The 144,179-nt window shown below is 43.4% G+C and overlaps 7 protein-coding genes, 1 long non-coding RNA gene and 1 pseudogene across 12 annotated transcripts in view; 5 read left to right on the forward strand and 4 right to left on the reverse strand.

Moving 5' to 3' along the window:
• The window catches only part of LOC112236302 (potential E3 ubiquitin-protein ligase ariadne-2), a 14,103-nt gene extending 10,486 nt beyond the window's left edge, over positions 1-3,617 (forward strand). The window contains exons 3-4 of the mRNA XM_042328290.1: positions 2,014-2,181; positions 2,338-3,617. Coding sequence (XP_042184224.1) covers positions 2,014-2,181; positions 2,338-2,790 — 621 coding nt within the window. The 3' untranslated portion in view covers positions 2,791-3,617. The remainder of the gene's footprint in view (positions 1-2,013; positions 2,182-2,337) is intronic.
• A 25,541-nt stretch (positions 3,618-29,158) lies between these two features.
• LOC112236304 lies at positions 29,159-30,808 on the forward strand. The gene is made up of 3 exons (XR_002951206.2): positions 29,159-29,348; positions 29,855-30,008; positions 30,671-30,808. It is a non-coding gene; the product is annotated as an uncharacterized LOC112236304 (long non-coding RNA).
• A 9,994-nt stretch (positions 30,809-40,802) lies between these two features.
• On the forward strand, positions 40,803-55,291 carry LOC112236305 (uncharacterized transmembrane protein DDB_G0289901). Of its 4 annotated transcripts, none has more exons than XM_024404881.2 (13): positions 40,803-40,885; positions 41,196-41,241; positions 47,628-47,730; positions 47,871-47,995; positions 48,164-48,234; positions 48,335-48,466; positions 49,118-49,210; positions 49,374-49,502; positions 49,837-49,965; positions 50,916-50,938; positions 51,056-51,090; positions 51,291-52,893; positions 53,260-55,291. In XM_024404881.2, exons 2-13 carry the CDS (start codon positions 41,214-41,216, stop codon positions 53,906-53,908), a joined length of 3,120 nt encoding a protein of 1,039 aa, XP_024260649.2. In that variant the 5' UTR covers positions 40,803-40,885; positions 41,196-41,213; the 3' UTR covers positions 53,909-55,291. The 4 variants fall into 4 exon arrangements, with proteins under 4 accessions (XP_024260649.2, XP_042184225.1, XP_024260644.2 ...); XM_042328291.1 differs by having other exon boundaries at positions 40,804-40,885; positions 51,291-52,326; positions 52,792-55,291; XM_024404876.2 differs by having other exon boundaries at positions 40,804-40,885; positions 51,291-55,291.
• A 19,356-nt stretch (positions 55,292-74,647) lies between these two features.
• LOC112236303 lies at positions 74,648-83,377 on the forward strand (annotated as a pseudogene).
• Positions 83,378-83,411: 34 nt separating this feature from the next.
• Positions 83,412-94,294, reverse strand: LOC112236306 (Y+L amino acid transporter 2). The gene is made up of 10 exons (XM_024404885.2): positions 93,982-94,294; positions 91,613-92,273; positions 88,261-88,386; positions 87,852-87,996; positions 86,758-86,881; positions 86,459-86,562; positions 86,132-86,228; positions 85,548-85,697; positions 84,935-85,118; positions 83,412-84,597 (listed from the first exon to the last, which is right to left on the reverse strand). Exons 2-10 carry the CDS (start codon positions 92,115-92,117, stop codon positions 84,521-84,523), a joined length of 1,512 nt encoding a protein of 503 aa, XP_024260653.1. The 5' UTR covers positions 92,118-92,273; positions 93,982-94,294; the 3' UTR covers positions 83,412-84,520.
• A 3,760-nt stretch (positions 94,295-98,054) lies between these two features.
• On the reverse strand, positions 98,055-104,316 carry LOC112236307 (sal-like protein 4). The gene is made up of 3 exons (XM_024404886.2): positions 103,692-104,316; positions 98,648-101,934; positions 98,055-98,475 (listed from the first exon to the last, which is right to left on the reverse strand). Exons 1-3 carry the CDS (start codon positions 103,765-103,767, stop codon positions 98,236-98,238), a joined length of 3,603 nt encoding a protein of 1,200 aa, XP_024260654.1. The 5' UTR covers positions 103,768-104,316; the 3' UTR covers positions 98,055-98,235.
• Positions 104,317-106,060: 1,744 nt separating this feature from the next.
• Positions 106,061-129,267, reverse strand: LOC112236310 (tetratricopeptide repeat protein 5-like). 2 transcript variants are annotated; one of them, XM_042328292.1, is made up of 12 exons: positions 128,999-129,267; positions 122,701-122,803; positions 120,599-121,655; positions 115,369-115,372; positions 112,387-112,598; positions 111,741-111,891; positions 111,381-111,472; positions 111,187-111,243; positions 110,898-111,044; positions 110,413-110,627; positions 106,919-107,063; positions 106,061-106,197 (listed from the first exon to the last, which is right to left on the reverse strand). In XM_042328292.1, the coding sequence occupies exons 3-12, from the start codon at positions 120,608-120,610 to the stop codon at positions 106,078-106,080; spliced, it is 1,155 nt and encodes a 384-aa protein (XP_042184226.1). In that variant the 5' UTR covers positions 120,611-121,655; positions 122,701-122,803; positions 128,999-129,267; the 3' UTR covers positions 106,061-106,077. The 2 variants fall into 2 exon arrangements, with proteins under 2 accessions (XP_042184226.1, XP_042184227.1); XM_042328293.1 differs by lacking the exons at positions 115,369-115,372; positions 120,599-121,655; positions 122,701-122,803; positions 128,999-129,267 and adding an exon at positions 113,592-113,870.
• mettl3 (methyltransferase like 3) lies at positions 114,011-120,120 on the forward strand. Its single transcript, XM_024404887.2, has 11 exons — positions 114,011-114,335; positions 114,617-114,810; positions 115,407-115,865; positions 116,030-116,205; positions 118,082-118,295; positions 118,533-118,720; positions 118,944-118,982; positions 119,079-119,187; positions 119,348-119,413; positions 119,590-119,702; positions 119,811-120,120. The coding sequence occupies exons 1-11, from the start codon at positions 114,233-114,235 to the stop codon at positions 119,920-119,922; spliced, it is 1,773 nt and encodes a 590-aa protein (XP_024260655.1). The 5' UTR covers positions 114,011-114,232; the 3' UTR covers positions 119,923-120,120.
• Positions 129,268-143,301: 14,034 nt separating the features above from the next.
• The window catches only part of tm4sf5 (transmembrane 4 L six family member 5), a 7,805-nt gene continuing 6,927 nt past the window's right edge, over positions 143,302-144,179 (reverse strand). Inside the window, exon 6 of the mRNA XM_024404889.2 lies at positions 143,302-144,179. This exon is cut by the window's right edge and continues 127 nt beyond it. The gene's annotated coding sequence lies outside the window, so the exon portion shown is untranslated.

The following is a 144,179-nucleotide window of genomic DNA, read 5'->3' on the forward strand; positions in this document are numbered from 1 at the left end:
CTGGGAAGAGGAAGGGCAGGGGTGTATGATTCATGATTAACAACTCATGGTGTAATCATAACAACATACAGGAACTCAAGTCTTCCTGGTCACCTGACCTAGAATTCCTTACAATCAAATGGCGGCCATTTTACTTCAAGAGAATTCTACTCAGCTATAGTCACAGCTGTGTACATTCCCCCTCAAGCAGACACAAAGACGGCCCTCAAGGAACTTCGCTGGACTCTATGTAAACTAGAAACCATATATCCTGAGGCTGCATTTATTGTAGCTCGGGATTTTAACAAAGCAAATTTGAGAACAAGGCTACCTTAACTCTATCAGCATATTGATTGCACTACGTGCAGGGCCAATACACTCGACCACTGCTACTCTAACTTCCGCGATGCATACAAAGCCCTCCCCCGCCCTCCCTTCGGCAAATCCGACCACAACATCATCTTGCTCCTACCATCTAATAGGCAGAAACGCAAACAGGATGTACCAGTGACGAGATCCATTCAACCCTGGTCTGACCAATCGGAAGCTACGCTTCGAGATTGTTTTGATTACGCAGACTGGAATATGTTCCGGTCATCCTCAGAGAACAACATCGACCTATACGCTGACGCGGTGAGTGAGTTTATAAAGAAGTGCATTGGAGATGTTGTACCAACTGTGACTATTAAAATATACCTTAACCAGAAACCATGGATGGATGGCGGCATTCGGGTGTCGTGGGTGTGGAGTCAGACGCAGGAAACAGAGAGTGCAATACTGTGCTCTTTAATGCACTAACGCAACACTGGGTGCTCAAAACCAAAATGCCCCAAACACAGGGGACGAAAATAGTACAGCAGAATACACGACCAGGAACAAACACGTTCCTCTACTACATAACCGAAGGTCACAATAATTAATCCCGCACAAAGAAACAGGCGGGCCGGCTGTCTAATAAAGCCCAACTAATGATTCACTAACAGGTGCTAACAATAAACATGCAAGGAGGGGGAGGAAAGACAATCAGTGGCAGCTAATAGGCCGGCGACGATAACCGCCGAGCGCCACCCGACCGGGAAGGGGAGCCACCCTCGGTCTGACTCGTGACAGAATCCCCGACCTGACAAGGTAAAAATCTGTTGTTCTGCCCCTGGACAAGGCAGTTAACCCACTGTTCCTAGGCTGTCATTGAAAATAAGAATTTGTTCTTAACTGACTTGCCTAGTCAAACAAAGGTCAAGTTTAAAAAATGAGTGCGGCAGTGCGTTGCTGCACTTGTTGCATGCACAAGCTACACACCAGGGGTGAGTTTGAAATGAATACTGCCTGTAGTAGGTTACTTTGAAGTTGTCTCGTGGTCAGGGACAGAGAAGAGGGCAACTGCTGTTTGACTGTTTGTCAGTAGCAGAACAAATTCAAATCAAGTAGCCTATAACTAGTTAGCTTGTTATGACAGCAGAGCCTAGCTAACTAGCGGATTCATCTAGCCTACATAAGCGATGATCAGATAACATAGTCGGAACTAAGAAACTGAAATCTACAAATTGTTAACTGGTTGTAGTTATACACATGCTTTTTTCATCCAGTTTGCAAGTCCGATATTTCAGTGTTTCCTAATTCCGATTAGCTTGTGAACGTGGTAATAGCACTCTCCAGTAGTGGTTCCAGCAAACATACTTAATTAATTCCTTTCAATCTTTGGTTTTAGCTTGCTTAGCCTACAATGTGTGATGGGTGACTGTGTTTTATGACCTAATAATGGAACATTTAGCAACAGGATCAGTTTAAAAGTGTGAATGAATTTCTATTTTGGGGGGGGGGGTACATTTAGCGTCTGCCCCACCAAAGGTCTGTGCACTGCCTTGTGACAGTACAAACATTTATTTAAAGTCAACCATTAACCTTTTCAGAATACTCAATTGTTCTGAATTTCTGAAGCTTATAACTTGCCGTCAAGATCAAGAACAAAGCTATTTGAATTAGAGTATTTTGTATTTCTCACCGCTGACCACAAACTGTATTTTGTGATTCCAGAAAAAGTGCACATTCATTTGCCCTGCATCACGTGAAGATGGTGAAATGTGTGGTGCCGAGTGGTCTTACACAGAAGTGCGTAAACTGGCTCTTCTGACTCCTGAGGAGATGAAGAAATTTGAGGAGACAATGGCTGACTTGGTTTCAGCCCAGAACTCTTACAAATCGGTCAGTATTTTCTGAAATTGTTTTATGCATTCAACTATCCAGTCATTCAAACTATCACTTTTCAAATAACTATGAGTATGCAATGTTGCAGGAAAGAATCAAGCCTATTTATTATTCATTTGTACTTATTATCCTACACACCCCACCTCAAACAAGTGTCCAGGCTGCAACTCATATGTTGCAAGGACTGACCTCTCCAACCTGAGAGTCCACTGCACAGTGTGCTCAGCAGAAAAAGGCCAGCTGTACGAGTTCTGCTGGCTGTGTCTGCAGCAGTGGAAAGGTACACAACAGAGTTCTGACCACTGTGACAACGATGACTGCATGACTGATCTGGAACTGCTGAAGACCTGCCCTACTGTCACATTTGCTGATGTCCAGGGGGTCACCGGCTGCCCATCCACACGTGCCTGTCCCACCTGTGGTGTATTGTTAGAACACGATAAGACTGGCTGTAAAAATATAGAATGCAAGAATTGCAATAAAGAGTTCTGTTTTGTTTGCCTTAAGCTCACAATTGAGTGCTTGAAGACCAGCAAATACTTCATAGGCTGCTCTGCTGGTGTGGCCCCCAGGCAGACTTCTATACCCTCATGGAGTGATAAATAAAGATTTTATCCAGGTGTACCACTTTCCTTCCTACGGGCACTTGAATTACTTACACTGATGCAGAACAGGCATAATAGCACAGAAATTGGCATGTATTAACACAAAAATATTATTGAAAATGTCAATGTATTGGTACCTAACTCAAATTGTGTATAAAGTCAATATGTGCGTAGTAATACATGTGTAATAATGTATTAGATTCTATAATGTTTCATGATTAACAATCCATATACTACTGATTATTATCTGATCTATTTCTGGTTGTTTTATCTGTGCCTGAAACAAACAAAAAAAAACGCAAATAGAAATAATAATAATTTCAAAAATGTAATCAATGGTCAACAGAAATGTTTGCCCCCTTAAGATAACCTGGATGTTTTAGAAAAGGTTTTATGAATGCGGTTGTTGTACGAGACATACATTTCTGATAATATTTCTATAATCATGTTATTGTCAACCCTAACCCTAGGTATTGTTCAAGGGGTCCTCTTCTAAACATGCTACCAGTATTGTGATATTGTTTCCTTTATCAATGATTTCCCACTGGGTACAAGAACAATGAATCATCAAACAAATACACATATTTAATAATAGTTATATAATAATGATAATAATGATAGTATTAACAGAAATGATAGTAATAATAACACATTTAATTTGTATAGTGCTTTGCATGACTCTCAACACTTTTACATACACCAGCCAAACAAGATCACATGATCCTTGGAGTCCACATCACCAACAAACTAACATGGTCCAAGCACACCAAGACAATTGTGAAGAGGGCACGACAAAACCTATTCCCCCTCAGGAGACTGAAAAGATTTGTCATGGGTCCTCAGATCCTCAAAACGTTCTACAGCTGCACCACTGGTTGCATCACTGCCTGGTATGGCAACTGTTCAGCCTCTGACCACAAGGCAATACAGAGGGTAGTGCGAACGGCCCAGTACTTCACTGGGGCCAAGCTTCCTGCCATCCAGGACCTCTATACCAGGCGGTGTCAGAGGAAGGCCCTGAAATTGCCAAAGACTCTAGCCACCCTAGTCATAAACTGTTCTCTCTGCTACCGCACGGCAAGTGGTACCAGAGCGCCAAGTCTAGGTCCAAGAGTCTTCTAAACAGCTTCTACCCCCAAGCCATAAGACTCCTGAACATCTAGTCAAATGGCTACCCAGACTATTTTCAGTGCCCCCCCCACCCCCTCTTTACACCACTGCTACTCTCTGTTGTCATCTATGCATAGTCACTTTAATAACTCTACCTACATGTACATACTACCTAAACTAACTGGTGCCCCCGCATATTGACTCTGTATCGGTACCCCCCTGTATATAGTCTCGCTATTGTTATTTTACTGCTGCTATTGAATTACTTGTTACTTTCATCTCTTATTCTTATCCATACTTTTCTGAAACAGCATTGTTGGTTCGGGGCTCGTAAGTAAGCATTTCACTGTAATGTCTACACCTGTTGTATTCGGCGCATGTGACTAATAAAATTTGAATTGATTTGACATGATGAAACAATATCCAATTTGTCGTGCCTTCAGAAAGTATTCATACCCCTTGATTTATTTTACAATTTTTTGTTACAGACTGAATTCAGAAAGGATTCTTTTAAAATTCTCACCCATCCACACACAATACCCCATAATGACAAAGTGAAAACATGTTTTTACATTTTTTTGAATATGTATTAACTTAAATATAGAAATGATGCATTTACATAAGCATTCACACATCTGAGGCAATACATGTTATAATCACCTTTGGCAGTGATTGCAGCTGTGAGTCCTTCTGGGTAAGTCTCTAATAGCTTTGCAAACCTGGATTGTGTAATGTTTGCACATTATTCTTTAAAATAAATATTCATGTTTTGTCAAGTTGATTGTTGATCATTGTTAGACAGCCATTTTCAAGTCGAACTGTAACTAGGCCACTCAGGAACAGTCAATGTAATCTTGGTAAGCAACTCCAGTGTGTATTTGGCTTTGTGTTTTAGGTTATTGTCCCGCTGAAAGGTGCATATGTCCCGCAGTGTCTAATAGAAAGAAGACTGAACCAGGTTTTCCTCTAGGATTTTGACTGTGCTTAGCTCTATTCCATATATTTTTTGCCTAAAAAATTCTCTAGTCCTTGACGATGACAAGCATACCATAACATGATCCAGCCACCAACATGCTTGAAAATATGACGAGTGGTACTCAGTGATGTGTTGGATTGCCCCAAACATGATGCTTTGTATTCAGGACATGAAGTTAATTTCTTTGCTACATTTTTTGCAGTTTTACTTTAGTGCATTATTGCAAACAGGATGCATGTTTTCTGCACAGGCATCCTTAGTTTAGGTTAGTATTGTGGAGTAACTATAATGTTGTTGATCCATCCTCAGTTCTCTCCTATCACAGCCATTAAACTCTAACTGTTTTAAAGTCAACATTGGCCTCATGGTCAAATGGTGGTTTCCTTCCTCTCCGGCAACTAAGACATTTGTATTTTTGTAGTGACTGGGTGTATTGATCAAAGGGATATTCAATGTCTGCTTTTTTAAATTGGTACGCATCTACCAATAGGTGCCCTTCTTTACGAGGCATTGGAAAACCTCCCGGGTCTTTGTGGTTGAATCTGTGTTTAAAATTCACTGCTCGACTGAGGGACTTTACAGATAATTGTATGTGTGGGGTACAGAGATGAGGTAGTCATTTAAAAATCATGTTAAATATTGTTATTGCATATGGAGTTCATCCATGCAACTTAATATATGACTTGTTAAGCACATTTGTACTCCTAAACATATTTAGACTTGCCATTAAAGGGATTGAATACTTACGTACTCAAGACATTTCAGCTTTTTATTTTTTATTAAAAAATAAATACATCTGAAAGCATAATTCCACTTTGACATTATGGGTTGTGTGTAGACCAGTGACACAAAATCTCTGGTCAGTTTTCTTTACGCTACATACTGTACAGTACCAGTCAAAAGTTTGGACACAAAATCTGAATGTAAAATGTAATACATTTTACATTCAGACTGTAACAATACAATACAAGTCAAGGGGTCTCAATACTTTTTTGGTTACTCCATGACTCCATATGTGTTATTTCATAGTTTTGATGTCTTCACTACTATTCTACAATGTAGAAAATATTACAAATAATGAAAAACCCTGGAATGAGTAGGTGTTTCCAAACTTTTGACAGGTACTGTACAGTATGTATCATAAAGAAAACTGATCAATGATTTTTTAATTTATTTCACCTTTATTTAACCAGGTAGGCTAGTTGAGAACAAGTTCTCATTTACAACTGCGACCTGGCCAAGATAAAGCATAGCAGTGTGAGCAGACAACACAGAGTTACACATGGAATAAACAAATTAACAAGTCAATAACACAGTAGAAAACAAAGGGGGAGTCTATATACAATGTACAATGTGTGCAAAAGGCATGAGGAGGTAGACGAATAGTTACAATTTTGCAGATTAACACTGGAGTGATATATGATCAGATTCAAATTGTCTGTTTGACTTGGACTATTAGCATGTAGCGGCCAGAATGCTAAACAAAACAAATGTTCTTGTTTAGTGAATTCCTTTTCTAGTTCCTTCTTCAATGTGATAACATTGTGTTCAAAATGTTTCATTGACACATACATTCTTGGATGGTTTTGGAGAGTTTCACCTAAGCGCTTGGTGTGCTCTCTCATGTCTGAGTTCGTGAAGGACCTGAAAATGGGGGAAGCGCCCGCAAACTTCCCTGTTCTATTTCAAATACTTGTTTCGTTGTCTCACAATGGGAAATGCAAGGGTGTGACCGCATGCTCAAAGCAACCAATCACACGGTGTCTGTTGGAGACACAGGTCTAGTGAGCCCATCTCCTTCATAAAGGAGCCACTGGCCTGCCAACGGGTCATTCTCTCCTCTCTTCCTTGCTGAAGTTGACTACGTCCAATAAAGCTCTCCTCAGTACGACTAGATTTCTGACCTACTGAACAGTTCCTAGGCGAACCGTTAGGTTAATGCTGCCGAACGCAGGACTGAAGTGTTCCTGTCGCTAGTGTTGAATACAATTATGTCCATTAAGAACAAACTCTTATTTACAATGACAGCCTACCAAGAGGCAAAAGGCCTCCTGCGGGGACGGGGATTAAAAACACATCACGACAAGAGAGACACCACAACACTATGAAAAGAGAGATCTTAGACACAGCAGCAATATGACAGCGGCACAATATGGTAGTAGCACGAACATTGTTAGGCACAGACAACAGCTCGGTTAGCCCTCGCCTCAAGGCTTCGGCTGACTAAGACACATGCCACAAGGGTTTATCTAACCTGGCTAGATAGCTACAAGCAAGCTAGCCACACCAATACTACCTTCACTTACTGCTATTTGCTTTAGTTTTTATTTGAATTTTGTAATTACTGCACATTTGACACGCCATGCTGGTTATGCATCTTGTTGACATTTATGAAAGGACACCTTGATTTGCATTACGCACCCTCACTGCAGAAACATTTTCTCATGAAATCAGGTGACCTTATAGTTGGAGAAAAATATTCCTGTAATCGCACTTGCTTACAAGCAGGAAACAAGTTATGGACGAACCAGAAATGTGATGTCTGTTTGATAGCAACCCTGGATGATAAATGTGTGACCTACAGTGCTTTGGATAGTATGCAGACCCCTTGACTTTTTCCACATTTTGTTACATTACAGCCTTTACTAAAATGGCTTCAATTTTAAAAATCCTCAATCTACACACAATACCCCATAATGAAAAAAGCGAGAACAGGTTTTATACATTTTTGCTAAGTTGTACAAAATAAAAACAGATACCTTATTTAGATAAGTATTCAGACCTTTTGCTATGAGACCAGAAATTGAGCTCAGGTGCATCCTGTTTCCATTGATCATCCATGATGTTTCTACAACTTGATTGGAGTCCACCTGTGGTAAATTTAATTTATTGGACATGATTTGGAAAGGCACACGCCTGTCTATATTTTTATTTATTTAACCAGGTAGGCTAGTTGATAACAAGTTCTCATTTACAACTGTGACCTGGCAAAGCAGTGCGACACATACAACAACACAGAGTTACACATGGAATAAACAAACATACAGTCAATAATACGATAGAAAAAGTCTATATACAGTGTGTGCAAATGACGTAGGATAAGGGAGGTAAGGCTATAAATAGGCCATAGTGGTGAAATAATAATAATAATAAAGGAGCAAAATAAATAAATATATAACAGTATGGGATGAGGTAGTTGGATGGGCTATTTACAGATGCAGTGATCTGTGAGCTGCTCAGACAGCTGGTGCTTAAGTTTATTGAGGTAGATTTGAGTCTCCAGCTTCAGTGATTTTTGCAATTCGTTCCAGTCATTGGCAAAAGAGAACTGGAAGGAAAGGCGACCAAAGTAGGAATTGGCTTTGGTGGCGACCAGTGCTGCTATTGTGACCAGTGAGCTGAGATAAGGCGGGGCTTTACCAAGCTAAGACTTATAGATGACCTGGAGCCAGTGGGTTTGGCAACAAATATGAAGCGAGGGCCAGTCAACGAGAGCATACAGGTCGTAGGGGTGGGTAGTATATGGGGCTTTGGTGACAAAACGGATGGCACTGTGATAGACTACATCCAATTTGCTGAGTATTTTGTAAATGACAACGCCGAAGTCAAGGATTAGTAGGATAGTCCGTTTTACGAGGGTATGTTTGGCAGCATGAGTGAAGGATGCTTTGTTGCAAAATAGGTAGCCAATTCTAGATTTCATTTTGGATTGGTCCCTCAATTGACAGTGCATGTCAGAACAAAAACCAACCCATGTGGTCGAAGGAATTGTCAGTAGAGCTCCGAGACAGGATTGTGTCGAGGCACAGATCTACAAAAGCATTTCTGTAGCATTGAAGGTCCCCAAGAGCACAGTGGCCTCTATCATTCTAAGTAATGGAACCACCAAGACTCTTCCTAAAGCAGGCCACCCGGCCTAACTGAGCAATCGGAGGAGAAGGGCCTTGGTCAGGGAGGTGACCAAGGTGGTCACTCTCCAGAGTTCCTCTGTGGAGATGGGAGATCCAAAACAAATATCTTTACTTCTGTATAATTGGAATTCAGATTGATTTTAAAAAGTCCAGAAGGATGGCGTTGTACTGGATGGCCACCGTTTTGCAAACTCTGGCCAAACTTTGCTATTTTGTGTTTATTTTGTCTTTTAAATTTACTTTATTTTCACGAAATGTATCTGCTATTATTTCTTACAAACTAACAAAACTTTTGAACATCAGATTGGCAGTTACTTATCCCAATTCCAGCTTCAACTTCGACTCATCTGACCTGAGCTCTTTCTGTAATTCTGTCCCAATTTTTGGGCTACCCAATAGGAAGCGCCGGTGTTACAGTCTCGAGGGGGGTCCTGTTGAGATTAAGGCAAAGGGACAACCGGACACCTCTTACCTCCATTCTAATAGCTAATGTACAGTCACTTGATAATAAGATAATTATCCTCAGATCGCAGATTTGCTACCAACGGGACTCGAGAAACTGCTAAATTCTTTGCTTTTCTGAAACAAGACACCCCCCCATTCTAATAGCCAAAAAAATTAAACAATTCATTTATAAAGATATAAACTACAAATACAATATACCATTCAAGATAGGGAATGCCTGTAATTCTGTCCCAATTTTTGGGCTACCCAATAGGAAGCGCCGGTGTTACAGTCTCGAGGGGGTCCTGTTGAGATTAAGGCAAAGGGACAACCAGACACCTCTTACCTCCATTCTAATAGCTAATGTACAGTCACTTGATAATAAGATAATTATCCTCAGATCGCAGATTTGCTACCAACGGGACTCGAGAAACTGCTAAATTCTTTGTTTTTCTGAAACAAGACACCCCCCCCGCCAAAAAAATTTAACAATTCATTTATAAAGATATAAACTACAAATACAATATACCATTCAAGATAGGGAATGCTGTCAAATAATGAGTATTTGACTTTATGTATAGTATTTATAAATAGATACGAATACAAAAGTGGAACACAAGGTAATCAAAAGCTTAAAATTAGTTAGAAATCAACATGGTAGGGATAAAAACACAGCGAACAGAGGACATACTGTACATTACATACAGAATATACACATGTACATAACCTTGACGACCTAGTACCTAGCCGTGGGGATTCCGGTGGGGTGCCCCCACCCAGGTAGTGGCAGTGCTGGCAACACTAGGTGCAGTAACCCATGGGGAGGGGGTCACACTCGGACAATCAGAGAGGGGGCATATTATTGTTGCCCTGGTGGCTAAAAAATAATCAAAGGTCTGACTGCACAGAGATGCTTGGGGAAATGGACACAACGGGGGACCAGCGTGTGAGTGTTTCAGGGGAAGGGGGTGTATCTGAGCTCCATCAGCTAGGACTTTACATTGGTTAATGAAATCTCCCCATTCTTGCTCAATTTTGCATGCCTTCTCAAACAGCTACAAGGGTATATGCATTCGCACATCAAGTCCTTTCTTGAGTTGGACTCAGGGATGGAAAAACTGTTGAACATCTGAGCTTGTGGTTGTTTGTGGGGGAAAGGTGGGGAGTGTGTATGAGTGTGTGTGTACTGTATGTATCCCACATCTGTTGCTATGGGGTAATGACGTTAGGGACAATATAGGATGAATCACAATAATTGTTTACTAAAATAATAATTGCTTGCCAAGAATTACATTGTTGTAATGGCCATCCTGGTTATAGGTAACAATCCTTTGCATGAACTACATTATTACTCATATTATTTGTTTATTGTGGAAATTAAGATACGCAAGATTTTTTTAATATACAATACCGGTCGAAAGTGTTAAACAATTCAAACTATATTTTATATTCCTCAAATAGCCACGCTTTGCATTGATGACAGCTTTGCACACTTTTGGCATTCTCTCAACCAGCTTCATGAGGTTGTCATCTGGAATGCGAAGGTGTGCCTTCTTAAAAGTTAATTTGTGTAATTTCTTTCCTTCTTAATGCATTTGAGCCAATCAGTTGTGATCTGGGGAAGGGTACCAAAACAATTGTGCAGCATTGAAAGCCCCCAAGAACAAAGTGGCCTCCATCATTCTTTAACAGAAGAAATTTGGAACCACCAAGACTCTTTCTAAAGGTGGCTGCCCGGCCAACCTGAACAGTTGGGGGAGAGCCTTGGTCAGGGAGGCGACCAAGAACCCAATGGTCACTCTGACAGAGCTCTAGAGTTCCTCTGTGCAGATGGGAGAACCTTCCAGAAGGACAACATTCTCTGCAGCACTCCACCAATCAGGCCTTTATGGTAGAGTGGCCACTCCTCAGTAAAAGGCCCATGACAGCCCGCTTGGAGTTTGCCAAAAGGCACTTAAAGACTCTCAGACCATGAGAAACAAAATTCTCATCAAGAATGAACGCTTAGGCCTGAATGCCAAGCGTCACATCTGCAAAGCTGTCATCATGGCAAATGGTGGCTATTTGAAGAATCTCAAATATAACATATTTTGATTTGTTTAACACTTTTTTGGTTATTACATGATTCCATATGGGTTATTTCATAGTGGTGATGTCTTTGCTATTATTCCACAATGTAGAAAATAGTAAATAGAAAGAAAAACTCTTGAATGAGTAGGTTTTCTAAAACCTTTTACCGGTAGTGTATATCTTCTTTTTTTTAGCTACCATTGTGGTTCTCTAAGCTCTAGAATTGTAAGTCAGGCTTGTGGTTGTCTGAATGACCGGTCGTCACTGGTTTAAGGTAACATCTTTTGTTGGTGTCACTTCCTGTGTCTGGTGGTCTCCATGAGGACCTGCTGTCTGTCTAATTGGAACAGTGGCCTTACCAGATGGTTGGTCAGATACACTGAAAATAGCAGTCAGGGTCAGACAGCCACAAGCCTGACATTCAATTCTAGAGTTTTGCTGTCAGCAATGTGGTTGAAACACTGAAATGTCCTAGCTTTTTTTCTATAATGCTAAAGAGGAAGTGATACACGGTACCAGTACTGACCAGCTCTTCAGAACTGCTGCAGAGGGGAGACATAAAGACATGTATAAGTTATTTTCATCAATATGAAATTCATTTCAATGTTATTAATTTAAAAGTCAACACATTTGATTTAACAATCAAGGATTGACACTTCAAATTACACATTGAGGAGCCCAAGAACTCTATTAGACTGAAAGGAGAGCTGACCAAAGTAGATTGGTTGTATGGAAGAGTTGACCATGATGACAACATCCATTTACTGTAAAAAACAAACAATATCTTAGCCTGCTACGAAAAAGTCACTTCCGTCCGTAGCTGTACTCCCTTTAGTCAAAACCCTGTTTCAGGTAACATCTTGTGGTGATGTCACTTCCTGTGTCTGGTGGTCTCCGTGAGGTCTGTCTGTCTGTCTGTCTGTCTGTCTGTCTGTCTGTCTGTCTACATAGGTCTAAACACAGACACATAACCCCCCTAACTGGAACAGTGGCAATATCAACCTTGCAGGGAAATATCAGTCAGAGTCAGACAACCACAAGTCTGACATTCAATTCTAGAGTGTTGCTGTCAGCACTGTGGTTGAAACGCTGTAATGTTGCCGTCCTAGCACTTTTTCTGTAATGCTAAAGACGAAATGATACACACTGTACCAGTACTGACCAGCTCTTCAGAACTGCTGCAGAACGGAGACATAAAGGCATTTATAAATTATGTTCTTCAAGATTAAATTGGTATATATTATTAATTTAAAGGTCAACACATTTAAAAACGCACTTTATCTCACACATTGAGGAGCCCAAGAACTCTATTAGGCTGAAAGGAGAGCTGACCAAAGTAGGTTGGTTGTATGGAAGAGTTGACCATAATGACAACATCCATTTACTGTAAAAAATAATAATAATAATTATAAGCACACATGATATTTGGTGTATACATTTTTGTAAATCAAAAAGCATAATGCAAAGTTTTGTCAAAGTACAGCTCATTAGAAGAAAACATGTATAATCCTTATAATATGTGAAATTCATATAAGTATATGTTATTCTATCATCTGATTGACAGCGATAGTACATCAATAGATTTACAACACAACAATTCAATGCACAATAGAATGCAGATACAATTTCTGTAGTTGTAGATAAGATAATTCATCATTAAACCATTTTAAATCAAATATATACAGTGCCTTGCGAAAGTATTCGGCCCCCTTGAACTTTGCGACCTTTTGCCACATTTCAGGCTTCAAACATAAAGATATAAAACTGTATTTTTTGTGAAGAATCAACAACAAGTGGGACACAATCATGAAGTGGAACGACATTTATTGGATATTTCAATTTTTTTTAACAAATCAAAAACTGAAAAATTGGGCGTGCAAAATTATTCAGCCCCTTTACTTTCAGTGCAGCAAACTCTCTCCGGAAAGTCATTTTGAACTCTGGGTCTCAGCTGATTGGATATGACAGTTGAACTAAGCTCATGAGGCAGTTGTGTTATATTCTTCAAGAATCATTGGGTGTATACAGTCACCCCTAAAATGATTTGAACCTTGGATAAAGATTAGGAAAAAAGACTGTACAAAATAAAGTAGGCTAGAGCAGAGACAATGGCAAGATCTCAACTGCATACTCCTCATCTCCTTCTCAAAACCCATTGGTCAGAGGGAAAGCCCCTTTGGCTTTCTCATCCTATGATCTTTGAGGAGACAAGGAGAGAGGACGTGCTGACTATGCGATTGAGATCTTCCCTGTGAGTAAGTAGAGAATACGCACATGAGCAGAAGCTTAGGGACCTTTAGCCCCCAGGAAGAAAAGTCGGATCCACAGCCACTCTGAAGATTTTTTTTAAAATCAGATGATAATATGACCAGTAGTTTACAATGTGTGCGCTCCCGATGCCGCGCTCACAGCCCCTGGGCAAACATCTTGTAGCTCCCCTATTGATGATGTTTTTAGGAACAAGAACATTTTCCTACATAGGCTACAACAACACAATGCAATGAAGAAGTTGACATATTATTGCTTACTCTGTTTTCAAAGCTCTAGTCCATAAAGCATGCCTTAGCAGCAAGTGTGAATATTGATATCCATTCTTGCGCCATGAATTTGAATTACGCTATCATTCAAATTGCCATAAGATTAGATCAATATGTATTATAATATAATGAATTATGAGTAGCATATAGCTTTATTCAACTGTTGCTAGAATATAACATTTAAGTAGGCATTGTCCCCAAAATTGATTAAATTGAGATTTTGTGTCACTGGCCTACCTACACAAAATACCCCATGTCAAATGAATTATTTTTTTCTAGAAATGTTTGCAAATTAATAAAAAATGAAAAGCTGAAATGTCTTCAGGCAATAAGTATTTTACACCTATATTATGGCAAGCCTAAATAAGGAGTAGAAATGTGCTTAATTCTTTAGAGTCTAAGATGTTGAGGAAGGAGGGGTGCTAAACTGACCTCTGGGATTGTTTTAAGATGGTCATACTATGGACCATTTAGGTATTTGATTGTGAATTTTAGGACCCCTTTAGGTAACAAAAAAATATATACTTAAAACTTATACTTAATATACTTAAAAAATGATTTGATAAAATATTGATTTTGGCCTTGAGTACTAAAGCCCATAGAAATACATTAAATAACACATTCATAAATGGCCAAAAATAAATCACAAGAAACAAGGTTTTGAAGTGTCTCTCCTAAATCTAGGAGATATAAAACAAGCTCAGAAAATATTTAGGGTTTATTTTACACATATTTAACCCCTCTTTTGGGGTAGGCATAAAACTACCTTCATTTTTCCATTAGATTTTTTAAACCAGTACTGGTTACCTTCAGATGAGTCTCCTGACACTTGGTTGGGAGGGGGTGGGGGAAGAGAACACCTTTATGTTCGTGAGAGTCTCCCCTTGAAAATGATCAACAACCAACTTTACAGAGCTAAAATAATCAGAAAAGCAATAATGTGCAAATATTGTACAATCCAGGTGTGCGACCTACCCAGAAGGCTCACAGCTGTAATCGCTGCCAAAGTTGTATCTAACATGTATTATCTCGAGGTTGAATACTTATCTAAACAAGATATATTAGTGTTTCTTCGTGTGTGAATATTTCTTACACTTTGATATGAGTATTTTGTGTAGATTGTTGACATAAAATGACAATTTAATCAATTTAATCCTTCTTTGTAACACAACAAAATGTGGACAAAGTCACGGGGTGTGAATACTTTCTTAAGGCACTGTCTGTGTTTGGGGGCTTTCATTTGAAGGTGTGTTCTATTACCAACATGACTAGCTAAGTTATAACATACCATATTAGAGTGTTAGGCTTTCACTGTCACACCCTGATCTGTTTCACCTGTCCTCGTTATTGTCTCCACCCCCTCCCTCCAGGTTTCACTTGTTTTCTCCACTGTATTTATCCCTGTGTTTCCTGTCTCTCTGTGCCAGTTCGGCTTGTATGTACAAGCCTACCAGCGTTTTTTCCCCATTTTCCTGCTTTGTCTTTTCTCCTTTATCTAGTCCTCCCGATTTTGACCCTTGCTTGTTCTGGACTCTGTACCCACCTGCCTGACCATTCTGCCTGCCCTGACCTCGAGCCTGCCTGCCACTCTGTACCTCCTGGACTTTGATCTGGTTATGACCTTTTGCCTGTCCATGACCATTCTCTTGCCTATTCCCTTTGGATTTATTAAACATCTTTAACTCCAACCATCTGCCTCCTGTGACTGCATTTGGGTCTCGCCTAGTGTCATGATAGTACGAACTGGCCATGACAGACCCAGTAGACTTGGACCAGCTCCGCTACGCTGTCTCCCTACAGGGAGCCACCATTGGCATACATCAGGAGTTGCTACACTGCCTTTTGGAAGGGCTCAGTTCCTTGAAGGAATGCCACAACCATGGGTTAAAGGCTATTATGGAGCAAATCAGGGAGTTAGCTCAGAGACTGTCTGCCACCTCTGAAAAACCCCAATCACCCAGTAAGTTTTTCCCTATCTGTGGTGAGTTTGTACAAGCCTATCCCGACTCCCTGTGAATCCCGCTTAACTGCTCCAGAGCAATATTCGGGGAATCCTGGTACCTGCCGGGGTATTCTTTCTCAGCGCTCGCTTATGTTTGAGCTACAGCCATCTTCGTTTTCTTCAGACCCGATCGAAGATAGCGTATATAAATACGCTAATGTCGGGAAGGGCGCTCTCCTGGGCTACGGCAGTTTGGGAACAACAATCTGCCATTTGTGGTTATTTGGAGGAAGTCATGGCAGAGGTGAGAAGTTTTTGAGTCTCCAGTATCCGTGAGAAAGGCGGCCAGCATACTGCTTGACTTACGTCAAAACTCCTGTAGTGTGGCAGACTACGCGGTGGACTTTAGCACGTTGGCCGCCGAGAGTGCCTGGAATCCGGAGTCTCTTTTCAATACTTTTCTGCACAAATTATCTGAGGAGGTAAAGGATGAGCTAGCTGCTCGGGAACTGCCGGTGGACCTCGACTCCCTTATCGCTTTAACCATTATAATTGATGGACGCCTAAAGGAACGCAAGAGTGAAAGGAGGTCTGGTCTCAGGCACACTCGTGCCTTCGATATGGCGTGCCTTCGATTCCCGGAATCCGGAAGTTTCCGAAGGCAGCTCTTCCGAGAGGAGTCGAAGCCACCCGAGGTCTCTCGTGAATCTACGACGGGTGAGTTGGATACTCCTGAGCCTATGAAGTTGGGAAGAACTAGGCTATCAGTTTCGGAACGCTCATGGAGGATGAACAGTAACTGTTGTCTGTACTGTGGAGGTGCAGGACATTTTATAGCTACCTGCCCTATTAGGAAACCCTTGTCTCTAGTGGGTACCAGTACTATGGTGAGTCAGACTGGGAGTTCCCTAATTCCCATCACCCGCACACCCCTTTTTGCTCTTGTGCTGTGGGGAGACCAATCTAAGTCTCTCCGAGTGCTCATTGACTCTGGGGCTGATGAAAATCTTATGGATGCCACGATAGCTTCGGAGCTTGGTATTCCTACTCAGCCTCTCTCTGTGCCCATGGATACTAGGACACTGGACGGTCTCTCTATAGGGGAAGTCACCAATAGTACTGTGCCCGTTCAATTACAGGTTTCTGGTGTTACGTTCCCCAGTTCCTATGTTGTAGTTTGTGTATTTGTGAGTGTGTTTCAGGAAATGGCTTCTGATATTCTCCCCAAGCAGCTGATTGGTCGGCCCCAATTGATGATTGGAGAGCTGACCCCGCCCCCTCGTCAGGACACAACTGTCTTCAATCACAGACTCCTTCTGAAGCAATATAAGCCAGTGTTCTGTTGCTCAAGAGAGCACCAGATGATTGCTGAGAGAGGGAGATGATTTCTGAGAGAAGGCTGAGGGTTATACTCTGTACAATGAGAACAGTCTGTACAGCAGATACTGTCAGTTGAGAATTATTAGTATCTTTCATACGAATCCCAACCTTGTGACCCATTCCATACATCTGTTGTTTGTCATGAACATTCAGGATGGTATGTTTGCTATAAAATATCTGTGTATTCTTAGTGTCGGGGCTCCCAACGAATCACCTAAGGGTGGTCCGTCGGCCAGCCATCATCATTATTGCAAAGCACTCACATCATTTAAGTAAATAAAGATTTAGTTTAAGTAAAACTCTGACTTGTGTGATTAGTTTGTGTCTCCTCATTTGATAATACAGAACATTTCTATGACACTCTTAATTTACAGCATTTCTCTTACTCAACATTATTTGCAAAAGTTGCCCAATTAAGCAGGAGGGGTGGGGGAAACGCCTTGTCGTGCAAGGTGTTCAAGTTCAGAACGGCTCTCAGTCAAAACTGATAAAGCTCTGTGAAGCGCAGAGCAAGAGCTCTGATGTCATGTAAAGTTGAAGTCGGAAGTTTACATACACTTAGGTTGAAGTCATTAAAACTCGTTTTTCAACCACTCCACAAATTTCTTACTAACAAACTATAGTTTTGGCAAGTCGGTTAGGACATCTACTTTGTGCATGACACAAGTAATTTTTCCAACAATTGTTTACAGACAGATTATTTCAATTATAATTCACTGTATCACAATTCCAGTGGTCAGAAGTTTACATACACTAAGTTGACTGTGCCTTTAAACAGCTTGGAAAATATCAAAATTATGTATGGCTTTAGAAGCTTCTGATAGGCTAATTGACATGATTTCAGTCAATTGGAGGTGTACCTGTGGATGTATTTCAAGGCCTACCTTCCAACTCAGAGTCTCTTTGATTGACATCATGGGAAAATGACCTCAGCCAAGACCTCAGAAAACAAATTGTAGACCTCCAAAATCAAATCAAAATAAATGTATTTATATAGCCCTTCTTACATCAGCTGATATCTCAAAGTGCTGTACAGAAACCCAGCCTAAAACCCCAAAAAGCAAGCAATGCACGTGTAGAAGCACGGTGGCTCTGAAAAACTCCCCAGAAAGGCCAAAACCTAGGAAGAAACCTAGAGAGGTACCAGGCTATGAGGGGTGGCCAGTCCTCTTCTGGCTTTGCCGGGTGCAGATTATAACAGAACATGGCCAAGATGTTCAAATGTTCATAAATGACCAGCATGGTCAAATAATAATAATCACAGTCGAGGGTGCTGCAAGTCAGCCCCTCAGGAGTAAATGTCAATTGGCTTTTCATAGCCGATCATTAAGAGTATCTCTACCGCTCCTGCTGTCTCTAGAGAGTTGAAAACAGCAGGTCTGGGACAGGTAGCACGTCGGGTGAACAGGTCAGGATTCCATAGCCGCAGGCAGAACAGTTGAAACTGGAGCAGCAGCACGGCCAGGTGGACTGGGGACAGCAAGGAGTCATCATGCCAGGTAGTCCTGAGGCATGGTCCTAGGGCTCAGCTCCTCCGAGAGAGAGAAAGAAAGATAGAAAGAGAGAATTAGAGAGAGCATACTTAAATTCACACAGGACACCGGATAAGACAGGAGAAGTACTGCAGATATAACAAACTGAACCTTCCTGAGACAAGGCCGAGTATAGCTCACAAAGATCTCCGCCACGGCACAACCCAATGGGGGGCGCCAACCCAGACAGGAAGATCACGTCCGTGACTCAACCCACTCAAGTGACGCACCCCTCCTAGGGACGGCATGAAAGAGCACCAGTAAGCCAGTGACTCAGCCCCTGTAATAGGGTTAGAGGCAGAGAATCCCAGTGGAGAGAGGGGAACCGGCCAGGCAGAGACAGCAAGGGCGGTTCTTGCTCCAGAGCCTTTCCGTTCACCTTCACATTCCTGGACCAGACTACACTCAATCATATGACCCACTGAAGAGATGAGTCTTCAGTAAAGACTTAAAGGTTGAGACCGAGTCTGCGTCTCTCACATGGGTAGGCAGACCATTCCATAGAAATTGAGCTCTATAGGAGAATGCCCTGCCTCCAGCTGTTTGCTTAGAAATTCTAGGAACAATTCTGGTTCATCCTTGGGAGCAATTTCCAAACGCCTGAAGGATTTATGTACTTTTATTATTTTTTCACCTTTATTTAACCAGATAGGCCAGTTGAGAACAAGTTCTCATTTACAACTGTGACCTGGCCGAGATAAAGCAAAGCAGTGCAACACAAACAACAACAGAAATACTTACAATTTAGCAATTAAACACTGGAGTGATAGATGTGCAGAAGATGAATGTGCAAGTAGAGATATTGGGTGCAAAGGAGCAAAAACAAATAACAGTATGGGGATGAGGTAGTTGAATGGGCTATTTTCAGATGGGCTATGTACAGGTGCAGTGATCTGTGAGCTGCTCTGACAACTGATGCTTAAAGTTAGTGAGGGAGATATGAGTCTCCAGCTTCAGTGATTTTTGCAATTCATTCCAGTCATTGGCAGCAGAGAACTGGAAGGAAAGGCAGCCAAAGGAGGAATTGGCTTTGGGGGTGATCAGTGAAATATACCTGCTGGAGCACGTGCTACGGGTGGGTATACCAGGTTACTACATACCCCCTTTTAAAGCTAATAATAACACTTAATTCCTTTCTGAGCTATGTTATTTTCATATTTACATTTTTTCAAACATGATCTCCTTTAGTATCTGAAAAAGTCTGGTGGACGTCTCTCTCTAATAGAGCGTCTCAGAGGTGGTGTAGCTGGTGCCACCAGATCTTCACCCCTTGATGGTGAAACAAAGTCCTTTTGTGGAGACTTCACAGGAGGAGGTTGTCCCCGACTGGTGGTCTCAGGAAGTTGAGCATTGTTGGTCTCAGGTGATTTGTCCAACTGCAACTCTGGGGAACATTCCAATGTCCTGTCCTGCTCGTTTAAGCATTGATACAGATCCCCGGATGGAACTGGAATTCTAGCTCGGATCTGATCCATGTGTCTCCTTAGTCTTTGTCCACTTCCGATGATCACAGTTTAAGATACTGGTCCTGAGCAATCCTCAATGGTAGCTGGAATCCGTTTAGGACCAAACCCATAGTTTCTTGTATAGACATCATCTCCAAGTGAGAAACTTCTGAGTTTGGCTCGGTTGTCATGATTACATTTTTGATTCCATTGCCTTTGTTATATTTTCACTTTCAGATCTGATGAGATCCAAGGTTGACCTTAACCTCCTTGACATCAACATTTCTGCAGGTGACAATCCAGTTGTAGCTTGAGGAGTAATCCTGTAGGTAAACAAGAATCCTGACACCATTGTTTCAATCATCGGCCCTTGCATCTTCCTCATCCCCTCCTTCAAGGTCTGAGCTGCACGTTCTGCTAATCCGTTTGAAGATGGGTGAAAAGGGGCCCACGTTACATGCTGAATTCCGTTTTTGTTTCATAAAACTTGTGAATGTCAAGCAGTGAATGTAGTAAGGCATGATCTGAGGCTCGGTCACTGTAGGCCATCCTTTCAGGAAAAATTCATGCACTTGTGATAATGTCACATCCTTTGAAGTCCATTGCCTGATTTGTGCTGTGTTCACCGGTGCATCATCCAACACATTGATCATCAAAAACTGGTAATTTTCTTCTTCCTGAATGATGATTCATTCAGGGCAGCCTACTCAGAGCATCAGCATTCCCATGGTATCTACCTGGTTTGTACATTATTCTGTACTCGTAGGCCCTGAGCCACACGGCCCATCGTTGAACTCTTGGAGAGACCATTTGTGGTACTGGCTTTTGTTCATGGAACAGAGAGATCAGAGGCTTATGATCGGTCATAATAGAGAATGTTCTCCCGTATAAGAACTTGTGGAATCTCTGTATTCCGAATATGGCAGCCAGTCCTTCCATGTCCAGCTGAGAGTACTTTTTCTCTGCTGGCGACAACGTTCTTGACATGAACCCGATAGGTTTCTCTGCACCATTCTCCATCCGGTGGGAAAGCACCGCCCCCACACCATACGATGAGGCATCATGCGATAAGATGAGATCTCTGTCTGCTGAGTAGTGCACTAGCACTTCAGCTGATTGCAGTAACACCTTTGACTTTGCAAAAGCTTCTTCCTGTCTTTCTGACCATTTCCAGGCCACATGCTTCCTTAACAGTTGATGTAGATGAGCTTAGAGGGTAGGGAGGAAGCAATTATAATAATTCAGTAAGCCTAGATAGGCTTTCAGCTCTGTAACGTTTGTCGGGGCTGGAGCTTCCACAACAGCCCTCACTTTAGCTTTGACAGTGTGTAACCCCTTGGCATCCACCTTTTGACCCAGGTACTGCACTTCATCAGCTAACAGTGTACACTTGCTCCTCTTCAGCCAGAGACCGGCGTCCTCCATCCTCCTCAAAACTTCACCCAAGTTTCTGAGATGTTCCTCCTTCGTGACTCCTATGACAAGAATGTTGTCGAGGTAAACCGCTACCTTGGGTATCCCCTGCAGAACTCCCTCCATGGTTCTTTGGAAGATAGCTGCTGCAGGAAACACCCTGAAAGGTAAGCGTTTATAGGTAAACATCCCTCTATGGGTGTTTATGGTCAGGTACTTCTGTGAAGCTTTATCCATTAGCACTTCCTGATATGCATGACTCATGTCCAGTTTTGTGAACTGTTGCCCTCCGGTTAACGTTGAAAGCAAATCCTCCACTTTGGGTATGGGGTACTGCTCCCGAGAGGAAACTCTATTTACAGTCAGTTTATAGTCACCGCATAATCTGATTGAACCATCTGGTTTTAGTATGGGAACAACTGGTGCTGCCCACTCTTATACTCTGAAAAGAGTATGTTAATTTCCACATCCACTTTATGCTCCATGGCATATGGAACTGATCTTGGCCTATAGAATCTGGGAGTAGCATCAGCAGCAACATGAATGGTAGCTGGGACCCCTTTTAATATTCCTAGCTCTTCTTTGAAAACACACTCATGCTTTGAAAGCACCTGCTGCAGTGTCAATGTCTCTGTGGTGACATGTTTGATTTAATCCCAGTTCAATTTTATTTCCTCCAACCACCCTCTCTCTAGTAAGCCGGGGCCAGTACCTTCCACTACTAAAAGAGCCACTTTTCTTTTGTCCTTGATATTACACTTGAACATCAGCAACTCCAATCACAGTGATCTTCTCCCCTGTGTACATTTTGAGTTTAATGGGGGTGTCTCTCAGTTTAGGCACTTCAACGTTTTTCCACTTCCTATAGAATTGGGACCAGTTCATCAACGTGACACTATATCCTGTGTCTATTTCAAAAGGTACCTTAAATCCATTTATTTCCATTTCCACAATGAAAGGCGTCACCTTTTTCATATTCACCGCCTGTACAATGTACATTGAGAATGCTTGCTCTGTGTCTGCGCACTCATTTTCACTTTCTATCACTTGATTAGAACGGTAGCTAGAGCTTCTAGAGGTATTCGGTTTCCTGTCCATTCTCTTTTCTGCAGCCTGTGGCTTTTCATGTTTGAATTTGCAGTCAAACGCTGTGTGTTTGCCTTTGCAACAATAACAGTCTATATTGGCTGTTGCCACACGGCTTTCCGTTCTTTGAAATGCAATGAGCTCAGAGCTGGTCTCCTTCACTGTATGACACGCAGTTGCGCCCCTTGCCTGCAAATCCAGTGCATTTCTATTCGCGGACTCCATGGCTTGGGCCAGTTTGAGTGCATTCTCAAAAGTGAGATTAGGCTCTAATAACAAGCGTATATGTATCCTGTGTCACGTTCTGACCTTAGTTCCTTTGTTTTGTCTTTGTTTTAGTATGGTCAGTGTGTGAGTTGGGTGGGTTGTCTATGTTCCTTTTTCTATGTTTTGGATTTTCTGTGTTTGGCCTGCTATGGTTCTCAATCAGAGGCAGCTGTCAATCGTTGTCCTTGATTGAGAACCATACTTAGGTAGCCTGGTTTCACTTTTGAGGTGTGGGTGATTGAGTTGTGGGTCTGTTTCGATTTTCATTTGTTCATTCACGTTGTTATTTTGTATTTTTGTAGTGTTCCGTTTTATATATTAAAATGGACATTTACCAAAATGCACATTGGTCCGACATCTATTACTCCTCGTCAGAAGAAGAGGACAATCGTTACAGAATCACACACCACCAAAGGACCAAGCAGCGTGGTAACGGGCAGCAGCAGCGATCTCAGGACTCCTGGACATGGGAGGAGATTCTGGATGGCAAGGGACCCTGGGCACAGGCTGGAGAGTATTGTCGCCCCAAGGCAGAGCTGGAGGCAGCGAAAGCCGAGTTGTGGTGGTATGAGGAGGCAGCACGGCAGCGTGGTTGGAATCCCGAAAATGTATTGGGGGGGACACCGGGAGTATAGCGAAGTCAGGTAGGAGACCTGCGCCAACTCCCCGTGTTTACCGTGGAGAGAGGGGGACCGGGCAGGCACCGTGTTATGCCGTGAGGCGCACGGTGTCCCCGGTGTGCAGGCATAGCCCGGTGCGATACATAGCAGCGCCTCGTATCGGCCGGGGTACATGGCACCAGCCCTACGCATGGTGTCCCCGGTTCGCCAGCACAGGCCAGTGCGGGCTAATCCACCTCGCCGCACTGGCCTGGCTACGGGGAGCATTCAGCCAGGTAGGGTTGGGCAGGCTCGGTGCTTGAGACCTCCAGTGCGCCTTCACGGTCCGGTCTATCCGGTGCCTCCTACACGCACCAGCCCTCCGGTGGCAGCCCCCCGCTCCAGGCTGTCTCTCCGTCTCCTCCCTACAGGTGCTCCCGTCTGTCCTGAGCTGCCAGAGCCGCCCGTCTGTCCTGAGCTGCCAGAGCCGCCCGTCTGTCCTGAGCTGCCAGAGCCGCCCGTCTGTCCTGAGCTGCCAGAGCCCCGCCTGTCCTGTCTGCCAGAGCTGTCCTGAGCTGCCAGAGCCGCCCGTCTGTCCTGAGCTGCCAGAGCCGCCCGTCTGTCCTGAGCTGCCAGAGCCGCCCGTCAGTCCTGAACTGCCAGAGCCGCCCGTCAGTCAGGAGCTGCCAGAGCCGCCCGTCAGTCAGGAGCTGCCAGAGCCGCCCTTCAGCCAGGAGCTGCCAGAGCCGACCGTCAGCCAGGAGCTGCCAGAATCGCCCGTCACTCCGGAGCTGCCGGAGTCTCCGCCTGTCCGGTGCTGCCGGAATCTCCCGTCCGTCCGGTGCTGCCGGAATCTCCCGTCCGTCCAGTGCTGCCGGAATCTCCCGTCCATTCGGGACCCGGGGCTAGGGACCCCAGTCCGAGGTCGGCTGCGAGGGTCACCGCTCTAAAGAGGCCACGGAAGCAGGTGAAGAGGCGGACAAAAACTATGGTGGAGTGGGGTCCACGTCCCGCGCCAGAGCCGCCACCGTGGACAGATGCCCACCCAGACCCTCCCCTATAGGTTCAGGTTTTGCGGCCGGAGTCCGCACCTTTGGGGGGGTACCCAAGGTCCGGGAGTGGGACGATCCAGACGGTTACGGTAGAATGCCTGAATCATCTCTGGGTCGAGGATGTCCTGGATGGGAACTCAGGACCGGTCATAACCTTCCCAGTCCACTAGATAGTGGATGCGACCTCTCAAGCATTTGGAATCAAGGATGGCCTGAAAGGCGTAGGCAGGTTCCCCTCCAATATCCCACGGTGGGGGCCAACTGGGGGTTGAGACTGGAGGATGAAGAGGACTGTAGGTGATCGGTTTTAACAGAGACACATGGAAGGACGGGGAGATTTTAAACTAACAGGGTAACTGGAGGCGGTACGTGACAAGGTTGATGTGATGGGTTATCTTGAAGGGACCAATGAAGCGAGGACAGAACTTTTTTCAGGGGAGGTGGATATCTCTGGTAGAGAGCCACACGCTGTCCGGGGTGAAGGAGTAGCATAGGTCGGCGGCGTCTGTCGGCAAAGCGTTTCTTGGTATTAGAGGCTTCCTGCAGATGCTGGTGAGCGGTCTCGCATACCCGCTCACTATGCCGAAAACCAGTCGTCGACAGCTGGGACAGCACCAGGCTCCGCCTCCCAGGGAAAAACGGGGGGTTGGTAACCAAGTACACACTGAAACGGAGTAAGGCGGAGGGATGAATGCATGAGTGAGTTCTGAGCGTATTCGGCTCAGGCCATATATCGACTCCAGTCGTGTGGAGAGGCAGAACATTGTTAGGCGAGGAAGTAGTTCTAGGTTCAGGCGTCCCGTCTGGCCATTGGACTGTGATGGTAGCCGGAGGAGAGACTGAGGGCGACCCCAGTTGGTCACAGACGGCTCGCCACACCAGGGAGACAAACTGGGCCCGCGGTCAGAGACGATGTCCTCCGGAATCCCATACAGACGGAACACCTGCTGGAACATACCTAACGCCATGGAATTGAATGAGTGTAAGTGAGGAAGAGGAACCAGACACACTTTTGAAAAACGGTCCACTATGACAAGGATGGCGGTGTTACCAGAGGATTCAGGAAGGTCTGTGATGAAGTCAACAGGATCTGTGGGACCAGGGTCTGTGAGCGATTAGCTAAGGAAGAAGTTTACCGGAAGGGAGATGAAGAGGGCTTTTGTTTTGGGCGCGGACTGGACAGGAGAGTACATAATCCCTTACGTCGGATGCCAGTGAGGACCACCAGAACTTACGGGCTAGAAGTTTGGTGGTTTGTGTAATGCCCCGATGTCCTGACTCCAAGGACATCAGTTGGAGTCTAACAGCTGCTGGTACGTCGCCTTCGTCGCCTTCACGTATACGGACAAGGTTATATGCACTTCGCAGGTCAAGTTTTTTATAGATATTGGCGGGGGCCTCTTGTTCAAGGGTCGCTGGGATCAGAGGAAGAGGGGAAACGGTTCTTGACCGTGACATTCAGAGAACGGTAATAAATACATGGACTGAGACCACCGTCCTTTTCTCCAACAACGAAGAAGAAGCTGGACGCAGCCGGGGAAGAAGGAAGAATGAAACCGTTTGAGTGCTTCATCAATTTGGTTCTCCATTGCCTCATTTTCCGGCATAGATAAGGGGTAAACACGGCCCTTCGGTGGGGACACTCCAGGGAGTAAGTCAATAGCACAGTCCTCTGGGCGATGTGGTGGCAGAATGGAAGCCTTGATTTTGCTGAAGAAATTTCTGTACATGGGCATATTCAGATGGTATGGTGGGTGGCACTGCAGGGGCAGAGTCCTCAATGGACTCAGAGTCCTCAAAGGCAGTCCTCAATGTCAAGCTCTTGTAAAACTACCTGCTGCTCCCGACTCTATCAAGCCCTCTACGTACTTAGTAACCCCCTTCACGGTTATCAATACTGGGATGGAGAATTGCTTCTGGGAGATATTTAGAAATAAGGACATGCCTACCAGCATGGCAGCAGAGGAACCCTTCTCATCTCTCTGTGGGGTGTGAACAAGGCAATGGCTGAGTAGATGATCTTTCCCTCCACAAAGGCAGAGCCTTTGACGTTTGATACACGGGAGAGGAGCATGGCCCAACTGCATGGGCTCTGGAAGACTTGGACGGGATGACAAAATCATGGAAAGAGAAGGTTTCGGGTTCCTGGTTGGCAGAGTTCTTCGGCGGTCAGCAATAAGGTGGTCGTGGAGATGGACATATGAATGTATTGATTTAAATCCTGAAGTTCACCTCTACAGGCCAGCTCCACCTGAAATTCCCTGTTGAGCCCTCTTCGGTAGACAGTAAGTAAAGCAGCCTCACTTCATCCATTCCCTGCAGCCCTGGTGCGGAACTTGACGGCATACTCGGCAGCTGAATTGCGTCCTTGTTGAAGTTATATGAGGAGGTCTCCTATTGGACGACCGGAAGGAGAGTGACCGAATACCTCTTTGAAGAGGTTGTGGAAATGGTTCTCGGATCCAAGTTCTGTTGGCAGTCCATATGGCGGTGGCCCAATCCAGGGCTTTGCCTGTGAGTAGAGACAACAAAATCCACCCTGCTCTTCTCTGTGGCGAAGTTTGTGGGGTTGTGCTCAATGTATTTGCTGCATTGCATCAGAAATCCCTGACATTTCTCAGTTGAAAAGTCATATTTTCCAGGCATGGATATGAATGAAGGAGGGCTATGGGTTAATATACCTGGCATCGGAGGAGTAGGGATAGATATATTTTATGTGTGGTATGATTGCTAGTTAGCCTTTTACAGACACCCCCCAGGTCATTTCGATCTGTCCCTAATGTGAAATTAACTGGAATTAATCCATAAACACTACAGCTGACAGACTTTGAGTTCATTTTTAATTAGGGCTACAGTTGCATAGGGCACGACTACATGATGCAACCTGCATAAAGCAAGCTCAGCCCTGTGAGTTTTATTGTCCAATCACGTTGCTGTCTGTGTATAGCGAACCCCTTCTTTAAAATATAATTCATATGAACAAGTCAAATCAAATCAAATTTTATTTGTCACATACACATGGTTAGCAGATGTTAATGCGAGTGTAGCGAAATGCTTGTGCTTCTAGTTCCGACAATGCAGTAATAACCAACAAGATGTTTGTTTCTGTCGGCGCGATGCGTGGAGAAACCCGCTGGCTGCACCGCCTCCGATAGCGTCTCTCCAGTGAGCCATGTTTCCGTGAAGCAAAGAACGTTACAGTCTCTGATGTCCCTCTGGAATGCTACCCTTGCTCGGATTTCATCAACCTTGTTGTCAAGAGACTGGACATTGGCGAGAAGAATGCTAGGGAGTGGTGCACGATGTGCCCGTCTCCGGAGTCTGACCAGAAGACCGCCTCTTTCCCCTCTTTTTCGGAGTCGTCTTTTTGGGTCGCTGCATGGGAACCATTCCGTTGTCCTGTTTGAAAGGCAGAACACAGGATCCACGTCGCGAAAAACATATTCTTGGTCGTACTGATGGTGAGTTGACGCTGATCTTATATTCAGTAGTTCTTCTCGACTGTATGTAATGAAACCTAAGATGACCTGGGGTACTAATGTAAGAAATAACACGTAAAAAAAAACACTGCATAGTTTCCTAGGAACGCGAAGCGAGGCGGCCATCTCTGTCGGCGCCGGAAGTAGTGTACAAAGTACAAGGTTGCTGCAGTTTGACAAGGCTGTCATCCTCCCCAAGGCCAGGAGTTTTTCCAACAGTTTTTTAAAACCGTGTGACCTGATTATAAAAACTCTAGTCCCATCATAGCCCATATTAAACCTGTTTGGCAATGAGTAAATTACAAGTCTTGTGAACAGAAACTTGAACAATGTGAACATTCTGTGCAACTTTCGCCATGTGTTTACTGTGAACATAGCACTGTATCCCACTTTAAAGTTCAAATTGTGTGGCCAAGTATAGGCTACCGTGGCTTTTTGAGGATAGTATCAGAGAGGCCTACCAACAAAACCAATGGAGCAAATGCATCCATTAACATTTTCACATGCCATGGAAATTAGCCTGAATGAATAACTAAACTTGGCCCTTTGGGTTGTTTCAGTTTTGGGCGCGAACCAGGGACCCTCTGCACACATCAACAACAGTCAACCACGAAGCATCGTTACCCATCGCTCCACAAAAGCCGCGGCCCTTGCAGAGCAAGGAGAACTACTACTTCAAGGTCTCAGAGCAAGTGACGTCACCGATTGAAATGCTATTTAGCGCGAACACCGCTAACTAGCTAGCCATTTCACATCCGTTACATAACCACACAGAATTAACCCGCTAACCACTCGGAGTTAATGCATAAAAAATAGATAATATGGCAAATGCAGCTTGTGGAAATAGCTATTGGTTTCTATGATGTTCAATGTAGGCCAAATGTTAGTTATTAATTGAACAATCAAAAAGTAAAAACATGTCAGAATAAGCTCCACTGCACCAGTAATGCTTTTTCAACTATGTGTTTTCAGTCTTCTCATCTGCCATGTTATAGGAATGACCAAGAACAAGTTAGAAACACACATAGCTAGGCCTATAGCATATAGCTGAATAAAAATAAGAAAGTGAAAGCATCTAGCTTTTACAAAACACACCCATGGGCTACATTTGGTCGGACAATAAATAACGCTACCACAGCCTCATACACTTCAGAAACTCGCAGGCATATTCAGCACAATGCTCTACCAGGTCATAGTGATAGGTATTAAAAAGGACAGAACAGCATACAATGTAGGTAATACAGAAGAAGAGATGAAGAGTATGACTGTAAAACAACTGAAGAAGAAAATTGCTGATAAATACCCGACAACCAACGGTATGGAGGTAGAATATAAACATACTTTTGTATACTGTGTTTGGTTACTTGTAAACTAGGCCTAATGCATAGTAGCAGATTAGCAATCACTATTCACCACTTAATTTGTCTGACCGCAAAATATTTTTGGGAAGATATTGTCAGGATATTAGGCTTGTTGACTTTAACTTTGTAACACAACAATTGCATCTGTCTAGCTCCAGCATAGACATGAACAAGACTTCCAGGTGGTCAACTGAAGAATGACTGATAAAACCTACAGTGTAGCCTACATATACTGATAACATCATCATGTTGGGAAAGTCCTCTGACAAAAAATGTAGTGTAAAGTAGGCAAGACATTTCACTCAGATGTATACATGTCATAGAAGATAACAGAAAATATAAATTAAATTGAATGCATTACGAAGAAGAAAAGTACAAGAATAATCTAATGAGAAGATAATTTGCCACCAATATCATGATTTGTGACAATAAACATTATACCCTGAACTGGCTTTTTTTAGCGGTGGAAATGCGGCTGATCTTCACCAACAAACAGCTGGAAGACTCATACGGGCTCGGCCACTATGGGATACAGAATCAGTCTATCATTATGCAAGTGCTGATCTTGCCTGGGGGACATGACTGGCTGATCATGACATCCCAATGAAGTGTAGCGTAAGTTGAATCTGAAAGGATGGTCAGAATGTCTTACATAAACTTTGGTTCAGTAGTAGCCTAGAATTGCCCATAATTGCGTACGGTTACAGCACACAATAATGCTATTATTCTACATAGTTAGATTAATATAATATTCGATTAAAACGTTGATATGCTTTGCAAGAACGATTTCCCCTAATAATACTATTTGCATGGACACATCTGAAATTGCACTGATAAATGCCGAAAATCGCCATTCAAAGTAAACCTTCTACCACAGCACCATGTTATTTTTGGGAAGCGTTTGTAGGCCTATGTGAAAACGACTTCTAAAATGCATACATTCAGTTAATCCGAACTCACTTCACTCGTGCTAAAGAGGGAGGCTCGTTCAGCATGCGCAGATCAAATACACCGCTTGAGCACCGATTAAAATACAGATTAAAATATATATCCAGGTGTTGTAAGATCTGGTCAAATCTAAACAGCGGAGAGCGATTTACTTATCCTTTTAGCCAATGGAGTCACAGTATAATAACGTAATTCCACCAAGATTCCTAACATACCAATTGGCATAGCAGATCAATAACCACCTTGCTCTCTTTCTCACCAATGGGCATAAAACATGTGATGTATTTAAATGAATGCTTACCCTTTCTTTCTCACTTGCTGTTTTGCAGCAAAAGGATAGTGCCACCATGCGCCGTCAGTCCTCCATTTCCCCACCGCCACCAGCTGAAGGTCCCGTCACCAGAACCTAGCCTACATCCATTCCGGGATGTTTCAATATTTTAATAAAACTTTCACCTTTACATTCACTCTGTTGTTCTGTCAATTAAGCCTCTCCCCAGTTGAAGTACTAGGCCTACTGTTCCTCACCATTCTGCTGTGTTCTCTTGTCATATTCAGGACTTCAAAGTACATTTTATCTTTGTATAATACGATTATATTTATCATAGGAATTAAGGAGTAACATAAAAACATAATGATATCCCACACCAACATTACACAACTATACAGAAAATTCTCAGATTTCTGAAGTAAGAAAATTAAATCAATGATGGGCGAATAATCATGTTAACTGATAACTTCAAAAGCAGCGCAGGGATGTATTATTGGTAATGAATGTGTAGGGGACATCTGAGAATGCTACAGAACTTGTGGTGCAGCAGAATTTCAGCATACCCAAAATCCAGAGATAGTGAGTTCAAATTCCAGTTGAGGTCATATTGGAAAGTCAGTACTACGTGATCATGTCAAATGTAAGCATATTTTAATTTATTAAAGACAGTTTAGTATTTTTTTTTATATTAATGACCTTAGATTTAGGCATGTGTGTTACCATCATTGGAGTTACTACTCCCAGTAGTGGCATAATGTTATCGTAATGGAAAACATTATCTCATTAAGCTGCCATATTAGTTGATTTAGAATGGGAGGATGTTCCAAAATACATTTAAATGATGTAATTGTTTTACCAAAATGCCATGCCCAAACGCCAACACAATTCAAGAATTACCCATTTTGAACGGTCAACTTTGATTTGATTTCTGCTTAATTGCGTGACAAATCTTTTTTAAATGAGGTGGGCGATATCCTTGGCATAGCAGATCAATAATCTCCTTGCTCTCTTTCTCACCAATGGGCATAAAACATGTGATGTATTTAAATGAACGCTTATCATTTGTCTCTCACTTGCAGTTTTGCAGCAAAAGGGTAATGCCATTACCCCCCCACACACACAATTTAATTCATTCCCTTACATTTCATTTTCACATGTGAAAACAAAAGAGACACATTGTTTTCACATGTTGAAAACAAAAGAGACACATGAAATTGTTCACATGTGAAAACAAAAGAGACACATGCGAGGTCAGTTGTTCACATGTGAAAACAAAAGAGACACATGCGAGGTCAGTTGTTCACATGTGAAAACAAAAGAGACATGCGAGGTCATGCGTGAAAACAAAAGGACACATCAGTTGTTCACATGTGAAAACAAAAGAGACACATGCGAGGTCAGTTGTTCACATGTGAAAACAAAAGAGACACATGCGAGGTCAGTTGTTCACATGTGAAAACAAAAGAGACACATGCGAGGTCAGTTGTTCAAAACAAAAGTGAAAACAAAAGAGACACATGCGAGGTCAGTTGTTCACATGTGAAAACAAAAGAGACACATGCGAGGTCAGTTGTTCACATGTGAAAACAAAAGAGACACATTCAGTTGTTCACATGTGAAAACAAAAGAGACACATGTCAGTTGTTCACATGTGAAAACAAAAGAGACACATGCGAGGTCAGTTGTTCACATGTGAAAACAAAAGAGACACATGCGAGGTCAGTTGTTCACATGTGAAAACAAAAGAGACACATGCGAGGTCAGTTGTTCACATGTGAAAACAAAAGAGACACATGCGAGGTCAGTTGTTCACATGTGAAAACAAAAGAGACACATGCGAGGTCAGTTGTTCACATGTGAAAACAAAAGAGACACATGCGAAGTCAGTTGTTCACATGTGAAAACAAAAGAGACACATGCGAGGTCAGTTGTTCACATGTGAAAACAAAAGAGACACATGCGAGGTCAGTTGTTCACATGTGAAAACAAAAGAGACACATGCGAGGTCAGTTGTTCACATGTGAAAACAAAAGAGACACATGCGAGGTCAGTTGTTCACATGTGAAAACAAAAGAGACACATGCGAGGTCAGTTGTTCACGTGTGAAAACAAAAGAGACACATGCAGAATGTGAAAACAAAAGTCAGTTGTTCACATGTGAAAACAAAAGAGACACATGCGAGGTCAGTTGTTCACATGTGAAAACAAAAGAGACTTTCAAATACATTGTGAAAAAGTCTAAGGGGGGTGAATACTTATGCAAGGCACTGTATTTCAAGAGATCATGTATTCACATGTGCAGTTTCATGTTCTCAAGTGTTGCTTTTACATGTTTTCATGTTATCACCAGTGGTGTTAAGTACATAAGTTGTACCTTTCTTTAGTATTTATATTTTTGCCAACTTTTACTTCACTACATATTCCTAAAGAAAATAATGTACTTTTTAACTCCATACATTTTTCCCTGACACCCAAAAGTACTAGTTACTTTTTGACAGGGAAATGGTCCAATTTGCACACTTATCAAGAGAACATCCCTGGTCATCACTACTGCCTCTGATCTGGCAGACTCACTAAACAGAAATGCTTTGTTTGTAAATTAGTGTCTTTGTATTGGACTGTGCCCCTATAAGGAATGTGAAATTAATAGTTTCACTTTTTTAGCAATTCCATTTACTTTTGATACTTGACTAAATTTAAAAGCAAATACTTTTAGACTTTTACGTAAGTAGTATTTTACTGGGTGACTTTCACTTGAGACGTTTTCTATTAAGGTATCTTTACTTTAACTCAATTATGACACTTGAGTACTTTTTCCACCACTGGTTATCACATTAACTTCACATAAGATCATGTGAAGTGTGAAGTGGTAAGTCAGACATGACTGTGCTCACATGCTTTTGACGTCGGACCAATTCTTCAACAAATAAAATTTGATATATTAAGTGTTGCTAATAATACACTTAGTTAGCTTGCTTAACATAGACAATATGGTCACACTAGCTACACTGTCCACATTGATAAGTTTGTAATTGTCGAAAACTGATTTGTTGTCATCTGTTGATTAAAAATGTGAAAGGTCAGTGGTAAGACGTCACAACTTGGCAACTCGGGCAACAACATTTTTCCCACTTGTAATTGAGACTTGGGAAATTAAACATTTCCCAGTCAGAACTCTGAACTTCAGATGTTCCCCAAAATGGATTTCTTAAATACCAAATGATCTTGGTTCTTCCACCATGTTTCCCACATGTTCAGGCAACACTTTGAGATAATATCTGACTAAGTGCAGTAGAGTACTAAGGGGTAACTAGCTCCACCTAAAAACCATGTCTAATTGCTGACACAAAAAAAGCAACGTTTGGGGAAAAATGGTATGTGAATGAAGGTCATGTTTAAGCGAAAAAAGGTAATCAAGGACAATAACCACCCGAGCGAGTACCTGTTCACCCCGCATCCATCCAGAAGGCGAGGTCAGTACAGGTGCATCAACGCTGGGACAGAGAGATTAAAAAAGAGCTTGTTAAACAGCCACCACTAGCACAGAGAGGCGGCTACCTACCTATAGACTTGATATCATAAGCCACTTTAATAAATGGAACACTAGTCACTTTAATAATGACACTTTAAGAATGTTTACATATCTCGCAATACTCATCTTGTCACACCCTGATCTGTTTCACCTGTCCTCGTTATTGTCGCCACCCCCTCCAGGTGTCGCTTGTTTTCACCACTGTATTTATCCCTGTGTTTCCTGTCTTTCTGTGCCAATTCGTCTTGTATGTTTCCAAGTCAACCAGCGGTTTTCCCGTTCTCCTGCTTTTTGCATTCTCCTTTTTCTAGTCCTCCCTGCCTGATCATTCTGCCTGTGTTGACCACGAGCCTGTCTGCCACTCTGTACCTCCTGGACTCTGATCTGGGTTTGACCTTTTTGCCTGTCCACAACCATTCTCTTGCCTACCCCTTTGGATTAATAAACATTGTAAGACTCCAACCATCTGCCTCGTGTGTCTACATCTAGGTCTCGCCTTGTGCCTTGATACATCTCATATGTATATACTGTATCCTTCACTCTCTATTCTTTACCATCTATTGCATCTATTGCTCATCCATACTCATATATTCTTATCCCATTCCTTTACTAGATTGTGTGTATTAGGTTTTGTTGTGGAATTGTTAGATATTACCTGTTAGATACTGCTGCACTGTCGGATCTAGAAGCATAAGCATTTCCCTACACTCACAATAACATCTGCTAACCATGTGTATGTGAGCAATAAAACTTGATTTGAACTTTTAACGTTTTTTAAATGTCAAAAAATTCGATCATCTTTCCACAAAATCTTTTGTTTAAATATCTCCAAAAGTTGTGATGACACAGAGGACATTTTCTGTTGAGCAACAGCAGTGGCAACCAGGGAAGGTTTTGGGGAAATAATTCGGTCACATTTGTGGTCTTAATACGAAGTTACGGGGGGGGGGCAGTTAACTCAGGATGCTAGTTGCCCTATTTCTATTACTACTGTGGAAGAAGTTTAGTATGAATATTGATTAATTGACCTCGAGGCGTGAAATGTGGTTTGACACATGTATATTGCATAATACGGATTGTTGTCAACAACTTAAATCAGATTATTCTTTTAATAAAAAATGTATGTGACCTATTCTTAGTCCAATGTAGTTATCACTGACATTTCAAGCACATTTTTACAAATGTCTTGCTTTTTAGCCCTTTGACATTTTTATTCATGATTAATATGACAAAGTTTATTGTCAAGCATCCACTAATAACCCAATGAACTTAGATCCTAACATGCCTACCTAGGCAAAGATCATTACACTGCAGTATTAATTTCATCATCAAAAATAGTGACTAAAATAATCGTCAAACACCTATTTGTCATTGGCAATTGACCAGACTAGAACTAGCTATATAGACACAGAAAGAAACTGTAACTAAACAAAAAAAATGGTTTCAGTTGACTAAGACAAGAGGAGACAAAATGATCTCTGACTAAAATCTGACTACTACGTGGACTAGACAATAGTTTTTTTGGGAAATTGAGAGCTTTTCAGTTCTGCTCAGCAGCCTGAAGGATGTGTCCGGTAAACACAGCCTACATCAGCTGGTGAGCTGCAGGGACGCAAGCGACTGGTGTGGGCAAACAGGAAGACAAGCTTTGCTCTGGCTCAGCCTCCAATTATAACGTTGTGCAGGCAACTCTCTTGCTACACCACCAGCCTTTTAGTTAGCAACCCTTGGCCTGGTTGAGAAACACAAGATGCTGTGTGATGCACCAAGTCTGGAACCAACAGGACTCTGAACAGCTTCTACCCACAAGCCATGAGACTGCTAAATAGTTAAGCAATAGCTACCCGGACTATCTACATTGACCCTTTTTGCACTAACGTTTTTGACTCATCACGTAAGCTGCTGTTACTTTTCATAATCTATCCGGTTGTTATCACTTTATCCCTACCTATATGTACATATCTACCTGAATTACCTCTTACACCTGCACATCTATTATTTAAATGTCCCCTCTGCATTTTTGGGAAAGGTAGTAGTAAGCATTTCACTGTTTGTCTACACCTGTTGACAAAGCATGTGACAAATCAAATTTGATTGATTTTATTTAAAAATAAAAACAATAGCAGCATTATGTTTAATAGTACAACAAAAGTCTAGCAATGTTTTTTTCTCCCTTGAGCAGGTTATAGAGAATATGTCTATCTTTGAATGTTATCTCACTCAACTCTCCCACTTTTGCCAAATCAAAATGCTTGATTCTACCATTCAAACGACATGACCCAAAATACCAGTCCTACGTTTTTTTCTTTCTATCGTACATTGGCAGGCTGCATTTTACATCCATAAAGCATATCGCGGGCAGTTCTAAAATCAGGCTATTTGAGTAACGGACCATTAACCATTTGTTTAGGCTACAACTTGTTCCATCACGTTAACTCATTGGCTAGCTATAGCTAATAACCTGGGTCGCGTTCAGCAGGACACAACATTTTGGAAAGTTCAGATATATATATATGCCATGCTAAACAAACATGCCTCTCTGACATGTGGAATAAGAAATAACGTTCTATTCATAGAATTTCAATCTGAAGAACGTTTTTCAACTGAATGTGGCCCTCGTAAAACTACTAGTAGCCTGTATGCAAACATTTGGTGGCACAGAAATAAAGGAAAAGGAATAGCAAACAATTGATTTAGTAAATGTATCTTTCCACTACGCTATATCTGACTGGGTAAATAACTTTATTTTCAGTTCATGTGGACCCAGTGACTCTGACTTGATCTCTTGGACCAGGACTCGAGCACGGGGACTCGGACTTCAGCCGAAGGGACTCATGACTCGACCATTGGTGACTCAGACTTGGACTCGGACTCGAGCACAAGGGACTTGGGACTCGATTCAGACTCAAGGTTTTTAGTGACTCAACTACATCACTGGTTGAAACATTAATTAGGTACAATTCAAAGTCATTAGCCGCCATTCTACTTCAATACATCAATGTGGCTGATGCGTCTGTGGAACGGTGACAACAATGGCAATGACCAAGTGATGGAGGTGCAAACCCGTACTACTTTGTCAATACTTTGCGGCACCATTTGGTGATTCTCTCTCATGTAATGTGCAATATCTACAGTTCATTCAGAAAGTTTTCAAACCCTTGACTTTCTCCATATTTTGTTACGTTACAGACTTATTCTAACATGTATTAAATAGTTTTTTCCCCTCATCAATCTACACACAATACCCCATCAAGACAAAACAGGTTTAGGAATGTTTGCAAATGTATTAAAAAAACAGCGGATATGACATTTACATACAGTGGGGAGAACAAGTATTTGTATTACTTTGCTGCGCTCATCTTTCCCTCGATCCTGACTAGTCTCCCAGTCCCTGCCACTGAAAAACATCCCCACAGCATGATGCTCTCACCACCATGCTTCACCATAGGGATGGTGCCAGGTTTCCTCCAGACATGATGTTTAGCGTTCAGGAAAAATAGTTTAATCTTGGTTTCATCAGACCAGAGAATCTTGTTTCTCATGGTCTGAGAGTCATTTAGGTGCCTTTTGGCAAACTCAAAGCGGGCTGTCATGTGCATTTTTACTGAGGAGTGGCTTCCGTCTGGCCACTACCATAAAGCCCTGATTGGTGGAGTGCTGCAGAGATGTTTGTCAATTCAGAAGGTTCTCCCATCTCCACAGAGGAACTATGGAGCTCTGTCAGAGTGACCATCGGGTTCTTGATCACCTCCCTGACCAAGGTCCTTCTCCCCTGATTGCTCAGTTTGACCAGGCGGCCAGCTGTAGGAAGAGTCTTGGTGGTTCCAAACTTCTTCCATTTAAGAATAATGGAGGCCTTCTTGGGGACCTTCAATGCTGCAGAATTTTTTTGGCAACCTTCCACAGATCTGTGCTTCAACACAATCCTGTCTCTGAACTCCTTCGACCTCATGGCTTGTTTTTTTCTGACATGCACTGTCAACTGTGGGACCTTATATAGGCAGTTGTGTGCCGTTCCAAATAATGTCCAATTAATTGACTTTACCACAGGTGGACTCCAACCAAGTTGTAGAAACATGGATGATCAATAGATACATTTGTAAAATGTTCAAAAAAACTTTTGCTTTGTCATTATGAGGTATTGTGTGTAGATTGATGAGGAAAACCTTTAATTGTGGAATTAATTAGACATTTACAAAGCCAGATAAATCTTATAAACTCAGAAAAAAAGAAACATCCTTTTTTCAGGACTCTTTCAAAGATAATTCATAAAAATCCAAATAACTTCACAGATCTTTCATTGTAAAGGGTTTAAACACTGTTTCCCATGCTTGTTCAATGAACCATAAACAATTAATGAACATGCACCTGTGAAACGGTCGTTAAGACACTAACACCTTACAGACGGTAGGCAATTAAGGTCACAGTTATGAAAACTTAGGACACTAAAGAGGCCTTTCTACTGACTCTGAAAAACACAAAAAGAAAGATGCCCAGGGTCCCTGCTCATCTGTGTGTACGTGCCTTAGGCATGCTGCAAGGAGGCATGAGGACTGCAGATGTGGCCAGGGCAATAAATTGCAATGTCCATACTGTGAGACACCTAAGACAGCGCTACAGGGAGACAGGATGGACAGCTGATCGTCCTCGCAGTGGCAGACCACATGTAACAACACCTGCACAGAATCGGTACAACAGAACATCACACCTGCGGGACAGGTGCAGGATGGTAACAACTGCCCGAGTTACACCAGGAACGCACAATCCCTCCATCAGTGCCTAGACTGTCCGCAATAGGCTGAGAGAGGCTGGACTAAGGGCTTGTAGGCCTGTTGTAAGGCAGGTCCTCACCAGACATCACTGGCAACAACGTCGCCTATGGGCACAAACCCACAGTCGCTAGACCAGACAGGCCTGGCAAAATAGTCCTCTTCACTAACGAGTCGTGGTTTTGTCTCACTAGGGGTGATGGTTGGATTCGCGTTTAACATGGAAGAAATGAGAGTTGAGGCCTGTACTCTGGAGCGGGATCAATTTGGAGGTGGAGGGTCCGTTATGGTCTGGGGCGGTGTGTCACAGCATCATCGGACTGAGTTTGTTGTCATTGCAGGCAATCTCAATGCTGTGCGTTACAGGGAAGCCATCCTCCTCCCTCATGTGGTTACCCTTCCTGTAGGCTCATCTTGACATGACCCTCCAGCATGACAATGCCATCAGCCATACTGCTCATGCTTTGCGTGATTTCCTGCAAGACAGGAATGTCAGTGTTCTGCCATGGCTAGCAAAGAGCCCGAATCTTAATCCCATTGAGCACGTCTGAGACCTGTTGGATCGGAGGGTGAGGGCTAGGGCTATTCCCCCCAGAAATGTCTGGGAACTTGCAGGTGCCTTGGTGGAAGAATGGGGTAACACAGACCGGAATATGTTCCTGGATTAATTCAATAGTATTGAGGAGTATACCACCTCAGGCATCTGCTTCATCAATGTCGTCCCCACAGCCATGGATTACAGGAAGCATCCGCATCGAGCTGCCGCTTTCAAGGAGCGGGAAACTAATCCAGACGCTTATAAGAAATCCCGCTATGCCCTCAGACGAACCATCAAACAAGCAAAGTGTCGATACAGGATTAAGATTGAATCCTATTACACCAACTCTGACGCTCGTCGGATGTGGCAGGGCTTGAAAATGATTACAGACTGCAACGGGAAACCCAGCTGCGAGGTGCCCATTGACGCGAGCCTACCAGACCAGCTAAATGCCTTTTATGCTCGCTTCGAGGTAAGCAACACTGAAGCATGCATGAGAGCACAAGCTGTTCCAGACGACTGTGTTATAACGCTCTCGGTATCCAGGGAGAGCTGGATACCTTTAAACAGGTCAACATTCACAAAGCCGCAGGGCTAGATGAATTACCAGGACGTGTACTCAAAGCATGCATGGACCAACTGGCAGGTGTTTTCACTGACATTTTCAACCTCTCTCTGACAGAGTCTGTAATACCTACATGTTTCAAGCAGACCACCATAGTCCCTGTGCCCAAGGAAGTGAAGGTAACCTGCCTAATTGATTACCGCCCTGTAGCACTCACCTCGGTGGCAATGCTTTGAAAGGCTGGTCATGGCTCACATCAACAGCATCATCCCGGATTCCATAGACCCACACCAATTCGCATACCGCCACAATAAATTAACACTGTTACAGTATCCATTCGGTTCGGGAGAGCATCTACCAATGCTTCACTACACCAAGTCACCTTCCTGATGGCCTCATGGGTGCCATCCCCCTTATGACACCAGTGTAGCCAATGGCAACATTTGCAAAATCAAGATAAAGTACAAATCTCTCTGTTATTGGCCATCTCATTTGGTTAAACAAAACATAATGAATGTTCTGTAATTTTACTATGTTGTAGTTAGATATGTTTTCAATGTTCTTTAATGACTTTGATATGCTGTTTTAACTCTAAAACCTCTTTCTTTGCATACCCTTTATTTTACAGGATGTTGTGCGTCAACCCTAAATTTAACAGAGGCATAGGCTAGCACAACATACGGAATAGTCTACCTCACAAGGTTTTCTAAACTCAGCTTTCTGTCTATTTTGAAGGTGTGTCTATTTTGTAGGTTAGGCCTATTTAAATCGAAAGTGAAGTTTTTGAGAGATTTATCAGCTCTGCAGTCAAGTGTCTGTTCGTATACATGTACACTCTACTGAAAGCTGCTCAACAGTTAACGAAAACGGTAAGCTTGGAATAAACTGTAAAGAAGGATTTACAACCCATTATAGTAAAATATTTTAGCCTATATGATTATTCACTTTCAGTGTTCAATTTTCCACTGCAAGATATGTCTATATAGTTAGGCGATTAACTCTAATATTTTTTGTTTCACTGTTTAGGAAGCGTTCAGCTCGATGCATTAGCCTAGATCTAAAAACGTTATTGTATTTACTTACTAGAAATGTATATTTTAATGTAGCCAACCCTACCAGTCTACAATTTAAATGACAATTTTTATATAAATATATTTCTCTCCTTCACATACTTTATAGTGAGTGATTTATGATGCCATGGATTCATTATGCACAACAGACACAGGTACCGTAACACATCACACACACACACACAGCAAAAATCTGTTGTTTCACACATTATTCTGAATTCTGCTGCTTTAAATACGACACACCAGCGCACGATTTCCCAAAAGCATCTTAAGGCTAAATTCATCATTAGAACGTAAGAGAATCTTTACATTTCCGAGCCGTTTCCCAAAACCACTTGAAATCAACGCCTGCCTTAGACCACTCGTAGAACAGCTGTGCCTCGTTAGATCACCTTCTGTCCTCCTGCGTCACTTTACACGCAGAAAATCTATGCTAAACATAGAATGAAGACGTTAATCAGTCTCTCTGTGACCACCGAAAACGTCCTAGATTAATATAAATAGCCGAAATAGTTTGTACCTAAGAGTATTAGTGCCAAGTGAAGATAACAAAAAATAAACAGTGATTGCTGGTGGTACTTCGATACATTATATTTGCATGTACTTGCTGCATGTACTTTAAAAAAGTTACATTATTTCGATAATAAAGTGCCATTATTTCGAGAATAGTTGCAATATTTCGAGAATAAAGTAGCAATATTTCGAGATTAAAGACAAAATGTTGAGAATAAAATCGACATTTTAAAAATAAAGTTACAGTCATATTTCAAGATTAAAGTATGGGCTTTGGTTATTAATTGCATGTCTCCCTGGCCCCCTGTTGCTGTGCGCGCCACTGTTGAAATACCTGAGGTAGAGATGACTGGTGAAACTATACTTCAGAATTTGCTTTAGTAACAAGGAATTTCTTTCTCTTTTAGCTCATAATAACCATATTATTATGTTTATTAAGACCTGGAAGAGTTTGTGCCACAGCTTGGGTCTTTTCAGAAGGAGAACCACGCAGGCATGGATGAGGTATTTCATCCAAATCTGTGTCCTTTGGTAGGTGTATCACCCTCGCAGTGGTGTAAAGTACTTAAGTAAAAATACTTGAAAGTACTACTTAAGTCGTTTTTGGGAGGTATCTGTACTTTCCTGTACAATTTTATATTTTTAACAACTTTTACTTCACTACATTCCTAAAGAAAATGATGTACGTTTTACTCCATACGTTTTCCCTGGCACTGGGAACTGCCTCTTATGTCTGAGTGTTAGTGTGCCCCTGGCTATCCGTAAATTTAAAAAACAAGAACATGGTGCCGTCTACTTTGCTTAACGTAAGGAATTTGAAATTATTTATACTTTTACTTTATATGCTTAAGTATATTAAAACCAAATACTTGTAGACTTTTGCTCAAGTATGATTTTACTGGGTGACTTTCCCAAGTATGACAGGTGGGTACTTTTTCCACCACTGCACACACGTTCAAACAGGCGTCACTGCACTAATATATGCAATTTTTAGCAGACGTTTTTATCCAATGCGATTTACATTCGTACGTGCATACACACCATTCTAACCACCATGGTGCGTTGTTAGACTGCGAATATAGATTCGTTTTGTGTCCTTCGAATTCGCTACAATGTTATCCTCAATATCCTGCGTATGCCAACACCTTGCATAGTATTTTAGAGTAACAGCTAGGCCAGCAGCCTCTATGTTACAACGAAAGGTTAATTTACAAATTTGTGCGTAATGGCATAGTGTTCTATGTAAACTTACAAGGAAGTAACCTCATACGTCTATGCTTATTATGTTGTGAATGTAAGTCACGGATTGGTGTGGAGAAGGATAGCACGTCCGTGTCGGGCTCATGGGCTGCCCGTAAACCCTGGTCATGGACTTTGCATAGCAACGGGGCAGGCTAAAGCCCCGTCTGAGACCGCAATTTTACGGTCCATTATTATAACCTAACAGATCTAGCCTCTAAGGTGAGCAAATGGTAGCCTAAATTAGTATAGCTGACACAAATAGCCTATAAGGGAGACAATATCCCTGTTTTTGGATAACCTATGCATCCTTCATTCCTCGCATCCTTGAAGACATCATCTATAGATGGATAGTGAAAGGAGATATTCTGCTAGGCTACCAACCCAGTCATGTCAGATCAGTGATTATTTATTTTTATAAACTGGGTGGTTCAAGCACTGGATGCTGATACCACACTGACAGCTGTGGTATATCAGACCTTACATCACGCATATGACTGGCAAAACATGTATTTTTACTGCTCTAATTACATTGGTAACCAGTTTATAATATCAATAAGGCACCTCAGGGGTTGTGTTATATGGCCAATATACCACGGCTAAGGCCTGTATCCAAGCACTCTGCGTTGCATTGTGCATAAGAACAGCCTTATTGCTTGAATAGCCTATCATAATTTATCCAATAGGCCTACTGTGTGTATATATAGATCAATGATTATTTCAAGAAAAGGCGAATCCCCACTGCACTGAGGCTAGGAAACACTGTCACCACCGATAAATCCACTATAAATAAAAGCATTTACGGCTGGCCATGCCTTCCACCTGGCTACCCTTACCCCGGTCAACAGCCCTGCACCCCCCAGAGCAACTTGCCCAAGCCTCCCCATTTCTCCTTCACCCAAATCCAGATAGCTTACGTTCTTAAAGAGTTGCAAAATCTGGATCTAAAATAATCCGCCGCAATTGTTGCAACCCCTATTACTAGCCTGTTCAACCTCTTTTTTTGTTTAGTCTAAAATTCCCAAAGATTGGAAAGTTGTCGTGGTCATCCCCCTCTTCAAAGGGGGAGACACTCTAGACCCAAACTGCTACAGACCTATATCTATCCTACCCTGCCTTTCTAAGGTCTTCGAAAGCCAAGTTAACAAACAGATCACCGACCATTTCGAATCCCACCGTACCTTCTCCACTATGCAATCTGGTTTCCGAGCTGGTCATGGGTGCATCTCAGCCACGCTCAAGGTCCTAAACAATATCATAACCGCCATCAATAAGAGACAATACTGTGCAGCTTTATTCATCGACCTGGTCAAGGCTTTCAACTCTGTCAATCACCACATTCTTATCGGCAGACTCAAAAGCCTTGTTTTCTCAAATGATTGCCTCGCCTGATTCACCAACTACTTCTCAGACAGAGTTCAGTGTGTCAAATCGGAGGGACTGTTGTCCGGACCTCTGGCAGTCTCTATGGGGATGCCACAGGATTCAATTCTCGGGCCAAATGTTCTCTGTATACATCAATGATGTCGCTCTTGCTGCTGGTGTTTCTCTGATCCACCTCTATGCAGGCGACACCATTCTGTATACTTCTGGCCCTTCTTTGGACACTGTGTTAACTAACCTCCAGATGAGCTTCAATGCCATACAACTCTCCTTCCGTGGCCTCCAACTGCTCTTAAATGCAAGTAAAACTAAATGCATGCTCTTCAACCGATCACTGCCCACACCTGCCCGCCCGTCCAGCATCACTACTCTGGACGGTTCTGACTTAGAATATGTGGACAACTACAAATACCTAGGTGTCTGGTTAAACCGTGAACTCTCCTTCCAGACTCACATTAAGCATCTCCAATCCAAAATGAATCTAGAATCGGCTTCCTATTTCTCAACAAAGCATCCTTCACTCATGCTGCCAAACATACAGTGGGGCAAAAAAGTATTTAGTCAGCCACCAATTGTGCAAGTTCTCCCACTTAAGAAGATGAGAGAGGCCTGTCATTTTCATCATAGGTACACTTCAACTATGACAGACAAAATGAGAAAGAAAATCCAGAAAATCACATTGTAGGATTTTTAATGAATTTAATTTGCAAAATATGGTGGAAAATAAGGCTTCGTCACCAAAGCCCCATATACTACCCACCACTGCGACCTGTATGCTCTCGTTGGCTGGCCCTCGCTACATATTCGTCGTCAAACCCACTGGCTCCAGGTCATCTATATGTCTTTGCTTGGTAAAGCCCCGCCTTATCTCAGCTCACTGGTCACCATAGCACCACCCACCCATAGCATGTGCTCCAGCAGGTATATTTCACTGGTCAAGCCAATTCCTACTTTGGCCGCCTTTCCTTCAGTTCTCTGCTGCTAATGACTGGAACGAACTGGAGTGATAGAGCACCAGCTGTCTGAGCAGCTCACAGATCACTGCACCTGTACATAGCCCATCTGTAAATAACCCATCCAACTACCTCATCCCCATACTGTTATTTTATTTGTATTTTTTGCTCCTTTGCACCCAAGTATCTCTACTTGCACACTCATCTTCTGCACATCTATCACTCCAGTGTATAATTGCTAAATTGTAAATATTTTGCCACTATGGCCTATTTATTGGCTTACCTCCCTTATTCTACCTCATTTGCACACACTGTATATAGACTTTTTATATTGTTTTATTTACTGTATGTTTGTTTATTATATGTGTAAGTCTGTTGTTTGTGTCGTACTGCTTTTCTTTATCTTGGCCAGGTCGCAGTTGTAAATGAGAACTTGTTCTCAACTAGTCCACCTGGTTAAATAAAGCTGAATTAAAATAATATAAATTTAAAAATGAATGTATTCAAACAGCTCCTTAGATTAGCTGCTTTGCACAGCAGGAGTTGTCTCTCATCCCACATACATTTGCATAAAATCCCTGCTTAATTTTTCATCCCTCCCACAGCTGTTGGATAGGTTTATAATTTACTTTCACTTGTCCACTGTACCATACCATTATCCTATAGGTTAAGGTATTCAATTAAGGTATTCAATCTAGTGGGCAATACAGGTTTATAATGGTCTGCAAAATTGCAGTGTTGTAGCGAATTTGGAGAGCAGCTTGACATGGGACACATACACACTCATAGTCTCCAGGATCCCAAGATAATTTGTTTTTTGAGAATGCCTACATAGCCTACTAGCATATAGTCGTTAGAAGGATAGTTGCCATATGGGGGAAATACTACTGTTTGTAATGCACCACGGATAAGGTCATTAATAGTTGCCATTTTAAGGTGTTCGCTTAGGCTACGCAGCAGAATTTGGAGGGCGGACTGACTGGGACTCAACCCCAGTTCTCCTCTCATTCAGCGACAGTGCCAAGAAAGTTTTTAGTTTGTGCTCATAATGCACTAAGGCATTAGAAGAGTGTACTGCATGCCCATAGTTGAAATTGCCAGGGGAAAACTTGGTGTGTGTGTGTGAGTTGTTAGATCATTAGATTGATAAGGGTGAGTGCGCAGTGACGCCTGTTTGAACTAGTTTATTAGATCATTAGATTGATGGCCATTTGTTTGGTTTGCCCCTACTTTACCCCCCACACACACACACACACACACACACACACACACACACACGCACACCTGCATACACAAAATTGTTAGACTACTTGTTAGATATTACTGCACTGTCGGAACTAGAAGCACAAGCATTTCTCTACACTCGCATTAACATCTGCTCACCATGTGTATGTGACCAATAACATTTTATTTTATTTGACACACACAACCAACTTGTCTCTAACTATGTATGTAACCACTGTTCCTCCTGAAAATAATCTGTGGCACAGATCATGTAGTAAAATAGCAAGGATTTCCTTGTCATTAAAGACAATTCTAAAGTATAGTTTCACCAGTCAGCTACCTCAAGCATTTCAACAGTGGCGTGCAAAGCGACAGGGAGCCAGGGAGACATGCAATTAACCAAATTCCATACTTTAATCTTTAAATATAACTGTGACTTTATTCTCAATCAAATTTTTCATTTATTCCCGAAACATTGCCACTTGTCACGTCTACTCCTGCTCCCTCTCTCCAGCCTTCAACATCGCCATTCTACTAACCACTGGCCCTGGCAACCAATATTACGCACACCTACTCCCCATCATTAAGCACACCTACTCCCCATCATTAAGCACACCTACTCCCCATCATTAAGCACACCTACTCCCCATCATTAAGCACAACTGGACTTTATCATCACCTTGATTACCTTTAGCCCTCAGTAGCCTCAGTATTGGTTTGTTTACATGTTCAGTACGCATCTCCTCTTTTGTTCATTTGCCTTGCATCATTGTTATTTAACTCTCCTCACTGCATATACATGACACCACTTTATTCTCAAAATATTTCCACTTTTCTCGAAATATCGCCACTTTATTCTCAAAATAAATACTGTTACTTTATTCTCAAAATCAATATTTCCACTTTATTCTCAAAATATTTCCACTTTATTCTCAAAATATTTCCACTTTTCTAAAGTACAGTCACGCAAGACAAGACTGTATAGCAAATATCCATATTTTAAAAGTTGTGAACAGAACACTTTGGTATAGCCTAGATTTAATTTTCTTGAAAATATATGTGGTGTGAGGAGTCTTAGGAAAATCTGGCTAATACCTGGCAATCATTAATTGAACAGGTATAAATTACATGTTTGTAAGTAAATGTGTTAAATTTGTGAACACAAACAAGTCAATATCCCACAAAAGCCCTTAAGCTTTATATGAGACTAATTGATGTCCTTGATTTAGGCTACCATCCCCATGGTTTGATTAATCAAGGGGCAACCTGTTATTTGAACAGTGTGCTGCAGGTGTTCTTCATGACCAAGGACTTCAGAGAGGCTGTTGAAAGGTTTGGATCTAGGCTCACTCGTGCGCAAAGGATATTTTCTCCCCATGAAAATGTCAGAACCTGACTTGTTATACTTTGATATAAATGGTAATAAAAATAGTACAATTAGTCAGTAACAGATCTCAATTGTCTCCCCACAGTCAAGTATTTCCTAATGATCAAGAACAAGAGACCATTGATCACAAGCTTAAAAGGCTGTTTCAAAAATTAAAAGAAAAAGAAGCTGACACAAAGGACATTTCTTGGACATTGGACATTCAAACCGGTAAGCTGAGCTGCTGAGAAAAAGAAGCATTTTATCCACAACAGCTTGAGCAATTGCAATTGTCGTGGTGTCATCATTGTACAACTCCAATTATATCACTACTGGAGTAGTGATACGTTGTTCTATTTGTAGAATATCATATGATCTATCATTGTGTTCTTCCCCCAGTATATGAGCAATGTGACGCTGCTGAGTTTTTTGAGAAGATTTTAAACACGGTCAAGAATAATGTGTCTAAGGTATTGCATTACTGAGGTCATATTGTACAAAACCTTTAAGGGGAACATTCAATTATGTAAATGTTTACATTATAAGAATATTATATGTTTGTGTCTTTAGATCTTCGAAGGACAATTGTCGCACACTATCTCCTGTGCAAATAGTCATATTTCCAATATTGAACCTGGTCCATTTTGGGTTCTGCCCCTCTCCATGGACGTAACCTTAGGCCCTGGTCAAAGCTACAGTGTGGTATGGAAAATATATAACACAGGTAACTGCCAAAATAAAGGAAGTGTCTTAATCAGGTGTTGGGCCACCACAAGCCAGAATAGCTTCAATGCACCTTGGCATAGATTCTACAAGTGTCTGGAACTCTATTGGAGGGATGCAACAACATTTTTTTTTTCTCACAAGAAATTCCATAATTTGGTGATGGTGTTATAAAACGGTGTCTCGGGTGTCGCTGTAGAATCTCCCGTAAGTGTTCAATTAGGTTGAGAACTGGTAACTGAGACGGCCATGGTATATGGTTTACATAGTATTCATGCTCATCCAACCATTAATTGACCACTAGTGCCCCGTGGATGGGGGCATTGTTATTCTATGGGGGCACAGCCATGGTAGCCAAGTAATGGCCAGAATAATGGCCTACCTAGCATTTTTATACATGTCCCTCAGCATAATAGGGATTTTAATTTCTTAATTAACTCGGGAACCACACCTATGTGGAAGCAACTGCTTACAATATACTTTGTAGGCTATCCCACATTTACTAAAGTGTTTCCATTATTTTTGCAGTTACCTGTAGCAGCTCAGTGTTTGGAAACAAGGCAAATATGAAAATATATGTCAGGTGGTACAAGAGAGAATATTTACTAATGTGTCTGTATGCGTTTTCAGAATGACGGGTTTGAGGAGTTTTTTGAGAAATCAACTATCACTGGGGACAAGCTGTACTGTGCTAAATGCAATAAAGAAGTGGAAGCAACAACTGTGAGTAATACCTTTAAAGTTGTCTTTTAAAATCACTCATTGTATCACAAGTCTCTGGAAGGGTGTCACAAGCTTTTCAAAGCACATTGACGGTTCAAAGGTCACTGTATCTTTATTTAGAGACTGTAATAATAATGACTGAGAGTGGGTTTTGTTCCACCAGGCATGTAAGATGGTACATCACCCAGAGATTCTGACTCTGCTACTCAAGAGGTTTGAGTTTGACTACCATAGGATGACATATGTCAAAATCAACTGCTCTGTGGACGTTCCTCACAAATTACAGACAGAGGTAACTACAAAACGGTCTTTATTTGATAGGTTGTTTATCACAGATTGTATCATGGAGGTAAGCCTTGGTAAGTGTTAGACCTACAATCACTTCTATATTAGATAGATCTCTTGAACTGTGGCTAGCATTCTAACCTCAAGACCAAAATGTTTGAACTTCAACTACCCAGTTGGAGTACTCCTGAAAGGTTTCTGCAATATTTTATTTAGGCAAGGACAAGTAGCACAAGGTGACATAACCGATTTTTATAATTTTTATTCTCTCCTACATAAATGTTATATTTTCATCTGTAGTTCATGGAATATATTTTCTATTGTCTGATTGCTCTGAACAGAATGGGGCATATGAACTCTATGCAATTGTGGACCATGAAGGAAATCTAAGAAGTGGACATTACACTGCTACAATCAGGTCCTATGAGGATCAGAAGTGGTATTTGTTTAATGACAGCAACGTAAGCCTGGTAAGGGGGATTTAAAAATACAGCAGGGAAAGTATACTGGTAGATGGACAATAGGGGGTGGGCATAGGCCTACTGTAAACAGAAGTGTGTGTGTGTGTGGGGTGGGGGGCATACAGTATGTGCTCTGGAGTCGAGAGTTTTACAGCTTGACCAGACTCCGGCTCAGTAAGGAAGAGTTATTACATTGTTGTTGTAAATATTTTATAGTGCCATTTTGTTTGGCTATGAAATGAACTAGACAAAGGTATAACTGAAGAGTTTCCAAAAAGCTATACCCACCAATTTTTCACATTTGTGTTTTTTCATCAGAAATGATTGCTTAGGGGTACCTTCATGTGTGTGTAAAATATTACTGTTCTCATATTTTTGTAAATTTGTCTGTGATATGTTGTTGTCTTACCTAGCTATCTTAAGATTAATGCACTTACTGTAAGTCACTAAGGATACATTTACAAATGTAAATGTTTTACATACTGATTTAATTATTTTACTATTTCTACATTAATTTATAAAAATGTAGGTATTAGTTACATTTGACTGTGTAAAACCTAGCAGTTCTACTCATTTCTCTGAGTGGGAGTTGGATGTATAGTATTTTGCAAAAAAAAAATAGGATTATTTGTCTCTCTGAAAGAAAAAGAAAAACCATCAAGTGACAGATTTTAATGAACCCCATGCCATGATTATATAGTGAAAGACCATACCAATCTCATTCTTAATTTCTATAAATAATAAAAGCTCATTTACAAAAATTACTGAAAATGGATATATGCGTTTTGGAATGAAACCATTAAAGTTAATTTACTCAAATGTATCCAAATTCAGGTGTGATGAGAAAAAATTGAATATATTTTAATGTTGAATATATTCACCAACACAAATGCAACACTCAATATGTAATGCAGCTGCACATTCTCTTTCTCCCCCGCCCTGCCCCCTCTTCCATATAGATCACATTGGAACCAAACTTAAGGTAAAATGCACCCCGTTTCATCATTGTGTGTGTGTCCATAAAATTAGATATACTTGCCAAAGTTATGATCTTAAATCATATAAAAATGACCAATATGATTTTTTTCTCTCACTTTAGATCACAAAGTGCTTATCTGCTTATTTATAGGACATGTAAGTTATCAAATATTACCTTTTTGATATGTTTTACTCCTCTTGTCATACAACCTAAAATATCAATATTCTTCAATTGTTTTCTTATTGTTGTCTTCCCATTCTTCCATGATCTATTTACATCTGTAGCCCTAAATATCACAATTTTTAGTTCTAGTTCTGTAGTATCAATTACTGTAAAACTGTGACACGTATTGCAGGTGGATACAGACAAGAAGAGGATAAGAGGTCAGTTGGAAACAGAGAGGAAGATGGAAAGAGTGTATGTGGAAAGAAAGAAAAAGAGGGGGAGAAGAAGTTGTCAGGTGGAAACAGAGGAGACGAGGAGGGGAGCTCATGGTCAAAGAGAAGAGGAAATGAAAAGGATGCAGCTAAAAAGAGACCAAAACTTGAATGGATTGTAAATTATATTTACTCATACATAACAACATTTGGACCATGGAGAAAAAGAGGAGAATATACAATTGATCCAGATGAAAATAAAGGAGAAGGGGGCAAAAGTACAGATGGAGAGAATGGAGATGGAGGGAAGGAGAGGTCAGGTGGAAACAGAGAAAAAGATGATAAGATGTCAGGTGGAAACAGTGAGGAAGAGAATAAGAAGTCAGGAGGAAACAGAGAAAGAGATGATAAGATGTCAGGTGGAAACGGTAGAGACGATGATAAGAGGTCCGGTGGAAACAGAGGAGGAGAAGGTGTTGAGAGGTCAGGTGGAAACAGAGTAAAAGATGATAAGATGTCCGGTGAAAAAAGTAAGGAAGAGGATCAGAGGTCAGGTGGAAACAGTAAGGAAGAGGATCAGAGGTCCGGTGGAAACAGTAGAAAGGATGATAAGAGGTCCGGTGGAAACAGAGGAGGAGAAGGTGTTGAGAGGTCAGGTGGAAACAGAGAAAAAGATGATAAGATGTCCGGTGAAAAAAGTAAGGAAGAGGATCAGAGGTCAGGTGGAAACAGTAAAGAAGATGATAAGAGGTCAGGTGGAAACAGAGGAGAAGATGATAAGAGGTCAGGTGGAAACAGTGTGGAACATGGTACAAGGTTGGGTGGAAACAATAGTGAGGATGATGACAGGTCAGGTGGAAACAGTGAGGAAGAGGATAAGAGGCCAGGTGTAAACAGTGAGAAAGAGGATAAGAAGGCAGGTGGAAACAGAGGAGAAAATGATAAGAGGTTAGGTGGAAACAGTGTAGAAGTTGATACAATGTCAGGTGGAAACAGTAGTGAGGATGATGACAGGTCCGGTGGACACAGAAGAGGAGAAGGTGATAAGAGGTCAGGTGGAAACAGTGGGGAAGAGGATAAGTGGCCAGGTGGAAACAGTGAGAAAGAGGATAAGAAGGCAGGTGGAAACAGAGGAGAAGATGATAAGAGGTTAGGTGGAAACAGTGTAGAAGTTGATACAATGTCAGGTGGAAACAGTAGTGAGGATGATGACAGGTCCGGTGGACACAGAAGAGGAGAAGGTGATAAGAGGTCAGGTGGAAACAGTGGGGAAGAGGATAAGAGGCCAGGAGGAAACAGAGAGGAAAAGGATAAGAGGTCAGGTGGAAACAGTGGAGAAGATGGTAAGAGGTCAGGTGGAAACAGTGAAGAAGGTGATAAGAGGTCAGGTGGAAACAGAGGAGGAGAAGGTTATAAGAGGTCAGGTAGAAACAGTGTAGAAGTTGATACAAGGTCAGGTGGAAACAGGTATGATGACAGGTCCGGTGGACACAGAAGAGGAGAAGGTGATAAGAGGTCAGGTGGAAACAGTGAGGAAGAGGATAAGAGGCCAAGTGGAAACAGAGGAGAAGATAATAAGAGGCCAGGTGGAAACAGAGGAGAAGATGATACAAGGTCAGATGGAAACAGTAGTGAGGATGATGACAGGTCCGGTGGAAACAGAAGAGGAGAAGGTGATACGAGGTCAGGTGGAAACAGTGGGGAAGAGGATAAGTGGCCAAGTGGAAACAGAGGAGAAAATGATACAAGGTCAGGTGGAAACAGTAGTGAGGATGATGACAGGTCCGGTGGAAACATAAGAGGAGAAGGTAAGAGGTCAGGTGGAAACAGAGGAGGAGAAGGTTATAAGAGGTCAGGTGGAAACAGTGTAGAAGTTGATACAAGGTCAGGTGGAAACAGGTGTGATGACAGGTCCGGTGGACACAGAAGAGGAGAAGGTGATAAGAGGTCAGGTGGAAACAGTGAGGAAGAGGATAAGAGGTCAAGTGGAAACAGAGGAGAAGATAATAAGAGGTCAGGTGGAAACAGTGAGGATGAGGATAAAGGTCAGGTGGAAACAGAGGAGAAGATGATACAAGGTCAGATGGAAACAGTAGTGAGGATGATGACAGGTCCGGTGGAAACAGAAGAGGAGAAGGTAAGAGGTCAGGTGGAAACAGTGGGGAAGAGGATAAGAGGCCAGGTGGAAACAGTTAGGAAGAGGATAAGAGGTCAGGTGGAAACAGTGGAGAAGATGATGAGGTCAGGTGGAAACAGTGGAGAAGATGATAAGAGGTCAGGTGGAAACAGTGAGGAAGAGAATAAGAGGTCCATTGGAAACGGTAGAGAGGATGATAACAGGTCCGGTGGAAACAGAAGAGGAGAAGGTGATAAGAGGTCAAGTGGAAACAGTGCAGAAGAGGATAAGAGGTCAGGTGGAAACAGTGTAGAAGATGATACAAGGTCAGTTGGAAACAGTAGTGAGGATGATGACAGGTCTGGTGGAAACAGAAGAGAAGGTGATAAGAGGTCTGGTGGAAACAGTGCGGAAGAGGATAAGAGGCCAGGTGGAAACAGTGAGGAAGAGGATAAGAGGTCAGGTGGAAACAGTAGATAGGATGATAATAGGTCTGGTGGAAACAGTAGGGAAGAGGATAAGAGGTCGGGTGGAAATAGTGAAGAAGATGATATTATGTCAGGTGGAAACAGTAGAGAAGAAGGTGATAAGAGTTCTGGTGGAAACTGATGGGGGAGAAGGGGTTTAGAGGTCAGGTGGAAACAGTAAGGAAGAGGATAAGAGGTCAGGTGGAAACAGAGGAGAAGATAAGAGGTCTTTTTTGAGGGCAAACCTGTGGCAATCTTTCTGCAGTTTTGTGGAAAATTTTAGGCAAACTAAATAATGTGACACAAAATGTTGCCAGAAGTTTGCAAATGTTTGCCACTAGTAGTGAATCTGCGGCAAACCTTTGGCAACGGTAATATGTATTGCCACTAGTGGCAAACAGTTCGCCAGAGGTTTTTTTCTTGCAAACAATTCTCTTAAGATTCTATTTGATTCTGTGGCAAACATGTGGCAACAATATATAGTGGCAAACAGTTTACCAGAAGCCATTTCGGGTGAGCACACGAGTTCCAAGACCAGGAATCGTTGATGACTAATCATGGGGATTACAAAAATAGTTTGGAAAATGGAAACCAAGTTATCTAGCTCGCTACCTACCAAAGTCTGCTGCAACAAATTCCTTTTTGTTACGTTAATTAAACTTCCTCATAAACTTTAAAATTGTTAGCTGATAATTATCACTGAGAAGCATATGAAAGTCATACAGTCAATGGTTCTGTATTTCTACATTGTTTAGAGGTCTACTCTAAACATGAGACACATTTCAGCCAGCTTCCTGTTACAGTATTACTACATCCCATACATCCAGTACATGCCATTTGATGTACACCTTGATCTGAAATACCAGTTTTGACATGACAATGAACACAGCAGGGGAGTTGGCTAAACACACAAACATATCTGGTACCAGGCTAGTCTACCACTGAGTCAAATTAGAAACACTCTTTCCACAACAGAAGGAAGAAGAGGTCGCCAGATTATATATAATGCTGCTCCATAGTAAATGACTTGCTAGGTGTCAGTAATTGCCTCTTACATCAGAACACCTGACAAAGCCTGGCCTTTGACCCTACCCCTCCCTCTCCAGTACCAGGGGTCAGTACAGACCCCACTGTGGCTGCAGTCCTGGGGGTCAGTTCTGCTGTCTGTCTCCTGGCTGCCCTGATGGTGGACTACAGGAGGTACCACTCCTGCAGTTGCACTCGACTCAATGTGATGTGAATGACTGCTGATGGAAATTCAGAATCCATTAGGGATTTTTTTGTTTGTTTATTGTCTGAACTTAAAATTCATTTCATGCATGTTCAGAAATTGTTGAGACTGTCAACAAGATATGTATTGTTCGTGCATACATTTTTGATAAAAGCACCAAATTTGGAAGAGATGTAGATTTGTGTTCCTTGAAAATATTTATATCTGGCGCCACCCCAAATTTGGTCCCTGGGGGACATTTCAGCCATGTCTCTAAACTGCCCCAATTTGAAAGGGATAGCTTCTTCAGGAGATTAATGATCATAGTAATGACATTAATAAATGAAGATATGCATGTATTCCATCACAAACTTGACATTCTTAAAGAGACAGTGTGCACCTTTCAACGTAATATATCTCAATTGGAAACAGTGCTTTTACACAATGTAGACACCTAATATTGCTACAAATTCATTTTTAATTTCAATGAAATTTTCTATCAACATTTAGCTTTTATAATAAACAAATATATTTACAAGGCACAACATGTGCTTCAAAAGGACAGAATTCATATAGGCCCAATAAAGGCTGTATCAATCCATTTAAAAATCGTATGTCTGGTGCTCCTAAATTGTATGTGGTGCAATCTTTTGAAGTTGGGAGCAGCAGTGCTATTTTGAGATGACCGCAACAAAGACAGCACAGAGCTAGATCTAGGTACCCTAATAAGATTTAGATATGTATCCACCCCAGATCTGGCCCCTGGGAGCCATGGAAGCCATCTGACTTAATGGCCCCAGACTGAATGGCAACAACATCTACTCCAAACTGACTCAACACAGGGGCACCCCAGGGGTGTGTCCTCAGTCCTTTGCTGTACTTCTTCACCCATGACTGCGTGGCTTTGCACAACATCATCAAGTTTGCTGACGACACCACGGTTGAAGGCCTGATAACCAACAATGACAAATCAGCCTATAGGAAGGAGGCAAGTGAACTTGCATTGTGGTATTATGAACACAACCTCTCCTTCAACATCAGCAAAACTTGACTTCAGGAAGCAGAGGAGAGAACATGCCCATTCCACATCAACAGGACTGCCATAGAGAGAGTGACGAATTCTAAGTTCCTCGGCATCCACATCACCGAGGACTTGTCATGGACCAACAACACCACCCCTACCTTGTCACAACACAACTGATTGGCTCAAACACATTAAGAAATAACCAATAACCAGGACGTGCACGCACTGACCGGCAAGTGTCTTCACTGATATTTTCAACCTCTCCCTGTCCGAGTCTATAATACCAACATGTTTCAAGCAGACCACCACAATGACTGTGCCCAATAACAGTAAGGTAACCTGCCTAAATGACTATCAACCTGTAGCACTCACGTCTGTAGCCATGAAGTGCTTTGAAAGGCTGGTCATGGCTCACATCAACACCATTATCCCAAAAACCCTAGACCCACTCCATTTTTTATTTATCCGTTATTTTACCAGGTAAGTGACTGAGAACACATTCTCATTTGCAGCAATGACCTGCGGAATAGTTACAGGGGAGAGGAGGGGGATGAATGAGCCAATTGTAAACTGGGGATTATTAGGTGACCGTGATGGTTTGAGGGCCAGATAGGGAATTTAGCCAGGACACCGGGGTTAACACCCCTACTCTTACAATAAGTGCAATGGGATCTTTAATGACCCTTTAATGATCCAATTTGCACACCGCCCCAACAGATCCACATGTGATGCAATCTCTATTGCACTCCACACTGCCTTTTCCCACCTGGACAAAAGGAACACCTATGTGAGAATGCTGTTCATTGACTACAGCTCAGCATTCAATAGTGCCTTCAAAGCTCATCAATAAGCTAAGGACCATGGAACTAAACACCTCCCTCTGCAACTGGATACTGGATTTCCTGATGGGCCACCCCCAGGTAGTAAGGGTAGATAACAAACATCCGCCTTCTCAACACAGGGGCCCCTGAGGGGTGCTTGCCCAGTCCCCTCCTGTACTCCCTGTTCACTCATGACTACACGGCCAGGCATGACTCCAACACCATCATCAAGTTTGCCGATGACACAACATTGGTAGGCCTGATCACTGACAACGACGAGACAGCCTATGGGGAGGAGGTCAGAGACCTGGCCGTGTGGTGCCAGGACAACAACCCTCAACGTGATCAAGAGAAAGGAGATGATTGTGGACTACAGGAAAAAGAGGATTGAGCACACCCCCATTATCATCGACAGTGCTGCAGTGGAGCAAGTTGAGAGCTTCAAGTTCCTTGGTGTCTAAACATCACCAACAAACTAACATGGTCCAAGCACACCAAGACAGTCTTGAAGAGGGCACGACAAAACCTATTCCCCCTCAGGAGACTGAAAATATTTGGCATGGGTCCTTAGACCCTCAAAAGGTTCTACAGCTGCACCATTGAGAGCATCCTGACTGATTGCATCACTGCCTGGTATGGCAACTGCTCGCCTCTGACCGCAAGGCACTACAGAGGGTAGTGCGAATGGCCCAGTATATCTATGGGGCCAAGCTTCCTGCCATCCAGGTCCTCTATACCAGGAGGTGTTAGAGGAAGGCCCTAAAAATTGTCAAAGACTCCAGCCACCCTAGTCATAGAGTGTTCTCTCTGCTACCACACGGCAAGCGGTACCGGAACGCCATGTCTAGGTACAAGAGGCTTCTAAACAGCTTCTACCCCCAAGCCATAAGACTCCTGAACACCTAATCAAATGGCTACCTAGACTATTTGCATTGCCCCCCCTCCCCCTCTTTTATACCGCTGCTACTCTCTGTTGTTATCATCTATACATAGTCCCTTTAATAACTCTACATGTACATACATTGAGCAAACAAAAAAAACATCATTTTTTCAGGACTCTGTCTTTCTAAGATAATTCGTAAAAATCCAAATAACTTCACAGATCTTCATTGTAAAGGGTTTAAACACGGTTTCCCATGCTTGTTCAATGAACCATAAACAATTAATGAACATGCACCTGTGGAACGGTCGTTAAGACACTAACAGCATACAGACGGTAGGCAATTAAGCTCACAGTTATGAAAACTTAGGACACTAAAGAGGCCTTTCTACTGACTCTGATTAACACCAAAAGAAAGATGCCCAGGGTCCCTGCTCATCTGTGTGAACGTGCCTTAGGCATGCTGCAAGGAGGCATGAGGACTGCAGATGTGGCCAGGGTAATAAATTGCAATGTCCGTACTGTGACACACCTAAGACAGCACTACAGGGAGACAGGACGGACAGCTGATCGTCCTCACAGTGGCAGACCACGTGTAACAACACCTGCGCAGGATCGGTACATCCGAACATCACACCTGCGGGACAGGTATAGGATGGCAACAACAACTGCACGAGTTACACCAGGAATGCACAATCCCACCATCAGTGCTCAGACTCGTCCTCTTCTTCTGATGAGGAGTAAGAGAGATCGGACCAATTTTCAGCGTGGTAAGTGTCCATTTTAATATGTCAAACTGAACACTACAAAATAACAAAGTGAAAACAAACTAAACAGTCCCATGTGGTACAAACACTAACACGGAAAATAACAAAACTAACAAAGAGAACGACCGAAAACAGTTCTGGCTGGTGCAGACACACAACAGAAAACAATCACTCACGAAACACAATTGATTCCTGTCCAGAATGCTCCTATAATCCCATCCTCCAGAGTCGTAGCTCCTGTGGTCTGGGACGTAGAAGTGAACTCTCAATACCCATTGAATATGGCCAGTGTCGGTAAACATCGGCAAAAAAACGTAATTAAATTGTTGCCATCAGCACAGTTAGTCACCAGCACTCTGGATATCATGAAAACAGCCTAACCAGCTCTGCTAGGGTGAATAAAATGGCCAGTGGGGTGTTCTCTCATTTGTGTCTGGAAGTAGCTAGCAAGCTAGCCAATGTTAGCCAGTTAGCTTGAGTGCTTGACTGCCGTTGTGAGGTCAGAACGCTCGGGTCAACCCTACTCATCGGCCAGAGTGTTCACTGCCCTTGGTTTAGACCTATCAGTTTGCTAGGAGTTGATGTTAAAATAGTTGCTAAGACACTTGCTTGTATGTTGGAGGTCTTACTTCTGGACCTCATTAACAAGAAAAAAACAACCGGTGAACTCAATTATGTCAAATGACCCGGTAGACTGAGGAAGACCACTGTAGTGGATGACCGGACAATACTCTATGGTGAAGAAAACCCCCCTACAACAGCCCAACAGATCAAAAACACTTTCCTGGATGCAGGTGTAGATACGTCTACCATATGTAGAAGACTACACCAGCAGGACTACAGAGGGTACACTACAAGATGCAAACCACTGATAAGCCTGAAGAACAGAAAGGCCAGATTACAGTTTGCTAAAAAGCACCTAAAAGAGCCCCAAGAATTCTGGAAAAAAGTATTGTGGACAGATGAGACAAAGATTAACATGTACCAGAGTGATGGAAAGAGGAAAGTGTGGAGGGAAAAAAGACATGCCCATGATCCAAAGCATACCACCTCATCTGTGAAACATGGTGGAGGGGGTGTTATGGCTTGGGCCTGTATGGCTGCCAATGGAACAGGCTCACTTGTCTTCATCGATGATGTGACTGCAGACAGAAGTAGAACAATGAATTCTGAAGTCTACAGAAATATTTTATCTGCTCAGGTAAAACCAAATGCCTCCAATCTCATTGGACGACACTTCATCTTGCAACAAGACAATGACCCTAAACATACTGCTAGAGCAACGAAGGGGTTTCTGATGGCCAAAAAGTGGAAAATCCTTGACTGGCTGAGTCATTCACTGGATCACAATCCAATTGAACATGCATTTCACATGCTTAAGAGGAGACTGAAGTTAATAAGTCCCTGAAACGAGGAACTGAAGATGGCTGCAGTACAGGCCTGGCAGAGCATCACCAGGGAAGACACCCAGCGCCTGATGTCGATGCATCGCAGACTTCAAGCAGACATTGCATGCAAAGGATATGCGACCAAATATGAACAATGATTACATTATTCTACATTATGAAAAATGTTTTGATGCCCGAAAATGGGGGGGACTACTGTACCAATGATGTCACTCTAGCTGCTGGTGATTCTCTGATCCACTTCTACGCAGATGACACCATTCTGTATACATCTGGCCCTTCTTTGGACACTGCTGACAAACCTCCAAGCGAGCTTCAATGCCATACAGCACTCCTTCCGTGGCCTCCAACTGCTTTTAAATGCAAGTAAAACTAAGTGCATGCGCTTCAACCGATTGCTGCCTGCACCCACCCGCCCGACTAGCATCACTACTCTGGACAGTTCTGACCTAGAATATGTGGACAACTACAAATACCTAGGTGTCTGGTTAGACTGTAAACTCTCCTTCCAGACTCACAATAAGCATCTCCAATCCAAAATTAAATCTAGAATCTGCTTCCTATTTCGCAACAAAGCCTCCTTCACTCATGCCGCCAAACATACCCTCGTAAAACTGACTATCCTACCGATCCTTGACTTCAGCGATGTCATTTACAAAATAGCCCCCAACACTCTACTCAGCAAACTGGATGTAGTCTATCACAGTGCCATCCGTTTTATCACCAAAGCCCCATACACTACCCACCACTGCGACCTGTATGCTCTCGTTGGCAGGCCCTCACTACATATCCATCGCCAAACCCACTGGCTCCAGGTCATCTATATGTCTTTGCTAGGTAAAGCCCCGCCTTATCTCAGTTCACTGGTCACCATAGCAACACCCAACCATAGCACACGCTCCAACAGGTACATTGCACCGGATCTCCAAAGTCAACACTTCCTTTGGCCGTCTTTCCTTCCAGTTCTCTGCTGCCGATGACTGGAACTTTAAGCATCAGCTGTCTGAGCAGCTTACAGATCACTGTACCTGTACACAGCCAATCTGTAAATAGCACACCCGACTACCTCATTCACATATTATTACTTATCCTCTTAATCTTTTGCACCCCAGTATCTCTACTTGCATCATCATCTGCACATCTATCACTCCAGTATTAATGCTAAATTGCAATTATTTTGGCCTCTAGGGGCTATTTATTGACTATCTCCCTACTCTTCTACATTTGCACACACTGCACATAGATTTTTCTATTTTTCTTTTCTTTCGTGTTATTGACTGTACATTTGTTTATGTGTAACTGTGTTGTTTTTGTCACACTGCTTTGCTTTATCTTGGCCAGGTCGTAGTTGTAATAAAAATAAAAATAAAAATGAAGGTGGACAGAATCAGGGAGATAATTTATTGGAAAATTGAACAGAGATTGATGTGAAAAGAAGAAAGATTGTTGTTGTGACAGACAGAGATGAGGATAATAATGAGGGAAAGAGGAATGGAGACAGAACAAGATGGAATAATTGATGATGTTGAGGATGACGATAAAGAGGTCATGGTGGTGACCTAAAGATCTTAAGTGACAGAGTTAGGAGAGGATTGTGATTTGACAACGATGAGTCAAACTGACCTCCGTAAATATCCCAGTTCTTTCGACCCTTTGAGAACAGACTGACAGACACCCCAGAGGAGACAACGACATGTTTTGGCCTCAAGAACAGTGGAAACAATGAGAAGAAGAACATGTTAGCAGGACAGAGTAGAACACATACAATTCTGAAAAGCTTTTGGAGAAATGTAAAGGTAGGGAAAAAGATCAGTGAGCGTGAGCATAAGGAACTGGAGAAAAGCCTAGAAGAACATGTTAGGAGGGGACAGTAGAAAAGAGAAAACAAACAAAACATCATGGAGCGAGAGCATAGAGGTAAATAGAAAAGGGGGAAGGGGGGGAGAGGAGGAAAGGGCTCAGAGTGAAAGAGTACAGATTGGGAACAGAGAAGATTTCTCTCAATTTAGAAGGGGGATTCCTAGTGGCGCAGAGGTCTAAGGCACTGCATCTCAATGCTAGAGGCATCACTACAGACCCTGGTTCAATTCCAGGTTGTATCACAACCAGTCGTGATTTGGAGTCCCATAGGGCGGCGTACAATTGGCCCAGCCTCGCCTGGGTTAGGGTTTGCCCGTCAATGTAAATAAGAATTTGTTCTTAACTGACTTGCCTAGTTAAATAAAGGTTAAATGAAAATCACAATGGTGATTGTCTTAAAACATTGAGTTTATAGAGCTTTAATAAAATGAAATGCCTTACTCAACCACAATCATTGAGCTACAGTCTGTGTATTTCAAAATCAAATCAAATGTCACATGTGCCGAATACAACAGATGTAGTGAAATGCTCACTTTACAAGCCCTTAACTAACAATGCAGTTTTAAGAAAATACCAACAAAAAAAAAGTAAGAGATAACAAGTAATTAAAGAGCAGCAGTACATAACAATAGCGGGGCTATATACAGGGGGTACCGGCACAGAGTCAATGTGCTTTGGCACCGATGTCGAGGTAATTGAGGTAATATGTACATGTAGGTAGAGTTATTAAAGTGACTATGCAGAGATAATAACAGAGAGTAGCAGCAGCATAAGGGGGAGGGGGAGCAATGCAAATAGTCTGGGTAGCCATTTGATTACCTGTTCAGGAGTCTTATGGCCTTGGGGTAGAAGCTGTTTAGAAGCCTCTTGGACCTAGACTTGGCTCTCCGGTAGCAGAGAGAACAGTCTTTGACTAGGGTGGCTGGAGTCTTTGAGAATTTTTAGGGCTGGCAGGAAGCTTGGCCCGGTGATGTATTGGGCCGTACGCAATACCCTCTGTAGTGCCTTGCGATCGGAGGCCGAGCAGTTGACATACCAGGCGGTGATGCAAACCGTCAGTATGCTGTCAATGGTGCAGCTGTAAAACCTTTTGAGGATCTGAGGACCCATGCCAAATCTTTTCAGTCTCTTGAGGAGGAATAGGTTTTGTCGTGCCCTCTTCACGACTGTCTTGGTGTGCTCGGAGCTTTCAACCTGCTCCACTACAGCCTGGTCGATGAGAAAGGGGGCGTACTCAGTCCTCCTTTTCCTGTAGTCGACAATCATCTCCTTTGTCTTGATCGCATTGAGGGAGAGGTTGTTGTCCTTGCACCACCTGTTTCCAATCCCCACTCTATCACTGTATATATACAAACTAACATGGTCCAAGCACACCAATACAGTCGTGAAGAGGGCACGACAAAACGTATTCCCCCTCAGGAGACTGAAAAGATTTGGCATGGGTCCTCAGATCCTCAAAAGGTTTTACAGCTGCACCATCGAGAGCATCCTGACGGGTTGTATCACTGTGTAATTTTAGCCTGTTGGTTTTAGATATTGTCTACACTATTCACAGAAACTATACTATCTTCTATATGTTTTCACAGATGATAGACATTCCTTTTAATGTAGTCATCACTAATCCAAATAAAGGATTAGTGTGACAGCTGGGATGTGTGACAGCTGGGATGTGTGACAGCTGGGATGTGTGACAGCTGGGATGTGTGACAGCTGGGATGTGTGACAGCTGGGATGTGTGACAGCTGGGATGCATCGCTCTTCTAATTTCACCAAGCTGGCATTGCTTGGAATTTTGTTTGTGTTGTGTTTATAGATTTGAACAGAACTAGTGTGCATCAGTTTTTATAATGAAATAATGGTAATGGCACTAACTAAGGATCATTATTCTCTCAGGCTGACTAGAGGTTTATAACCACAGAGTGCTGAGACCAAGGTACACTGACCTGGGATCCCATTCCTTTGACTATCACCATGGCAATAGATGTCACAGGAGGAGAGGAGTAGGCAGGAGGTAGTCCCAGGTTTAGAATGACTGAATTCATTACAACACTAATATATATATATATATATATATATATATATATATATCTCTATAAAAAGTGGGACGAAACCCAAAGTGCAAAATAACAAGGTACTCAGGAATTAGCAGCAGCGATTCATCTCAGGAAAACAAACAACAATGACAGACAAAGACAAATGACAAAGGGAGTATATATAGAGTGATAGAGTGGGGATTGGAGCCAGGTGTGTGTAATGATGATGAGACAAGTCCAGGGTTGATGAGTTTAGGGCGTTTGCTAGCAGCTGGTTCGGCAGCTAGTAGGCCGACGACTCCAAATGCCTGAGCTGAACAGGAGGGGGAGCCAAAGCGAAGGCTGGTGTGACAATAGAACACAAAATGGTAAGACAAAAACATTCAAATTAAAAGCTGTTTTCTTGTTGAAAATATATAAATACATGATCAAATCTGAAAGGCAATCTACAGAGAAATCAGTTACTGATTGTACAAAAATCTCTGAGACGGGTAATATCTGATCATGTGATTGACTACACCGGATACCTGGCCATATGCTGCTGTAGCTGGCATTTCCCTGGTTGGCGCATGCTCCCTTCCCTATCAGTTGACCTATTTTAGCTTTCCATCTGTCCTCTTTGTTCTCTGATTTATCATGAGTTACAAACACACACAGATGAAAATACATCAAAGAGAAATAGTGCTCATTACCTGGTTGCCACACCAATAAAACAACTCTTTATTAAGATATCTTACAGTAACAATGACTCTTACGAACAATCTACAAATGATCCTTACCTCATACTGAGCCATGATGGAGAATGCCGGGATTCCATAGCAATCAATGGGCCCCTAAATTTGAGAACAAACCAAAACGTTATCCCTTTGTATATCAATACTATTGCATCATTTAACATCAATATTTCATTACATGTGTTTGTAATAACATGAACTCTTTTGATTACCTTGTACCCAGTCTTATCTGACTTCAGCCCCATTAGGAAAGAACTTGTGTAGTCTTATGAGGACCAATAGACTTAGATGGACATTGCATCATTGTATCTCATAGCATCTGTGAGAGCACGGGCAGTGCCATTGAGGCCATCTCCATTTTGAAGTAGTCCATTTTCTTATTTTACTACTTCTATGAGTTGGTAAACAAACTGAAAGGGTGCATACTGCCACCCGGAGGTACAGTATAAACAGGTACAGTATAAAGTCAAGGTTGGCGATTTACTGCCACCTGCCGTTATGGAATGTTTGCTCACAAATATAAATAATTGGCTGATCCCACCTGATGACCCGGGTGGAATCATGTGATCCTTCCTTAACCCATAAGAAGTCCCACCCAGTTGACTCCTTCTAAATGGGGAAAAGTCCTCAATGGTGCTTCCCATGCTAAAACAAGCTTTTGGCCACTAGAGTCCTCTATCTATCCCTATGTGAGGACCAGACCTCAATGAACTGGGTTTCGTATGGTAGCATCATGTACTTTATCATAGCATGTCAATCTGCCCAGGGGGTTAAACAGGAACTTCTGTTTCCTTGTATGAATGCAAAGTTGGTCTATAATTCATATTCATTGTACAATGTTAACAAATACTCAGACATAAACACATAATTTAATATAAGATATAAATGTTATTACACCAACAGACTTAGATGGACATTAGCAGTAGGACTTTAGAACATTGATAAAAGTAAAGTAACAATTTGATAATAAAGATACTACAAAATAATATTATGCCACTTATACAATTACCTCATTCATCATTCTCAACAATACATTTCTGAAATATCTTGAATCGATTTTTGTTGCTTACTGTATTACTATCTTAACATATTTTGTGAGAAGTGTATTGGATCAGATGGCTCATGGGAAGGAAAGTGATAAATATATATGCATAAAGTTTTCAATTACCACTCCAGGGGGGTATGGAGGTCTGCCTGGGGGCAACACCAGCAGAGCAGGCTTTGTATGGTGAGCTGGTCTTCATGCACTCAGATTTGAGCTTAAGGCACACAAAACAGAACTCTTTCTCGCAACGCGGGCAGAGTAAATTCTTACAAGCGGTCATGTCATGCTCCAATAGTGCACCACAGGTGGGACAGGCACGCATGGAGGGGCAGGCAGTGACCCCATGTACCTGGGGCAAGGCAACAGTTGGACAGTTCTGCAGCAGATGCAGCCTCTGGTCAGAGTGTGGCCCCGGACCTTTTAACTGCTTCAGGCTTTTAAACAATTTGGACAGGGACTTTGGGATGGCCGCGTAACCAAAGGACATCTCTGCCCTCAAGGTTTCAGGGATGTCATCCAGAGCTGAGACACAACAACAATGAAAACAGTGATAAAAATGTATCCTTGGGACAAGTGGTGTACAAATGGTGTACAAAGAATGTACAAATGACACGGGAACAGAAGGGGACAAACCTACATAAATGGAATCCAGTTTCAATGGATGCTGCCAAATGATTTATGACACAGAGACCAACCATATACAGTATGTGATTATGTTCCTTTCAACATTCCATTTCAGATGATTAATTACATTTCATTACATTTTAGTTAGAAAATAGTCAACATGATAGATATGTTCCTAATGCCTTACATGAGGTACTTTCAAGATACAATCTACACTGTCTGGCCACAGTTGACTATACAGTTCATATATTTTTCAAAGCATTGCCTTTTAATCATAAGAGAGGCATAAAGAAGCCTTACTAATGTCATCCTGTCTGTTGACAAACTTGAGTGTCCTGTCACCGGGGTCATAGCTCTTCTCGTCCTCCATTGTGTTGGTCCTTGTTTTTGTCTCTTTGTCTCTCTCCGTTACTCCCTCATACACACAGGACAGACTATGAGATATGACTAAGGGAAGCAGGCTTGCTTTCACTGGAAAGTCCCTTGGCCTTGTTTGTCAACATCAGTACGTTTGACTTTCGCTTCCTAGCATTTACAAGAAGTCCAACCTCTTCTGCTTTCCTGTACCCAGGCACTGGAATTCCTTCCTCATGTCAGCACACAGGCACACCCTCATGTACCTTTACACACTTACAGGCATAGCTGACTGTGGTACCATGGTTACCAGTCTGGTTAGCTATCATTTCCATCCTTGACACTCCTGTCATGCTCTTTGGTATATGACACAGAGTACAAGGAGTGGAATGCGTTAGCTAAACAGACTGGTTCGCAGCCTAGATGAATGACAAACACTGACATTTCTACTCTTTGTCTAGTTGTAAAATAGACATTTATAGAAGAAAGGTTTGGTGCTTTCAAGCAGTGGTACCTGAAATATCTTGAACTTAGATATTTCATTATCAAGCATTGTTCCCAAAACATCTCTCAGCCTGGCTTATACATTATACACTGCTCAAAAAAATAAAGGGAACACTAAAATAACATCCTAGATCTGAATGAATGAAATATTCTTATTAAATACTTTTTTCTTTACATAGTTGAATGTGCTGACAACAAAATCACACAAAAATGATCAATGGAAATCAAATGTATCAACCCATGGAGGTCTGGATTTGGAGTCACACTCAAAATTAAAGTGGAAAACCACACTACAGGCTGATCCAACTTTGATGTAATGTCCTTAAAACAAGTCAAAATGAAGCTCAGTAGTGTGTGTGGCCTCCACGTGCCTTTATGACCTCCCTACAACGCCTGGGCATGCTCCTGATGAGGTGGCGGATGGACTCCTGAGGGATCTCCTCCCAGACCTGGACTAAAGCATCCGCCAACTCCTGGACAGTATGTGGTGCAAAGTGGCGTTGGTGGATGGAGCGAGACATGATGTCCCAGATGTGCTCAATTGGATTCAGGTCTGGGGAACCGGCGGGCCAGTCCATAGCTTCAATGCCTTCCTCTTGCAGGAACTGCTGACACACTCCAGCCACATGAGGTCTAGCATTGTCTTGCATTAGGAGGAACCCAGGGCCAGCATATGGTCTCACAAGGGGTCTGAGGATCTCATCTCGGTACCTAATGGCAGTCAGGCTACCTCTGGCGAGCACATGGAGGGCTGTGCGGCCCCCCAAAGAAATGCCACCCCACACCATGACTGACCCACCGCCAAACCGGTCATGCTGGAGTCTGTTGCAGGCAGCAGAACGTTCTCCACAGCGTCTCCAGACTCTGTCACGTCTGTCACATGTGCTCAGTGTGAACCTGCTTTCATCTGTGAAGAGCACAGGGCACCAGTGGCAAATTTGCCAATCTTGGTGTTCTCTGGCAAATGCCAAACGTCCTGCACGGTGTTGGGTTGTAAGCACAACCCCCACCTGTGGACGTCGGGCCCTCATACCACCCTCATGGAGTCTGTTTCTGACCGTTTGAGCAGACACATGCACATTTGTGGCCTGCTGGAGGTCATTTTGCAGGGCTCTGGCAGTGCTCCTCCTGCTCCTCCTTGCACAAAGGTGGAGGTAGCGGTCCTGCTGCTGGGTTGTTGCCCTCCTACGGCCTCCTCCACATCTCCTGATGTACTGGCCTGTCTCCTGGTAGTGCCTCCATGCTCTGGACACTACGCTGACAGACACAGCAAACCTTCTTGCCACAGTTCGCATTGATGTGCCATCCTGGATGAGCTGCACTACCTGAGCCACTTGTGTGGGTTGTAGACTCCGTCTTATGCTACCATTAGAGTGAAAGCACCGCCAGCATTCAAAAGTGACCAAAACATCAGCCAGGAAGCATAGGAACTGAGAAGTGGTCTGTGGTTACCACCTGCAGAACCACTCATTTATTGGGGGTGTCTTGCTAAATGCCTATAATTTCCACCTGTTGTCTATTCCATTTGCACAACAGCATGTGAAATTTATTGTCAATCAGTGTTTCTTCCTAAGTGGACAGTTTGATTGTGTTGTTCCCTTTATTTTTTTGTATATAGAAAAGTATGTGGGTTGGTGGATTCGGCTATTTCAGTCACACCCATTGCTGACAGGTGTATAGAATTGCGCACACAGCCATGCAATCTCCATAGACATTCGCTATTCGCTACACCCGCAATAACATCTGCTGAATGTGTATGTGACCAATAAAATGTTATTTGATTTAGACAAACATTGGCAGTAGAATGGCCTTACTGAAGAGTTCAGTGACTTACAACGTGGCACTGTCGTATGATTTCACCTTTCCAACAAGTCAGTTTGTCAGATTTTTGCACTGCTCGAGCTGCCCCAGGCAACTGTAAATGCTTCTATTTTGAAGTTGAAATGTCAGAGTCTAGGTGATGTGGATAAGGCAGAGTCAGGCGCAGGACACAGAGATGAGTAATAATAGTAACTTAAATCAAAAACAATCTTCCAACAAGGAGAACAAAAATCCATAATCACATAAACAAGACAACTGACAACAATAAACACGCACAAAACCATGATGGCTCCAGAGGGTTAAATAGGGAAATAATTCAAATGTAATGGGAACCAGGTGTTTACAATCAAGACAAAACAAATGGAAAAGACGGGCGTAAACCTCCATCCTTCTTCTTCACAAAAAAATAAACTTGAGGAAGCAGGTGAAGTGGAAGGCCGAATGTATCCCTGCCATAGGTATTCGGAAACATATGTTTCCATAGCCACCGTCTCCTCCTGTGACAAAGGATACACGTGAATCCTGGGAAGTGCTGCGTCTACCATGAGATTTATCGCACAATCCCCCCGTTAATGGGGTGGTAATTGAGTCGCCTTCTTTTGAATGAATATGCCAAATCGGCATATTCAGGGGGGATGTGCATGGTGGAGACCTGGTTTGGACTCTCCACTGTAGTTGCACCTATGGAAACACCTACACACCTCCCTGAGCACTGACGTGACCATCCCTTGAGAGCCTCGTTTCCACAAAATAGTGGGGTCATGATCGGCCAACCAGGGACGCTCCAACACCACAGGAAATGCAGGTGAATCAATCAGAAAGAGACTAATTTCTCTTATGATCCCCCTGCATTATCATACACAGTGGAGCTGTGACCTCCCTGATCAGCCCTGACCCTAAAGGACGACTATCTAAGGCATGTACAGGGAAGGGCATATCAACAGGAACAATAGGGATCCCAAATCTCATTTCCATTGAACGATCAATAAAATTCCCAGCTGCACCTGAATCTACTAGCGCCTTATGCTGGGAATGCGGGGAAAACTCAGGAAATTCTATACATACACACATGTGCGAAACAGGAAGCTCTGGGTGAGTCGAGTGCCTACTCACCTGGGATGATCCACCAGTGCCCTGCCTGCTGCCTCGACTCCCTGGAGAACCTCCCCAGCACCGACCAGCAGTGTGCCCTCTGCGGCCACAGGTGGTGCAGGGAATGTCCCCCCCTCCGGTCCCCCTCATAGCAGCACCTCCTAGCTCCATCGGCGTCGGTTCTGAGGTGCTGGGGGATGTAACTGATGGACCCCGATCCAGACGTCCGCGGGAGGCCAACAGGTTATCCAGCCCGATGGATAGGTCCACCAGCTGGTCAAAGGTAGCGTGGTGTCCCTGCAGGCTAGCTCCCTACGAATGTCCTCGCGTAGACCATACCTGTAGTGGTTGATCAGGGCCCGCTCATTCCATCCTGCGCCAGCGGCCAGAGTCCGCTCTCCCTTCAGGTGGATGATCGAAAACCGCCCGGAAGCGGCGGGTAAAATCCTCATAATTGTCCAACGTCGGTCCTTCCCTTCCCCAGACTGCATTGGCCCATTTGAGTGCTCTACCAGTCAAACAGGAGATGAGGGTGTTCACACTCTAGCGTCCCAAAGGAGCTGGGTGAATGGTTTCCAGGTAGAGCCCAAGCTGGAGTAGGAACCCCTGGCACCCGGCAGCCGTTCCATCATATACCCTCGGGAGCGCGAGCCGAATCCCACTGGATCCAGGTGAAGGAGGGGTGGACAGCGGTGTGGGTTGTTGTGGGAGCTGTGGTGATGATGATGGGGTTGCTGGAAAACCCCCTCACTCCCATCGCTCCATGGTTTGCAGCATGTGATCCATGGCTGTGCCGAGACTTTGCAACATATTCGCGTGCTGCTGGACGCGCTCCTCCATAGGTGGAGGAGGGCTGTGTGCACCTGCTGACTCCATTGAAGGTGCGTATTTCTGTCAGAGTCTAGGTGATGTGGGTAAGGCGGAGTCAGGCGCAGGACACAGAGATGAGTAATAATAGTAACTTTACTCAAAAATAATCTTCCAACAAGGAGAATGAAAATCCAGAATCACATAAACGAGACAACTGACAACAATAAACACGCACAAAACCATGATGGCTCCAGAGGGTTAAATAGGGAAATAATTCAAACGTAATGGGAACCAGGTGTGTATAATCAAGACAAAACAAATGGAACAAGAAATATAGATCGGTGGAGGCTAGAAAGCAGGTGATGTCGACCTCCGAACGCCGCCCGAACAAGGAGAGGCACCAACTTCGGTGGAAGTCGTGACAGGAAACTAGGACCAACTGCTCAGCCACGAAATGGTAGGTCACACCAGCTATAAAAAAAACACACCCAGAAAAATTATTTTGTGTGGAGGTTCTGACTAACGGCGAATAAACTATAAAAATAAAGAGAGTCGTACACTCCATATATAAACTCCCAGTAATTTATTTGGTAAATCACCAACGTTTCGGCATCAATGTGCCTTCTTCAGGGTAATGTCATGAATACTTGAACCAGGTTATGTAGAAAAACAGTGCAATTAGAGCAACCAATGACAATAGTGAGGAGTTTGTCATAATGATGAAGTTAATTAGAATTAATTGAGTGAAACTGTTAAATATATTAGGCTATTGTTATCATATGCAAATATAATTGAATATTGAACATAATATTAGCATCAACATACATTATTGTTTAATTACACATATTTAATTGCTTCCTAATTAATTTATATTTGTTACATGTAGTATTTTGGTTCAACCTTAATGCATAATAAGCATCATCAACAGGGGGAACATATTAGGTGTACGCTAATAAGCTGTTGAAAGAATATATCAATTTATAAGACTTCATAAAAGAGATAATTGTCCATAAGAAGGGCCTGAGATCAAAGTAATATTCAGACCACTTAGGGGTCAATGTTTTTAGATGGGATATCCAGTAAACCTCCCTTTGTAGTAGTAGGATCTCAATGTTACCTCCTCTCCTTGGTAGAGCAACATGCTCAATGCCTGTGTATTTGAGGGAGGAGATTTGATGGTTTGCTTCAACAAAGTGACTGGATAGTCAATGTTCTTACACCTGATTGAGCTGCGGTGTTCAGCTATGTGTTGTTTTCATTGGATTTTCGTTTCTCCTACATAAGCTTTTCCAAAGAAACAGGTAATAAACAGGTGATGAGATAGATTACTCTCTTGGTCTTGCATGAGATGATACCCGTAAAAGGTATTTTTTGACCTGTATGTGAGTGTCTGAAGAAGGATGTTTTTATAGCGCTATTGCACTGTGCGCATGAGCCACATTTGTAGTTCTCATTTAGAATGGGTGTCAAGAGTGTCTGAGTGGGCTCAGGGGGCATGTCAGATCTCACCAAGCTGTCTCCAAAATTGCGACCACGCTTATAGACCACCAGTGGGGGTTCCTTGAAGAGGTGTGCGATGTTTTTGTCTGTTTGCAGAATATGCCAGTGCTTTTTCAGGATTGCTTTCATTTTCTCCGAACACTTGGTGTACTTGGTGCAAAAGATGGTTGCGTTGTTTTTCTTCTTTGGTTGAGTTTTTAGTAATTCCTCTCTTGGTTTTTGAGATTGCATTGCAGCATCAAGAGTTCTGTCCTTGTAGCCTCTCATTTTGAAATGATCTGTATTTTTTTAGCATTGCTGTCACAGTCTGTCTGGTGGCCACAGATCCGTTTTACCCTGCATAACTGGATATATGGTAGACCGATCTTGAGGGGAAGGGGATGCATACTATCTGAACATAGCAAAGTATTGCGGTCTGTGGGCTTTGTGTATAAGTCTGTGTGTAACAACGCATCATTCTCTATGATAATCTATAAGGCCATACATGCCCACGGAACGGGACCACCAGGCGGTCGAAGCAAGTAACGTGTAAAAATTGTCTGTCCTCGGTTGCAACACTCACTACCGAGTTCTAAACTGCCCCTGAAAGCAATATCACACAAGCCTAATAATGATCTGGGGCTGTTTATCATGGGTTGGGCTAGGCCCCTTATTTTCAGTGAAGGGAAATCTTATCGCTATAGCATACAATGACATTCTACAGGATTCTGTGCTTCCTACTTTGTGGCAACAGTTTGGGAAGGCCCTTTCCTATTTCAGCATGTCAATGCCCCCGTGTACAAAGTGAGGTCCATACAGAAATGGCTTGTTGAGAAGAACTTGACTGGCCTGCACAGAAACCTGACCTCAACCCCATCGAACACCTTTGGGATGAATTGAAATGCAGACTGCGAGCCAGGCCTAATCACCCAACATCAGTGCCCAACCTCACTAAGGCTCTTGTGGCTGAATGGAAGCAAGTCCCCACAGCAATGTTCTGATGATAACCAATGTATATTTCTGATATAGACCTACTGCCAAAGGTAGATTTTAGTTAGTTCTTTAGTTAGTTCTAGTTCTGATCTCGAAACCAAAGGATGAAAAGAGAATGTTGTTTATATGTAATTCTCTAAATAACAATGGGGAATTTACTGTGTGTGACTAGAAGGCTGATTTGAATTTTCTTTACTCTCTCTCCTCTTCTGTCATTTTATTTTTTATGCATTTTTATCAAGACTTGACTTAATCTGAGCTATCTTTTTGTCAGACATTTTTTTCAGCAATACATTCGCTACATGCTCTATACTGTCAATTTCTTAAACCTTTTATGTGACACAAATGTTGTGCTTCGTTAAAGAATCGTGTTTGTGAGAGAGGCGATAAATATCAATTATTAATAACATCTCTTAATATTTACTTTAAAAAAAAGTTTGCATGGAATAGGCACATTGGGGTTTTCCATTTAGATTGCAATTGAGGTAAAGTGAATCTAAATCAAAAGTGACATTTTGAAAATTTTATCAATTTACCATAAAATCTTTTGGTTGAAATATCTCCAAAAGTTGTGATGACACAGAGGGCATTTTTTTGTTGAGTAACAGCAGTGGTAGCCAGGGCAAGTGTTGGGGAAATAATTTGGTGACCTCTTGTGGACTTAATGTGATTATAAAATAGGGGAGCTAGTTAACCCTGAGTACCCTTACAGTAGGCTATGTTATGAATGAGGGTTAGGGGGAAGGTTAGGGTTAAAAAAGAATAATAATAGTAAGCCTAATAATAACAACACCAATAATAATAATATGCTCATAATAATACTAATGTGAGCTACATGACTTGATTATTATAACAATTATTGTTGATTTTTATTATGAATGTTTTTTGTTGTTATTGCTGTTATAATTATTGTTATAATTGTTAGTGTTGTAATAATCATGTTTTATGATTAACCTATTTGTTTACAATAAGGTATGACTAAGACAGTTAATGTCATTAAAGTATGTCTTCTTCCAAAAGAAGTGGTATAATGTCCATCTTACAGATTGTCAATGTTTTCTCCATAACATACATTTTTTTGGTGCGTTTTATATAGAATATTCAGACATGGAAAATTGACAAATTAATTCCAAGGAAAATCGTCCAAAGAAGAAAGGATGTGATGACAACATTGTAAAGAGGTTTTAAATTAAACTTGACCTCATATTTGATAAGCAATTAAGTTCAAGCCATTATAGGCCTACATCCTGACATTCTTTATTTTAGTCTACAATGGCTTATATAATCAAGAGGCAATGTGTAATTTGAACAGTGTGCTGCAGGTCCTCTTCATGGCTAAGGACTTCAGAGAGGCTGTGGAAAGGTTTGAATATTGACATTTTCTGCACTGGATTTGGGCCCTCTTACCATAATGATTACAATCTAAAAATCAATATCTTTAAAGAGAATAATAATATAAATAGAGAAGCTATGGATATCACATCTCTACTCACAGCCACTGTGGTCCAGATCAGAAGACTGCTGATTTTCACCTGAAAAACCTATTCATCACTTTAAAGACAAGTGAACCTCACACAAAAGACATGGCATTCTTACTGGGTATTGGAAATGGTGACATCACTGTAGATATCCTGCTGAGAATTGTATTTTATGTAATGTTGATAAATATACAGGTGCTCTCATAGCATTGAAATAATGATATGAATTTATTAAAACGTATATACTTTGTAATATGACCTACCACGAGAGTGTTTTGACTTGTCATATCATTTTCCACACAGTGTTCGAGCAACGTGATGCTGCTGAAGATTTGGAGATTTCAAGCATCGTCAATCCTTATGTGTCTCAGGTACTTTTTATCATGTATTATACTGAGATGATTTTGGACAAAAACCTGCAACTGAACATGTTTGACATGACAAGGCGAAATGTTATATATTACATATTTTTGGCTTTAGATCTTCAAAGGACACTTAGGAGGAACTACCACGTGTTTTAAAGGTCATATGACCAGTGATGAAACTGGTCCATTTTGGACACTGCCCCTTTCACTGGAAGGAAACTACAGTGTGGTAGGGTAAATACACTTACAAGTATTTTAGTAATTTCTTACGTTTTTGATGGAGCAGGGAATGATTGTAAACTGTGTGTGTTGTGTTTCAGAGGGAAGGATTTGAGGAGTTTTTCAAGTGTTCTAACATCAGTGGGATGTACTGTGACCAATGCGATGAGAAAACACATGCAAACATTGTGAGTTGTGATATTTGGAACACTCAATCAATATCCTTAATAATTGTACCAAAAGATAACATGCTTTTCACTATGTAAGGTAGTAGTACTGTATAACACTGTCTCCCTCTAGTGGTTATATTAATCAGGACTAGTAAGTGTTTGTTTTGTGTCTGTGGGTGTGTAAGATGGTACATCACCCAGAGAACTCCGCTACTCAAGAGGTTGGAGTTTGACGACCACAGTAAGTCACATGTCAAAAAGGACTGCTGTGTGGACATTCCTCACACGTTACAGACAAAAGGTATTTAGAGATACTTTCTTAATTTGACACGTGCCTTCTTAACACACATTCTCAAATAGCCGACACATTTGTATATTAATTCAGTCAGGTTAGGCTAAGAGAACAGCAGCAGTATAAAAGGAAACCAGAAGGTTCCGTTATTACTCTCCTTCTTATTGGTCCTTTTGATTTATCCAATGTCTCTGAACAGAACTGTGACTATGAACTCTATGCTGTTGTGGACCGTGTGGGGAGTCTAATAGATGGTCATTACACGGCTACAATCAAGTCCCATGATGATCACAACTGGTATGTCTTTGATGATACCAAAGTCAGACAGGTAAGATCAGAATGTAATAAAACACCACCCATAGACCCCACTTCCTCAATATACAGTAGTTCCATACCCATCCGAGGCCATATATATATATATATATATATATATATATATATATATATATATATATATATATACCGTATTTGTTTACTATTTGTCATATATACTGCACCTCTCTTTCAGCCCAACCCACAATCAATTAGTCTCAGGAATAAGTGGGCTGAGTGAATGGGTGGGCTAAGTGAATGAGTGGGCTGAGTGAATGAGTGGGCTGAGTGAATGAGTGGGCTCAGTGGGCTGAGTGAATGAGTTTGCTCAGTGAATGAGTGGGCTGAGTGAATGAGTGGGCTGAGTGAATGGGTGGGCTAAGTGAATGAGTGGGCTGAGTGAATGAGTGGGCTCAGTGGGCTGAGTGAATGAGTGGGCTGAGTGAATGAGTGGGCTGAGTGAATGAGTGGACTGAGTGGGCTGAGTGAATGAGTGGGCTGAGTGAATATTTGGGCTGAGTGAATGATTGGACTGAGTTGGCATGAGTGTGCTGAGTGAATGAGTGGGCTCAGGGGGCTGAGTGAATGAGTGGGCTGAGTGAATGAGTAGGGGATGTCGTCATCCATTGTTTTATATATATATATACCGTATTTGTTTACTATTTGTCATATATACTGCACCTCTCTTTCAGCCCAACCCACAATCAATTAGTCTCAGGAATAAGTGGGCTGAGTGAATGGGTGGGCTAAGTGAATGAGTGGGCTGAGTGAATGAGTGGGCTGAGTGAATGAGTGGGCTCAGTGGGCTGAGTGAATGAGTTTGCTCAGTGAATGAGTGGGCTGAGTGAATGAGTGGGCTGAGTGAATGGGTGGGCTAAGTGAATGAGTGGGCTGAGTGAATGAGTGGGCTCAGTGGGCTGAGTGAATGAGTGGGCTGAGTGAATGAGTGGGCTGAGTGAATGAGTGGGCTCAGTGGGCTGAGTGAATGAGTTTGCTCAGTGAATGAGTGGGCTGAGTGAATGAGTGGGCTGAGTGAATGGGTGGGCTAAGTGAATGAGTGGGCTGAGTGAATGAGTGGGCTCAGTGGGCTGAGTGAATGAGTGGGCTGAGTGAATGAGTGGGCTGAGTGAATGAGTAGGCTCAGTGGACTGAGTGAATGAGTGGGCTGAGTGAATGAGTGAATGAGTAGACTCAGTGGGCTGAGTGAGTGAGTGGGCTGAGTGAATGAATGGGCTGAGTGAATGAGTGGGCTGAGTGAATGAATAGACCAGTGGGCTGAGTGAATGAGTCGGCTCAGTGGGCTCAGTGGGCTGAGTGAATGAGTGGGCTCAGTGGGATGAGTGGGCTCAGTGAATGAGTAGGCTCAGTGGGCTCAGTGAATGGGTGGGCTGAGTGAATGGGTGGGCTGAGTGAATGAGTGGGCTGAGTGAATGAATGGGCTCAGTGGGATGAGTGGGCTGAGTGAATGAGTGGGCTGAGTGAATGAGTGGGCTGAGTGAATGAGTGGGCTAAGTGAATGAGTAGACTGAGTGGGCTGAGTGGGCTGAGTGAATGAGTGGACTGAGTTGGCATGAGTGGGCTGAGTGAATGAGTGGGCTCAGTGGGCTGAGTGAATGAGTGGGCTGAATGAATGAGTGGGCTCAGTGGGCTGAGTGAATGAGTGGGCTGAGTGAATGAGTGGTCTGAGTGAATGAGTAGACTCAGTGGGCTGAGTGAGTGAGTGGGCTGAGTGAATGAGTGGGCTGAGTGAATGAGTGGGCTGAGTGAATGAGTAGACTCAGTGGGCTGAGTGAATGAGTAGGCTCAGTGGGCTCAGTGGGATGAGTGGGCTCGGTGAATGAGTAGGCTCAGTGAATGAGTAGGCTCAGTGGGCTCAGTGAATGGGTGGGCTGAGTGAATGAGTGGGCTGAGTAAATGAGTGGGCTGAGTGAATGAGTGGGCTGAGTGAATGAGTGGGCTGAGTGAATGAGTGGACTGAGTGGGCTGAGTGAATGAGTGGGCTGAGTGAATATTTGGGCTGAGTGAATGATTGGACTGAGTTGGCATGAGTGTGCTGAGTGAATGAGTGGGCTCAGGGGGCTGAGTGAATGAGTGGGCTGAGTGAATGAGTAGGGGATGTCGTCATCCATTTTTTTCCAAAGCGGTTGTCAGTCATCTGCAGGAAGGAGGCGGAGAGGAGTTTCCCAGGGTCAGAGGCAGAAGCTTGAAATGTATGATGTTCCTCTCTTACACACCCAGGCACAATGCTGGCCCGCATCATGGTGTTCCCGGTCATCGTGAAGGGTTAGAGGGAGGCGGCCAAGCTGAACAACTTTATGCCAGAGATGACCAAATTCACCAACAAGATGAACGAGGCCAAACCGAGAGGAAACAAGTTTGACTGTTAGTCTTCTTTCCTCCTCAACTAACTTCCTTTACATGACTCATCTGTATCATCCCTCTGTATTCATCCCCCCTTTCATCTCCCATTGTAACTGGTCCCTACTTTTGCTGTTCTTCTCATTTCATTATTCTACTTTTAGGGCTGGTTTACCAGATAGAGACGAAGCCTAGTCCTATACTAAAAAAAAACATTTTCAATTGAGGATCACCTTTGAAAGTGCTTTTTAGTCCAGGGCTAGGCTTGATCTGTTACATAAAAGACAAAATCCCAACAAATCAGCTCCAAGTAATTTATTTGTATTTTTATGAATACCTGTTCCGAAGTATTCCCACGCATAATATAAAGAGAGATGATTGTATACAAATGTAAGCAAGGTTTGAAAGGATTGTTTTTAGTCTATTATATCTGTTTGGGCTTCTTGCAGTCAATTTGCATTCTACAAATGGTTTGTAATTATGTTTCGGCCCACTGACCACCCGCTCAAGAAAATATCTAGTTGATTATCCCTGCTGTAGTGTGTGACGTCTCCCTCAGTTCCTCATGCCAGGTAATATTTCTGTGGTTCTCCTAGTTACTAAGGCGTACTCTGACCTGACCGTGTTCCAGAAGAAGCATGACGTCAACCCTCTCCGTGGCTCCCTCTGGTGCAGGTCAGATACAGCTCCCACTCTCCCACTCTCTCTCCCTTGCTCCCACTCTCTATTTCTCGCCACTGATTTGAAAGAAAATAACTGCTATAGAAGTAATATCATAGAAACTCCGACTATAGCCCATACCTCCTCTCAATGCTTTTTGATGTAGTGAACAAGGAGAAAGAAGATTATTAATGGGACCTAGTATTTAGGACTCGAGACTAATCCCACCTCTCTATTTCCAGTCTTCGTCTTCATTGCTCTCAGAAAGACGTCCTACCTCCCCGTCCCCAGTATGCAGACAGGAGGGTGCTTGTGGTTCTTAGACCCCTTCTACATCCTCCCCATCGCTGTGACCGGAACAAGGTTTTCCATCCTGGAGGTAAGTTTAGTCAGGTCATAACCCTGTCCCCAGGCTATTGGGAAGAAGACGTGTTTGGGGACAATATTATTCAGCTGTGTTGAGCCTGGAAGAATAGCTTTTTTTAAATTAAACTATACATTTGTTTTATAAATGTTATATTGAAATATTTGAATGTAAGAGTATGAATAATATTTGCGTAGTATTAACAGTATTGAGCCTGAATAACAGCCACCTTTGTCTCTGTCTTCTCAGTTGGGGGAAGAGTCTGGTGTGGATAACCCTAACCTGTTCAGAATCACGTGCCTCATCATCCTCACCATCAACTTCCCCACGGTCGGTCGCTCTCTTATTTCTAATATATTGCACCCCCCTGTGGCAATATCATATTATGACATGCGTCTTCCGCAAACAAGTATGCAGTAGCTCTGGGATAGTTCTGTTCATTTCGTTGTGATTTAATCTTTAATATTTTTCCAGGTTAGTCGTGTTGGGATTAAAAACTGCAGTGTCACAAGTGTATCTGTCTGGCTTGACATTATGGAGCCAGTCTGTTAACCTGTTTCTCTCAAAAGAATAACGAGGTAGTGTGGTTGACAATGCTTTCAGCAGTATGGGGATACATTGTTTATTTCCTTGTTATTCAACCTTTATTCCTCAAGGTTAGTCTCTTGAGATAAAAACAGCTGGGTCATGCAGGGCCCGTGTTCTATCCGGAGTAGAAATGTGCTTAAGGTCGATAAGTTGCACGGACTCACTGTTTGAAATAATGGTGTTTAACATGATTTCTTGATGACTACCTCATCTCTGTACCCCACACACAATTATCTGTAAGGTCCCTTAGTCCAGCAGTGAACTTCAAACACAGAACCCCAAAGACCAGGGAGGTTTTCCAATGCTTCGCAAAGGGCACTTGTTGGTAAATGGCACACAAAAAAATCTGACATTGATTACCCCTTTGAGCAAGGGTGAAGCTATTAGTTACACTTTGGATGGTGTATCAATACACCCAGTCACTACAAAGATACAGATGTCCTTCCTAACTCAGTTTCTGGAGAGGAAGGAAACGAATCAGGAATTTCACCATGAGGCCAATGGTGACTTTAAAACAGAGTTTAATGGCTGTGATAGAACTGAGGATGGATTAACAACATTGTAGTTACTCCACAAAACTAACCCTGACAGAGTGAAATGGAAGCCTGTACAGAATAACACCTATATTTCAGGTTTAAAAAAGAAATGGAATGGAGCTATCCACAGGCAAAATCCTAGAGGAAAACCTGATTCAGTCTGCTGTCCAACAGACACTGGGAGATGAATTCACCTTTCAGCAGGACAATAACCTAAAACACAAGGCCAAATCTACACTGTGGAGTTGCTTACCAAGAAGACGGTGAATGTTCGAGTGGCTGAGTTTAAAGTTAACTTCAATCTACTTGAAAATCTGTGGCAAGATGTGAAAAGGGTTGTCTAGCAATAATGAACAACCAATTTGACAGAGCTTGAAGAATAATGTGCAAATGTTGCATAATCCAGGTGTGGAAAGCTCTTACGAGACCCAGATAGACTCACAGCTGTAATCGCTGCCAAAGGTGATTCTAACAAGTATCGAGTCAGGAGTGTGAATACTTATGGAAATGAGATATTTCTGCATTTCATTTAATACATTAGCAGAAATATCTAAAAACATTTTAACTTTGTCATTATGGTATTGTGTGTAGATGGGTGAGAATTGTTGATATTTAATCCATTTGACTTCAGGCTGTACACAACAATGTGGACTAAGTCCAGGGGTGTGGATACTTTCTGAAGGCACAGTAGCTACTCCTCCCCACCAAAGACCTGGGTTTTATCCCCATGTACACCCTTCCTACTCTTCTCCCCCTCTGTTTCAAACCATCGAAGTGAACATTTTAAAAAGTATATATTTTTAAACAGCAGACACGCTTGTAGCAGTATGATCCTGTCTGAGCATCAGAGCTAGTCTGGTAATCTCCCATTTGTGTTTCTCCCAGGTGGTGTTTACGTACTGGTTGACGGCCAACTGCTTCTCCCTGGTCCAGGTGCCCCTGCTCAAACACCAACTGGTCAGGCAGAACCTGAGGATCCCCGAGAGGATCAAACACCCGGTCTCTGCCCTGCCCCAGAACGAAGGCTTCATCAACACCATCAAGAAGGGTGGGTGTGGTGTCACGGATGGAAAGGGGTGGGGTGGAGGGGGGGTGTCATGGAGTCACCTGTGAAAATAGTCTCTTGGATGGATATTGTTACGAATCCCTTTTGGCCCAACAGTCTAGGGGGATGGTAATGAGACCCGTAACATAACTCATGCAAATTATTATTGTGACAAAGTAAAAGTGTGAACGAAATAACCACGACAACAGAAATCTACCGTCAAACTCCAGGTTTATTTATAAACACACGGTAATGGGGGAGCAGGAAAAGGGGCTGAGCTGGACCCAAGGAAAGAAACAATAAATATACAAAAACACCCCTAAGCTAGACTAGCCTACTTTAACAACAGCTAACTAACTAACCAAAAATACAGTGGGTGGTCCACCCAGTTCTAACTAGTGTATTTAACAAAGTTCACCTACGGGTAGTGTATGCCCATGGGCGACTTGTCTTGGTTTCCCCCTTTTCCCACCAGCAACAAACAAACACCATAACCAAAAAACAATACTCACAGGTGATGATAAAGTGCTATGGAGGTGCTCAAACAAAAGAGGTTAAGACACAAAGCGAGAGTGAAACACAGAGATCTACATACATGGCATTTACAGAGAGATTGAGCTCTAGAGCAAACAACTGATGGGGTTTTTAAACCAAGGGAAAGGAACTGTGATAGGGTAGGAAATAGGAGGAGGTGTGTCTTCTGATTAATGATTGATTGTTGACTGATTGGGGAGTGATGATTTTCACCTGTGAGGGGAGAAGGAGAGAAAAGTACACAGGATACACACACACACACAGACACAGGATACCTGTATCCGTAACAGATATATTCTGTTTATCTGTCTTTCTATCTTGCTTTCTCTTACTTGCCTCCCTGTCTCTTCCTCGTTCTTTTGTTCCTTTTCACTCTCGGACAGAGTGTCTTGCTCCCTATTAAAACATGGTTTTCTGTCTCTCCTATAGGCTGGAAGAACGCTCAACTGGCCTAGCAGTTAGAGGAAGAGGAGGATGAAGAGCCACCAGGACATCGCTTCTAAAGGTAAGACACTGGTGCCTTTTTGTATTTTTTACTGCCACCCCTTTCTTCAGATCAATGCCATTTCCTACATGTTACTGTATTCATTTAGTTCCTAAATGGAATGTTTTAACAGCAGGTTTATTGTCATGAGTCTTGTCTTGGAGGCAGAACTGAGCGATTTTCCACAACATTTTTACTTTATATAAAATGTATATTTTTGGTCTTAACCTTAATCCCTAACCCTAAATTAATAGTGTGGCTAGGTTTCAAATCAGATGTTATAACTTTGTGGCTGTGCTAGCTAGTGACCACTCTGCAGAGCTGCCTCCAGAACAAGATTCATGATGAAAAACGCTGACCTGTATTTTAACATGTACCTCACTGATTAATTCAATCTGTGAATATTGTAGTGGGTTTATGGTTTTCCTTTCACCTCATGCCTTTCTCTCTCTTTGTGTTGTCCTCTCCAACCAGGTCCACTGAGGCAGACCTTCACCCACAACCCTCTACAGCTGTCAACACCTTCCATTACAGCAACAACAACCAAGTCAGCCAAAGCAAAACAAGCGGCCCCAGCAACCGATGGTAAGAAGAGACCATGGGAGGAGACTAATGATTGAAGCTGAGTAACAGACAGTTTGCAGGCCCAATGAATCATGTGTACATATTTATTGCGGGGGATTGGTAGAGGGTTTATCGTTTATAAATGTAATATTCTAAATAAAGAGCTAACTTCTGTTGCCTTATAATGTCTGTTTACATTATGATAACCTGGATTGTTATTTGAAAACATGAAATCGGTGTTGTTCATTATATCCATTGGAATGACGGCAAGGATAATTGTTACAACTAGTATTTCTATTGTACATATCCATGGTGGGAATTGACAGAATCAAGTCATTTTAAAATGTCCGTTAGTAATTTATTATAAATACATTCTAAACTATTTACCATTTATCAACTCAACCAACCCCCTCCACGTCCCTTTGTTTAAATTCACATGTTGACTACAGATTATTCTTAATAGATTGATTAAAAAATATATCCCTTTGCTTCAAAACAAATCTTAAAAGCTGCAGGTAGGATGGACATAGGACAAATATAACATTTTCCAAAAATAATTGTGGCTAGAGCTACCACTATTCTCTCCTAACCACATACAACAAACTAACCCTCAGTAATTATTACTTTCTTACATATGTCTTCAGTATCTCTCTTGTTTCTTATTGGTATGACTTCAGAGGTATCAGTAGTGACTTATGCCACTTGGGCTGGTTACTCAGGCAGCCCAATTCAGATTTTTTTTTTCTCACTAATTGGTCTTTTGACCTATCACAGATCTTTCTACATCAGTTCTTTTTCAGAGCTGATTACTCAGGCCAATTAGCGATTTTTAAAAAGGTCCATATTGGGCTGCGTTGACACAGGAAGCCCATCAGAGATTATAAATATCCGTATTCGAGTATAAACATATTTGAGAACAGGAATATTTTATTTTGAATTCTTCTGTAGTGCGTGGAATGTCCTCTGATGTCAGAGGCAACTGGAGTGCCATCCTGGCCGTAGAACAACCCCATAGTCCAATGAACATACGGCAATGATTGGTTGGCCAGAGATTTGGTCCAATGAATGGCTGCTGTTTGACTCCGCCCTCTGATTGGTAGCCGAGGGCAATACTGGCCAGTAGGTGGTGTCGTTGAGCCTTTAGTTTTGTGCGTTTTCAGTTGCCGGCGGCAGCAGTGTGTTGGTTGGTTTTAATATCTTCACTCCAACTTGTCTATGACGTCTAACTCGGTCACAACAGAATAGCACACCTTCTGAATCAACAGACCAAAGTTGGCTAGGGAGGGAGAAGATGAGAGGGGATGAGTGACCTACCCTTCAAATACATCAATGCGACACTAGCGATAGCATGAGAAGTGTAAGTATTTTGCTTGAAGAATGTAGAAAATAAGTATTGTTTTCTAGGCCTACAAAATAATGTACCTACTCGTCTCGCAATTCATGTCATACCAAACTATGGTTGCAAAGAATCCAGCAATTTCCCCAAAATTCTTGGTTTTCCAGAAATCCTGGTTGGAAGATCCCCCAGGATTCCCTGAAAACCTGGCGATTTTGGGAAAGTCACCAGTTTTTCCCAACGCTGTACTAAACTCAAACATTCATCTGATTCTTACCAAAGAACCTGCGGAGCCACATGGGCCTTTTGGTGGCGGGAGTATAGATACACAGGAAGTAGACTGGCACTCCTGATAGGGCGATGCCAATGCCAATCAGAGAGTTCATGGTGTCACTGTAGATGGGAACCACCACTAGGAACAAGGTGCAGAAACAGAAGATGATCGGGAAGAACAGACTGAGCTGAGAGAGAGAAGGGAGGGAGGGAGGAGAGAGAAATGGGGAAGAAAAGTTATTACACAACTATATGAAACAGGATCTGGTATTGATGTCAAACAGTGAAAGAGATCACACATACAAAACTGCATTGTGAACACTAATGGAGCTTTGCCTTTGAATGTGTTTATAGGCCTCAGTGTTTTGTGTTGGATGTTTGGGGCAATTCCATGACAAAATGTGTCGTCATTCTGTAACCAAACGTTGCATCTGTACTGTTCTTCAAGCAACTGTGCTTCTGTAACATCTTCAGTGGGAATTGTTCAAAGTCGTCCTTGTGCGTTTGTATAGTTTGTTTAACTTTGCAATCTATGGGATTTATTTAACATACATTTTAAAGAGAAAAATCTGATTAGCACTATCATTCTATTACTGTGGAATTCCCCTTTGTCTTACCTTGAGGGGTCTGACTCTGTCTGGCTGTTTCCAGCGCAGGTACAGCTGTCCCAGGATAGACAGGCCCACAAAGAACCAGTAGCTGAAGCTGTAGTAGTTGATCAGTTTAAAGATGTCCTCTACACACAGGTAGACCAACGCCATGGCACCCTATAGTATAAAGCAGAGACATATTTAGAGCAACAGCACTGTCAATATCCATCGTACAGGGCACAATGGACAACATGCCTTACACAAAAACTCTATTTCATCGAAAGTGTAGATATAGCGGAACACTGTGGACGAACGGACAAAGAGAATGCTGAGATTGCAGACAGACGGAACTCTGCGGCAGACCGAACACTGGGTTAAAATAATAGAATGCTGAGAACAGATTTCTGGGCCAGACAAAACAATGGGTCAGAATGTTGGGTAGACGCAGAAACGGAACGTTGACACAGAACTGAGACCAAACACTGAACAAGGAAAACCAGTCGTAAAAGAAAATGGAAATGTACATTGTTCCAGACCGACAGATAGACAGACAGACGTTCACGCGCACACACAAACACACACAAAGACAGTGGCTTAGCGGGATGACTGACGTTGAAGAGCAGCGCTGGGATAGGGGTGTAACGGGTGACGTGGATCATGCACAGGTAGTCTGGGAGATGGCCCTCCCTGGAGCCCACGAAGAACAGCCTGTAGAAACACACAAACACACCTCATTGGAGCACTGATAATGGAGGACCCACACACACACACACACACACACACACACACAGGTTATCGTGTGTAGGGCAATGAGTTTAAAGGCTATAGGGCCCATTGTTTTTTTCCGGTCAGATGACATGGTCAATAATGAGGAGATTATCGGTGATGGCGATGATGATGATGAAGAGCCGCATCAGAACGGTGTCATTGTAACTCACCTGGAGGCAGCCAGGATAGAAGCGTTGAGTCCTCCGAAGCAGGACAGAGCCACCGCTAGAGGGATGGTCCAGTTCATCACGCCAAACACCTGGTCTGCAAACGTCTGAGGGACAACAACAGGCCTCAAATTAGACCAATCAGAACACTTAAAGTACATCATATAACAAAGTCACTTCAGGCTCAATGAGATGATACTAGATAGAAATGTATACATTTGACGTGATGACTATCCTAATCTACATGGTATAAGATCATGTCTGTTCTATTTCCAGTATATTTCTATGCGAAGGGAACTCACCACAGCCACGGCGTCACTGTCCAGGATGGCAGGAATGGGCAGCACGGTGTAGTAGGCAACGTTGGTCAGAATATAGATCACCGTGACGATGGGCATGGAGATGGCGATGGCCAGGGGCAGGTTCCTGTAGGTCACACAAACAAACACCAGGGGGAGACACTTTGATTTAGAAGAAAAAAACACCAAGGAAGAAGTGAAGTGGCTGTGATACATCCAGGGGTTCTCCGTGAGTGAACGGGTCAAGAGTTGACCCTCTTGGGCAAGGATGGGATTAGGGTGGAGGAAGGAGGAGGGGGAGGTGGAGGAGCAGAGGAAGGAGGAGGGGGAGTTGGGGTTGTTTGTCACATAATCTGCCTGAGAACTCCTGGAAGTAGCTTGTGCTCCAATCACATGTCTGTCCTGCTCCATTTGATCAGTGTTTGGCTGTGTGAATCAGAGCGAAGGGGCTCAGTTAAATACTTCCCCAGGAGATGAGGAGATGAGGAGATGAGGAGCCCCCCACCTAAAACACCTGACTACCCATTCAGTCAGTGTGTCATCCCTCTCCATACTTCCCATCCTTGCCTCATCAATCACTATTACTCTACTTTCTCTGCTTAATCACAACCACTCCATAATTCCTACATCAACCCCTCTCCTTCTTCCCTCTTCAAATCAAATTGTATTTGTCACATGCGCCGAATACAACAAACCATGAAACGCTTACTTTACAAGCCTTTAACCAGCTTTGCAGTTCAAGAAATTGTTAAGAAAATATTTACGAAATAAACTAAAGTAAAAAATAAACTAAAAAGTAACACTAACAGCAACATTATGTACAAAGTAAGTTACAAACAATGTGGAAAAAAACGTATAAAATAGCACAGTTGGATGGGAGCCCGTAAAACGGCAGCACTCCCCTCCGGCGCTATTTGTGATCTTCTCTCATCCTTTTACTTCTTCTATATCCCTTAACCTACATTCACTATTACTCGTACTCTACTCCTTCACTACTCCTCATTTTCATGTATACTACAGAGTACTACAGAGTATATCCTTTTGTCCACTAGTACTAGTGACCCTTCCCCTGCCCTCCCTCTCTTCCCACCCTTCACCTCTCTGGGTTTTTGATCTCCTCTGTGACGAAGTTGAGTGTGTCCCAGCCGGAGTAGGAGAACAGAGCAGAGTACAGGGCCAGGGCTATGTCTCCTGGATCCGTGGACGAGCCCTCAAACATACCCTCAAAGTTCTGCGTCTGACCTGAGGAACACACACACACACACAATATCCTGTATTATTACACATAGCTAAATTAATGTATGTAAATACTACAGATAAATATGTTTTGTATGTACAATAACTATAGGACTGTGTCAGTGTTCACAGTGGGCATATCTGTTTCTGTGAATGTACAGTATAGTGCAGTGCAGTACAGTGAGTGGATGGTAGAATATTTGGACAATATACAGTATGTGATATTATTATTGCGTGTTAGTGTGAGGGCCATCCTGGTAGCATCAGTACCTTGTCCTATCTTGACCAGGCCAGTGATGATGACAGCGATGAGGGCGATGACCTTAGCGTAGGTGAAGAAATCCTGGACACGCGTCCCCCACTTCACATAGGCACAGTTCACAAAGGTCAGCAAACCTGGAAGGGAGATAAAAACATTTAGACATTCAGATCTACATGTTACTACACCCGCACACGCGCTCAGACACACGCTGACGTGTGTGTGTGTTCTAATTTCAGAGTCTATGTAGCTGGAGGAAATGAGGCTGCTGACTACAGCAGTCGATAAGGTTGTTTTCCACAGAGGTTCAACAGCTGAGCGCAGCACATAGCGACATAGGCAGAGAGGAGGAGGAAGAAAGAGAAATAGGGTCAGGCACAGAATAGTGGGTAAAGGAGTACCCAGATAAAGTTCTATAAAAGATTAGTAAAATGACTAACTCTGTCTAGCTGAATGACTGACTGACTAGCTGACTGTCTAGCTGACTGTCTAGCTGACTGTCTAGCTGACTGACTGTCTAGCTGACTGAATTACTGGCTGACTGTCTAGTTGACTAACTGGCTGACTGTCTAGTTGACTAACTGGCTGACTGTCTAGCTGTCTGACTGGCTGACTGACTGGCTGACTGTCTAGCTGACTGACTAACTGGCTGACTGACTGGCTGACTGTCTAGCTGACTGACTCACTGACTGATAGACTGACTAGCTGCTGACACAATGTCTGGCTGACTGATACACTGACTAGCTGGCTTGCTGACTGACTGACTGTCTGACTGACAAGGCTGAATGACACATTGACTGGCTAGCTGACTGACTGACTTACTAGCTGACTGATACACTGACTGGCTGAATGACAAACTGACTGTCTGGCTGACTGACTGATAGACTGACTAGCTGTCTGACACACTGTCTGACACACTGACTGGCTGACTGACTGACACACTGACTGACTGGCTGGCTGACTGGCTGACAGATACAGACTGTTTCTAACTGTGTCCTTGTACTCCACTGCTCCCAAGTCTTAGTCTTGAAAACATGTTTTCCAGATCATCTTCTCTCTCTCTATGTCTTTATCAGTGTTTGTTCCTTTAAGTTCATAAACTTGAGTTCAGCAGAATACCATGTTTCCCTTCCTCCCCCAAACGGAGGACAAAGCCTAAAAGATCATAACCCTTTATCCCAATTATGAGGCCATGGATCCTAACTGTCTCTTATCAATAGGAGGTCTCCTTAAGCATAACATATCTCTCCATTCTGACCGGTCCAGACAGAGACAGTGAGTGATCCGGACTAACAGAGAACTGACAGTGTAGCGTGCCACACAGATGTCCTAGGCGTGGTTGTATTGACAGTGAAAGGCTAGAAGGGTGGGAGGGTGTGGATCAGGTCGGTTCTCTGGGCTACTCTAGATCTGGTCCAGATGTGTGGTGAGACCATATACTATATCCCAAATGGCACCCTATTCCCTATATAGTGCACTACCCTATGGGCCCTGGTCAACTGTAGTGCACTACATAGGGAATAGAGTGGAATTTGGGACGCAACCCATAGACTGTATCAAAATAGGGGTAAGATTGACGGCTGCCATGTTTGGGCTCTGTCCTGTGGTGTGCGCAGAACTCCTACCCATTTATACAGGATCAAGGTTAGGGTTGGCGGTAAGGTAATCTAATCCTAGATCTGTGGTTATAGTTCATTTCTACCTGGAGGTGTTTCCGGTCTTCTCATGGCTGTGGAATTTGGGACGCAACCCATAGACTGTATCAAATGTTGACGTTGCCTCTAACGCCTCTAAACACTGATACTAGATCAGGTGTTTTTCCATCCGGTTGATGGTTAAAGTTAGGATGGGGTGTAGGCTAATCTGGTCTTAGAGCTGTGGTTATAGTTCACTTCTGTGCCATGCTGACTGAGCTGTTATTAGCCATTAGCCTGGGGTCAGAGTCTTGAAGTAGAAAGGACTTTTACTTTTCACCTAGCAGCTATCAGCACATTCACGTTCCTTAAAGCACTGCTTATCTAAGAGAGAGTGTGTGTGTGTGTGTGGATGTGGGTGTGTCTGTATTGTAATTAGATGAATGAGTGATATTTATTACTTGAGAGATGTTTTAGAACCCGAAGGAGAAAGCTTATCTCAGAACTGTCCCTTTTAATAAGACTCAGTGTTCTATCTGGTTGCTGTAGTAGCAGTGGTATTGTGTTTTTGTCCATGACTTCTGTCTTTTTGACCCAGGTTTCTGTCTGGTTGTTCTCATGTTCTATGTGTTCCATCAATCTGTTCCAGTAGTGGCTTATTCTGTACTTGCTAATGACTATTAAACCCACAGTAATAATATGACTATTAAACCCACAGTAATAATATGACTATCAAACCCACAGTAATAATATGACTATCAAACCCACAGTAATAATATGACTATCAAACCCACAGTAATAATATGACTATCAAACCCACAGTAATAATATGACTATTAAACCCACAGTAATAATATGACTATTAAACCCACAGTAATAATATGACTATCAAACCCACAGTAATAATATGACTATCAAACCCACAGTAATAATATGACTATTAAACCCACAGTAATAATATGACTATCAAACCCACAGTAATAATATGACTATCAAACCCACAGTAATAATATGACTATTAAACCCACAGTAATAATAGGACTATCAAACCCACAGTAATAATAATATGACTATTAGTGGTTGTGTTGAGAGGTCCAGGTTTCTTCTAATCTGTTAGAACGATATCCATGACAACACTCCCTCTTTCCTCTCTCTACATTCCTTGCCCATCTTTATTCTTCCTTGCTTCCTTTGGTGGTTTATAAATTATCAATTTACACTACATTATTGTACTCTATTGTCATGAGTAATGAGCATTGCCAGCAGTTTAATCTGGTCACACTGACACTTTGTAATGTTGGTAAATTATCCTGAAATGTAGTAAATTCTCCTTTCCCCTATTCTCTGTGTTATACAGGAAACACTTGTTGGTGTCTGTAGTCTCTGTTCTCCCCTCTCTGTTCCTTTTTCAACCTTTGTCGTGTTCCCTTCTGTTGCTGAGGTGCTGACTTGGGTATGCTGTGAGTCATTTAGTTTCGTTTCCCACATTTTCCACAAAGAGAGGAGCATACACACACATCGCTGTTCGGTACTCAGGGGAGTATGAACACACACACACACACACACACACATCATTGTCTGCATACAAAGTCCTTGCACACACATACCTGATCACTTCCATCGGTAAGGAAACACTCAGGACCCTAACCATGGTAGAGGCCTACAGTGGAACAGTACTGCACCAACACAAACAACACCCCTCCATACACAACGACTATAAAATACTCACATATGCAGGCTGCAGCCAGCATGCGGTTAGCCAGATAGGGGGCTATGCAGGTGGGGAAGACGGGCTGCACCATGTAGTTAGAGAAGGTGATGGCTATGACCGCCTGGCTGGTGGGCTCTATGATCAACAGGGAGGTCCACAGCCTGATGAAGGCCAGGAACCCTCCGAAGGCCTCCAGGATGTAAGCGTAACTGGCCCCTGACTTGGTGATGGTGGTCCCCAGCTCGGCGTAGCACAGGGCCCCAAACACAGAGAAGATACCGCCGATGGTCCACACTACCAGCGACAGCCCATAGGAGGCGCTGTAGATTAAGACTCCTTTAGGCGAGACGAAGATGCCCGAGCCGATCATGTTGCCCACGATGAGACACACGCCGTTCAGGAGAGAGATCTCCTTCTTCAGCTTCATGGAATCGTTGTCGCCCCCTGAGCCGCCCGACTTGAGCGAGGTCGACCCGCCGTTGGTGGCGGGCTCTTGTGTGGGGGTGGGGCTGTAGGATGCCATTGCACCGGAAGTGTGGGGGGGAGTTGGTGATTGGAGGGGATGTGGGGAAGTGAGTAGTGATTGGACCAGGTGGCTGTCAATCAGTCAGAGGAGAGGATTGGTTGTAAGAGATGAGTTAAAGTCGTTTTCCAGCTATGAGGGTCCCTCTGGTGACATCTGTGGAGGAAAGAGACGTAAAAAGTGTTATCAGAAAGTGTGTAGGTGTTGCCACGGAAACCAAGCTGCTGTCCATATGGGGCCAGTCATCAACTGGGACATAAAAAAACAGTACCGTTTTTTAAATAAATGTTGGTCTGTATGCTACATTTGTAAAACATGAGGCTAAACTTAACTCATTGCAAAATAACACAAATGTTATAACACACACACACTGCTGCTGGTTATCGGATTGGATTTCACAGATGGCAATTTGGGAGCCATTAGGGGTTTCAGTAAATAGCCTTTTAAGCTTGAGTGTATTGACAGAGTGGGAGAGAAAGACAAACAGCCTGACATCACTGTAACGTTCATTACTGGCTATCACTGACTGTCACTGTGATATTTAGTCTATCATTTACTGTAAGTATTCTACAGTGTGACAGACACAAAGACACACAGAAACAAAGAAACACAGAGACACATATAGACAGACTGACACACATATAGACACACAGACACACATATAGACAGACAGACACACAGAGACACACAGAGAAAGACACACAGAGACACAAAAAGAGACAGACACACAGACACACAGAAACACAGAGAGACAGTCAGACACACAGACACACAGAAACAAAGAAACCCATACACACAGAGACAGACACACAGACACAGAGAGACACAGACACACAGACAGAGAGACACAGAAACACAGATACACAGACACACGGAGACACTTCGCTAGGAGTCAGCAGCATGCTGAACGGAACCGTCACAGTTTTTTTTTTAAAGTTCATTGCCTTCAGCAGCATATATAGAAGAGTTTGAATGAATAGACACATGATGTCTTTAGTACCCATACTGAATATCACGCACATGCTTAGTCAGGACCTGAACAAAACAACACACACATCACACTGAGTGAGGAGACAGGGCCGCGCGGGGGTCTACAGTTTATCACAAGATCTGTGTGACTCTGGAGAAAATCCATCACAATACAATGAGAATGCATCAACAAGTCAATCATGGGCAGTCATATCACAGGGGGAGAAAAGCGCTATCCTGACACAGTAAGTGAACACAGGTCCAGTCACATCAACCAACGATATATATCACAAGGATCAGGAAGAGGGAGATCTGAGATGCCGGGCGGGGGAGAAGGGGAGAGATGGAGAAGAAGTGCAGATAGATAGATACCCCTGGCATGTGAGTTCAGTTCAAAAGAAGAAGTTATTACGAAGGACAGTGGATAGTAGCCTTCCGCACGTCATTACAAAGGGCAGGGCAGGAGGCGTAGAAGTGAGATACAAGGTCCAAAAATGGTAAGATAAGTAGGCTACTCAAATTGACTATCATATACCACTCAAGGTTGCTGTATCATATTTGAAATCCCTTTCTCTTTGTTTCTCCCTCTGTTTTTATCTCTCTCAGAATATGACAAGCTGGCAGCAATCGTTTGGCCAACTCGCAGCTTATTCATCGCAAAGCTGGCAAAGCTGCAGAGTTGACTCAGCACATTTTATTGATGACTCGGGGCAAGTAAGGCTACACAGGAATGCCATTAGAAGTTAATCTGTAGTGTAAAGACCTATATCCTCAGAGAAAAACACATGTTGAACAGAGAATCAAATGTACAGTTACTACAGCCAAACGACAGTCTCTATATTTGAAATATTTCATACAAGTGTAAAACCTCGCCCATTTAATTCAGGGGTCTTACCTTCTCCAGATGCACTATAGGTGAACTTGGCTTCCTTCCCTTGGGGGTCCTCTTGCACTTCTTCTCTAAAGCCTATGAGTCGCAGGTTTTTATCGAACGTTCATGTCAATTGCGCATCCCTGATTGTTTTTTTTTACCCACTATTGCTCTCTGTGCGCGTTGTCGCTCTCCACTGATGACCTTCCCCTCTGCCCGTCACGCCGCGTTCTCTGCTCTGACTTGGCTCGACTTCCTTTCGGAGTCTGAAGGTGCACAGGCCGATCAGCTGATGAACTTCTGCTTTTTGACCCAGCAGCTACCAAGGAAACAGGTGGAAGAGGAGGAGGGATAGAGAGGGAGTGAGGGATGGACTGACTTTATACCACTGTCTGGGCTCTGACAATGGGTTTCGCTGTCAAATTAATTGCTTCCCATGACTTTGATTAATGCAGGCCTGATCACGTTTACGCTGGGCTATTCACACGTTCACACATTCTTTCTTTTGTGTCAAATCAAATCAACATGGGCCTTTAGTTGTTGTTTTAGCCTACCTGTTGTTGGTGGTGATTGCTTTAGTTTTGGGCTATTATGTTAGGCATTGTTGTTGATGATGATGATGTTTCTTCTTCCTCGTTTAATCATCTGGCGCGGAAGGAAACAGTGGCATTCGAATGTATGATTAATCACTGAGAAATGATTTGAAGGATCTTGAGGACTCGAAGTCACTTATAATTGCATCACTATCCTATGTTATTGTTGTATTGTTATTGATAATATAGTTGTTATGGTAAACAATCTTGACGTATGAGTACCTCATGAGTTACGACACATAACGAGATCTCTGCATTGAATAGTTGAAATTGATGAGGAATCCCAAAATCGGTTACACAGCCCCCTCCTGTGGTCATTATTTGCTTCACGCCTCCAACGTTGGGAAATTAACGGTTTGAGCGCTTCATTACGTCATTATGCTTATTGTGGTATTTTGCTTTTGTGTTCAGTGTTCCTGATTGGCAGTTCTAAACGTACAATTAAATTACCCATTTCAGCATCGAGACAATCAATCAATTAACATTCGTTTTGGAACATTTGATTTTGACACTTCACATTGTTCAGGATCATCGATCGTAAATGGATTATATTAAAGGCTTTCCATTAACACACTGTGACGTTCCTGTGAAGATGCTAATGAAGCACCTGATGAATATCTTTAGGTTTGCCATCGACAGCTTGATGATCAAGTACACTACCCCAATCCACACCTGTAATCACTCCATACACCCCCCTCCTTCCCTCTCAAATCCAGCCACCCAACAATCATCCCTGCCTCACTTTCTAACTACCCTTTTTTGATGTCTCTGTCTCACTCACATGGATAAACTTCTCACACATGGCATGGCTTTTCAGCCCTTTGTCTCTTTCCCCTTTCTGCTCCCAAATTCTTCTCCTTGGTTACCGGTTGTCATGGTTTTGGGAGCCCTAGCTAGTGAGAAGGGTGGTTGGAGGATTAGGGCGGCCATTTTGGAGACAGCTGGCCCAGGTCTCTGTGTGTGCTGCCCCCTGTCCCGCTCGCAGTCGCATAGGGGGGGATGAGGGCTATCATTGTGTGAGGATTAGAGCTTCCTGTGTGTCGGACTATTACACTAGGAGGGGGAGGACAGAGAGAGGGAAAATGAAAGAGAGCGAGTATGACAGAGAGTAAGATGTGGGGTGGGGCTCTACAGCTGCACTCTCAATCACACAAGCACTGATTATCCATATCACACACATGCATGCATGCAAGCAAACAGACACACACCACAGAACCAAGGAACTGATACATATAAAAAGAAAGTGAAGCCCAAAAAAGGCAGAATAAGTAGACGGCTATAGGGCCCAGAAAAATGATCTGTGAGGCAGACAGTCAGACACAGAACACAGAGGCAAACAGCGAGAGTACACTCAGACATGCAGAACATGTTGACATGGAAGCAGAATACTTAAACAGGTCAATGAATGGACTGAGACCAGACAGACTGTGACAAACAATACACAAAGCCAGACACACTGACAACCAAAAAGCAATTTTTTTCCACCATCACCATCATTTTATTATTTTTTACATCAAAAACATGTTATCATAACTACAAAAACAACGGTTGGGAAAAACCATACAAAGGCTACAAAAAAAAGTACAAAAACTAAACCGATCTAATGTAGGATGCAGCCGTAAACTTGAACTCTCAAGTGCTTTGAGAGAGGGAGAGAGGGGAGCAAGAGATGGTAGAGGAGGAGAGAAAGGGAAGTGGAGGAGAGAGATGGTAGAGGAGGAGAGAAAGTGAAGTGGAGGAGAGATGGTAGAGGAGGAGAAAGGGAAGTGGAGGAGAGAGATGGTAGAGGAGGAGAGAAAGGGAAGTGGAGGAGAGAGATGGTAGAGGAGGAGAGAAAGGGAAGTGGAGGAGAGAGATGGTAGAGGAGAGAAAGGGAAGTGGAGGAGAGATGGTAGAGGAGGAGAGAAAAGGAAGTGGAGGAGAGCGAGGGAGAAAAAGAGAGGTTAGAGGTAGAGAGAGACAAAAGACATGGAGGGATGATGTAAATCTATCAGACATAATTCATTCTGGTCCTTGGGAGGTTCAGTTGGTTTATTCTAGCCTGGTACCCAAACTTCACAACAGTGAAGCATAGCACCATCTGTTTGAATTCCAGGCTACTTCAATACGTCCCTGTGCAGAGACATCCAATCAATTATGGATAAACCGATTACAATCACCGATATAACGCATTGTTGTTCAGGTCTAAAAGTTGCTGCTGTATGGTCAATCATAACAGCACGAACCAGGATTGCCAACATACATTGTATATACAGACTGGTCAGTGTAACAATCATCGTCAGTATCATCTGCATTTTCATCATCACTGTTTCAATGGATGTATGGACAGCAATGTTCAAAGTCAGTGCAACTCCATTGAAACAGTCCAGCAGCAAGACAGTTTAAAAAGTGAAAAGTCTGTAAAAGAAAAATGTAAATAAACATACACATAGCAACCACAGTTCATATATATATACTGAACAAAAATATAAACACAACATCCAACAATTTTACTGAGTTACAGTTCATATAAGGAAATCAGTCAATTGAAATAAATTAGGCCCTAATCTGTGGATTTCACATGACTGGGCATAGGCCCACCCACTTGGGAGCCGGGCCCAGCAAATTTGAATTTCTTTTCCCCCACAAAACGGCTTTGTTACAGACAGAAATACTCCTGTTTAATCAGCTGCCCGGATGGCTGGTCTCAGACAATCCCTCAGGTGAATAAGACAGATGTGGAGGTCCTGGGCTGGCATGGTTACACGTGGTCTGCAGTTAGACATACTGCCAAATTCTCTAAAACAACATATGGTAGAGAAATGAACATTACATTATCTGGCAACAGATCTGGTGGACATTCCTGCAGTCAGCACACCAATTGCACGCTCCCTCAAAACTTCAGATATGTGGCATTGTGTTGTGACTAAACAGCACATTTTGAAGTGGACTTTTATTGTCCCCAGCACAAGGTGCACCTGTGTAATGATCATGTTTAATCAGCTTCTTGATATGCCACACCTGTCAGGTGGATGGATTATCTTGGCAAAGGAGAAATGCTCACTAAGAGGGATCTAAACGAATTGGTGCACAAAATTGGGGAAATAAGCTTTTTGTGCGTATGGAACATTTCTGGGATCTTTTATTTCAGCTCATGAAAGATGGGACCAACACTTTACACGTTGCATTTATATTTTTGTTCAGTATACAAGAAAACTGCCACTACTGCACTGGCCTGTTTTGGTATGGCGTTCGTACCATATATCCTAGAGTGATATTTCACCTATTTCTCCATTCCCATTCCAAATAGACATTTCATTCATATGTTTCACTAGAACTAGCTGCTCTCTAAAACATACATCCCTGCTTATCTATTCTATTGTGATCCAACACACAAACTTCATTGTGTGCCGTTACACTACAAGAGAATTCTGTGAAATCGTATCGTCAAATAAGGCCTCTTCGTGTTCTTTGAGATAGTGGTATCGTAACCATGCCGAGATGCTGAATGAATTAGTACTTCACAACAATCTAACACTTTATTAGACAAAATAGACCCAACTGACTAGTAGCAAAATTACACAGAATAAGAATCAATCTTTATAGAATCAATTCTAAATCTATGATGAAAATACATTCCCTTGTCAGGGCCTTTAATAAAAAAATAAATTGACTGACACCATTCAGCAGCCAATCATATGCCGTTTTACTCAGTAGTGTCCGCAGGTTGCTCTGCTTCCTCTCCAGAACCAGCAGTGATTGGCTGATCTTCTAAGGTAACGAGTTTCTCAGGAGATTTGGCCAGCTGTTCCTTTTCATCCTGCTCTCCACTGTTCCCATTAGCTGAGAGAGAACTCTGATCCTCCACAGTGTCATTGGTCAGGGTGGCGGGAGGAGGAGTCTCGGCAGGGACGTTGGTCAACACAGGGTGTGTCTTCATGTGTCCCTGTTGATGGAAACACAGAAAAATGGTATTGGTTAAGTGATCAATTACTTTAACACAGTAAAACATGAGGAATAGACAAAGTTCAAGAATCACAATTTAGCTTCTGTCAAGTGTTCTGCATAGCCATTGGAACGTACGGTTCTAATACGATCCATCCTTATCTTATGCTTACCTTTAATCCACTGCGGCTGGCGTATGCCTTCCCACACAGAGTACAGGAGTAGGGTTTGGAGGGCGCTGATGCTGGGGTGGCTAGCTGGGAGGCCTCTGGTTCCTCTGGAGCCCTATCCCTCTCCTCTGTGGAGCTAGGGGTCACTTTCTCACTCTCAGGCACCATTACTGATGAGGTATCACTGGGTGCTGTGCCCTCGCTCTCCCCTTCAGATGGGGCAATTTCCCCTTCAGGGCTGGGCTCCTGTGGGGTGATACTGGAGGCCTGGGGGGCTGGCTCTTGGGCTGCTTTATGGCTGGCAGGGAGGGTGAGCGTGGGGGAGGGGTTGAGGGTGGCAGGGGAGTTTGGGGTGGATTCAGATTCAAGGCTGAGGAGGAGTCCATCTGGAGAGTTGGTCTGGTTCTCTGTGGTCGACCTAGAGCTGTTAGTGAGCCTTCCTGACCTACTACTATCAGAATCCACACCCGGTCTGTGGACATTTTCCTTCACCTCTACATCACCCTCCACCACAGAGGCGGGCTGGGAGCTGGTCAAGGATGGTCGCCTACTTGGGCTGGTGTTAGAGAGGTCAGCTGGGGAGTCTTGCGAGTCTTCTATGGAGGCTCCAGCGGGGCCATCGTCAGACTCGGATCTTTCCCCCAGGAGCATGGGGTCTTCTGGGGAGGGATTATGGGTCAGAGGTGGGCTAATGCTGGCCGTGGAGGGGGAGGGTTCAGACTCCCCCTCTATATGGAGGATCGGGTCAGCTGCATGGGATTCCTTGGTCGCTGAACCTCCTGAGTTCATGTTGCTGACAAGTGGGTTAGGGATGATGCTGGTCATTGTTAAGGCCAGGGGGTGGAGGCCTTGGAGGCAGGGTTTGGATCGAGAGTGTGTGGTCAGCAGGCTCAGATCGGTGGGATCTTCTTGAGCCATATTTGTACCTTCCTCCCCCTCTCCCCCCGGGGGTATCTGACCCCCCAGGTGCATACGGATGTGTTGCTGCAGCACCAGGGCGTTGGTGAACTTGCGCGGGCACAGTGGGCAGGAGTTCTGGGTGCGGGAGTTGGCCGGGCGGGCGCGGTGGGTGGCGAGGTGGGCCCTCAGGCTTCCCTTAGTGGAGAAGGAGCGTCCACACAGCTTACAGGGGAAGGGGCGTTCACCCAGGTGGGTGGCCTGGTGGAGACTCAGGGCCCTGGGGCAGGAGAGCACCCTCAGGCACACCCCACACTGATTAGGAGACAGGGCGGGATTGGTGGATCCAGGGAGACCCTGTGCCTGGCTGTTCACCGTGGCCCCAGGGTTGGGGTTGAGGCCCAGGGCTGCCATCATCTCCCTGCGGTAGGAGTTTGTGGTCAGGTCGTGGGTGTCCCTGTTTGAGAAAAAGCTGTCTGCTGGGCCAAAGGAGGATGACTGGCCCCCTCCCTGGTGCTGCTTCTCCAGTTTCATGACCAGCCGCTGCAACTTTGAGGTGTCGGAGGTTTGGGTGAAGGAGGTTGTGGAGGACGAGGACGTCTGGGGTTTGGAGTAGGGAGGGTAGGGGAGCTGGGTGTGGGGGGAGGTGAGATGAGAGGCAGTGGTATGGGACCCTGGGGGACAGAGGAGGGCAAGGTGGTGGGGTGAGGGTCCTCCAGGGAAGAGAATCTTGGGGAAGTGGGCCATCTGGGAGTAGGGAGAGCCTGGATGGATGGTGGGGTGTGGAGGGGTGTTCTCATCAAACCTCTGCTGCTTCACCCCTTTGAACTGGCCACCCATGGAGGATGAGGAGGATGATGATGATGAAGGTAACACACTACTCGAGGCGCTGGCTGCTGCAGCGGAGGCCCTATTTAGCTGTAGCAGGGAGTGAGCCGTGGACAACAGAGCCATGTCCATACTGGGTGGCATAGGCATAGATGAAGGGGAAGGCCGAGGAGACGCCCCGGACAGGAAACTGAGCGCCATTCCTTCTGTCATTCCTTTCACGCCACCAAACGGCGGCTCCTCGTCTTCCACCCGGCGCTTCCTGCGTCTCTGGCCTGCGGTGGTGGCGACGGGGGCGGGCTGCTCCAGAGCCGGAGGGAGCAGCGAGAGCGACAGTTCCGGGTTCTGTTCACGGTGGCGCAGGAAGTGGGCCTTGAGGTTCCCGCGGGTGGTAAAACGGCTGAGGCAGACGGGACAAAGATAGGGCCTCTCCCCTGTGTGGGAGCGTAGGTGGATTTGTAGTGAGGAATCGCTGCTCAGGACCTTACCACAAAACTTACAAGCATGCTGTGGACGCACTGCAGATGAGGACCCAGCCGAGGAGGAGCTGGACAGCAGCAGGTGGTCTTGGGAGTGGCTGGTGGTGGGGAGGGGCGGGGTGGGGAAGCCAACCCCGTTACTGTGGCCGAACGGGGAGGTGTTGGAGGATTTCTCATGGAGGTAGCGCGGGGGCAGACTCAGGGACAGAGGATGCACGGAGGATGCTATCGAGGAGCTCCAAGTGGTGGAGGGCGAGGTAGAGTGTGATGGTCTGGTCCCATTACTGTGAGAGGAGAGGCTGGGCTTGGAGACAATGGGCTGAGGGAGGAGGGAGGGGAGGCAGGCCAGGAGAGGGGAGGCCGAGGATGGGACAGGGGCTGAATAGGAATGGTGTGTTGGGGAGGGGGATCCTGCTGTGGATCTTTGGTGGTTCTCTCCACTACCAGCCTGGGAGGTGTCTTGGGTATAGATGGCACCTCCTAGCCGGAGAACATGCCTACAGATCTCCTCAGTCATCTGCATCTGGTGGATCTGCCTCTGCTGCAGCACCCTCAGTTCCTCCAGGAGCACAGACAGGGTCAGGGGCACCTGGATCTGGCCTAGCCCCGGCTCCGGTGGGCTGGAGCCATTCTGATGCCCAGGACTGGTGCTCTCCTGCAGGGGAGGGAGGGAGGAAGACAAGGAGGAGGTAGTGGTGGTGGTGGTGGCAGAGCTGCCCATCTGTGGTGAGGTCATAGTGGTGTGGGAGTGGGCCTGATGGGAGAGGCAGTGGCCCGATGTCTGATTGAGGTTGAGAGGCAGGGATTGCGTCTGCGAGGATAAGGAGGGGTGAGGGAAGTCTGGAGAGAGGGATGAATGGGTGTTGGGGAGGGAGGTGGTGGTATAGGGGGCGATGTGGCTGGACCAGTGGGTGGGTGAAGAGCTCTCACTGGGGAGGGAGGGTCCGTGGAGACCCCCAGGTGACGACCGAGGGGCCAGGGGGGGCTGGTGATCTTCGAGCGAGGTGGGGGACGACGATGAGGACCCAGAGAAGGTCAGTTCGGAGCCCAGAGACGAGGAAGGTGACTTGGCTAACAGCTGGTAGTCTATAGACAGAGAGAGAAAAAGAAGAATTAAGTCTAGTGCCCCTTCATCACTCTACTCCACCAAATGGAAAGTCCAGTTCCATGATAACATCAATGAATTTGAAGTCCCCATAAGAACCATGAAAGGCCGGGTGCAAGGCTACATGCTCTATTGGATTGTTTTGGGGGGGTCAAAGTAAGTCCCAAAGTCCAAACCTTTAACTGTAATCATTGATTACAACAATTGTTTCATATTTAAATCCCAAGCGTAAAGTTGCAGTCTTCTCTTGGAAAGAAATGCATTAGCAGATATTGATTAATAGTCTACAAACATACGGAGAGTCAGTCTTTCCCTCTTTATGCTATTATCTTGTCTTCTGTCCACTTCCTCTTCCCTGAGCATAACTCTCCAAATGTATTCTTACCACACAAAAGTGTGCAGGCCACCTTGCTGCTATGACAACATGTTTAAACAGACAATGGCCATTTGAGACAACCCATAACCCCTCTTAACCCACCCCTCACTGCAGCAGTTCACTTCTTTCATCTACCTATTCACCCTCCCCCCCCTGACGTCACATCAGGGGTCAGAGGTCGGGACATGCTAAGGGTACTGGGCACTGTCCAGAGGCTTGTGATTGGTCTACTCATCTGACCTTTAGAGCTCTGGGGTCAAATTCTTTCAGAATCTTGAGCACAGAGTGAGAGAGAGAAAAGAAGGGGGAGGGGAGTATGGACAATGGAAGACCAACTGTTCCCTCCCAGAGGGACATGGTGATGGAATGGATGACTATACTAGTAGCTGCTGCTAAATAGTCTAGCTTGGTTCTCTTCACATATCAAAGTGTGCAAAACAAGTTCATTTAAAACAAGTTCACCTCTATGGAAATGTACCTGTAGAACTTCTAAGAAGTAATTTGTATTTTCTAAGGTGTGGAAAATGTTACATGCAAGTGAAGGTGCAAACACTCTGCACCCCCCCCCCCCACCTTCTAAAATGCATTTAACACATCAAGTCAATAGAGTAGGAGGGGTAGAGAGGGAAGCATTCAGTGAGCATTGAGAGGGTAGAAAATTGGGGAGAACAAGGAGGAAAGGAAACATGAGGGAGAAAAGCGTGGAGAGAAGAGAAGCAGAGAGAATGAGAGATCTCTACCAAAAATACCCCTCATCTACCCCCCCCCACCCCACCCCACTGATCCAGCCTTATTGTTGATGAATAGGGAGACTGTCGTCTAAGTAATGAAAGACCTCCAGTTGTCAGCCCTGAGCAGCCTGTTAGTTTCCTAGAGGACTAAACATCACAGGAAAATGGTCACAGATGGATATTATCATATTACCATCCAGGCCACAGGGAAACGTTTACAGGGCCAGCCCTCAAGTACCTGGGACTCCACTAATTTGCAAGAGCAAATTATTTTTTGCAATTAAAAACAAATGCAAACAAAGCACAGTAATACACATATCAATTTATGATGATTGGTCACCTGAGTAAAATTACTTTTTTAGATGTGAAAGGAAACATTTGAGGAATTGACATATAAAACGTAACAAAATAAACCAACTTTGACTTAAGGCCTACTAGCTAGCAGGATTTTAACTGCAGTTTCTGCAAACAAAGCCATCTTATAACGTTACCTTAACCCTATTGAACGTCATCATAGTTGTAAATTCCGACCTGTAACTTTGCTTGTTGATTCATTCATAGAACTATGGGAAATATCATAGGGGGGGAAACAGACGCATGCCTTAGAATAAGCATAATAAACTTTTCTCACCGTGCGATAGTATCCGCGTGCCCCCCTGGTCCGAGTTAACGAGCTGCTGCGGTCGTTTCTGCTTCCGGCGTGACATGATTCACGAAGAGACTGAGAGAAGGGGGGCATTCGCCGAATAAATAACACTGGCCACTTTACGCACTTGTAGGCTTCACGTTCCAGAATCTAAACTCACATTTCAGGAACTTTTGAATTTCTAAATGGTATCTAGACAACGGTATAGCTCGTTGGTCCCTTGCATGGAAGAAATCAAAGAGGGGCATAAATCCCTATAAATGCGCCGTCATATGAGCTGCGGAGAGTGCGTGTGTGGCTGTTTTCCTAAAGTAGTCTCTCTCGCTGTCCAAAACTTGCGCCACACCTCCCCCGCTCCCCTATGCAGGCACACACAAACAGAGACACACAACCTCTTCTTGTTCCTCACTGATATTTGCATTTCAATGGCGCGGAACACAGACTCCCTGGTTCTCCCCTTTCTCTGTGTTTTGCGTATTTTCTCCACGCCATCACTAAACTCTCAATCAAAGATCATCCTGGGTGTTAAAATCCACATGAATAAATCAAAGTAGCATATGACTTTACTTGTTACATGCTGTTTGAACCCATTCAACTAGAATATGTTGACGAGTTTTCTGAGATTTTACCGAGATTAGTATGAATTATTTTAAACATACCATTTGGGGGAATTAAGTGAGAGGAAAAAAAGTTTAGCATAAATTAATAAATAACAAATTCAGAATATTAAACAAATAGGCCTTGCTATTTTTATTTTGGGTAATTTATCATTTCAATACTTAACAAGTGGTCAAGAGACAGAGAAATAATAATATACCCTATCATTGCATGGGGCAGCAGGGTAGCCTAGTGGTTAGAGCGTTGGACTTGTAACCGGAAGGTCGCAAGTTCAAACCCCCGAGCTAACAAGGTACAAATCTATCGTTCTTCCCCTGAACAGGCAGTTAACCCACGTCATTGAAATTAAGAATTAACTGACTTGCCTAGATAAAATATATTTATGATCATTATATGCTAAATATTCACGTGGGGGGCAAGGTGGTTCATGACTGTCTATATGTCCACCATTGCCGAATGAATGGGACCCATTTGCACACTGATTTACAAATGGCTAAATATCAACAAAGAAGTGGTTGAGGCGTTTCCATCCATTGCGCATCAGAACATGCTGTCGTGGAAATTACCACCAGGGACACCTGAAGTAAATATTAAATTAATAGTACTATATTATCAGCAAGCTGGACAGGATCCAACAAACTTAAATGCACCAGTAGTTTATGTTTCGGGGGTCAGCTGATGTAATAAATAAATACATTCCAATCAAATGTATTTATTTATTACATCAGCTGACCCCCGACACATAGATGACGTTGTTGTCACTTGCTAGCGAGCTAGCCAACTTCAACTAACTCAGTCACGTCAAACATTGAACCGGGAATGACAGTACAATAGCTGCATTTTCCTTCGTTTGAGCTTTTTTTCTATTGGCATTTACTTTGATATGATACAGTATGTCCAGTTTAAAAAAAAGGTTAAATAAAATTTAAAAAATAATGACGTTGATGCGTGAATTCGACTGGCTCAGAAAAGGTTGCCCCGTCTGGGCACGGTTCACTATGTATGGTACTAGCTAGCTAGAGATCGAGATTCAAAAGTGAAACGTTGTTTCCGAGGTCGGATAGGCAGACAACGAGACTTATATTACCCCCCGCTGTACCAATCTAAATAGTAGGCTGGAAGTAAGGACAAATAGTGTGGGGGTTGATATAAATACAAGAGATGATTCGGAAAGCAACATAAACATTATATTCTTATGGAGATTAGGTGATCATGTTAGCAGGCATAAGTGTGTCTGACGGCCAATCAGCATCCAACAAAACAGTTTGATATTGTAGTTTAATGGTTGCATTTTTGTTACCAGAAGTTACTTTGATTGTTTGCACTTATTTTTCAATAAAATACAGCATGACAGTGTTATTTTTCACTGTGGAAGGTTTGACTAACATCATGGTGAAAGATGATCAACTACATAAGCTAATGATAAAGCAAACGTTTAAATCATGTCCACATTGGAGACATGTTTGTTTTAATGTCTTGAACCCATGTCGGACACCATCTTCACCACAATTAATTATCATATTAGTAGTTGGTAATTTACAAAATCCCCCAGCCTCCCTCCCACTTTAACAAAATACAAACAAAAATATTTATAAATATGTACAGTGTATTCCTAAAGACTATTTAACAAACAAGGATCTACTATTTACAAAACTAAGATAAAAAAAATAGGCACACAGGCTCTTCACACTCCTTCCTGGCTTCCTGGCTCCCTGTCTGTCTGCCCCCCCCCCTTCTCTATCACCCCCTTCCCTCATTCGCTCTGGGGTTTGTAGCTGACTGAGGCTGCAGTCTGAGCCTGGACGTTCTGTCTCTTGCCGTTGACGATGAGGAGCAGAGGGGAGTCCACTCGTATACTGCGGAAGTCAAACGTCTACAGCAGGGCCAGGAGAGAGGAGAGATAATAGATTGGAAAATCAGAAATGAAGAGACCCCCTAGATCTGTAGTAGCCTTGGTGGGGTTCAAGTGATGTCAGTTTTGATAATTAAGTCTAACAGAGAGAGTCTGTCTTTGGCAATGTACAACAGTTTAAACATTTTGGCCAAGGGATCCTTGGTATAAGTTTAGATGATGCAATATTATTAATCTCCAATTTTCGTTCTGAACCCTGGCCAACACGGGCTTGGAAGGCTCACAGGGATATTGGTATCTACAGTACTCCCCCAATTATACATTTTTCAACTCAGTACTTCTTGTATTGCCCCCCCAATAAAATAAATGTAAACAGAAATACACTGTCATTTAAGCTTTAAAACTGCAAAGTTTTCTCTCTGCCTCATGGCAAAATATGTAGAATTACAGGATATTAGCTTAAACTTCCACATTTCCCCTCTGAAGCCAGGAGATGGGCCTTTAAAATGTTCCTTCCCAGGGCCTGAGACTTAGACCGTCAGGCCATGCACTGCCAAAATCACAGTAGAGCTCATTGTATGCCTTTTTTTTTATTTTTATCTCACTCAAGTTATGAGGACACTCAGATTCAGAGACACCTAAAATCAGTGCATTCAGCTAAAGTAGATAGAATTACATCACAATCATTGCAAGTAAAAAGTGTGTAAAGATCCATGTAAGCTGTAGAGAAAGACACACTAACCTGGTCGTTGTGTGCTACACTGTGGCGTTTGACCTGTGGCTCCAGGATGACCACAGAGTCTCCAATCAGAACTCCCCAGTTGTCTGCTGTGTTATAGACCATGACCACGCAGCATGTTTCCTCACTGTCCACCATGCCGAAAGTACTGGGAGACAGAGAGAGACACAGTATCATATCACTGTCTATCCACCATAGCAAATGTACCCCAGCAAGGCAAAACATACAGCAATATAGCCCTTCAGTTCATACACCTTCAAACAAAGGGGCATGTAGACAGCAACTTACTTCCATTATCCCAAACATGAAGAAAAAGGTATAGTTGAAGTCGGAAGTTTACATACAAATTTGAATGACTCCAATCTAAGTGTTTTTCAACCACTCCACAAATGTCTTGTTAACAAACTATAGTTTTGGCAAGTCGGTTAGGACATTACTTTGTGCATGACACAAGTACATTTTCCAACAATTGTTTACAGACAGATTATTTCACTTATAATTTACTATATCACAATTCCAGCGGGTCAGAAGTTTACATACACTAAGTTGACTTTGCCTTTAAACAGCTTGGAAAATTCCAGAAAATTATGTCATGGCTTTAGAAGCTTCGGATAGGCTAATTGACATCATTTGAGTCAATTGGAGGTGTACCTGTGGATGTATTTCAAGGCCTGCCTTCAAACTCAGTGCCTCTTTGCATGACATCATGGAAAAGTCCAAAGAAATTAGCCAAGACCTCAGAATTTATTTTTACTACCACAAGTCAGGTTCACCCTTGGTAGCAATTTCCAAATGCCTGAAGGTACCGCGTTCATCTGTACAAACAATAGTACGCAAGTATAAACACCATGGGACCATGCAGCCGTCATACCGGCTTTCGACTCTGTCAATCACCACATTCTTATCGGCAGACTCAACAGCCTTGGTTTCTCAAATGACTGCCTCGCCTGGTTCACCAACTACTTCTCAGACAGAGTTCAGTGTGTAAAATCAGAAGGCCTGTTGTCCGGACCTCTTGCAGTCTCTATGGGGGTGTCACAGGGTTCAATTCTCAGGCCCGACTCTTTTCTCTGTATACATCAATGATGTTGCTCTTGCTGCTGGTGATTCTCTGATCCACCTCTACGCAGACATCACCATTCTGTTTACTTCTGGCCCTTCTTTGGACACTGTGTTAACTAACCTCCAGACGAGCTTCAATGCCATACAACACTCCTTCCATGGCCCCCAACTGCTCTTAAATGCAAGTAAAACTAAATGCATGCTCTTCAACCAATCGCTACCGGCACCTGCACGCCCGTCCAGCATCACTACTCTGGACGGTTCTGACTTAGAATATGTGGACATCTATAAATACCTAGGTGTCTGGTTAGACTGTAAACTCTCCTTCCAGACTCACATTAAGCATCTCCAATCCAAAATTAAATCTAGAATCAGCTTCGTATTTCACAAACAAAGCATCCTTCACTCATGCTGCCAAATATATCCTCGTAAAACTGACCATCCTACCGATCCTTGACTTTGGCGATATCATTTACAAAATAGCCTCCAACACTCTACTCAGCAAATTGGATGCAGTCTATCACAGTGCCACCTGTTTTGTCACCAAAGCCCCATATACTACCCACCACTGCGACCTGTATGCGCTCGTTGGCTGGCCCTGGCTTCATATTTGTCACCAAACCCACTGGCTCCAGGTCATCTATAAGTCTTTACTAGGTAAAGCCCCGCCTTATCTCAGCTCACTGGTCACCATAGCAGCACCCACCGGTAGCACGCGCTCCAGCAGGTATATTTCACTGGTCACCCCCAAAGCCAATTCCTCCTTTGGCCGCCTTTCCTTCCAGTTCTCTGCTGCCAATGACTGGAACGAATTGCAAAAATCACTGAAGCTGGAGACTCATATCTCCCTCACTAACTTTAAGCACAAGCTGTCAGAGCAGCTCACAGATCACTGCACCTGTACATGCCCATCTGTAAATAGCCCATCCAACTACCTCATCCCCATACCGTTATTTAAGTTTTTGCTCCTTTGCACCCCAGTATCTCTACTTGCACATTCATCTTCTGCACATCTACCGCTCCAGTGTTTAATTGCTAAATTGTAATTATTTCTCCACTATGTCCTATTTATTGTCTTACCTCCCTTATCTTATCTCATTTGCACACACTGTATATAGATTTTTTTTCTATTGTGTTATTGACTGTATGTTTGTTTATTCCATGTGTAACTCTGTGTTGTTGTTCGTGTCACACTGCTTTGCTTTATCTTGGTCAGGTCGCAGTTGAAAATGAGAACTTGTTCTCAACTAGCCTACCTGGTTAAATAAAGGTGAAATAAATAGATACTGCTTAGGAAGGAGACCCGTTCTGTCTCCTGGAGATGAACGTACCTTGGTGTGAAAAGTGCAAATCAATCCCAGAAAAGCAAAGGACCTTGTGAAGATGCTGGAGGAAACAGGTACAAAAGTATCCAGAAACGAGTCCTATATCGACATAACCTGAAAGGCCGCTCAGCAAGGAAGAAGCCACTGCCCCAAAACCGCCATAAAAAAAGCCAGACTACGGTTTGCAACTGCACATGGGGACAAAGATCGTACTTTTTGGAGAAATGTCCTCTGGTCTGATGAAACAAAATTAGAACTGTTTGGCCATAATGACCAACGTTATGTTTGGAGGAAAAAGGGGGAGGCTTGTAAGCCGAAGAACACCATCCTAACTGTGAAGCATAGGGGTGGCAGCATCATGTTGTGGGGTGCTTTGCTGTGGGAGGGACCGGTGCACTTCACAAAATAGATGGCATCACGAGGCAGGAAAATTATGTGGATATATTGAAGCAACATCTCAAGACATCAGTCAGGAAGTTAAAGCTTGGTAGCAAATGGGTCTTCCAAATGGACAATGACCCCAAGCATACTTCCAAAGTTGTGGCAAAATGGCTTAAGGACAACAAAGTCAAGTTATTGGAGTGGCCATCACAAAGCCCTGACCACAATCCTATAGAAAATGTGTGTGCAGAACAGAAAAAGCGTGTGTGAGCAAGGAGGCCTACAAACCTGACTCAGTTGCACCAGCTCTGTCAGGAGGAATGGGCCAAAATTCACCCAACTTATTGTGGGAAGCTTGTGGAAGGCTACCTGAAACGTTTGACCCAAATTAAACAATTTAAAGGCAATGCTACCAAATACTAATTGAGTGTATGTAAACTTCTGACCCACTGGGAATGTGATGAAAGAAATAAAAGCTGAAATAAATCATCCTCTCTACTATTATTCTGACATTTCACATTCTTAAAATAACGTGGTGATCCTAACTGACCTAAGACAGGGAATTTTTACTAGGATTAAATGTCAGGAATTGTGAAAAACTGAGTTTAAATGTAATTGGCTAAGGTGTATGTAAACTTCAACTGTACATCTTACACACATTGATCCACACACACAAAGTACACAGCAGACTCAATATTACAGTCTAACACTAGAGGAAGTGGAACTCACAAGGCCATGCGTCCCTCTGAGGCCAAGCTGAACACAACCTTTCCCAGGGCAGCCACCCCAGCGTTGTGGCCGTGTGTCAGGGAAGACAGGGTCCGGGGCTCCAGGCTCCCAACGCGGCCTGCGGGGGAGCGGAACTGAGGGGAGGAGCATGGCCCCAGGGCCAACGGGCTGAGGTTGGAGAGCATTGTTCGCAGGCGCCGGGCCTTCACCTTCCCCTGAAGGGGTGACAGTAAAAGAGTAGTACACTGTTATCAGTGGAAAAGCATAGGACTCTGCTGCCACCTATTGGTGATTTATAATTCTCTGATACACATTTGCATTAGTGCTGGAGTTGACAAGAAATGTGTTTGTATATTTTATTAAGTTTATATCCTATACAGATCACATGAACTGCTGATAGATGTAGATTGGAGACTGATGTGCCCTGTCCATTTTATCTATATGAATGTGTGTAAATGTATGTGGAGGGGTTCTACTGTTTCTACCTTGTTCTCTGTGAGTGTTGTGAGTTTCTCCAGGTATTCCAGCAGCTGCCTCTCCCTCTCTGGAGGCTCCTCCCACGCAGGGTCCAGGGCCGCAGCGCGACTGTACCCGCCCAGGGCAGACCCAAACATCTCCTCATACTGAAACAGCTGGAGGGGTTAGACACAGGCATGGATCATTAGCTTCAGTTTACTTTTATATGCATTTTTTCTGTGTAATGGAGTTATTGAAGTAAGTACCACACGCATATTATACGAATCATATCAGAATATGCCAACGATAATGTTTTACCGTGGCTCTATTGAAGTGCAGATCGGGGTTGGAGGTTGCTGTTCGGTCCACTTTCTCCTGAGAGAGAGAACAGATGAGGGAAGGAATTATATAGTGCTTAACAATGATTATTGCACAACATTCTAATTGACCCACTCATACTATCCTGTCAGGCTTTGTAAATACAACTGAGTTTGGTTTGTGTGTGTACTCACAGCCTGTGCATAGGCACTCAGAGCCTGCTGAGACATTTGTGGATTCTGTCTGCAGGTGAAGAACAGGGAGATGTAGGCGTTCCCCAGGATGTCTGTCAACATACACCAATACATCATCAATACATCATCCACTATCCACTCATATTCAGTATTAGAGGACGTTTTCTCATACCAACATGTACGTTCTTTTATCCTCTCTTTGGAGATCCTGAATTACAGCCAAACCTATTCACATAACATATATAACTGTATGCATGCTCCACCCCCACTATCCCCGGCCGTGTCCCCCACACTTTAATTCTCTGAACTCCTAACCACTGTAAAATATGAATCTGTTATGATATTATCCATCATACTCACACCAGGAGGTGCCGTCGGTGACGTCCAACTGTACAGCCTGCCTGGCCATGGCCACGCTCTCCAGCACCCTCTTCCCCTGCTCATCACCGCCCCCTCCTGGCAGCTGCCTCAGCACCATGGACAGACTACGCAGAGATACTTTGTTCTTACTCTGGGACGGAGGGAGAAAAGAGACGTGATCTAGCAGTTACAGCTGTTGACCCCAGCAACCATGTGTGCCAGAGACAGCCCCACTCATTAAAAATAATAATAATTTTATATTGGTTTGGGGGTAGTTCAATATCCATGATGTAGCAATAGAGAATAAAACAGACCAGGGTAAACAAAAATAAAGGTAGAAAGAGACAAAGGAAGGTGCACACAATGGGAGATAGAGTTATGGCTTGAAAGGTTGTGATAAACAGCTGTTGTTTATGCAGGCCTATAACTTGGGCTATAACCCGTTATGAACACTTTACATGCATTCTGTTCTTGATTAGTAAGGTTCTACTGCATACCTTGATCTCAACACAACAGTACCACGGCACCGACACCACTCTCCAGTTAACCTGAAGAGCTTTGTGACTCATGCTGTCTGTGATTTAAAAGCCCAGCTATGCAAATAAAACACATGATTACTGTGTTATCTTATTATCTTATTGCTAACCTGCTGCAGGGCTCCAGTGAAGCAGGTCTTAGCGGTGGTCAGGTCTCCTTTCTTCCAGTACTGCTCCCCCAGTGTGTTCCAGCCCTCCACTAGTCCAGGCTCCAGCTTCACGGCCCGGGACAGGCACTCCCCAGCGGTGGTGCTATACTCCGGAGACACCCCCAGGGAGCGACCCCGCAGCAGCAGGAACTCAGCACTGTGCTTATACGACTCTGGAGGAGACAAAGGGACGACAGAGAGATGATTCTCTAGTCTAGGGGTTCCCAAACTGTTTCACTCAGGCCCCCCTTCCGGCATTGGAGAACATTCCCGCGCCCCACATCTACTTCTATAGGCACAAGCACTGTTCACATCCCTCTTGTTGGCGTAGAGAAATGTTGCAGTTTTAAAGCTTGACATACATTTTCCCATGTCTAATGTGTATTCATGTGATATTTGAGTGATTCGAATATTCCAACAAAATCTATTGGCTAAAAAACCTAGCTGAAAAACATTATCTGACATGAGCTAGTTGATCTAGACATTTCTGACAAGTTATAAATAGCACTGTAGGGTATGCAATGACTGACATGACAAGAGAAAAATGGATGATGCACTACCCAATTTTGAAATGGAGTTACTTCTGTTGTTTTTTGGGGGGGGGTGAAGAGAAAAATGGATGATGCACTACCCAATTTTGAAATGGAGTTACTTCTGTTGTTTTTTGGGGGGCATAAAAGATCACTCTCTAGTCAGGGGGTAATTTTGAAATGTGTTGCTATGCAGCAAATACACTTGATACTGTTGGTTTCCTTGCATAAGTGCATGCATGCTCACTGGCATTGAGGGATGATGACACAGCAAGATATCTAGCTATCGCTGCATATGGCTAGACGTCTCAGGCGCCAATTTAGCTGGCTAGCCAAGACTGAGAGACACTGTAAGTCAAGCCAAGCTAAAGTTAGACAGTTAACTAACCGACAATCAGCTGATGGCTCGTCAGATTTAGAGACAACCAACTCGGTTAGAAGATAGTACAATCAACCACAGAATTTTGGTCGATTAATATGACAGTTGGTATCAGTTGTTATAGTAACGAGTCTGGAGAGCTAGCTAGCAACAAAGGAAATGTGGGATGTAACTGTTTAAATACGACGTACATTACAATTGCGAGGTTAATTATGGCAATCAATTCCATGCAGTGATAATATAATAATTTGCAATACTTTTAAAATGTGTAAATCATCTTTGTCAGTCGCAGGATCACCATCCTTCTCCACTTCCGCCATCTTTTCCAGTGGTTGTTAGAAGAATTCGAGAAGAGTACATTGTCAACACGACACCGGCTGGCCTGGGGGGGTATGCTGTAACTTAGCTGGATAATATTAAACTATTATTTGCTAAACCATTCTAATTTACTTAAAGTAATAAACTCAAGTTTGTTGTATTTTTTTCTTTACCGCATATTGCTAGCTAATGAACTAACAACAAATGTCGTATTGTTGTTGGAACAGACTGAACAGGAAGTATCCCTTTTATCCCGGAAATGTGTCCGTCTTCAAAAAACACCCGTCTTGTGCTCATTTTAACATATCGATTGCTTTAAAGTTGTCACGACCTAACATTATGTAAAACATTTATTTGAACGAGTTCTGAGAGGTGAAAAATTCTACTTGCAATAGAAAAGTTAGCTGTTAAATTTTGGATGTGTCTGTCTTGGTGGTTTCCTCCAACAACAAGGGGGAACCAGTCATTCGTTGTTGTTGCTAGTCCGACACAGTGCGAGCGGTGTCCACATTATCCCGCTAAACTAAGTGATCTTGCATGCCCCGTTTTCGATTCACTTTCGCGGTAGCTCCTACTCTAAATGTCGGATACATGGAGCAACATCCAGGCACACAAGAAGCAGCTGGACTCGCTGCGAGAGAGACTGCAGAGGCGACGGAAAGACCCCACGCAACTCGCTGCAGGTGTGTCTTTATGCTAACGCGTTAGCTAGCTAGAGAGAGGCGGGATGGGGAAAATAAGATTAGACAATAGGGATTTCAACACACAAATGTATTTGATTCTATGCTGATGGTTAAAGTTGAAAAAGTTTAGCAAATGTCAATGCTTGTGCATTATCTGTGGACACTTAGCTATATGGTCCAGATACTAACGAATAACGTTAACTAGTAATTCACGTTCTTAATCTGCATAAACACTGTTACTGCTAATGGAATTTACAACTGGTGGGTTTCTTTTATCGCAGAGGTGGGAGGCAGCAGTACTGAAGGGGCTGCAGCGCGGAGTGAGAGTCCAGGACCAGCCCTCCAGAGTCCCCCACAGGAGGAGGCTGAACGTCCCCCGGACCCTGAACTAGAGAAGAGACTCCTGGGTTATCTGTCGGACCTGAGCCTCTCACTGCCCACTGACTCCTTGACCATTACTGATGAGCTCAGTACTGTGAGTGTGTATCCTGTGACCAAGATATAATATTAGCTAAAAAAAAAATATCAGACCAGGGTTCAAATACATGTGTATTTGAGTTGAGTATTTGTTATTTAAATACCTTTGTCTGTGTATTTGAGTATTTTCAAATACACAGCCCAAAACAACTACTTTTATTTGAGTATTTTAATGTTTATTTGTAAAAAAAAATATATATATATATAATAATAATAAATAGTATTTGAAAGTATTTTCATCCAGGTAGTTAAAATCCTATTTTCAAAAACATGGGTTAAATGCATGGGAGTGTATTTGAGTATTTTCAAATAGGCTACATTCCAATATTCAACTACTTGTTTTTTCAAATAAAGGTTATCTAAATACTTGTTTTGAAAAGTAATTGAAATGCCTAAAATAGTATTTGAACCCAGGTCTGGATAGTATATGTGTGTGTGCTGACCACTATTGCAAATTTTATGAAGACTATGGATATGAATAATCACTTTGTCACTCATAAGCCACTGTTCCCATAACTGTATTACATTCCTTTTCCTATCCTTTCTCTTTCCTCACCTTCCTCTCTCATTCCACTTCTATTTTCTCCTCCACAGTCTGAAGTGCCTGTCACCCATGGCTGCATCCAGAGTCTGCTGCTCAAGTTCTCTGCCCAGGAGCTCATCGAAGTCCGGCAGCCATCCGTGGCCACCTCCCCATCCTCTTCTTCCTCAACACTCGTCATCTCCGTGGACCACACAAAACTCTGGGCCATGATTGGGGGCGGGGCCTTAGGCCAGAGGAAGAGGAAAGCAGAGGACCAAGCCCACCATAAACGTCCGCCAGGTTCCTCCCCTGCTCTCCAGAGCCCGCCCTCCCCTCCGCCCACTTCCTCCATCTCCCTGGCACCTGCTTCCTCCTCCCAGCTGACCGGGCCCTCTGATTGGAAGGCTGGAGGAGGAAGGGGCGGGGCAGATAAACAGGGCAGGACCAGTAAGGGGCAGACGTCTCACCTGGACATGGAGATAGAGAGCCTCCTGAACCAGCAGTCCACCAAGGAGCAGCAGAGCAAGAAGGTACATTCACACCTTGGTAGAGGGAGGGGAAAGAGATGGGGGTACCCTGGGGTTAGTTTGAACCATATCAATACAAACCTTATTATACTGCCCAATGTTCAATCCATTTTTCAACCACACAGTCAATGGTGAAATCAAATTGTGTGTGTGTGTGTGTGTGATAGATGAGCAGAGAAATACTGGAGCTTCTGAACACCAGCACAGCTAAAGAGCAGTCCATCGTTGAGAAGTTCCGGTCACGCGGTCGTGCTCAGGTCCAGGAGTTCTGTGACCATGGGACCAAAGAGGAGTGTACGCGGTCTGGGTTCACACCCCAGCCCTGCACCAAGCTGCACTTCCGGTCAGTACTACTGCCACATACAACCATTTTTTACCCCCTTTTTCTTCCCAATTTCAATCTTGTCTCATCGCTGCAACTCTCCAATGGGCTCGGGAGGTGAAGGTCGAGTCATGAGTCTTCTGAAACATGACCAGCCAAACTGCACTTAACACCTGCCCGATTAACCCGGAAGCCAGCCACACCAATGTGTCGGAGGAAACACTGTTCAACTGACCACCGAGTTCAGCCTGCTGGTGTCCGGGCCGCCTCAAGTAATCCCTAGTGCGCGATGAGATGTGTAAAGCCCATCCGGCCAAACCCTGCCCTAACACAGACGACGCTGGGCCAATTGTGCGCCGCCCTATGGGACTCCCGATCACGGCCGGTTGTGACACAGCCCGGGAACAAACCCGGGTCTGTGGGGACTCCTCTAGCACTGTGATGCAGTGTCTCTCTCTCTGATTACTTTTTTGCATCATTTAATTTAACCCAGCCCCAAATCGTCTTTTTCCTGATTTTGTTGTTGTGCTGATCACATCCCTTATCAAATCAAAGTTTGTCACTTGTGGTGACAACCTTACAGTGAAATGCTTACTTACAGGCCCTAACCAACAGTGCAATTTTTAAGTTAAAAAAAAAGGTATTAGGTGAACAATCTATAAGTAAAGAAATAAAAACTATTTCTTGCCATGCGGTAGTAGAGAGAACAGTCTATGGCTGGGGTCTTTGACAATTTTTAGGGCATTCCTCTGACACCGCCTGGTGTCGAGGTCCTGGATGGCAGGCAGCTTAGCCCCGGTGATGTACTGGGCCGTACTGAGCAGTTGCCGTACCAGGCAGTGATGCAACCAGTCAGGATGCTCTCAATGTTGCAGCTGTAGAATCTTTTGAGGATCTGAGGACCCATGGCAAATCTTTTCAGTCTCCTGATGGGGAATAGGCTTTGTCGTTCCCTCTTCACGACTGTCTTGGTTCTCGGTCCTCCTTTTCCTGTAGTCCACAATCTTCTCCTTATTCTTGGTTAGGTTGAGGGATAGGTTGTTATTCTGGCACTACCCAGCCAGGTCTCTGACCTCCCTAAAGGCTGTCTAGTCGCCGTCGGTGATCAGGCCTACTACTGTTGTGTCATCTGCAAATTTAATGATGGTATTGGAGTTGTGTCTGGCCATGCAGTCGTGGGTGAACAGGGAGTACAGGAGGGGACTGAGCACGCACCCCTGGGGGGCTCCAGTGTTGAGGATCAGCGAGGCAGATGTGTTGCTACTACCCTCATCACCTGAGGGCGGCCCGTCAGGAAGTCCAGCATCCAGATGCAGAGAGAGGTGTTTAGTCCCAGGATTCTTAGCTTAGTGATGAGCTTTGAGGGCACTATGGTGTTAAATGCTGAGCTGTAGTCAATTAATAGCATTCTCACGTAGATATTCCTTTTGTCCAGGTGGGAAAGGGCAGTGTGGAGTGCAATAGAGATTACATCATCTGTGGATCTGTTTGGGCGGTATGCAAATTGGGGTGGGTCTAGGGTTTCTGGGATAATGGTGTTGATGTGAGCCATTACCAGCCTTTCAAGGCACTTCATGGCTATGGATGTGAGTGCTACGGGTCTGTAGTCATTTAGGCAGGTTGCCTTTGTGTTCTTGGGCACAGGGACTATGGTGGTCTGCTTGAAACATGTTGGTATTACAGACTCAGTCAGGGACATGTTGAAAATGTCAGTGAAGACGCCTGCCAGTTGGTCAGCACATGCCCGGAGTACACGTCCTCGTAATCCGTCTGGCCCGCAGCCTTGTGATTGGCTGTATGTCTCCATCTAATCACTTACAGTCTATTTTAATTGGCTGAAGCATCTTATCTGGTCCCGCTGTATTGTCTGAGCCCTGTCGTCTCTCCCCTCTCTCAGACGCATCATCAACAAGCACACAGACGAGAGTCTTGGAGACTGCTCCTTCCTCAACACCTGTTTCCACATGGACACCTGTAAATACGTTCACTATGAGATCGACGCCCCTCCAGAGGCAGAGGGGGGCTTGATGGGGACCCAGGCTGGGGGCATGGAGGTGGGACTACACCAGGGGGAGGAAGACAGCAACGTGGGGAAACTGTTCCCCTCTCAGGTGAGGAGGAATGGAGGGAGAGGGGCATGAAGGGAAAAGGGGGAGGCCTATGAAAAGGAAGGAGGAGGAGAGAGACTAGGCTTTTATTTTGGTACATGTCTCTAATGGTGTAATTCCCCAAAGGGAGAAATTAGGTAAATGAATCTGTCTACATAGGTTATGTCAGTTACCTCCCGAAGTGGTCAGACTGACGCTGCGGTTCAATCCAGTCTGATCCAGTTTTGTCCCCCATCACAGTGGATCTGTTGTGACATCCGGGTCCTGGACGTGTCGATTCTGGGGAAGTTCTCTGTGGTGATGGCCGACCCTCCCTGGGACATCCACATGGAGCTGCCCTACGGAACTCTGACGGACGACGAGATGAGGAAGCTCCACATCCCCGTCCTCCAGGACGACGGCTTCCTCTTCCTCTGGGTGACTGGCAGGTACCTCCACCAATCAGATATGAGTGGAATAGTGTGTTTCTACTCGACCAATCAGCTGCCAGAAGAACAGTGCATGCTAATGGACATGCAGGGTCTGACAGAGGTTAATTATATGATAAGCCATAAACTCTTGATTTTTGTTTACGTTGATTGTTGCTTTGATTGACATCTTTCACTTTTTTCAATAGGCTGTTCAGTCTTCATGCCTATCTATTTCTTCTAGGGCTATGGAGTTGGGTAGAGAATGTCTGAGTCTTTGGGGGTAAGTCTTTATTCATCAACCTTTGGGACCAATAAGTAAGTCAGTCAACTGTCGTAATCTGACTGTTGGTCTTACTCATGCTTTTTTCCCTCGTAGCTATGAGCGTGTTGATGAGATCATTTGGGTGAAGACCAACCAGTTACAGAGAATCATCCGTACCGGCAGGACTGGTCACTGGCTCAATCATGGGAAGGAGCACTGCTTGGTGAGTGTGATGTAATGTGTTGTGATATGTTGTGTGCCATCATACCTCTTATCTGACTCTGTGGGCTCTGGGCAGTGTAGTGCGGTCAGTTGTGTATATTTACTGTTATTGTGGTATAGTTGTGTGTGTACAGTTGTATTGATGTGTATGTGCTTCTCAGGTGGGCGTGAAGGGACAGCCCCAGGGATTCAACAGAGGGCTGGACTGTGATGTCATCGTGGCAGAGGTCAGGGGTCATACACAATTCATCTATTTGATGTTCCAATCCTATGAGAGCCTAGAATGTTTTAACTCAATCCTGTCTGTTCTCTCTCCCTCTCCTGTCCTCTCTCATTCTTGTCTTTTGTCTCAACCTCTTTCTCTCCCCACCACCTCTCTCTCTCTCTATTTCTCTCTCTCCAGGTGCGTTCCACCAGCCACAAGCCAGATGAGATTTATGGAATGATTGAGAGACTCTCACCTGGTACCAGGAAGATTGAGCTCTTTGGCAGACCTCACAATGTCCAACCCAACTGGTACGTGTATGTGTGTATGGTGTGTATGGTGTGTATTCATTGAATTTGTAAATGAGGTATGTGAGTATTCTTTCTTTTTCTAAGCCTTCTTTTCTCTCTCGCTCTCAGGGTAACTCTTGGTAATCAGTTAGATGGCATTCACCTCTTGGACCCTGATGTCGTGGCTCGCTTCAAGAAACGTTACCCAGACGGAGTCATCTCCAAACCCAAGAACATGTAGAGAGTGGTCCTAAACGCCTTCCATGGGGTCATCGTTGTCAATTACTTGTCCTGTTATAAACATGTTATGTCATGTTATGAACTTAGACGCCGAGGGAAAGCACTGATCAATGATCAGTAAGTGTCTGATGGACTGCCTTCTGTTTTTTATGTATTTTGTACCAATTACAACATTTTGTAATAAATATGGTTGAAGGACTATTTATGGATCTCTATGATGTGGATCAGACATAATGCACAATGAATCCACCAAAAACATTTCAGTATATACTTTTTTTTGTATTACTTTGTTAGTACATTTTGTCCATTTCCATGACAACAGCACTACAGTATACAAAGTGAGGACTGGCTAGTTTGGGAATCTTGATTGATTTACATTTAATTTGATTAAAAGAAAAACATTGACATTGGAAATGTAGCAATATTTTCTTCACAGTAATTAGGAATCACAATTTTCTCTTCATTCCAAATGTACCACCGTAGCCCCAGATGTATGCTACTACATTCTCCTACAATAATTTTCACAATTTGTACAAAAATATATGATGAGTATTTATTATCCTTAAACTAGTAGGTGAAGCAGGAAAAAGATTTCAATGTTAAGAGAGGGTGGGTTGTAGAACCCAACTAAAGCACCAAAACACTGTTGAAATGTCTTTCCAGAACAATCTGTTGACTTTCTCCTCCATTCACTGATGCTCCCCATAAGATGCCATCAGAAGTAAAGAGCTGCACGTAAGCTGGAGGAGCTGCCGGTTAACATTTCTAGATATGAATCAAGTGTAGATGCAATCCAAGCAGCCAGTTGGAAAGGGCACTAGAAGAAGACAGCCAGCACCAAACTGAATTTAATTGAGGAAATGTTCAAAAGGTAAGTAAAAAGGCACAAACTCATTAGTATCTTCATCAGCCAAACCAATCAAAATCTAGTTACCATGTTTTTCTCAGCAAGTTAGGATAGTGTTAGGATAAAAACAAAAAAGCCTGTGTTTAAAGTTGGGAGTTCCAAACTGTCTTGTTGTATTCAACAGCTAGTATTTTAAAGACTTGAATTTGCAGTTGTGGTCTTTAAACTGCCCCCCCCAACTTGGTTGGTAATGATGTAGTAAACATTTTTCCATCTCTACTAGCCACACCAGCAGTGCATTCTGCATTTCTCTAGTGAAGAACTCAATCTACTGTGATATATCCATCCTTTACAGTCACTTCTGACGGGTGAGTTGAGAACGAACGTTGAGTACGTAGGTACCACTGAGTAGATCAAGTCTCAGTACTTTACATTCTATGTTCTGTTGAGCTATAATAATGGATATCATAGTGGAGGGGCAAGAGTTCATTTTTGGGCAATGGTGATGATGACAGGAGGGATGCCTCAGTAGAAACTAAAGTGTCATTCCCAGCACTGTAAACCAGGCTGGTATTCATTAGGGTACACCGTAGCAAAAATGTTTCACAACGGAAGCGCTTCTTATCGGACAAGCCCAGGTATTCCCTCCCTATTTCAGTCCTTTTTCTTCCGTTTGATGCCTAATGAAGACTACTCGGCACGTCGGGGCTGATCTATTCAGCAGGTGGCATCCACTGCGTTGAAGTTGCTGTCCATCTGGTGTCTGAAGGAGAGGCGAGCCTTGGTGGAGAAGTAGATCTGGGAGCCACTCAGACTGCTGCTGCTCTCGCCCTCGCTACCACACGACACTGTGGACGACAGGCGGGGCTTCATCTCCTCACTGGGGACTGGAGCGATGAAGGGAGGAAGGACGGAGGAATGGAGGGAGAGAGGAGTTATTGAACCAGTAGCACTCAACGTTTTAGCATCTTTCTGCATGATGTTGTTGTTGCCATGTCTCTACGTGTCTACATAGTGAGGGATGATTTGATCATGCTATTTAACATACATAATGGTATGCGTCATCCCTCGTGTCTTTTCGTAACTTAAATGTGACATGATTTCAACTTCGTTGACATTCGAATTATGTAAATCTAATAAAGGTGTAGCTGGAAGGAACGAATAACGAAGGACTAAATGATTGACGGACAGTTATAATACTGGGAAGTGGACAGGAAAAGAAGAACAGAGTGACATAAAACTCATTATTGACTTACATAAGCAGAGCCCGGAGCAAGACCTTCACTGTAGCTAACTCTGACATACCTGGTTATATCATAGCACTGTCAACATGTCTTCCAAATATGTGTGTTGTTGATAATCATAGATTATGTGTGCAGCATATTATTACTGCACAGACAGCCCTGGGGAGTTCTGACATAATGATACTGTGTGTAATTAACTATGTAATGGCTGGGGAGTTCTGACATAATGATACTGTGTGTAATTAACTATGTAATGGCTGGGGAGTTCTGACATAATGATACTGTGTGTAATTAACTATGTAATGGCTGGGGAGTTCTGACATAATGATACTGTGTGTAATTAACTATGTAATGGCTGGGGAGTTCTGACATAATGATACTGTGTGTAATTAACTATGTAATGGCTGGGGAGTTCTGACATAATGATACTTACTGTATGTAATTAACTATGTAAGGGCTGGGGAGTTCTGACATATTGAGAATGCTAATGTATATAATACTGATAGTACTATATGTGGAAGGTTGTAGTTCTCTCATCTGCAGGTAGGGGGCACTGTCTGCCCTTTTCACTATGTAACGGCTGACAGTGATAATGATATAACATGTAACTAACTACCTAATGTCATGTACAACTCTAATATGTAATGCGCTACTATGTAATGTAATTGGCAGCCTGTAGTTATCTCACCTGCAGGTGGGGGGCACTGTTTAGCCTTGCATCGCTCTTTACAGCGTCTGTACCAGGGGAAGCACTGGAGCACCTTCACACCCATGTCTGGAGCTGAGGACCACTGAGGAGAGAGAGAGAGAGAAAGAGAGAGAGAGAAAAATATATGAATGGAGGAGTGAGGGGAGAAACAATTGAAAACAGTCTTCTCCTGTAGATTTTTGTGTGTTTATCTGTTTCTGTTTTCTTGACGTGTAGTTCCATAGCTTTTACACATTATTTGTCTCAAATGCCAAGCCCTGGACGTTTGTGTGGATTGGAGTGACTTCTGCATATCATATCAAACCACAACATATTAAACCACAACCACAAATTCATAGCTAATTGATTAAAACCTCCTCACAAGAGCCATATCAGCTAGTCGATCGTTAAGGCCGTCACGAGAGACTACCAACTGTTTAACCGGGCCTTGATAACAGTTAACACAACAACTACCCAACAAAACAAACCCACATTAACTCCCACAAAGCGTATGTGGCCACCGACTCTGAATGAACCTCTATCAACCAGATGTTACTGAGATGATGAGTCTGATGGGTCTTCACCTCATCATCACTCACAGGGTCGAACCATAATGGAATTAGTCCCGTCCAGTCCACTACGCCCAGTGGAATTAATAATGGATTTGGTCCAGTCTATGAGGGGACAAAGTGTTCAATGACATGACACGATGATGACTGATGAGGCTTAGCTAATCTCTGTTGTGTCGCTTGTCAGTAGACGCAGGCGAGCATTCACACACATAATCCAATCAATGGGCTATGGGAGACGGATAGAGCAGCTGATTAAAAGCCTTGGCTTGAGTTACACAGAGGTCACACGACACATACAACTCAGACAGGATAAGACATGCCTGGCCCATCATACCATATAGCACCGTAGGTGCTTAGAGAGATTATATGTGCATAGAGAGATATAATGCTCATGTCATGTCAAGTCTGTTACCCACGTCATGTATAATTGGAAATTAAGATGCATACTATGTGAAAGTCAGAGAACTTTAACTCAATGGATCTCATCCTCTCGTCATTTAGCCAGGCAAGTTGTAGTGACGCTGAAAGGAGTTCATGCAATAAATGATATTTACATAGTAAATGCAAACATTAATTGATGTGTGCAGGCCCACTGAATACAGTAGATTGACTATGCCTTGGATGTGTTGAGTCTATGCTCCTGGCAGTCTGTCTGTCAATAACTCTGAATGTATTTAGATTTCATGTATATTTAGGGTTAGCATGTATAGACAGACTATCTTGGCTTGGCGCACACTACCCACCCTACTATACCTCTCATTGAAGTCAAACACACACGCACACACACACACACACACACGCCCTACTTTGATCTGCTCTGGCCTACAGCTCTGCTCTTTGATCTCTGTGTGTGTGTGTGTGTGTGTGTGTGTGTGTGTGTGTGTGTGTGTGTGTGTGTGTGTGTGTGTGTGTGTGTGTGTGTGTGTGTGTGTGTGTGTGTGTGTGTGTGTGTGTGTGTGTGTGTGTGTGTGTGTGTGTGTGTGTGTGTGTCTGATTAGATTAATGTTTGTTGGGTCAATGGTTCACCTATTAAATTCTAACCTCAGGTCTTGTCAGTACTCTACCTGTGTGGCCCTTGGAGATAAGATAAACGGGGGGTCCCTCTGTCCACAGCAATGAACAAATATGCAATTGATTACAATGTTAAAGCAATAGAAGAGAATGGTGGTACTCAACTGAGACTGAAGAGCTGTCTGGTAAAAACCTTTCAGCAGAGTGTCGTGTGTATAGCTGTCTATTCATTCAGTAGATCTCAAAATAAATACCCTGTTTGACTGACACCTTTATCCTGCTATTTACCCTGTGTTCCATTGACCTACTGTTAGGAGCCCCTCGAATAGAACAGAGAAATGTAATGACTCTCTGTGGAAACAATCAAATGACTTTCTATTATAAAACCTCTCACAAGGTCTTCCATCATCACAGAGCTCCATTTAGCTCTGATCTGTGGTAACATCAAGAGAGGGTGGCGGGGCTGCTGACAGCAAACCCTTGCCCACACAGAAGCCTGTCACCGTACTGTGCAGACGTGCAATCTGTAGCTAAAACCCTCTGACCTGGTTATCACTTATTGTTGGTTAGGGTGTGTGTGTGTGTGTGTGTGTGTGTGTGTGTGTGTGTGTGTGTGTGTGTGTGTGTGTGTGTGTGTGTGTGTGTGTGTGTGTGTGTGTGTGTGTGTGTGTGTGTGTGTGTGTGTGTGTGTGTGTGTGTGTGTGTGTGTGTGTGTTTTCCTGGCTGTTACAGCTTTCTCTGCACTCACAGGAATGAGGTCATTTCATAAAGATGTGATACCTCTCTCACACACTCTGTTAGCCCCTTTGACATGTAGGGGTCAGGCCAAAGGAGGACTCATTTCAGTGTGACACCCATTCCACTCTGTTAATCAGTCACAATGTGTGAAAATTGCTTTCTTAAAACAACTCTCTCTATTCTCTTTCTCTCACCCTCTACCTTTCCCCAACTCCCCCCCCTCTCTCTCATCTATCTCTCTCTGTCTCTCTCTCATCTCTCCCTCGCTCTCAGGTTTGGCTCTGCAACCCTATCCCATAGACAGACACAGTGAATCCATTATACTAAGTCACACGTTGCTTGGCCAAGCACTAACTTTAAGAAGTTGGACGATGCCCACCTAAATCTCAGCTCTTCATATCGACAGTCAATGATCAATTTAGTCACTTAGGAATTCCTATGGGTGTTTAGGGCACCATTGTAATTGGTGAGGCTCTGACTACAGAACATAACCTTGCTTGTTATTGTATGGGTTGTAGTGTACATTGGAGAGTGGGGGAAAGAGAGCAGGCTGGGCAGGAAAGATAACAATCCTGCAGTGTAGCCAAAGTCACACAGCGATAATACATTCTTTGTGTATTAATAAACCACTCAAACACACTTTTTCCTCTCTCTGGGTCACAAACGCATGCACACACGCACACACACGCATGCACACACACACACACACACACACACACACACACACACACACACACACACACACACACACACACACACACACACACACACACACACACACACACAGAGACTAGATGGCCTGGTCAGTGGTGAGGAATTTGGGGCCCTGGTCATTACTGTCTGTAGTACAGCAAGTCTCTGGCAGAGAACAGCAATCACAGAGCCTAGAACAGAAAATAACCAGCCCAGTCCAGTGGGGGAGGGAGAGAGGGAGATGGGGAGAGAGAAAGGTAGAAATGGAGAAAGAGAGAGGGGGAGAGAGAGATAGGGGAGTGAGAGAGGATGAGAGAGAGGATGAGAGAGAGCAGGGGAGAAAGGAGAACAGTGGCCACCTAAACCACAGAGAGAGGGGGAAGCTAGAGCTAGCTTTTGGTCCTTTTTCCTGTGTATGTTCCCTCTAAGTGCAGGATCCTGCCAGGCCAGGGCAAGGAAGAGTACTGTGTTGACGTGAGGGACGTGCAGCCCTGAACCATGGTTTTACTCACACACTGCCTGGTCAGTGACTGGTTCAGGCTGCTACTGAGTGATTTCTCAATGTTAATCAAATACACATAGGTTTGTCTTATCGGGCACTGATTCTTCATAGTGTGTGTGTGTGTGTGTGTGTGTGTGTGTTCAATGTGATTATCCACAGTTTACTCTCAACACATCCACAGTTAATTATGTATATTGTACATATGACAGATTACATACAACTGAACTGAATACAACAAAACCATTTTTAAAACAGGTTATTCATGTGTGTTCCTGCCTGGAATGTTTTGTTTGATGGTTAGCAGCATGCAACAGAACCAGGAAAGTCCAGGAGTATGTGAGCAAACTCTACAGAAATCTGATTATCTGTTTTCCAACCTTTCCTACCTCCATTCCAAGTATTCAGCCCCATGGGAGACTAAGGCCCATCCAAAATGGCACCATATTCCCTACGCAGTGCACTACTTTTGACCAGGGCCCATATGGCTCTGGTCAAAAGTAGTGCACTACATAGGGAAGATGGTGCTATTTGGGACGTATTCTTAGAATGTGTGGCAGTGAGCCTGGGTCTGTAATGCCCCTGAAAGAAGAAGGCCCCAGCCCAAGTACAGTCCCTTCCTGCCATGGACTATGACGCACATATAGGCCTACTGGTGCCCAGTCTGTCCACTCACATTAGAACCCTTGTCCATCTCCAAAACAGCAATGGAAAGTAGAAAGAAATGATAACAACTTCAAATCTAATTACATTTCTCAATCTCACTCAAAATACAACTCGTCTTGTAGTTGTATCAGATCTTTTTTTAAATAAAAAGTCCCTCTGGCCATTTCACAATGTTGAATAACAGGAGGCCAATGGCAATTTACCCTTGAAGAGGGGCCCCATTATTTGCATGCCATAGAGAGGGGGCCTCCGTGCGCGTGCATGTGACAGGGTTGAATGAAGTGACAGAACAACAGAACCAGACGGGCTAATCCAAGCTTTCAATTAAACAGTGCATCACCTCTCTCTCCCCACCACCTCTCTCTCCCCACCAATCCCCCCCATCTCTCTCTCTCCCCCACCTCTCTTTCTCCCCACCACCTCTCTCCCCACCAATTTCCCCCCCATCTCTCTCTCTCCCCCACCCCTCTTTCTCCCCACCACGTCTCTCCCCACCAATTTCCCCATCTCTCTCTCTCTCCCCCACCAACTTCCCCCAACTCTCTCTCTCCCCCACTTCTCTCTCCCCACCACCTCTCTCTCCCCACCACCTATCTCTCTCCCCCACCTCTCTGTTTCTCCCACCACCTCTCTCTCCCCACCACCTATCTCTCTCCCCCACCTCTCTCTTTCTCCCACTACCCCCCCACTTCTCTCCCTCCCCCACCTCTCTCTCCCCACCTCTCTCTCTACCCCCACCTCTCTCTCTCTCTCCCCACCTCTCCCTCACTTCTCTCCCTCCCCCACCACTCTCTCTCCCCCACCTCGCTCTCTCATGATGGAAAACGAGATGCCCAACTGGATTGCTGAGCACTGAGCAGTAACCATGTGCATGTGATTATGTGTTATTTAAATACTTATTTTCAGTCAGCTGCTTCAGTTGGAAGTATTTTAAAGTATTTTAAAATGATTTCCTTTAAATAGCCTATTTGAAAGTATTTTCAAATAATAATTTCAAATGCTATTTTCAAATACCTGGGTTAAATGCATGGTAGTGTATTTTAATCTGTGTATTTGAGTATTTTCAAATACATTCCAATACTTTCCAATTGTATTTCCAAATGCATTCCAATATTTAACTACTTGTCTTTTTAAATAAAACATATCTGAATAGTTCATTCAAAATGTATGTGAAATTAATGAGATGCTTGCTGTTTGGGGTTTTAGGCTGGGTTTCTGTACAGCACTTTGTGACATCAGCTGATGTAAGAAGGGCTTTATAAATACATTTGATTGGTTGATTGAGATACTTTAAACATGATTTGAACCCAGGTCTGGCAGTACCAGAATGTGTTTGTCTGAAAGCCTAGAGGAGAGCGTGTGGATGTAAATAATGAACGTAGGTGTGTTTACTTCACCATGGAAGAAGCAGTGCTGACAGTAGACTACTGACAGGAAGTCTATTCATTCATAAATCATTCTCTATCTCAATAACGTGTCGCACATAAAATACATTGTTCGGAGTCATCTGGGTAGTTGAGTAGAAAGGGTCCGTTTGAACTAAGATTGCATTTTCTGATATCCATGCAGACTCCATGTATTCATGAATCATCTCAGAGAAGGAGTTCTTATCTTCGGTCAGTATTTTTAGATTATCCTCCTCTGAGAGCTGTATGAATACGGGCCAGGGTCTAAATGCCAAATGATGCAGACAAATATTCAAGTCAACAAAAACACTGAACAACTATGTGCACTGGTAAATCTATGCCGAAGCTTGAGTAAGGTTTATGCATGCCGCAATTAGAGACAGGCTATATACAGACAAACGCACAGAGTTGTTATTGCGGCTCTCATGGGACGCTTCCACCCAGACACACCGACTACAGCCCCACAGCCCGCAGCTCAGCTACCTCTCTCTCAGATGCAAATTCGTTTTCAACAACATTTGGTTTTTGGTCTTTAACTATGCGTTGTATATTCTGCTGTATATTCATTGAATATCTCCTCAACAGTGCACTAAAGTAAAATAAATAACAATGTAGTAACACTGATCTTGTTGATTTACATTGTTGCTTATGATAAAAGTAGGAACGTCTGGAAAAATGCACTTTTTAACGTAAAGAGAAGCACAATAACTTACCTGATGTAGCTGCAACTTTGCAGATCTTGAAGAACAATGCGCAATTTTCAAGTAGGCTACCTGTACAATCGTATCGGACTACTGGTTCCAATTCAATAGTGAATTCACCATTTGCAACTTTGATTGGTGGACTATCTGATGTCAGTTCAAAAGCCAGCTGTCGCGAACTGCACAAGACTCTGTGCGGAGCGAGCGTTCTGTTCCAAATGCGCGGTTGGTCGGTGCACTGGATGGCAACATGGAAAGGTTTGTGGAGCGCATGGAGCGCCTGAACTTTAAATAGATAATCCCTGGAGCACGTCCACGAGACACGCCTCCCTCACTCCCTTGCTCCCCAATCTCCCTCTCCCTCCTTCTACCTCCGTTCCTCTGTCTTCCACAGCCTATAGAGAGCCCAGAAGGTAAACAGAAGGTAAACAAACACATCTCTCCTTTCACACCTCTCCTTGCATAGGTCTTTGATAAGGCCTGCCTATATATTGACATGGTATGGAGTATGACCATGAAATTATATGTAGTGAAACAAAAAATGATTGGTGGTTTTCAAATGGCATTTATGAAGTCCCACTCACATAGACTAATCAGAGAAGTGGTAGGGGAGTAGGGGATAATTGGGGATTACAAAGTGGATATCTGTTATTCTGCCTCTGAACAAGGCAGTTAACCCACTGTTCCTAGGCCGTCATTGAAAATAAGAATTTGTTCTTAACTCACTTGCCTAATCAAATAAATGTAAGCAATGAAGCAATTAGAAATAAGGATGAGAAGATAATGAGTCCATTGAGTGAATTGGTGATCTGCATGTGAATGATTGACTGGAGAGATACATTAAATAAAGTGGGAATGAAAGAGAAGAGTGGAATGAGGGAGCAAAAGAGAGATAACCAACTCCAAGTCCCCCCTCCCCCTCTCTCTATCTCCTTCTCTCTCAGCCAGGTCGGTACCTTTGGATCCGCGGCGTCCTGTCGTGACATGACAGTGTTTATTTGGAAACAAACTTGGACATCAAGTCAAAACAAAGCCAAACTGAACGAATTGTATAAACACTCTCCATTTTCTGGAACGCATGAGTGAGTGGAGGAGAGGGGGAACAAAGGAGAAGAGGAGGAGTGGTGGAGAGGAGGAACGAAGGAGAAGAGGAGGAGTGGTGGAGAGGAGGAACGAAGGAGAAGAGGAGGAGTGGTGGAGAGGAGGAGAGGAAGAGAGGAGGAGTGGTGGAGAGGAGCAACGAAGGAGAAGAGGAGGAGTGGTGGAGAGGAGGAGAGGAGAAGAGGAGGAGTGGTGGAGAGGAGGAGAGGAGAAGAGGAGGAGTGGTGGAGAGGAGCAACGAAGGAGAAGAGGAGGAGTGGTGGAGAGGAGGAGAGGAGAAGAGGAGGAGTGGTGGAGAGGAGGAACGAAGGAGAAGAGGAGGAGTGGTGGAGAGGAGGAGAGGAGAAGAGGAGGAGTGGTGGAGAGGAGGAACGAAGGAGAAGAGGAGGAGTGGTGGAGAGGAGGAGAGGAGGAGAGGAGGAGTGGTGGAGAGGAGGAATGCAGAAGTGGAGGCTGTGTATTTTCATAGTGACCCTCACACAGCTATCTAACAGGGACTTAAAAGGCTGCTAAAGTTTAAAACATACATGTGATGATACAACGTTGACAATCTTCCAAGAGTTGTCACACTCAACCAAACGCACCTTTAAAGGAATGGCGCCACATCACCTCTAGTGTATTGATGCATTGAGATGGTCTTTGTTCAGCTATGTGTGACCTGTTGATATTTCTATGTTATTGCTTGTTTATTAGCTTTGCATGCAAACCTTTAACAGGCTTATAGTTTATCCAGCCAGGGCTTCTGTCTCACTGTGTGAGGACAAGGCCAAAGGACTTACCCCGTCTGGTGGAAAGTTACTGGGACAAACTACAGAGGGAGGGAGAGTGATTAGAATTCAGAGCGACCAGCAGTAGCCTGGGCAACATGCAGAGTGACACTATAGTTCTATGACTATTTTATATGGCAACAGATAGGGAGGAAGACAGGGTTACATTGAGATCAGAATTATGCTGTCTTTTGAAGTAATATCTATACCTGTTGCACATTTTACAGTGGCTTTACTGTATATGGCACACTCTTAGCATCATTCATCTCTCTCTGTATATGGCACACTCTTAGCATCATTCATCTCTCTCTGTATATGGCATACTCTTAGCATCATTCATCTCTCTCTGTATATGGCACACTCTTAGCATCATTCATCTCTCTCTGTATATGGCACACTCTTAGCATCATTCATCTCTCTCTGTATATGGCACACTCTTAGCATCATTCATCTCTCTCTGTATATGGCACACTCTTAGCATCATTCATCTCTCTCTGTATATGGCACACTCTTAGCATCATTCATCTCTCTCTGTATATGGCACACTCTTAGCATCATTCATCTCTCTCTGTATATGGCACACTCTTAGCATCATTCATCTCTCTCTGTATATGGCACACTCTTAGCATCATTCATCTCTCTCTCTTTCTCTTTCTCTCTCTCTCTCTCTCTGCCCCATCTCTCTTTGTCTCTCTCTCTCTCTGCCCCCCCGTCTTTCTTTGTTTCTCTCTCTTTCTCTCTCTCTCTCTGCCCCTCGTCTCTCTTTGTCTCTCTTTGTCTCTCTTTGCCTCCCTCCCTCCCTCCCTCCCTCCCTCCCTCCCTCCCTCCCTCCCTCCCTCCCTCCCTCCCTCCCTCCCTCCCTCCCTCCCTCCCTCCCTCCCTCCCTCCCTCCCTCCCTCCCTCCCTCCCTCCCTCCCTCTTTGTCTCTGTATGTGTGATGCAGTCGGCCGTCAGTGAACGGGACCGTCGTCTCCAGGTAGTGCCAGCTCCGAGTCAATCATTAGCTCACCTAAGTAAGTCAGACTCTGCTTGCTGATCATAGAATGAGGAAAAAATGCTCTTATTCTAAATTAAATGGACTCTTTATGGTGTTTGGTTGCATCCCAAACAGTACCCTAGTCCCTACACAGTGCACTACTTTTTCTTACCAGAGCCCTATGGCATCAATGTAGGGAATACAGTAGGGTGCCATTTGAGACACAGACCATAACACATGGAAGCAAACAAGGGAGTGGCAGTTGGCAGTCAAGCAGTAGCTGAAGACTCCCTTCAACTCCAAACACCCCCAAGCAATGTTTGCCTGGTAGTACATTGTTCTGTGCAGGAATAAAGCCACTCCTCTTTCATTTGTAAAATGTAAACTGAGTCCTTAGCCCTGCAGGTTCCTCTCCTTGTAAGGAGAAGAGTATTTTTGTTTCAATTGGTAGTTTCATTGATCTGAAGTAATCACAGCGGAAGTGTCCGAAATGACACCATATTCCCTATATAGTGCACTACTTTGGAACAGAGTCTGGTCAACACTAGTGCACTAGCTATGAAATAGAATAGGTTCTGTATCGGGCAAACTGCAGTCATTATAGTTAGTGTATGACATCCAAGATATCAACAATTGAGATAAGAGGACTCCACTCAAACCACACCGCGATTGGCTCAGAGTCTCATTGTGACAACAGATACACTCAGCTGGGTGACCAATCAGATATCGGATGCCAGATGGAGAAAAGAAAAACGGATATAAAAATACTTACATCATCCACTGTGAATCTTCGACCCCTCAGCTATTTATTTCACGTCTGCCAGCACTGGCATCATAATTCCACTACGCTCAGTCAGGATAAGAATAGCACTGTTGTAACATAAATATGTGGCACAGAAAGCAACAAGGGAGGGTAACATGTTACAAGCCAATGACAAAGGCAGTGCTACTTGACACAGGATTAATTTCCATAGAGAGGTTATGAACCGAAGCTATGGACAGTTTTATAATGGTTTACAGTGACTTTATGAGGTGAGACTCTGTGTCCGTGCGTGTGTGTGTGTGTGTGTTATTGTCTCAAATGGCACCCTATTTCCCTTCATTCTGTAGTGCACTACCTTTGACCAGGACTCTGTTTTAAAGTATATAAGGAATAGAGAGGAACTATATAAGGAATAGAGAGATGTCCCAACTAAGCATCTTCAACCTGCTGTATTACAATACATCTGCTGTTTATACCCAACACCACTGCATGACTGATAAGGGCCTTTTCATGTATCTACACAGTGTACCAAATGCAGTAAACTAAATGGGGGGACTAATACTATTCAATGATCAACAAATTATCAACATTTGATCCAAAGTCAGTAAATCAAATATGAAACCAGTCGGATCAAGTCTGGGCCTGTGTGTCTAACAAGTGTTTACTCTTCTCACCTGCTGCTCTTCCTCTCCAAGCCTCCTCCTCCTCCTCCTCCTCCTCCACCTCAAAATGTTCCCAACTTCCCACACATCCAGGCTCTTGTGGGTTTTGGCAGGGGCCGGGATAAGGGGGCCTGGGGGACAAGCCGGTTGACGTCGCCCTCGGCTGGTTCTTGTGTCCAGCAGCTTGAGGACATGATGTCCCCTTCCCTCCCCTCCCGTTCCCTCTTTCCTCTTTCTGTTGATGATAATCACGTTATTGTTTTTATTCTGTTACTATTTCTCATTTCTTTAACTCTGCACTGTTGGGAATGGGCTCGTTAGTAAGCATTACACTGTACATTCTACACCTGTTGTACACCTGTTCAGTGCATGTGACCAATACAATTGTATTTTATTTTTAAGCAACCAGCAAACCAAAAAACTATTTGTTAAAACTAGGTACAGTGGGGCAAAAAAAGTATTTAGTCAGCCACCAATTGTGCAGGTTCTCCCACTTAAAAATATGATTTTCATCATAGGTACACTTCAACTATGACAGACAAAATGAGAAAAAAAAATCCAGAAAATCACATTGTAGGATTTGTAATGAATTTATTTGCAAATTATGGTGGAAAATAAGTATTTGGTCACCTACAAACAAGCAAGATTTCTGGCTCTCACAGACCTGTAACTTCTTCTTTAAGAGGCTCCTCTGTCCTCCACCTGTATTAATGGCACATGTTTGAACTTGTTATCAGTATAAAAGACACCTGTCCACAACGTCAAACAGTCACACTCCAAACTCCACTATGGCCAAGACCAAAGAGCTGTCAAAGGACACTAGAAACATAATTGTAGACCTGCACCAGGCTGGGAAGACTGAATCTGCAATAGGTAAGCAGCTTGGTTTGAAGAAATCAACTGTGGGAGCAATTATTAGGAAATGGAAGACATACAAGACCACTGATAATCTCCCTCGATCTGGGGCTCCACGCAAGATCTCACCCCGTGGGGTCAAAATGATCACAAGAATGGTGAGCAAAAATCCCAGAACCACACGGGGGGACCTAGGGAATGACCTGCAGAGAGCTGGGACCAAAGTAACAAAGCCTACCATCAGTAACACACTACGCCGCCAGGGACTCAAATCCTGCAGTGCCAGACGTGTCCCCCTGCTTAAGCCAGTACATGCCCAGGCCCATCTGAAGTTTGCTAGAGAGCATTTGGATGATCCAGAAGAAGATTGGGAGAATGTCATATGGTCAGATGAAACCAAAATATAACTTTTTGGTAAAAACTCAACTCATCGTGTTTGCAGGACAAAGAATGCTGAGTTGCATCCAAAGAACACCATACCTACTGTGAAGCATGGGGGTGGAAACATCATGCTTTGGGGCTGTTTTTCTGCAAAGGGACCAGGACGACTGATCCGTGTAAAGGAAAGAATGAATGGGGCCATGTATCATGAGATTTTGAGTGAAAACCTCCTTCCATCAGCAAGGGCATTGAAGATGAAACGTGGCTTGGTTTTTCAGCATGACAATGATCCCAAACACACAGCCCGGGTGTAACAGTATAACTTTAGACCGTCCCCTCGCCCATACCCAGGCGCAAACCAGGGACCCTCTGCACACATCAACAACAGTCAACCACGAAGCATCGTTATCCATCACTCCACAAAAGCCGCGGCCCTTGCAGAGCAAGGGGAACTACTACTTCAAGGTCTCAGAGCAAGTGACGTCACCGATTGAAACGCTATTTAGCGCGAACACCGCTAACTAGCTAGCCATTTCACATCCGTTACACGGGCAACGAAGGAGTGGCTTCGTAAGAAGCATTTCAAGGTCCTGGAGTGGCCTAGCCAGTCTCCAGATCTCAACCCCATAGAAAATCTTTGGAGGGAGTTGAAAGTCCGTGTTGTCCAGCAACAGCCCCAAAACATTACTGCTCTAGAGGAGATCTGCATGGAGAAATGGGCCAAAATACCAGCAACAGTGTGTGAAAACCTTGTGAAGACTTACAGAAAACGTTTGACCTCTGTCATTGCCAATAAAGGGTATATAACAAAGTATTGAGATAAACTTTTGTTATTGAACAAATACTTATTTTCCAACATAATTTGCAAATAAATTCATTGAAATCCTACAATGTGATTTTCTGGATTTTTTTTCCTAATTTTGTCTGTCATAGTTGAAGTGTACCTATGATGAAAATTACAGACCTCTCTCATCTTTTTAAGTGGGAGAACTTGCACAATTGGTGGCTGACTAAAGACTTTTTTGCCCCACTGTACATATTCCTTGAACTGTTTCCTAGAAATATGATGTCAAAAATCAATATCATACATGCTTTTTCTCTCTTGTCGCTTTCCGCTTATTATTCAGAACATAGCTCAAATTCCTCCGTACTCAGAGCTCCATTTAAATGATGAAGCTGCGGTGGCGGCAATACTAATGTGATGTCTGTTGTATGAAAAAATATGATTCTGAGATAATTGGCTTTACATTTCAAGCCCTCATTGGTTTAAGTGGTGTCAGCAAATTTCATCTTATATTCTTTTGAACTTAACATGAATGGGGATATTTAGAATACTATATAGGTAGAGAACATTGAACAGAACAAGGCTAAATGTCAATAACTACATTTTGATAAAAATGCAGATAGAACCGTTTAGTCTCAAGCTCTCATGATGCCATCATAGTAACAGTAATGTGAAAACAGGTACCTATCCTTGAGAAGCAAGCAGAAAGCCTTCTTGGTTTGGACATTAACACGTTTTGAAAGGTAATCTAGACTCTTCTCTGATTCGAAACAGCTTGATGTTAGGATCTGTTATGGTTGAATTTGATCATCTACCTAATGGTCATACTGTGAATGTTGTCTTTGGCCAAAGTGTCATATTTGAATCATCTAGAATACATACTCTCTGCACGATACGATATACTTTATTGTCCATTAAATGGAAATTCAATTTGTGAAGTCGGCATACAAATACACAAAACAATACACTATAATACCTGTTAGCACAGTCCTGCCCTGCTCTTTCCTGTCCTGTGCTGTCCTGTCCTGTCCTGTCCTGGTCTGTCCCGTCCTGTTCTGTCCCGTCCTGTCCCATCCTGTCCTGTCCCATCCCGTCCTGTTCTGTCCTGTTCTGTCCCGTCCTGTCCCATCATGTCCTGTCCCATCCCGTCCTGTTCTGTCCTGTTCTGTCCCGTCCTGTCCCATCATGTCCTGTCCCATCCCGTCCTGTTCTGTCCTGTTCTGTCCCGTCCTGTCCCATCCTGTCCTGTTCTGTCCCGTCTTGTACCATCCTGCCCTGCTCTTTCCTGTCCTGTTCTGTCCTGTTCTGTCCTGTCCTGGTCTGTCCCGTCCTGTTCTGTCCCGTCCTGTCCCATCCTGTCCTGTCCCATCCCGTCCTGTTCTGTCCTGTTCTGTCCCGTCCTGTCCCATCATGTCCTGTCCCATCCCGTCCTGTTCTGTCCTGTTCTGTCCCGTCCTGTCCCATCCTGTCCTGTTCTGTCCCGTCTTGTACCATCCTGTCCTGTTCTATCCTGTTCTGTCCCGTCCTGTCCCATCCTGTCCTGTTCTGTCCTGTCCTGTCCCTTCCCGTCCTGTTCTGTAAAGTCCTCTTCTGTTCTGTCCCGTCCTGTCCTGTCCCATCCTGTTCCGTTCTGTCCTGTTCTGTAAAGTTCTGTCCCGTCCTGTCCCGCCCCGTCCTGTTCTGTAAAGTCCTGTTCTGTCCCGTCCTGTCCTGTCCCGTCCTGTTCTGTCCCGTCCTGTCCCATCCTGGTCTGTCAGTCCTGTTCTGTCCCGTTCTGTTCTGTCCCGTCCTGTTCCGTCCTGTCCTGTTCTCTCCCGTCCTGTTCTGTCCCGTCCTGTTCTGTCCCGTCCTGTCCTGTTCTTTCCCGTCCTGTTCTGTCCCGTCCCGTCCTGTCCTGTCCCGTTCTGTTCTGCTCCATAGTGTCTTTGTTTTCCTCTTAGGTCTGTCTACTCTGTGGGTTAGCACCCTATAGAGAGATGTCCCAACTAAGCATCTTCAACCTGCTGTATTACAATACATCTGCTGTTTATACCCAACACCACTGCATGACTGATAAGGGCCTTTTCATGTATCTACACAGTGTACCAAATGCAGTAAACTAAATGGGGGGACTAATACTATTCAATGATCAACAAATTATCAACATTTGAATCAAAGTCAGTAATTCAAATACTCAACCAGTCAGATCAAATCTGGGCCTGTGTGTCTAACAAGTGTTTACTCTTCTCACTCGCTTCTCCCCATCCCCCCTCTCCTCCTCCTCCTCCTCCTCCTCCTACTCCCCCTCCTCCTCCTCCTTCAGACCTCAAGATGTTCCCAACTTCCCACACATCCAGGCTCTTGTGGGTTTTGGCAGGGGCCGGGATAAGGGGGCCTGGGGGACAAGCCGGTTGACGTCGCCCTCAGCTGGTTCTTGTGTCCAGCAGCTTGAGGACATGATGTCCCCTTCCCTCCCCTCCCGTTCCCTCTTTCTTCCCATTTAGGAGTCCCCAACTCTCTCTCCCCTCTTCTTGTACCCTCTCTGATTTCAGAGATCAGTATCATACATTATTTTTCTCTCTTGTCTCTTTTTGCTTATTATTTACAAATTCCTCTGTACTCAGAGCTCCATTTAGATGAAGCTGCTGTGGGGGGCGAAACTAACGTGATGTCTGTTGTATAAACTCGGTTTATGGTGCATCAACATACACTAACAAACATGTCTAGAATATGGAGGCTTGGCTGATGTCGACATAGTAACAGTAATGTGAAAACAGGTACCCATCCCTGAGAAGCAAGCAGAATGTCTTGTTGGTTTGGACATTAACACGTTTTGAAAGGTAATCTAGACTCTTCTCTGTTTCGATACAGCTTGATGGTAGGATCTGTTATGGTTGGATTTGATCATCTACCTAATGGTCATACTGTGAATGTTGTCTTTGGCCAAAGTGTCATATTTGAATCATCTAGAATACATACTCTCTGCACGATACGATATACTTTATTGTCCATTAAATGGAAATTCAATTTGTGAAGTCGGCATACAAATACACAAAACAATACACTATAATACCTGTTAGCACAGTCCTGCCCTGCTCTTTCCTGTCCGGTGCTGTTCGGTCCTGTACTATTCTGTGCTGTTCTGTCCCGTCCCGCTCCATTGTGTCTATGTTCTCCTCCATCTGTTTGTCTACTCTGTGGGTTGGCACCCTATGGTTGGCCCGGGTCAGGACTGGTTTGTGTAATCATATGGATGTAATTACAGAGGTGGTCAGTGCTTCGTCAGAGTTAGTGTGTCTGGGTACAGCAGCCCACAGCAGCCGTGGTCTGGGCACCAGGTCTGTTGTTTCAAACCAGCTCTTTGGTTGCTGATCTGCTGACTCCTGGCATGATAGTATCCCTGGGGAAGGAAAGAAGACAAGGAAAAAGGAAATGAGAGAAAGGAAGACAGTTGAAAGAATAGCAGAATAACAATGTAATTTTCTGTTATTCTGAACAAGAATAGCCCATACACAGGGCATTTGGAAAGTATTCAGACCCCTTAGACTTTTTCCACATTTTGTTATGTTACAGCCTTATTCTAAAATGATTTCAATGTTTTTTTCCCTCATCCATCTACACACAATACTATTTTCAGGTCTCTCCAGAGATGTTCGATAGGGTTTAAGTCCAAGCTCTAGCAGGGCTACTCAAGGACATTCAGAGACTTGTCCCAAAGCCACTCTTGCGTCGTCTTGGCTGTGGGCTGAGGGTCATTGTCATGTTGAAAGGTGAACCTTCGCCCCAGTCTGCGGTCCAGAGCAATCTAAAGCAGGTTTTCATCAAGGATCTCTCTTTACTTTGCTCTGTTCATCTTTCCTCGATCCTGACTAGTCTCCCCGCTCCTCCTGCTGAAAAACATCCCCACAGCATGCTGCTGCCACCACCATGCTTCACCGTAGGGATGATGTCAGGTTTCCTCCAGACGTAACGCTTGGCATTCAGGCCAAATAGTTCAATCTTGGTTTCATCAGACCAGATAATCTTGTTTCTCATGGTCTGAGAGTCTTTAGGTGCCTTTTGGAAAACTCCAAGCGGGTTATCATGTGCCTTCCTGAGAAGTAGCTTTCGTCTGGCCACTCTACCATAAAGGCCTGATTGGTAGAGTGTTGCAGAGATGGTTGTGTTCTGGAAGGTTCTCCCATCTCCACAGAGGAATTCTGGAGCTCTGTCAGAGTGACCATTGGGTTCTTGGTGGTTCCAAACGTCTTCCATTTTCATCTTAGGGACCTTCAATGCTACAGAACTGTTTTGGTACCCTTCCCCAGTACCGTGCCTCAACATAATCCTGTCCCGGAGCTCTACAGACAATTCCTTCAACCTCATGTTTTGGTTTTTGCTCTGAGATGCACTGTCAAATGTGGGACCTTATATAGACAGGTATGTGCCTTTCCAAATCATGTCCAAACAATTGAATTTACCACAGATGGACCCCAATCAAGTTGTAGAAACATCTCAAGGATGATCAATGGAAACAGGATGCACATGAGCTCAATTTTCGAGTCTCATCGCAAATGGTCTGAATAATTATGTAAATAAGTTATTTCTGTTTTTTAATTTTAATAAATGTGGAAAAGAATCTAAAAAACAGTTTTTGCTTTGTCATTATGGGGTATTGTGTGTAGATTGATGAGAAAAATGTTTTTATTTAATCCATTTTAGGATAAGGCTGTAACTTAACAAAATGTGGAAAAAGGGAAGGTGTCTGAATACTTTCCGAATGATTTATGTACCACTGGTCAAAGGTTTTAGAACACCTACTCATTCAAGGGTTTTTCTTTATTTTTACTATTTTCTACATTGTAGAATAATAGTGAATAGATCAAAACTATGAAATAACACATATGGAATCATGTAGTAACCAAAAAAGTGTTAAACAAATCAAAATATATTTTAGATTTTTCAAATAACCACCCTTTGCCTTGATGACAGCTTTGCACACTCTTGGCATTCTCTCAACCAGCTTCACGAGGTAGTCACTTGGGATGCATTTCAATTAACAGGTATGCCTTCTTAAAACTTATTTTGTGAAATTTCTTTCCTTCTTAATGTGTTTGAGCCAATCAGTTGTGTTGTGACATGGTGGGGTTGGTAAACAGAAGATAGCCCTATTTGGTAAAAGACCAAGTCCATATTGTAGCAAGAACAGCTCAAATAAGCAAAGAGAAACGACAGTCCATCATTACTTTAAGACCTGAAGGTCAGTCAGTATGGAACATTTCAAGAACTTTGAAAGTTTCTTCAAGTGCAGTCGCAAAAACCATCAAGCTCTATGATGAAACTGGCTCTCATGAGGACCGTCACAGGAATGGAAGACCTCAGAAATTGCAGACCAAATAAATGCTTCACAGAGTTCAAATAACAGACACATCTCAACATCAAGAGGAGACTGCGTGAATCAGGCCTTCATGGTCGAATTGCTGCAAAGAAACCACTACTAAAGGACACCAAGAAGAAGAAGAGACATACTTGGGCCAAGAAACACAAGCAATGGACATAAGACCGGTGGCAATCTGTCCTTTGGTCTGGAGTCCAAATTTGAGATTTTTGGTTCCAACCACGTGTCTTTGTGTTACACGGTGTGGGTGAACGGATGATCTCTGCATGTGTATTTCCCACCGTAAAGCATGGAGGAGGAGGTGTTATGGTGTGGGGGTGCTTTGCTGGTGACATTGTCTGTGATTTAGTTAGAATTCAAGGCACACTTAACCAGCATGGCTACCAAAGCATTCTGCAGCAATACGCCATCCCATCTGGTTTAAGCTTAGTGGGACTATCATTTGTTTTTCTTGTGTAAGGGCTATTTGACCAAGAAGGAGAGTGATGGAGTGCTGCATCAGATGACCTGGCCTCCACAATCCCCCGACCTCATCCAAATTGAGATGGTTTGGGATGGGTCAGACCGCAGAGTGAAGGAAAAGCAGCCAGCAAGTGCTTAGCACATGTGGGAACTCCTTCAAGACTGTTGGAAAAGCATTCCAGGTAAAGCTGGTCGAGAGAATGCCAAGAGTGTGCAAAGCTGTCATCAAGGCAAGGGTGGCTATTTGAAGAATCTCAAGTATAAAATACATTTTGATTTGTTTAACACTTTATTGGTTACTACATGATTCCTTATGTGTTATTTCATAGTTTTGATGTCTTCACTATTATTCAACGATGTAGAAAATAGTAAAAATAATGAAACACCCTTGAATCAGTAGGTGTTCTACAACTTTTGAGTTGTGTAAAAGCTGTTGTGACCAGTTGAAACCAGTTGTGTTCTGTTTTGCTCTGTTCCATTCTGTCTCCTCAGTAGAGATGGGGAATCAAAGTCTAGAGGGAAAGGTTCCAAAAGGGTTCTGCAGTTGTCCCCATAGGAGAACCCTTTTTGCTTCCAGGTGAACTCTTTTGGATCCAGGTATAACTATTTTGGGTTCCATGTAGAACCTTCTGTGGAGAGGGTTCTACATGGAACCCAAAAAGGTTCTTCCTTGAACAAAAAGGGGTTCTTCAAAGGGTTCTCCTATGGGGACAACCGAATAACCCTTTTTGGTTGAAATAATTGGTTCTGATCTGTCTCGGTCTGCCTCTTTGGGCCAGACGGGGTCAGGGTCCTATGGGGGGAGTGAGAAGGGGAGTAGGGCAGATGTTTTCGGGAAATAAGGGGTTGAGTGCCAAATAATGGGTATAAATCACAAGAAGTCTTGGCTTCATACTCGACTTACCAAACTGGCCAATGCCTTCTAATTGTTTGTCCATTTCCTCTCTATCTTCCTCTCGCCCTCTCATCTTCAGCTCTTGTGTCCTCTTTTAGCTTTCTTGGCCTTCTCTTATTCAGCCTCATTCTGTTTGTGTGTAAGTCACATGAGAAGTGGCAGTCAAATAATGCCCCTTTCCATCTCTCTTTCTCTTTTTTGTCTCTGTAAACTTTCTCTGTTTTTCCATTTCCCTTCATTCTCTCCCCCCCACACACGTTGTCCTGCCTAGTCTTATTTTATAACAGAGCTACCTGACATAGGAGCCTGGCAGGTAGCCTAGTGTTTAGAACGTTGGGCCAGTAACCGAAAGTTTGCTGGATTAAATCCCTGAAATGACAAGGTAAAGATCTGTCCTTCTGCCCCTGAGCAAGGCAGTTAACCCACTGTTCCCCGGTCGCCGAAGACATAGATGTTGATTATGGCAGTCCCCCGCAACTCTCTGATACAGAGGTGTTGGATTAAATGCGGAAGACACATTTCAGTTGTACAACTGACTAAGTATCCCAACTGACTATTCTTATGTGCAGTATTCCTCTGTCAGTCTGACAGTCATACAACAGCCTCTCTGCTTTTCTCGCTCTCTTTCAGCTTGTTTTCCTATTGAGGAAAGAATCTATATTTATCCCTTCTAGTGCTAGTAAGGGTGTTTATCTGGAAAGTTAGGTAACAATTACCACAAAGCTGTACGGTGGCAACAAAAGATTACGAGCTTAAACTGATCTTGTTCTAGTACTACACGAAAGCAGCAACTCACTCCAGTCCACTCCGGCCCCAGACATCAGGTTTTCCATCTGTATGTCTTACGGTCACCACAGGGCTCACTGTGACCCCTCACCTGCCCCTGATGGACACTTCTGTTAGTTCTGAGCTGGCTGCCTGTGTCTAACGCAACTGATGAAAGCTATCTCCTCTCTATCTCTCTCTCTATCTATCCCTATGCTTCTGACAGCCTTGCAAAAAACTTGATGTCAGTTATTGACAGGTTTAACAGACCAGTGATTCTGCTTACGTATCACACAGTTATTAAAGTGAATCATTCCTATTGAGTTTACCGGATGTACAGTTTTTGTGCTTAATCAAGGGATTCTTCATTGCTTTCCATTATGTAACTCTGGGTCAAGTTGGGTTAGGGCTTTGATACATGTGAACTTCTCAGTTGTCTGCCTTCTTCATTAACTGTTGGCCAGTATTGAATTACCAGAACCCAGATCATTAAGACTTCATAGGCTACTTGACCAATGACTACTTGACCAATAACAGAAAAACATGTCTAATTTCCCAAAAGTTTTATTGCTTATTTGTATTGTTTTGAGGTATGTGATTATACAAAAAAATATACAAAAGATCATGTTAAAGAAATGGTTGCTTAAAATAAATTAAATAAAGAATGGAAAATAACTTGAGAAACTCCTGAGGAATCCTCAGATCACGTACTGTATGATGTTTCCATGGGCAACACATGAAACAGAAGCAAGGGTTACAACTATAACATGGCAGTTTTGAGATTAAAGAACTACAATGACTATGATTGATATGGCACACTGGCATGATTTTAACATATTAAAAGTAGACAATATGCTTCAAACACAAAAGGGAAAGCTCCTGGCAGATAGGCACTTTAAAAAAAAGTTGTGTAGTAAGTGATTGGCAGTCCTGGTGCTGGTATGTCATCAAATCAAATTTATTTATATAGCCCTTCGTACATCAGCTGATATCTCAAAGTGCTGTACAGAAACCCAGCCTAAAACCCCAAACAGCAAGCATGTCATCAGTAGTACTGAGCGATTAACCGAAATGTTGGTTATTTTTTGTTTTTTTAAAACAACTTATTGAAAGACGTCGGTTACATGATTTGAATTCCATTTAGTTCGGTTCTTTTCTGTGAGCTCAATGTGCAGTTTCTGTAGAGATTAAATCAGATCAAGCCTGAACTGAACTGACTTGGAATGAAATAATGAAGTCATAAAGTAAAGTAATGTGAATAAATGATGGTTAATAAGTAATACGCAGTAAAGGACCGTCACTACCACCATGGGACTTGTATTAAATGTTTTATTCTGTGTTGTTACAGCCTTCAACACACATAACGTATAGTGTATTATATAATCGAACGCAAAATCAAAAACCGTGATAATTTTTTTATAATCGA

The sequence above is a fragment of the Oncorhynchus tshawytscha genome, linkage group LG10, assembly GCF_018296145.1.
Source record: "Oncorhynchus tshawytscha isolate Ot180627B linkage group LG10, Otsh_v2.0, whole genome shotgun sequence".
Lineage (NCBI taxonomy): Eukaryota > Metazoa > Chordata > Actinopteri > Salmoniformes > Salmonidae > Oncorhynchus > Oncorhynchus tshawytscha.

Coding starts and splice junctions, on each gene's coding strand:
- LOC112236305 (XM_024404876.2), top strand. CDS start 41,214: ATGGATTCATTATGCACAACAGACACAG. Junction 47,996..48,163: donor GACATTGGACATTCAAACCG/GTAAGCTGAGCT, acceptor TTCTTCCCCCAG/TATATGAGCAATGTGACGCT. Junction 51,091..51,290: donor TCTGCTTATTTATAGGACAT/GTAAGTTATCAA, acceptor CACGTATTGCAG/GTGGATACAGACAAGAAGAG.
- LOC112236310 (XM_042328292.1), bottom strand. Junction 110,628..110,897: donor CAACACTCACAGAGAACAAG/GTAGAAACAGTA, acceptor TCACCCCTTCAG/GGGAAGGTGAAGGCCCGGCG. Junction 106,198..106,918: donor GTGTAGCACACAACGACCAG/GTTAGTGTGTCT, acceptor GCCCTGCTGTAG/ACGTTTGACTTCCGCAGTAT.
- LOC112236306 (XM_024404885.2), bottom strand. CDS start 92,117: ATGGCATCCTACAGCCCCACCCCCACACAAGAGCCCGCCACCAACGGC. Junction 87,997..88,260: donor CCTGGTCAAGATAGGACAAG/GTACTGATGCTA, acceptor TGTGTTCCTCAG/GTCAGACGCAGAACTTTGAG. Junction 84,598..84,934: donor GTGGCTCCGCAGGTTCTTTG/GTAAGAATCAGA, acceptor CTCCCTCCCTAG/CCAACTTTGGTCTGTTGATT.
- mettl3 (XM_024404887.2), top strand. CDS start 114,233: ATGTCGGATACATGGAGCAACATCCAGGCACACAAGAAGCAGCTGGAC. Junction 115,866..116,029: donor AGGAGCAGCAGAGCAAGAAG/GTACATTCACAC, acceptor TGTGTGTGATAG/ATGAGCAGAGAAATACTGGA. Junction 118,983..119,078: donor GAATGTCTGAGTCTTTGGGG/GTAAGTCTTTAT, acceptor TTTCCCTCGTAG/CTATGAGCGTGTTGATGAGA.
- LOC112236307 (XM_024404886.2), bottom strand. CDS start 103,767: ATGTCACGCCGGAAGCAGAAACGACCGCAGCAGCTCGTTAACTCGGAC. Junction 101,935..103,691: donor CACGCGGATACTATCGCACG/GTGAGAAAAGTT, acceptor CTCTGTCTATAG/ACTACCAGCTGTTAGCCAAG. Junction 98,476..98,647: donor CCAGCCGCAGTGGATTAAAG/GTAAGCATAAGA, acceptor TTCCATCAACAG/GGACACATGAAGACACACCC.